General features: G+C 47.2%; 3 protein-coding genes and 1 long non-coding RNA gene across 7 annotated transcripts; 1 reads left to right on the top strand and 3 right to left on the bottom strand.

Moving 5' to 3' along the window:
* Nucleotides 1–49,152: 49,152 nt before the first annotated feature.
* On the bottom strand, nt 49,153–95,353 carry LOC122366792. The gene is made up of 4 exons (XM_043339382.1): nt 95,250–95,353; nt 51,610–51,804; nt 50,620–50,746; nt 49,153–50,042 (listed from the first exon to the last, which is right to left on the bottom strand). The coding sequence occupies exons 1-4, from the start codon at nt 95,253–95,255 to the stop codon at nt 49,915–49,917; spliced, it is 456 nt and encodes a 151-aa protein (XP_043195317.1). The 5' UTR covers nt 95,256–95,353; the 3' UTR covers nt 49,153–49,914.
* On the bottom strand, nt 73,056–79,842 carry LOC122366790. 3 transcript variants are annotated; one of them, XR_006253948.1, is made up of 4 exons: nt 74,704–79,842; nt 73,642–74,246; nt 73,354–73,453; nt 73,056–73,105 (listed from the first exon to the last, which is right to left on the bottom strand). XR_006253948.1 is itself a non-coding variant. In XM_043339380.1 (2 exons), the coding sequence occupies exons 1-2, from the start codon at nt 79,106–79,108 to the stop codon at nt 74,233–74,235; spliced, it is 4,419 nt and encodes a 1,472-aa protein (XP_043195315.1). In that variant the 5' UTR covers nt 79,109–79,842; the 3' UTR covers nt 73,056–74,232. The 3 variants fall into 3 exon arrangements, 1 of the variants encoding a protein (XP_043195315.1); XR_006253949.1 differs by having other exon boundaries at nt 73,354–74,246; XM_043339380.1 differs by having other exon boundaries at nt 73,056–74,246.
* On the bottom strand, nt 79,859–80,890 carry LOC122366793. 2 transcript variants are annotated; one of them, XR_006253950.1, is made up of 3 exons: nt 80,445–80,890; nt 80,157–80,256; nt 79,859–79,908 (listed from the first exon to the last, which is right to left on the bottom strand). It is a non-coding gene; the product is annotated as an uncharacterized LOC122366793 (long non-coding RNA). The 2 variants fall into 2 exon arrangements; XR_006253951.1 differs by having other exon boundaries at nt 80,157–80,890.
* Nucleotides 83,343–85,259, top strand: LOC122366791 (mucin-5AC-like). The gene is made up of 2 exons (XM_043339381.1): nt 83,343–83,791; nt 84,068–85,259. Exon 2 carries the CDS (start codon nt 84,068–84,070, stop codon nt 85,085–85,087), a length of 1,020 nt encoding a protein of 339 aa, XP_043195316.1. The 5' UTR covers nt 83,343–83,791; the 3' UTR covers nt 85,088–85,259.
* Nucleotides 95,354–144,179: the final 48,826 nt, after the last annotated feature.

The following is a 144,179-nucleotide window of genomic DNA, read 5'->3' as shown; positions in this document are numbered from 1 at the left end:
TTGACGTTGCTGGGTACAAAATAAAATTGACGAACTTGCTTCTTTTTCTTCTTTGTTCTTCCCAGCTCACAAGGAGCTGTTGCGTTATTGCTCGCTTTTGAGGAAGACTTGTCAACAGTGACATTTGATTGATTCAATGAGTATGATCAAAATTAGATGAGTACCGTAAACTGGGGTGACAATGATAGTCGGGTGACTATGATCATAGACCAGTTTGGGGCCTAAAATGAACATTTTGCAACTGTGAACTGTATTTTCTATGCCAATGGTTATATGAAGCAATCGAGCATATAGCAGACACTTTGCATTACACCTTATCAAGAAACCATCTACTTTGTTTATTTCTTATTAAACTCGAGAATCTGACGAGTGCTGGACAACCGGAGAAAGATGAGTACACATAACTTGACTGAACGAAAGGTCTACATATGTATGCATACGTATACGTTGAGACTGAAGGCTTAGATAACGGACGTTATGCTTGGTTTTTGGCCCTCTCTGCTTCCGTGTTTGCCGACCGTCTCTCCCCATTCAGTGTGTCATTTGTCTGTCGGACCTTTCTCCCTTACTCCCTCCCAAACTCGTCCGCGGGCGGTGTCTGTGTGGCTCGACCTCGGGTCAACGGCCGGGATTGAATACAGTCTTGAACGGAACGCCGTGTTTGTCTGTTTCAGAAAGCACCATTTTTATCCTTTTCACAAACATCGTCTTATGTATGGTCACTTTCCGGATTATTCTCTGGGATAATAATATCTAACTCACAAGTCCATATATTTCGGATGATATTGCTCACCCCTGGTCACCGGACAAAATAAAAACAATTACATGTATGAAAAACCACACACCAAAATTGTGTCAATTTTGGTGTGTGGTTTTTCATACATGTAATTGTTTTTATTTTGTCCAGTGACCAAGGGTGAGCAATATCATCCGAAATATATGGACTTGTGAGTTAGATATTATTATCCCAGAGAATAATCCGAAAAGTGACCATACATAACTAATTTCCTGGGAAAAAATGACTTTAAAACAACAAACATCGTCTTTCCAGGATCTGTTCCTGAGACACTTTCGTGTTCCACTACTCCTGTTTCCCGGAGGAGACATCCCGTGATTTCTATTACCTAAATGAAATTCAGGATAAACTTGATATTTCTGACATCGAGCTCACCGATGATGACGATGACGCAACCGGAGAATCATCGGTGAATGTCGCTATTGGAGGGCGAAAGTGACTGTGAAGCCTGAAGGTGGTCCGATTCAAACAACGCGTGAAGGTGGTCCGATTCAAACAACGCGTCTTCAGCAGCTGATAGGACATGCCGGAGCCACCTGCCAGATAGGTCCCCCTTCCCCCAGCCTTGTAATAGCCTATAGCCTTGTGCTAGCGGGGATGCAAAATTAAAAAAGGGTTTACCGGAGGCTGAATGCGTATTTCGGAGAGCCGGCGCAGCGTCACTCGGAGCAGCGAGAGACTGGAGCCGCAGACAACACTTCCACTGGAGGTTTCTGAGGTGTCTGAGAACCATACCTATCCAACATAGCGACCTGTTCCAATCAGCGCCTGGCAGAGGAAGTGAAGACTCCAAATATCACAGCAGCCGACATCTTCAAGTTCATTGGCATATGCTTCTATGAGTCATTTTTCAAATACCCGTGGCTTGGAATGTTGGAGCCAGAAGTATCGTCTACCGGTGGTTGCCGATAATCCAACCAGGAAGAAATTCTTTGATATTCGGGCCAACCTCAAGATGGTGGATGACAATCGCATTAGCGAGGATTACAAAGAGAGCGACCGGCTGTGGAAATTCAGACCGCTGCTGTAAGTACGCCATCCGCCAGCGCCGTCTCCAGCAGCTAGACCGTACCAGACGCTCTTGTGGAATAGACGGACGGATGATCCCTCCCGTTCAGCAGTAGGTACGACCAGTCTGAAGCACTTACGTTCCAAGCAAGCCGAATCCATTTGACCTGAAGAATTGGGTACTGGCGGGAGAGAATGCATATTTACGTCTGGACAACGAGTTGCGTTGGAGAGGCCGGAAATAGTGGCGATTTCAGGACCGCAAGAATGGACCGTCATTGGAATGATTCTTTTTTAAACCGTGGACTGTTTTCGGCCGGAATTTAGTAGTTACTACAAAATATTTTGTAATTACGTTTTGCACCAAGAATGAATGCCATCAGGGCTAAATTTTTACTTCTATTGCATTTTGTCAAGAAGCCTATAGTGCTGTTATATTGCAGTTTTAGCGCGTTTGTTACAAAATATGAAGCGAATAAGCGTCAGTGTAATTCATCAGTGCCAGAAGTTAACTTGAGGGGAAGCTATGCTAATTGCTCTTGTCCATACACTAAAATTTATTAAATATTTTGCTTTGTGTATTCCAAAAGGAGAGGGAACTATTTCATTTGTGCCTTCATGTCAGAATTGTGGGACCGATTCCCTTCTTCCATATCATGATAAAGAGAGTACACGTTCAAGCTTTGTTACAATGAAATACCCGTCACTTTCCCCTTCGTGACGGCACCGCCCGACGACCTAGATATACCAGAAGGTCGGCGGACCGGTCCTTCATTGTGCAACCACCTTGCATATAACGCACAGGCACTGGCGAACCCCAACCAGTCTATCAGAACCACAGTTGCAATACAAGTCTCGGCCCGCTCAGTCGTCTCTCCTTCCGCGCCTCCGCGACAGAATTGAAGGTGGATCATTAAATTTTCAACGCAGTTTACAAACAAGCATTTGGTCTTTCGCGTATATAAGCAGTGGCTAAGAAAAGGTTGATCAATCCTGAAGTTCAGTCATCGTACCTCAACTTGGCAGCAAGATTCCCCAAGGACAGAGGATATATTGTATACATGTCCTGTAAATCAAAACAAACAAGCATTTGGTCTTTCTCGTATATAAGCAGTGGCTAAGAAAAGGTTGATCAATCCTGAAGTTAAGTCATTGTATGTACCTCAACTTGGCAGCAAGATCCCCCAAAGACAGAGGATATATTGTATACCTGTCCTGTTAATCAAAACATTTTTGTGCCTGCAAAGGCTTAAGTTATCTGTGGTGTGTTCGGAGTTAGGCCATATGGCCGTTTTTGTTGTATGTTTATGTGGAGATTGAATATAACTGTGACCCTGTGCTTCTTTGTATACTTACTATGGTCAAACAGGGAACAGCACATTCACATAACATGCTCACCTAGCACCTAACTCATAGCTGTACCCTGCAGGATCTGTATGTACTTGTTCATGTCTCGAGCATTAACAAAGCACTAAAGTGGTAGCTTAGTAATCATTTCCCACATTTTCTGAGCATCTAACATGACATACAGCAGTGCAGAGCAGCTTCAGAGAAGAAACACTTTAAATGCACAGACTCACACCAGCCACCCAATGAGCCAGTTCCTCAGTTGACTGTTTCCCTGGATGCAGCTTGGCAATGTGAGCTAACTTTTGGCAAGTTGAAGGTTAGCAAGTAAGACTGAGTTAGGGTGAGTACCTAGTCCTACCTATAACTGGGTGCTACTGCTATGCAGGTCTTGGGTATGGCTGCAAATATGTGTGATGATTGAGGTTAGGTCAGCTGTCAGGTTAGTCAAGGAGTATGCTCATTGCTCATGTCACATTTTTATGGACACTTAGCAAATTAAAAAACTAACAATCTCATCTAAGCTAGCCCGACTAAACACACACAACTACTGACTATAGGAACTAAGCACCTACCTACTTGTGCCTACATCTCATACCATGTCAAAGTAGAGTTCCTTCGTGGAAGATTACCCTCAGTACTTTTTATCCCAGCCCAGCCCTGTGAAGAAAACTAGTACTTCTAAGCTCTGAGTCACTGCTGGCCATCCGCAGGAAGAAACGCTGAGACTGAGAGCTTTGCCATTGTATATTGGACCAATAATCACTATCACGAATGGTAACCGGACAAAAAGTCAAAAGGAACAAAGTCAAAAGACAAATAGTCAAAAGACAAAAAGTCAAATGCAAAAAGTCAAACGGGATAAAAGTCAAAAAGATAAAAGTCAAAACGGATAAAAGTCAAAAGACAAAAAGCCAAAAGCAAAAAGTCAAAATGTGCAAAAGTCAAAAACGCAAAAAGTCAAATGACAAAAAGTCAAAAATGCAAAAAGTCAAAAATTAAAAAGTCAAAAGGATAAAAGTCAAAACGGAAAAAAGTCAAAAGACAAAAAGTCAAAAGCAAAAAGTCAAAACGGACAAAAAGTCAAAAATGCAAAAAGTCAAAAGGATAAAAGTCAAAACGGAAAAAAGTCAAATGACAAAAAGTCAAAACGAGTAAAAGTCAAAAGACAAAAAAGTCAAAACGGAATAAAGTCAAAAGACAAAAAGTCAAAAGCAAAAAGTCAAAACGGGTAAAAGTCAAAAGGCAAAAAGTAAAAAAATGAAAAAAGTATAAAATAGAAAAGTCGAAGTCAAAGTCTGAAATAAAAAGTCAAAAGGATAAAAGTCGAAGCATCGATCTTTTCATCTTTTGAAAAATATTATACAGCGCAACGTACCCTACCCACTGAAGTTCTAAGGAACATGTGAGTACGCGAGGGATTCTGACAGGTACCGGGGTCCGCAGGCTGCGGTGGTGGGGCCCACGCTCACATAATACGCGTTGAGCGCTTCCGGCGTGCACGCTGGCGCAGCAGCAGTGGCACTCTTCCCCGCCCCGATCACCGGCCGCAGCACTGTCCACATCCTCGCCGGTCCTGCCTCACGCAGCTGGTCAGCATAGTATGCCGCGTGGTCACGTCTGATGGCCGCTCGACACTGCCGGTTCACCACCGTATACTCGGCGCGCGGGCCGAGCAGTGCGCGCCGCCACGCCAGCAGCCCTCGCGTGGCGTCCGTGGTGCGCGGAGCACCGGGCGGCGGCAGCCCCTCCCCCATGGGAGAGGGTGAAAAGCAGTGCCTCCTCTAAGCAGTTTTGACTGGGGGGCCCGATCACGGGCAATGACTAAGATAACCCCTACCAAAAACGTCTAAGACTTAAAAATGACTAAGGTACCCCTCAGTGACCAGTTTGGAGGATGACTGCGGGGGCTGCAGCTCCCGCAGTTAACATGTTAGAGGAGGCATGGGTGTCGTTTTGTATAGGCATGGTAGGGCCCGAGCCCTACCAATAATTTTGGAAATTTAACATTATGCCTATGGCATTGCGTGGAAAGAATCGCTTTGAATTGGCAAAAATTTACATTAGAGCCCTACCAATAATTTTCGGAAAGTGTCGCCCCTGAGAGGAGGCCCTGGTGAAAAGCCAAAACCTCAAAAAAAAAAAAAATACCATGTGATTAACGCTTAAATGACGTCAATGGACTTAAAGTAAAAAATACAAAAGACGAGATAATTTCAAAATTTTGAGCTGTCCCCTCAACTTTCAACCTACCCCATCAACTTTTCAAACGTTCCCGGGTCACCACTGCCCCATCGTGCAATTCCAGTGCTATGGCAAAGTTTTATCTGAAAGTTTAAACGTGCCCGATAGACTGGACGCGGTCCCCTCCGTCCACTCACGCTCTCTGGTCTCTGTACGGTCATCGATGACTGGTCCAGCATCCAACGCGCTGGGTTTATAGAAATTTGGTTAAAAGAAATTAACATATTTTAATGAACGAATCCATTACCCTCGCCGGCAGAGGGGGGTTTATGCAACCCCCCCCCTAAGGTTTTTCGGGAATAACTCGCGTAAAAAGCGGCCGATCGCGACGAAACTTTCAGTACCCTCGCATTAATCAATTTTACACCTACCCTAAAAATTTCATGACCCTGACCTCAATGACCTTTGACCTGTGACCTCTTTTCTGTGACCATGTTTGGCCGAAATCGCGGTTCGGCGCATGTCGGCTCGCATTAGCCGCGCGTTTGCAAGCTTTTCGTGGTTTCAAACGTTCAAACATGTGATTTGATGTTGCTCCCATGCATTAGGGTGGGTGTCAAGGTCACCTGAAGGTCAGGTCAGGTCATTGACCTTTGGTGACCTCGGGTGACCTCGGTTCACTTTTTCGAGTTTTACATGTTTCTAGGCTAGTTTTTGGAGCTGAATTCGAATTTAGCAACCATTTGAACATTTACGAAGTAGTTTTGGTGCCTTTGTAACATGTTACGAAGCTGTCCGAGGCGGTTGACACGTATTACGAATACCCGTCACAACCCCTACCGGTTGACCTGACCTGACCTGATCCGACCTGGTCTAAATGCTTAAAGACATCATCTCTGATCAAAACTAACACGATATTCGTGATCAGCACCCCGGAAAACCACATGGCAGCCACACTTTACGGCTTTCTAACAGGTCCCGATTTTCCCGGTTTTCGGGTCATTGACCTGACCTGGAAGGTCACCCGATGACCTAGGACCTTAAAATTGGGTATCATCAGCTTCCTCTCGTAACGGGCAACACGCTCGTTTTTTCCGCGAAGCCTTAGCTCGATCAGGGGCCAAACGCGAGGGGGGGTCGTACCCCCCCCCCCCTGTGCCGTCGAAGGACTCAAAATGGCCTGTGCCGGCGAGGGTTAAGTAATAAAATGAAAATGATTCACAGGTTATTATTACATGTGGGAGCACTGGCGCTGGAACTTTCTCAATGTTGGAGGGGCTCGAGGCAGTTTGAACTCATTTCTTTCCATGCAACGCCATAGGGTTAATTACGAGCGAGCGAGTGCAGCGAGCGAGCGAGTTCTTTCGTGTTTAAGGCAAAAATCTGAGTATGCGCGACCCGGCCCGACCCGACCCGACCCGACACGACCCCATCACGCTCTTCAAACCCTTATAACTCAAGAACCGCATGCCGCATCGACAAGCGGTCTTCTTTGCTGAATACCACTTGGATGTAAAAGCTGTATGGCATGGACACCATGTTGTCTGAGTGTCGATCTTGGCACGTGGCGCGTGCTAAACTTGGGGTACTTTGCACACACCCGAAAACTATTATCCTCAATAACCGCACAACGGCTGGACCGATTGGGCTGAGACTTGGGACACAGCTGGGCACCCAACAACCAATTCATGTCAGTGTGTCAGTATAGGGGTGTTCCAGCACGTGCGCACGTGCAGACCGCGCTTCTATATCTCGAGAACGGTTGGACCGATTGCGCTGATATTTGGCATGTGGCTAGCGGCCAGATAGTTATGTGGCTTCCAATACGCCCATAGGGGTGTGACTATTGCACGTGCGCACGTGCAGACCGCGCTTCTATATCTCGGGAACGGCTGAACCGATTGTGCTCAAATTTGTTACGTTGGCAGAGACCGATAGGTTATGTGTCTTCGACAACACGATAACTTGTGACCTGACCTGGTCAAAATTATTATCCAGAATCGTAGTGAGCGAGGGCGCGCGAACGAAGATTCCCATTGGGAGGTCGCTGCGGAAAAGTTGGCTCGGGCCTGCGAGTCTGTGTGTGTGTGTCTGTCTGTCGAGCATTTTGGGTCCTAGCGACGAAACGGCTGGTCCGATCGGGACGGGGTTGGTACCATTAGACGCAACGATCCGCCGGAAAGACGATGGCGTCGGTCACGTGGCGATCCGTGCCACGTGTCACGTGTCACGTGCCGCCACGTGGGGCTCTGCAAAAATTTGTTGTCAGTGATAATACAGCCACCATACTCACAGGCCACATGCTCCCCATAGTGAACCTTCATCCTAGGGGGGTTCGGTCCCGGAGGGGTGCAATCTGCACGTGCCAGAGGCAAAAAACGTTTTTCACGGAAAACGCTCTAAAACCGTCATCTATTAATTAAGCTAGCACCATGAAACTTGGCACACTGATAGAACTCGAGAAGCGCTACAAGATGCTGAAAGAATGAGCGCTCTAGCATAAACGTAGCACGTGATATGACCAAAAAACTGTACAAATAGAGAGGTCGCGGGTTCGAATCTCACTCATTCCAAACATTTTCGCCTCCGATTCTGGTCCAAGGCAACACGGTAGTGATGCCGGCATCTAGTACTAAAATATGCGCAAGGGTTGCCCCATCAGCTTTGCAAATTCTCATCACGATCCGCCGCGTCGTTCGGAAGCTATCGCGAGAAAACGTCACGGGTCGCATCGACCCGCTGGTCATGCGAGGGTTGATACATATGTTTTACAATGGTACAATGAACGACTCTTGACTTTTGACTATGTCTTGTTTATCTTATTTCCATTTGAATTTAACCGTTTTCACTTCAAGTGGCTTTGACTAAGTTTTTTTTAGTTTCGTTTTACAATAAGAGACAATACAAATTATTAATATTTGACTTTTTTCTTTTGACTTTCTACATATTTGATTTTTGACTTGTTTCCATTTGACTTTTATTAATTTGACCTTTTGCGGTTTTGACTTTTTGCTTTTGGCTTATGGTTTTTGACTTTTAGGAATTTTGACATTGATCATTTGACTTTTTGTCTTATGGTTTTTTAGATATATGACTTTTAACTTTTGACTTTTTCTTATTTGACGTTTTCCATTTGATTTTTATCATTTTGACTTTTTTGCCGTTTTTCACTTTTTGTCTTTTGACTTTTCGCGTTCTTGACTTTTTGCCATTTGACTTTTTGCTTTTGACTTTTTGCGTTTTTGACTTTTCGCCATTTTGACTTTTTGCCATTTGACTTTTTTGCTTTTGACTTTTTTCGTTTTTGACTTTTCGCCATTTTGACTTTTTGCCATTTGACTTTTTGCTTTTGACTTTTTGCGTTTTTGACTTTTTGCCATTTTGACTTTTCGCCATTTGACTTTTTGCTTTTGACTTTTTGCGTTTTTGACTTTTCGCCATTTTGACTTTTTGCATTTTTGACTTTTGGACGTTTTGACTTTTTGCCATTTGACTTTTTGTCTTTTGACTTTTATCCATTTCACTTTTTTCCATTTGACTTTTATCCATTTTGACTTTTTGCATTTGACTTTTTGTCTTTTGACATTTTGTCTTTTGACTTTTTGTCCTGGAATCATCACGAATGACTATGAACACATTATATGATCACATCGTTGCATGGATTGTCACATTGACAATTCTACTACAATCCCTTTTTCAAGAAATACAGTGATGATTAACATCAAAATCAACATAAAGTGGATTTAGTGATCCAAGCTTTCTCCTCCAGTAGCAATGGAATGATGATCGCATGTTTCATTTGCCAGACACTGAGTACCTGATGCACATTACAATCTGCATAGCCTGAAGCATCTAAGCTGCCCAAGTCCATTCATTCTAGATTTTTAACTTGAAAGTTAGCACTAATTTATCTTGCTGTTGTAAGTTATCATTCAATATCCATACCAATACATCAATATGCACTCATCAGTCAACATTTTCTGGCATGATCCTGCTCAGCGTGCTCTTCAGTAGGCATTGCTCCAAGGTCTGCAATATTATAGCTTGTTTTTGGCCAATAAGCTCTTTTAATTTTACTTTTTCTTGCTGATATATGAGCCCGATCACCTTGCGTTTATCAACCAAAATTTCATAACTTGTTCAACTTGATATTGATATTGCTCAGGAGTCAGGACCTCTGTCAGCCTCCTGGATACTTCGGATTGTTTTCAGTCAACATGCTTCTTAAATGATATAAGTCAATATTCAAAACATCCAACAAAACGACGTACAAGAGTAAGAAAACCACCAGATAAACTAAAAAAAATGGCCTTGGAACAGAGCCAAGTGGTGCTCCATTTGTTTGTTTACAATGCATGTAGTGCTGATGTATTTTTAGGACTCTGAACGTCGGCTTATAAAATAATGAAACGTTTTTACAAAAGTTGTGAGGCAAGTAATATTCATCTGAAAGAACTAAAATATTCAAAAGCCAAACACTATGAAATACATGAATCGGAACGAAAAAGTAACCCAAAAATCCAGCCTAATCACCGGCTCCTAAAACTGCAACAAAATCGGCACTTTTCCCCGCAACTCGTTGTCCAGACGTAAATATGCGGAGAGAATGGTCTCATGCTCGACTTCCAGACTGATCAAGAGAAAGCGAAGCTCGTCAGCATGCTCACCCGTCACCGATGCACCGGTCAGACCGGGCGAGGCCGCGCGGTTCTTCGGTTGTCGCAGACTCTTCCCAAATAATTTTTTCTTCTTCGTCACTTCCGCTGCTGTCGGCTCTAAGTGACAAGAACCGCAAGGCAACTTGACTGGTACACGATAGCAGCCCCCGCCGAAGTAAGTTGGCGGCACTGCGGCTCCACGGTGTAAACTTCCTAGTTCCTACTAGCCCATAGGCATAGGGTCTAGATGTTACAGGGTGTCCCGAAACTCCCCACACACATACCTAAGGATAAGGACTAATTTTAGTTTTCTTATATCGTTTCGTTAGGTCCTTTCGGAGTTACTGAGAGCATTTCAGATCAACCTAAGACGAGCGGATGGAGGCATAGTGTAATAAATAACAAGTGAAGACACTTCGTTTATTTCGTGTAATGCATTTTCTTCTGCCAGGGGTGCCCAGTGAGAAAATGAACGAAAAAACATGACGTTTTGATGACGTTTACATCTTTTGTAGTAGAAAACATCGTCCGTAGTTCTTATTTATTATCATACAAGATTATAGCTGTTTCTAGCATATAAGTTTCCGTCATTTTAACTACAAATGTAGCCTTTCATCTGACACAACACATTTAAATCGAATAATTCCGCAAATACACAACGTGAAAAATAAGTTAGATTTTACTTGTAGCTTGTAAAAACCTAGGTGATAGCCATTGGCTTGGCTGTCAGGATTATCTTAAATATCTTAGTCCTTATTTTACTGATAAGTTACCGAAAAAAGCTGATGAGAGAAAAAAGAAACTTGATTATGTTATTATTAATCATCACTTATTCGGCATAACTACAGCCGTGAAATAGCAAGATCATTGGCCTTGTGCTTAACACAGTGAGCAAGCCCTAAATCAGCCGTGTTTTTCGTTGGTCTGGTACATATCGAAGTCCTCTGATTTTGCATATTCTAACACAATCTATGCCTAAATGGTATTATTTTATTGTAATAGGTGCAATAAAAAATATGGGTTCTCACAGGCAAGTGTATGAAAGAACCGACTCCAGCAAGACATGCATGAGTGGTTTTTGTCAAAATGCACTACGCTTTTGACAGTCGTGTAAGACTGTGATGCCCTCTGTTTTTGCATATTTTTTCGCCGGCAATGCGAAATAACATGTATTACGCAGTAATCGAAACAATAAAAACAATGGGTTCTCGGATGTAACGTTGTCAAATAGCGCGATCACTGGCCTAGTGCTCAACACAGTGAGCACGCAATAAATCAGCTGGGCTTTTCGTAGGGCTGGCACATATCGAAGTCCTCTGATTTTGCATATTCTAACACAATCTATGCCTAAATGTCATTATTTTCTTGTAATAGGTGCAATAAAAAACATGGGTTCTCACTTCTTACCCTTATGTATTTGCGTTACCATTATCTGTTTAAACACCGGTCTCCCGTTTCGATGTTATTTGACTGAAAACTGCTATCTTCGTTATGAGCAAAAACCTCACTTAGTGTTGCACGTGTATAAAGGGCATCGCACCATTTATTTTAAGACTGGAAAGACAGACCAGTCTTATAAGTACATGATGGTACATGTATGGCCTAAACTTTTGAATTCATTACGAGCGAGCGAGCGCAGCGAGCGAAGTGGGCCTGTAACGCTTTTGAGAGGCTTATATCTCAGCAACCGCTGGACCGATTGGCCTGCGGTCTTTTTTGTTGGGCAGCCCCATCCCTTCTACCCCGTAATTGACTACTTTTGATACATCTCAGTGACCGTCGTGGCACGTGCCACGTGAAAAGTCGAGGATGTTCAAGCTGTTTTGCAAAAGAAGTGATTTTGAGAGGCTCATATCTCAGCAGCCGCTTGGGCGATTGACTTGCGGTAATTTTTGTAGGGTAGCAGCATCCCTTCTACCCAAAATAGGATACTCTCGATGCATGTGGGTCACCCCCAGTACACGTGCAAAATACAACAATAAGAGGTACCAAATGTGTTCCCATTTCAGTAACTCGGTCAGGGGGGTGACACCGAAATGCTGTGCCCTAGGCCGATGTTGTAGGCAGGAAATGAGCAGGAATGACGTCATCGGCCCATGATAGCCCTGACCAATGTGATCCAACCCATTGCGACTTTAGGTGACCTCTGTGACTTGGCCTGACCCATCGTGACCCTGGGTGACCTCTGTGACCTGACCTGACCCCGGGTGACCTGAGGTGACCTTTGTGACCTGAAATGACCCTGCGTTACCTAATTTGACCTTTTTATCTGGAATTCACCCATTTGGACCCCTTCGTTCACCTTTTCGCGTAAGTACATTTAGACTTCTAGATGTCACTCTAACGTGAAACCTTTACTACTCCAACTGGTTATTATCGCGTAAATGCCTTATTCGTGATAGCGCCGCGTAGCAAGCGGTTCACCTAGTGTGAACGCTGTCACGGCTTTCAGCAAGCTGGCACGCGGAGCCGTGAGGTCTTAGCTCCGCGTTGTCGGAGCTGAGCGCCAGCTGGACGACACGCGGCAGGAATGTATACGGTCACTGGCTCGTCTTCATGTCAGCGAATGCCGAATGGCATGGCCAGCTCAAGCACAGGCCGCCGACTCCAGGCGGCCAGCTGCGCCTGCAAGCTGTCTGCCATCAAGCCGGTGGCGGCGGCGTGGCCAGCGTGCCGAGCAGCTTCACCGCGCGACACCGCAGCTCCGGCAGCGGCCCCATCTCCGACCAGCACCGGCCTCGCCGAGCGCCGCTCCGGCGTCAGCTACCTACTGGTTCAGGTCGGGCACCATGGCCGCAGCGGCTCGGCGCAGTCGGCCCAGAGCGCGGCCGGCTGGGCCAGGACCGGCAGCGACAAGTCCAGAGCGTCCGTGGCACGGCTGACCAGCGGCAGGTGGATGAAAGCCCCCGCCGAAAGTTGGTAGCATCGGAATTTGCCACGACATTCAGTTCCTATCAGGCCATAGCGTTTCCATGTTAAATGCTCTGACTTTGTGAAACGATATTTCCAACGCTTTTACATTTTCTTGTATATGGGCTGCACCTTACCCCATCAGCCCCGCGTTGAGGCAGAATGCACCGGCCAGGCTCCATCAGCCTCTCCCTTTCTTACAGAATCAGCCTAACAGAATCTGAATCGCCGATCAGTTTCGGCCGGTACAGCCTGTTGGTCTTTGAGCCGATGGCACCGGAGCCGCAGCGGTTAGCCGAAGCTTAGCAGGTGCTCCAGAGCCCCGTCAAACGACAGAGGAGGCACCTAGCAGCAGCACAGTGCCGTCGACCGTTCCCGAGCCGATAACCATAACTACAATGTGTTCCACACAGTCCTTATGTCCGCCGTCGATGAACAGAATTGCCCCCTCCCCCTCCCAAACTCCAAGCTGGATCCGCGCTTGAACTCAGTAGTTGACAGTATTTTGTTGACAGTATTTTGGGTTCTAACTTCTATGCTGTCTAGCCACGAATGTGCATTGGGCATAGCTTGGCATTTATATCAACCTATGACATGCAAATGAACGTGTACGAAAACAGCTGGTTTTGTGTTTTGGTCACCTAGTTTCTGTCTACCCGTTTGCTATACGGGCGGGCCCACGGCTTAGGTACAGCAGTCGGCACCGTCGGCCTCGGCACCGACTGCAAAATAGAGAAAGTTGGCTGCAATTTTTTGCTGTTGAAAGGTTGCAAGGACATTGAGTCAAACGGTTAACCCACGCCGGGCCGGGGGTGTTTGAACACCCCCCCTTGCGGTTTTTCGCAGATATCTCAAAAACGGCGGCGCGGAGCGCCGCCGTTTTTGGCACACCTGTTCATGCATCTTTTCCGCACATGTTGTGAAAATTTCAGACCCAGGTCACCTTAGGTCAGGTCACCAGGTCACGCCAAGTGACCTCACCTCAGAATAAATAAGAATGCTCGTCATAGCTACACCGACTGAACAATTGCTTTGAAACTTTCAGCGATTGATAAGAGCAACACTATCTATAAAATGTTTATCTCAGAATTTTGATATCGGTGACCTAAGGTCAGGTCAATTTTGCGGCCTCTCCATTATAAGTCAACGGGAGAAAATTGAAAAGCGTCTGTTTTGCACGAACGCTATTCTAGACACTCTCAAACATCGAGATGTAGGTAAAATAGACACACTGAACCAGAAAATGGCAACTGTGACCCCTCGTTATGTCCCCGAGGTCATCTCAGGTCACGAACAGAATCTAACAGTTTTTCGATGATAACTTCTGATAGAGACGTCCTAGAGCGCTGAAAACGCCTTAGCTGTGTTCGGCTCGACGTTGCGGATCGACTGATATGCAACATGACCTTTTCCGGTCAGGTCATGACCTTGACCTGAGGTCAAATTTTCAAGTTGACCTTTCAAGGTCAAATTATAGTTCATTCGACGCGTCTCGACGAGAGGAACACGATGCTGGCAAAAGTAATGTCATAACTCTTTTGAGTCTAAAGTTATTGCCGAAAAAACGTTTTTCGTAAAAACGGCTACTTTTGGAGTTTTTGCCCTCTGGAGGCTAAACCGTTGACCTGAGGTCAAATCTGAGAACATTACTCAGAAAGGTCTGTAAAAGGCACGGACGTATAAATAAACTGGACCCGCAACCACCTCCATTCAGGTGAAGCCGACAAGGCGCCATTTTACGTTGCCAAAAACCCGTGCTCTGTAAGGTCATCGAGTCAATACAATAGGGTTGGGACCTATCTGCATGCTCTGTATGTTTTGGTAAAATAAAAAAGCTCAGAATTTTTAATGATTTAATTTAAAATCACTTTGTTAAAAAAATGCCTAGTTAGTTCAGAAATTAATTATTTGTGGCTGAAAACAACTTGCTTCTGATTGGTCGGGCTAATCATGACGTCACATGTAGGTATATAACTGTCTGTATATTTGGCGCAGTTGAGACATACATTTTCTATGTATTTTCCTATGGTAAATCGGAGTGATTGGTCGTGTTTTCAGTGTCTCTTTATTTTGCGCTGGTATTGCGTGGCTAAGAAGTTTTATCAAGAATGGCATATACTAAAATGTTCCTTTAATAATGGAGCTTCAATATCTGTGAGTTTTATTGGCAAGCGAAAACTGATTTCGCTGTTATTTTATCTGGAAATTACTCATTTTTTTAGGTCAATATTCAAAATATTTTAGGGGAACAAGTTGGCACTTTTCTTGATTTTTGCACTCAAATCGCGTGCGATTCAACTGTATTGGAACTTGCAAAGAAGCTTGGTGATTAATTAACTGTGTTGTTATGGCACTGTTTGCAAAGTATGGATAATGAAACTCTGCCAAAGACTTAGCTACATAGCAATGCCTCAAGTAATACGCAGGAGGAACAGAATTCAGAGTCCGATCGAGAAGGATCGGTGCAAATGCTACGAAGACCAGGCAGCTCTGATACAATAGCTAGTCGTCTCACTACTCTCACTCCATTAGACCAGCTGATTCCTGACAGCACCGACTCGGATGCAAAGATGGAGCTCATCTTCCAAGCCAGAAACCAGTTCTTTGATGGAAGATGTGATGCTGCCTCTGTCTCTGCTTTGTTGGCCACTTTGGACGGGGCGGAGCTCCGCTCCTTGCGTGAGCGGTTATTCGCCTGTCATCCTATGTATCCTATGTATCCTATGTACATGTTTGTATGTCCTATGTATGTTTGTTTTAAAAACGTTGCAGCGGCGCTGGGAACTGCAGTCTTAGATCTGGGTATGTTTGGCATCTGCAACTCTTCATATACACATTAACCCTATTTCGGACGGGGAGACCTTTCAGGATTTTCTTGTACTATTGCCAAACGCCGCGAGACATTCAGCTCATATTTGGTGACTTCCTAAATGCTCATTGCGCACATCTCAGCAAAAAAAAAAAATGCCGGGTCAGGTCAGGTCAGGTAACCAGAGCGGGTTTGTTGACCCCACCTCAGAAAAGTTTGCAAACACGTCAGAGCTTGAGTTTTTCACGAAGTTATTTCCTCTCATCAAGTCTTCAAAACAGTACCTGCAGTATGTGTCGTTTGTATATCTCACCAGTATAACGCCTTTTGGGGCGACTAACGGAGCGAGCGAGAGGGTGGGCCTTGCACGTGCGAAATTGCGAGGGGGTACCTCCAACTGACTTGTGCACGGCACCCTACTAACCGGTCTCTAGCGATGTGCCAAATTTGGGCACAATCGGCCCAGCCGTTCTCGAGATCTGGAAGCGGCACCCTGCACGTGCGCACGTGCAAAATGCGTCCCAACTGACTTGCGCACGGCACCCTACTAACCGGTCCCTAACTGTGTACCAAATTTGAGCGCAATCGGTGGAGCCGTTCTCGAGATCTGGAAACGACCCCTGCACGTGCGCACGTGCAGCAGCGCCCCAACTCTGGCACATGGATATGCAGTGCCTAGTGGGTGCCTACCTACATGCCAACTTTCAGCGCAATCGGCCAAGTAGTTACCGAGATATTGCAACAATTACAAAACGGAGACCTCTTCGTTTTGCACGTGGCACGTGCATAAGGGGTCACCCACATGCATCGGGAATAGTCCAATACTTGGTAGAAGGAATGAAGCTACCCTACAAAAATTGCCGCGTGTAAATCGGTCAAGTGGTTGCTGAGATATAAGCCTCGCAAAAGCGTGACCACGGCCGGCCGGCCGGCCGGCCGCTCATACTCAGAAATTTCCGTTATTCTACGTAAGACTCCGCTCGCTTCGCTCGCTCCGTAATAATTTTTGATCTGTGACCTGAGGTTAGGTCAGAGTCGTGACCTTTACATTGCAAGCCTATGGAAAAGTATTGAAATGCGACCTGCACCTCGAGTAAACGAGTCAAAACCACCCAATTCTTTAAGAATTATGACAAATTATCTTATCTGTAATGATCCAGGTGCCATTTACTGACAGGGACACCGGAGAGGGTTATCTGAGCCGAGATCATGTGAGGTGATATCTACCATACATCAATGCTCACAATACTTACAATATTGACAATGCTTTTGCTTACAACACTTACAATACTTACGATGAGACCAGCAAGCACTCTGCCGTTACAGTTCTACCTTCTGCTTCGAAAAACGACGTTACACACATTCGCTGCCAGCATAACATGTATTGTTTGACAGTAACAAAATACAATTGACATCTGAACCCCAAACGGACCGCCATCCACTCAAATTTTATAACCCTGACCGGTCAGGGGGCGAATGGAGGTCATTTCCTGGGCATTACACTCAGCCCTTGCACAAAATATCTCACCTCACAGTGATCATTACAACAATAGCACCGACTTGATAGTGGATTTCAAAGTACTTGCATCAGCTCTTCCTGCTATTGCAGACGATCATCTCCTCAGGGTAATGTTGTTCGGGACATGAGCGAAGATCGTTTTCGGAGTTTCATAAGTGCTACTGCAACAGCCTGGCACAAAACAGGACTTGTACGCTCTTCTCTGCACTTTGCCCTTCAGTATATCACAAAAGAATTGTTTAGAATCCATCTTACGCTTCTTTCACAGTCTCCCTTGCCACCGTAGGGCGTAGATAGATTGCTGTTGCTGGTAAGTTAAGGCACGGTAGGTAGAAATTACCTCGGTTCTCAACGCCTTAAGTTATTTTCATAAAAAAGAACAAATAAATGATCAATAAGATGACAGGAATGTAAACATTTTAATCGTAAAGTAGTCCAAATATTGGAATGAGCTTTTGCTTTTCAGCATCCTCCGATTCATCATCTTTATCATTTGAAAATTCGAGGTACATAAAATGTTTATCACGCGCTCATGTTAAGTGGGAATATAGTACACGGCAGACACATCATTTTTTTGACACTGAACATTTCATCCGTAAATGTTTTAGCATCATTTAAAGTTAAAAACAGCGCGAATGGCAGAGTGAAGCAAACAACATTTTTCACCCATTGATATAACATGTAATCTGTGGTGCGCCAGATGCGCCATTATTTGTCAACCGCAGAAGGTGACATGTGACGTAACAGCATCAAGAGCATCTTTTTTCAAGAACTTTTCAAAACAAGTTTCCTATCTTTCTTCCCCCATTTCTCTCAGCTTATTGATTTTATGAGGCAATGGTATGCACCATAAATTCTGTGAAAATAGTTTGATCATTTTCATGCATTCTTAAAAAATCGAGTTCCCAACCCCATTGGAATTGCGTCTAAACGGATGATCGGATCGAGATGCTGGTGGTGCCGTTCGACGGGTAATGTTTTGAGGCAGGTGATGATGCATGTCACAGGTCATTCGGTGTCACGTGGCGCGTGCCACGTGCCGACAAAGTCAGGAAGGGCAAAAACCTTTAAGCGACATTCCAAATTAAACGGTGGGCGGCACAGGTGCCAAATTCACAGGTCACATGTCCCGGTGTTTGCCCATTAACATATGGTATGCTCGGCAGCAGGGGATGCGGAATGCACGCGCCAGGGGCGAAAAACATGTTTTGAGGAGGCATCCTCCGATTGCGGAAAACCTTGACCTAGGTACACCAAATTTGGCCCACTGACACGACTGGACGAGCGCTTTAAAGGTAGTGTGCCAGCTTTCTTGGACCGTATGGAGTTAATGGCCCAGATAAGGAGAACCGGATTTTTAGAACTTATCCATACCTTCAAAACTCATGGAAATGTCTTAAATTCTTCAAATTTTGAGTACCCCAGTGCGAAATTCGCCCCGACGGATTGTCGGTCGTACCCCAACCACATTTCACACCACTATGAACAATAAATGCACACACTGAAATCGCTATTACCGATATGCTCATCCAATCAAGTTTCGATAAACCCGTTCATCATCAGCTCCTGCGGTTTCGAACACGCCTGTTAGGTGGTGCGGTAGACCACGCCCAAAGCCAGGGCCCCGATAACGTGAGGTAGCCGAGTCAGGGCAGCGTGCGCTGACCCAAGCCGGAGCCGCGCGTCCTCCCGGTGTCATGTGATAGCCCGGGGCTGCCCGCGGGGATGCGGTAGACCGCGCCCAAAGCTGCGGCCCCGGCTTGGGTCAGCGCTCGCTGCCCCGACTCGGCTACCTCACGTTACCGGGGCCCTGGCTTTGGGCGCGGCTTCTGCTCATACTTTGTGGTGCGGTGGTGGTGCGTCGGGCTGCGCGCTCTGACTTCGGCCAAGAAAAATGCGTCAGCTGATCATCGTCATTTCTGCCACTTGCGTGTGGTGAAATGGGGCCATAACTTATAAGACGGCTTTTTCATATCAATTATTTTACATAAAATCATATTTCAAACCATAAATAATGTTCGACAGCCAAATAAAAGAAACAATACCAATACGGGCTTACAGTTTAAGGCTCGACATTGTGTTGTCTACGATTAGACAGCTGATAACTCATTCCCGTACGTCGTATGGTCGTAACACTATAATGACCTTTGCTTATTGTCACAAGTGCGCCGCATTCGCGATTGTTGCCCGACGCCTGTTTGCAGGTGAGCCCACTACAGTTGTTATACATATCTAAAAACCGATAAACTTTTAGGCGAAAAAGGCACTATTCCAGGCCCATTTTTGATTTTTTTTGCGATATTAGGTAAAAATAGAAGCTTCTTATCCTAGGAAAAATAAAATGGGAAATCTTTCAAAGGTGGCACACTACCTTTAAGGCGCTGTGCAAATAGATGTGCTGGGGTACACGGTGCACGTGCTGTGCACGTGCAAACCTTTTGATGTTGCACTCTGTGTCACATATACGGGCAGAGCGGGTAGCGCTAGCAAGCTCAAAGTGCTAAATTTACACAGGCCACCCAGAATGTATTCCCGCATAGTAATTGAGCATATCCATCTCCTGGTGGACCCCGAAGGTGCGCTCTGCACGTGCAAAAATTATCCGCGCCGGGCGGTGGGTATGCTTGGACACCCCATGTAGGTGTATGTAAATATCTCGAAAACGGCGTTGTGGAGCGCCGCCGTTTTTAGCACACCCTTTCATGCATATTTTTCACACATGCTGCATAACTTTCAGACCCAGGTCACTCAAGGCTAGGTCACCAGGTTACGTCCAAGTGGCCTTACCTTAGGAAAAGTTATAATGCCCGTCATAGCTACACAGACTGAACAATCGGTCTAAAACGTTGGCAGCGATTACTAAGAGCATACGTAAAGTACCACTACCTCGGTAGTTCACTGTCACTGACCTAGGGTTCTGTTGATTTTGCGACCTTTCTATTATAGGTAAGTCAATGGGAGACAATTGAACTGCGCTTCATTTACCAACATAAAAATGAAAAAAATGACAAAAAAGATTAATTGTAGGTAGCGCAAAAGGCAAAAGCTCTTGCAGTCAACACAAAAAGTACAATTATAAAGTATTATCGGCGCCTGTAGTGATACTGTACCGCAACAACCATTATCTTCATCTTTCACCCATAGATGGCAGTAGCAGAGCGCCTGCATCTATGCTGTGCCGCAGTGCTTTTACAATACGAACTGAGCATTGAGCAAGCGCGGTGTAATAGGTACGATTATGTGGTGGCGTGGACCGGTGACCGCGGCCAAGAAATGGTTCTAACTTGACTGAGTAGCGGTAAATCAGCATCTGATATTAAGTTATTATTACGAGACTATGCATTTGGCCGGAATCGCGATTCGGCGTACGTCGGCGCGCACTAGCTGCGCGTTTGCTGTCTTTTCGTGGATTCAACTCAAGCGTTCAAACATGTGATATGATGCTGGTCACATGCAATATGGTGGGTGTCAAGGTCACGTGAAAATTAGGTCAAGGTCACTGACCTTTAATGACCTTGTTCACCTTTTCGAGTTTTACATGTTTCTAGGACAGTTTTTGGAGCTGATTTCGAACTTAGCATTCAGTTTAACATTTAAGAAGTTATAGTTTCATTGCCTTCGTAACATGCTACGACGCCATCAGTGGTGGTTGACACCTACTATGGATAAGCGGCAGGACACCTACTGGTTGACCTGACCTGACCTGACCCGACCTGGCCTAAATGCATGAAAACATCAGCTGTGATCAAAACAAACATGACATTCCTGATAAATGACCCGTAGAACTCGCAACAACCTCAATTTACGAAGTTGAACTAAACATATCAAAAGTGTTTTCAGCGCCCTTGCATGTATCTGCCAAAGATTACTGCCAAAATGTTGTGGATGGCTGTCATGACCTGAAATAACCCCAGGACATAAGTAGAGGTCACAGGTGCTATTTCCCGATTAAATATGTCACGTTTCCCTGCTACCCGTGTCCCGTTATTTGAGTGCATTGTTAAGTATGTTAATATGAGTTTCGTGCAACAGAAGCGCAGTTCAATTGTCTCCCATTGACTTACCGTTACCTATAATAGAAAGGTTGCAAAATCAACAGAACCCTAGGCCAGTGACAGTGAACTACCGAGGTAGAGGTACTTTACGTATATATGGTGCTCTTAGTAATCGCTGCCAACGTTTTAGACCGATTGTTCAGTCTGTGTAGCTATTAGTGGTGTCAATTTCAGAAAACGTATGTCCAATGTCCGTCCAATGTCCAATACTTACGTCGACTGTCCGTCCAAAAATGTCCGAGCCAGCCATTTGTCCAAAGATGTCCGACACCTACGCAATGCTTTACACTCAACACTGTTATCTAATTTGCTTTTAACCCGCGCGGGGCTGGGGGGGGGGTAAATTTTACCCCCCCCCCCTCGCGAATTTTTGCGATATCTCAAAAACGGCGGCGCGCAGCGCCGCCAAACTTTCAGTACCTTTTCTTACATCAATTTGACACGTTCCCTGAAAATTTGAGCGAAATCCGTCGGAAAATTTTTGAGAAATTGACGTTTTAGTGACGTCATGTTCGCCATTTTCGCCTCAAAAACGGCAAAAGTTCAAACGCCGCTAACATCTTCATTTTTAAAGGAATCAAGACGTAACAAAAAAGGTTATGCGTAATTTTACTTTGTCTATCAAATGGCTATCTCGGTTTTTTGAAAATTTTGGATTTTGGCCTAAATTTTTTCAAAAAACTGACTTTTTTGGGAAAATCATTATTAAATCCAAAATTTTGAGTCTATCGAAAAAACCGGAATATATGTCAGAGAAGTGGTCTATGTGCACCTACATACCAAATTTTGGAAGAATCGGTTCAAAAATGTGGGAGTTATTCAAAATTTTATGACGTCACGACACACATTTTTTTTGAAAAATGACTTTTTTGGAAGTTCTAGACCTCGTACGGAAACAAAAATAGCACCATTCGATTCGCCGTGAAAAACTGCATCAGGTAGACACCTTTCTAGGCCTTAACAACCAACTTCAAAATTTGACCTCACTTGACCTGACCTTGACCTGACCTCGACCTGAAATTCATCCAGAGGTGGTCCATATCACTTATTGAGTGTGCCTATTGAATTCTATGAGTAAAATGACCCATAAAACATGTGTCGCACATGCCCTTTTCTATATTTTGTTTTTTGGTGACCTGACCTGACCTGACCTGACCTTGACCTTGACCTCTGAATGATATCGTATGCAACGAATATTGTCTTGGTAGCCTAAGAACACGTTTTGAGCGATCAGTCTCAGTCCATGACTCCATTCTTCGGCAACTACGGTGCAAGGCCGATACTGTAGAAACTTGCAATTTGTACCCTTGACCTGACCTTGACCTTGACCTCAAACTTTAAATTAAGTACATGCTTTTAGTAGTTCGTGATGAGAGCTTTCGATTGGCGTTTGAATTTTCCAAATCGGACCATTAGTTCGGGAGATAACAGGGGGGTAAAATTTACCCCCCCCCCCCAGCCCCGCGCGTTCGGCTGGAGACCCCAGCCCCGCGCGGGTTAATGAAGCGTCACCAGCTCGGAAATGTTAATCATATCGAATGCTGAGCTTTCTAATATAGCCAATCAATGTTAAACACGATTACTTTATAAAAATGTCGAGGTGTAGCAGGCGAATGTCCAATGTTGTCCAAAGCCTGCTGTCATTGTCCAACCGAATTCCGAATCGGACATTGGACAAGATCGGAATTCCGAAGATTTAAGTTCCGATTGACACCACTAGTAGCTATGACGGGCATTATAACTTTTCCTAAGGTAAGGCCACTTGGACGTAACCTGGTGACCTAGCCTTGAGTGACCTGGGTCTGAAAGTTATGCAGCATGTGTGAAAAAGATGCATGAAAGGGTGTGCTAAAAACGGCGGCGCTCCACAACGCCGTTTTCGAGATATTTACATAAACCTACATGGGGTGTCCAAGCATCCCCACCGCCCGGCGCGGATAATTTTTGCACGTGCAGAGCGCACCTTCGGGGTCCACCAGGAGATGGATATGCTCAATAACTATGCGGGAATGCATTCCGGGTGGCCTGTGTAAATTTGGCACTTTGAGCTTGCTAGCGCTACCCGCTCTGCCCGTATATGTGACACAGAGTGCAACATCAAAAGGTTTGCACGTGCACAGCACGTGCACCGTGTACCCCAGCACATCTATTTGCACAGCGCCTTAAAGCGCTCGTCCAGACGTGTCAGTGTGCCAAATTTGGTGTGCCTAGGTCAAGGTTTTCCGTAATCGGAGGATGCCTCCTCAAAACATGTTTTTCGCCCCTGGCGCGTGCATTCCGCACCCCCTGCTGCCGAACATACTATATGTTAATGGTCAAACACCGGGACATGTGAACTGTGAATTTGGCACCTGTGTTGCCCACCGTTTAATTTGGAGCGTCGCTTAAAGGTTTTTGCCCTTCCTGACTTTGTCGGCACGTGGCACGCGCCACGTGACACCGAATGACCTGTGACATGCATCATCACCTGCCTCAAAGCATTACCCGTCGAACAGTACCACCAGCATCTCGATCCGAGCATCCGTTTAGACGCAATTCCAATTGTATTGGCTCGATGACCTTTCAGAGCACGGGTTTTTGGCAACGTAAAATGGCGCCTTGTCGGCTTCACTATCTTCCATAGGAGGTCCATTGGGATCGTCAGTCCAGTTTATTTATACGTCCGTGGTAAAAGGGCTATCGAATGCGCTTTTTTGCGGCGCTGTAGCTCTATCGGTTCCCGAGATAGCCGTTGGCAGTTTCCAAAATGTTGAAATAGTCAACATTTTACCTTTGGTGACCTCTGGTGACCTGACCTTTGACCTGACCCAAAAAATGACTGAAGTGTTTTCGTCCTTATTTTTGACGTTCTTTCGATTGCCGCTTACCGCGTGTCGCTACGTGGCCCAGGAGCCGAGTTAGAAGGAGGGGGGGGGGGGTGTTCAAACACCCCCCGCGGCCCGGCGTGGAATCTCAGAGCACCGGCCCGGTTAAGAGGCCGCTGAACGTTTATTGCATTCCAGTTGGATAAAATCGATCACGAAACAATTGGCGCAAACGCCATTCAGTTTCGCTGCCGTGGGTGGGCGGAGTCGGCGGAGCATGGGCCGATGACGTCATCCTCCCGCCGGCCGTGATTCGCCCCGATTGGCCGATGTCCATACCTGGTTAGAGGGCCTTGAACTCGGTAATTACTGGGGCGATTTCGCTGAAGCTTGGCATACAGGTAGGCACCCACCAGGCAATGCATTCCCATGTGTTGCGGTTAGGATGCTACTGCACGTGCGCACGTGCAGGGGGCGTTTCCAGATCTCGAGAACGGCTGGGCCGATTGCGCTCAAATTTGGTACACGGTTGGGGACTAGTTAGTAGGATGCCGTGCAAAAGTCATTTTGGACCCCGTTTGCACGTGCGCACGTGCAGAATGCCGCTTCCAGATCTCAGGAACGGCTGGGCCGATTGCGTCCAAATTTGGCACACCGCTAGCGACCGGCTAGGAGGGTGTTTTGCGCAAGCCCGTTGGAAGCACCCTCTCGCCCTTCCGCACGTGCAGGGCTCACTATCTCGCTCGCTCGCTCTTCGCCCAAAAGGCGTTTTACTGGTTTTAAAAGAGATAAAACGCAAAAAAATGAATTCTTTTAAAATGAATTCAAAAGTTTAGGCCATACATGCACTTATATGTCACATCTGTCATTTGATAATCCTCAACAGACCAGTCTGTCAGCCGGTTTGATCTGGTTTCATCTTAGATTCTTTTTGAAGAATCTGATGTTATAACTGGTGGCCCCAGGTTAAGGACAGGTGTCATCTAAGTTTTTTTTTCATTCATTCTTTCTACTTTCTTTTTACCACGTCATGCATCACTTAGACTATGGTTAGGAAATCTTCAACGTGCTCTGATCCATTGAAGAAGCACGACAGGCTAATAATTACATGCCTTCAACGGCCATCAACTTTGTTACTGAAACACCACCAGGGACTCATCACAGCTTCTTCACGGCTATGCAGTCAATGTCGCAAAGATTTGGGCAGGGGCAGCAAATTGAAATGTTCGTCAAGCGAAAACGGCTAGGAAGGCAAACATGATGGAATACCAGAAGATTCAGAATCAAACATACCGTCAGGCTCTTATTCCAGGTATACGTGCCCATTCATTCCCTCGGATTTGAAGGACAGGAAACACAGCGAAAAAAAAAAACGATGGAAGAAGAACATCAATCGGCTCAGAATTCCGCTTTGGCGGAATCAGTGACAGTTGGAGAAGGCAAAAGGAGACCTGAAAAATGTACACCATTCATCAGAAAATCTTGTGAAACAGACTTCATTTCAGAGGACAGAAACTTGATTTTTTGCTTCTCAAATTAGGCTGGCAAACAGAAAAAGCAAAGGAAAGAGATACACAGAAGTGGATAGAATATTTATCGTTCGAGGTCGGATACAGTTGTAACAATACAAAAAAATATTTTTGCGCAGCTCTGTTCCTTTACAAATTCTCTTCAACGCCTTATTCCTAGTTAAGCGAATTAGTCCACCCTGGTTGAATAAATAAGGCGATTTCGCCAAAAGGTCGCGGAAAACCGACCGAAAACGGCCGCGCTCAACGTTAATTTGGGCATGTAGACTCTTAAAAACTCGCATTGGGCGGATAGGGTTTCCGAGGTATTGGCTCCAAAACAACGTATTTGGGAGCCAAATACGTCCAAGTGATCCGCCTCGTTCCTAGTTAAGCTCTAATTAGATCAAGTGACTCATAAGGAGCAAATAAGCGACAAAAAACACGAATTTCCCTATGGCGGCGGGCTGCCGGGTTGCCAGATGGCGCACCGGCTATTTCCACTTTTGACACACCATGAATTGGCATGATTTGTTATTTCACTGTGAATTTGAATGGCTATAAAGTGTAAGTGGAAAAGGTCTACTAACTTCCTCACTTGACGTCATCCTCCATTGCATTCGCAGGGAATTGTTTTAACACAAAATTTAATCAGCTTTCCATACTCATCTTCCACTTGCTAAGCTTTAAAATGAACCGTTTTCCCAAGATTCGCTGAATACGACCCTGGGATTCAAACTTTGTCGTCTTTGCAAATCTTGGTTCATTATAGACAGCTGGGTGCAGTGGAACCACCCTGGAATGTCTTGTTATGCAGTTCTGTCATAACTTCATCCATGCTTTGTTATTTACTTTCCCCAACAATTGGATTTGGTTTAACCACTCAGCTTTCATTCTTTTTTCAGATGGATGAGGAAGAGAAGGCTATTTGGGCATGCGTTCTTGTGATTGTCTGGTTAAAGGTTAAGCTTGCCACATTGAATGTGAATCAGAGAGGTGATCGGTACCAAGAACGGCTTCGGTTTTCGTCAAAACTGAGACTGGTGTTGGGAATATCTGATCATTTGTCTCAGTCTATACGAACGAAAAGACAACTGAGAACTTCATCGTTTTGGGAGATTGATGTACCTGAATTCACAAACGAGCAATGGATTGACCATTTCAGGGTATGCATACATTTTACCAACAATATCTTCGTACTGATAAGTCCTACTTTATTAGTTAGTAAAAGTGTAGCGTGAAGTAATGCTCTTAATGCCATAATTTTGAATGTTAATCTGACAAACAGTGAATGGCCTATAGCATAGCTGAATATCCTTCAGTTTTTCCAAATGTTCACCGTTCTTCCCTTTCTTACCTTTTGAATAATGTAACAAACTTTTACATTTCTTTGAGTTCAGGGGTTAAGTTGCAATGCGCTCTGGCGAAATCATTATGTCATGAAAATAATATTAGAGACATGACATTGGTAACTTTTTCAGATGACATACCAGACTTTTCAAGCTGTAGTAGGCCCTGTGGCTTCAGACCCAACAAGCATTGCAGACTTAGTACCTATGGAGAAACGGGTCGCTATTGCAATATGGGTGCTAGCGACATCTGAAATGAGGACAATTTGCTGCTTGTTTGGTGTTGCAAAAAGCACTGTCTTCAAATTTTCCATATGTTTTTAAGGTGAGTGGTAGTGAGGTTTTTAACACCTAATTTTGAAAAATCGAACATCTACATATTTTATTCCGGTTGGCTGACCAGAAAGCATGTAAATCAACCGATTGCAGCCACTTGTAAGTTAATGCTTCAGTGCGGAGTCATCAAAAATATTGCTTCTGCCAGGTGGGTGACGGCACGTGATCGCCTGGGGCGGTGGGGGTAAAAATGTTTTCGTCATTTAATGCTCAATGCAATTGCTGCGACTTTTTACGAGACCTTCTCCTCTTCGTTGTTTCTTGGTTTCAACGACTGGTCCCCGAGTGGTGACTATCCTCACGCAAGATAGGATGAATGGAGCTAGCAATTAAGCCCAAAAAACATCAAAAATGTTACAAAACACTTCTTTTGAAGATGAATTGAATGGTTTTGGAGCCTCACGAAACATGTTTCAGATATGACGCGTAAAACAAACTGACGCATAAAGACTGTGTTCAAAAGTGTAAGCGTCAGCTCCACAACCACTTGTTGACAAATGAAAATCGTAGGTACTGCTCGGTCGCCATAGCAACAAGTAAGCGTCACAAATTTCGAACACTATCTGAGTGCGCCAAGTTCGACTACATCGAGGACGATGGGTGATGGTTGCCAGCTGATTAAGATTAATGAAACGCGAATAAATTCAATTTTTGTTTGAGATTGCAAGTAAAATCTGTTTGTTAATTTCAAATATCATTGAATTAGTTTTTGTATATAAAATAACTACAAACGCCTCCGTGCAAGGAATAAATCAAGGCTTATGAAAATCGTGAGTTAGGTTGGGAAAAGCAGAAAAAGGATCACGTGACTGGCGTCCCAACCTTATCTGTAAGGATCTTGGCCGGCCCTAGTGGTTCTAAGCTCGTTCTCTGATGAGCCAAGGGTGGTCCTAATGTTGCCACAAGCCTGACTGTTGACAAAACATGTTTGGTTCGTTTATTGCAATACATGTCAGCATGTAACAACTTGGCAGAAAAGCTCGTTGAAGTACTTGGTCTGTATAGCTCAGAGGCAGAGCATTGGAGCGCTAATCCAAAGGCCCGGGGTTCGAATCCCCGTACAGCCCAAATCTTTAACGAGTTTGCAAAAAAAGATGACTGATGTCATCACTGTCAACCGTGAAAGCCGTATGGCTACCCATCTACGCTGGAGTACGAAAAACATCTCACGCTCTCAGTCCCAGCGAATAAAAACAACACTTAAGAATGATCCGCATAAAACTTGGCAGAAAAGCCCGTTGAATTACTTGGTCTGTATACCTCAGAGGTAAAGCATTGAAGCGCTAATACAAAGGTCCGGGGTTCGAATCCCCGAACAGCCCAAATCTTTAACGAGTTTGCAAAAAAGATGACTGATGTCATCACTGTCAACCGTGGAAGCCGTATGGCTATTGGCTACCCATCTACGCTGGATTACGAAAAACATCTCTTAGGCCTCAGTTATCTGTGCCCTGTACGTTGCGCCGCTGACATCCGGGCCGGCGTACGGAATCTCGTCTGGCTGAGGGTCGTTCACTGGGGGGCTCGGACGGCTCCGGCTGTCCGAGGTCGATAGCCAGGTTGTGCAGCACTGCACAAGCGGCCGCTAGCTGCCAGGGTATATTGAGTGAAGGGTAGGACGAACTTTGGCAGGAATTTCTAGTAAAACTACTAGAAAACCTACTATATGTGGTCAGGACTAGCAAGAAATTATTCAAACTAGAATATGGTAGCGCTTATGGTTGGCAGGTGACGCGCACGTGACATTCATTTCTTATATTCCTTAACCCGCGCCCTGCTGGGGGGGGTGTTTGAACACCCCCCCCTTGTGGTTTTTCGCGAATATCTCAAAAACGGCGGCGCGGAGCGCCGCCGTTTTTGGTACACCTTATCATACATCAATTCTACACATGTTGTGAAAATTTCAGACCAAGGTCATTCAAGGTCAGGTCACCAGGTCACTTGAAGTGATCTCACCTCATAAAAAGTTTCAATGTCTGTCATAGCTACACCGAGTGACCGATCGCTTTGAAACTTTTAGCGATTGCTAAGAGCAATAGCATGTACAAAATGTATATCTCAGAATTTTGATATCGATGACCTAAGGTCAGGTCAATTTTGCGACCTCCCCATTATAAGTCAATGGGAGAAAATTGAAATGCGCCTCTTTTGGACAAAAGACATTATAAACACTCCCAAACACCAAATTACAAGTGGTTTAGACACACTGAATATGAAAATGGTGTCCGTGACCCTTGTTTGTGCCTTGAGGTCATCTTAGGTCACGAATGGTATCTAACAGTTTTTCGCAAATAACTTTTGATAGAGGCATGCTAGAGCGATGAAAACGCCTAATATGTGTTCAGCTCGACGATACGGATCGACTGATATGCAACATGACCCTTTCCGGTCAGGTCATGACCTTGACCTGAGGTCAAATTTTCAAGTTTACCTTTCAAGGTCAAGTTATAGTTCATTCGATGCGTCTTGACGAGAGGAACACGATGCCGGTAAAAGTAAGCTCGTACAAGGCTTGGGTCAAAAGTTATTGCAGAAAAACTGTTTCCGAAAAAATCGGCCATTTTTGCAGTTTTTGCCCCCTGCAGGCAAAACCGTTGACGTTAGGTCAAATCTGAGAGAATTATCCAGAAAGGGCGTTAATAGGGCTATCGAATGCGCTTTTCCGCGGCGCTGTAGCTCTATTGGTTCCCGAGTTATGCGTTAGCTTCTTGGAAATTTTCGACATTCGACCTGGAAATCGGCGAAATTTTGCCTTCAATGACCTCTGGTGACCTGACCTTTGACCTGACCAAAAAATTGACCGAAGTGATTTCGTCATTATTTTTTACGCTCTTTCGAACGCCGCCTTCCGCGTATCGCTACGTGGCCCAGGAGCCGAGTTACAAGGGGGGGTGTTCAAACACCCCCCCCCCCCAGCAGGGCGTGGAAATCCAGGACCCCCAGCCGGGCGCGGGTTAAATAACAGGTCCTAGGGGCCGATTAGTGGGCAGATCCATTCAATTAGCTATTAGTAATTAATTATGCAAACATTCAAGAATCTACATCATTCAATTCTAGCCAAAATCACACGGCGCTCCCAGGATTCGAACTCACGATCATCGGATCCGTAGCCCGATACGCTACATACTGCGCTACAGAGGACCGCGCGCCGACGATCGGAGAGGCGGATCGCGGGTGCTGGCGTGCAGAGAAATTTTTACCCCGTACGCCGTAGAAGATCGGCTGGGTTTCGTGAAAAATGGTAGAGGAATTGTCGAAAGAAAATTCATCGATCTATCATTTGAGACTAATAAATATTGATTCCTTCATAGGTTGACCGAGATATCGCTCGCCGAAAACAGGCCTTTTAACATGTAAACCCTATGGGCTGGTAGGAAATGTACGCCGTGGAGCAGCAGTGGCCAGTGCTACCAACTAACTTCGGCGGGGTCGACTAGCTGCGGTACAAGGACCGTCGCAAGGCGAACCTCGCCGTGCCAAGGACGTGAAACCGTCTCTTCGGAACACCGAATGCCTGTTCCACTCCCACCCTTGATGCCTTGTGTGCTTTGTTGAACCGCTCTTGAGGTGCTCCTTGTGGATTGTGGAATACGGTGTCATCGGCAACCTTTTGCACGGGTAGCCAGAGTCGCCGAGTAGCAGGCCGGGCGAAACCCTTCCTCGAATGCATTGAAAACCTACAATGAAGCAAGTAGCAACCAATGTCAGTCAGACAACAAAGACGTTAATTTTCGACAAGAAAGAAACAATGGGTCAAAATGGGTCATTTACCAAAATAAAAAACATACCTCACTGTTGGTCAGAATCAGGGGGTGTCGAAGTCTAGTAGGAAAATCTGGCAAATTCCCTGCGTGACGTCACGTCGGGGATGACCGACGGCACCTTGCACTGAAAGATACGGCAGAACGGCTATTTTTGAAAAATGATTAAAAATACTTTTGTGCTGTTATGACGCATAAAACGCTGATCAGCATGTTCCTCATCATGTGATAAAGGCATATCCGTGGTCGAAAATAGCTGAGCCCCTCCCAATTTCCAACCACCGACCTCATAAGCAAAGGATGTAAGCGTAATCCTTAAGGGCGACTTTCCTATACATATCCGTACATATGCGTCCTTATGGAAATCGGTAGTGTGGCGATTGGCGACGCGCGCGACATCTGTGTGGCGACCAAGTGGCAACTGTGGCGACACCTGGTGGCTGCTTTTCTGCTGTATGTAGGCATTGGGGTTTTGCCAGATGTGGTTCCTACTGCTACACCACTATGTTGACCCAATACTAGAAAAGTTATTTTGCTAGTAAAAGGCAAGCAACTTGAAAGTTGATTTATAAAATTGCTTATAAATGATTACGAGATAATAATAAAGAAATTTTGATTGAATAATTATTGAAATAATCAACCGTGAAACTATATTCTGGTAGGTTTAGTAGAAATAAGTCCGTGCAACCTTGTATTTAGGGCCTTGGTCAGAATCAAGGCCCTAAAACATAAGGTTGGACGAAGTTTTCTACCAAAAATGTACTAGAATAGCGCACGAGTCAAAGCTATTTCCGTTGTTTCTTTACAAATATGTCGCAAACAAGCCTTTTTCTGTAATAAATCATTATTTCTAAGTTAACCCGCGAGTTGCTGGGGGGGGCGTTAAACGCCCCCACTTTTTTCGCCGGGCCATAGCATAAAAACGGCGCGCCGCAGGCGCGCCAAATTTTGGGTACCTGTAGGGAATTGATTGAAGTTTATTGTGACAAAGTTTCAAAAAAATCGGTCGGAAAATTTTTGAGATATCGAGGTTTTGGTGACGTCATGATTTCTGAGTTTTCGACCAAAAACCGCATATGTTCAAAAAATCATATAAAATCACAGAATAGACATACAGACATGCCGTAAACGCCATTAGACTGCCAATACCATGATCAATCAAATGGCTATCTTCGATTATTGATTATTGTTCCGCATTTTCCAAAATCTTGAACTGAATCTTGGCAATTTTTCGTGACTACTTCACGACCATGATACATGAATTTCTTAAATTGAAGTTTTTGAGCCAAACACGTTCACATATGATAAAATGAATGTCTCCATCGTGTTCTACGCCCCAAATTACCTATAAAACATGTGTCACAGGCTGCGAATATCAGTTTTGATTTTCGGGGATATGTGCCTACCCGGTTGACCTGACCTTGACCCTGACCTATGCTTGACTGACCCCTATATGGAGCTGACACTCTTGTAGGCCTTATAGGGTGGATTGTGCACCGTTTTGACAGAGTTTATGGCGAGAGGTGCCCATTGCGAAGTCCTGAAGTCAATGCTACTGAAAGCCCGATTTCAGGTGTTTGACCTGACCTTGACCCGACCTGTGACCTCAAAATTCAACTTTAAAGTACTCATCTGAAGCGTCTCGTCGCGCTCTTTCGTTTGCCGCCTGGTGCGTTTCGCTGCGCCTATTGGTTCTCGAGTTATCGGCTGGGGGCGTTTAACGCCCCCCCCCCAGCAAACGGTGGGTGGCGAAATACCCCAGCAACTGCCGGGTTAAGGGACCAGTTGCTATAAATTCAATAAGCAAACACTTATTTTTTATATAAAAGCCTAGCTTATATAGTCCAACTCTAGTTGAATAATCAAGTAGCTACTAAATTTTCCAGATGTGACACATATTGCGCACTTCAGACAAATGCGTTGCTAGGGCGTTGCTAAGGACTCTTTCGCATGTTTTGCTGCTTGTTATGAAGTGAGGGAAGTGAGATGGACAGGCTTTTTGATTTTTTTCTGGTTTTCTAGGACCGTCCCTCAATTATTTGACCTGACACACTTTTCTTGTTTTTTGTATCCGAGACCTTTTCAATAATTGGTAGATTCTAGCGTGGAAATAAAAGGGCGAGCAGGCCACAGGGGTAAATGCAAGTCGACTGATAGTGAAATGAAAGGTACTTTTATAAGAATACCGAAGTGTCTGTACCATTAGAAATTTAATGTGATGTGAACAGGCATCGGTAGGATTGTGATTGCAGGATTGCAAAATCCTGATTGCATTCCTTTTTGGTGGATTGCACCTGGATTTGAAATCCATTCCAAAAAACAGGATTTGATTGCGGATTGGATTGCATCATATTTCCAATTTTTGCACTCCAATCCGGATTGTGTTTGATAAGTGCTTTGAAATGGTTTGTTGCGATTGAAAATTATGAGATCGGCTTCATCGGCTTAATGTACTTTGCTATCAAGGGCTTTACATCGAAACTTGAAATAATTTAAACGCTTTTAATTTAAACGCTCAAAATGATATACGCTGATGAACTACATAGGAAGGGCAAAATTACGGATTTGAGGGCGAGTTTTAAAAATATAAAACACTGGTTGGGTAGAGGTTTAAATGTGGGGGTGTTTGACGCAAAAAATATTTCCCATAAAATACCTGTGCCTTAGATAGGAATTACTCGCAAGACTAGGTACTAGAAATGGGTGATTTGGGGATGGAGGCACGGCCATATGCCCCCCCCCCCTCCCTCCCTAGACTAGGTACTAGAAATGGGTGATTTGGGGATAGAGGCACGGCCATATGCCCCCCTCCCTCCCCCAGATCCACTAGTGCACATAATGATACAACAGGATTGCAAAAAAGGATTGCGGATTTGATCACAATCCAAGTGAAAAAAAGGGGATTGCGGGTAGGAATGCAATCCACTTCGGCACAAGGAATGTGGATTGGGAATGCAATCCTTTCAAAAAGGATTTTCCCGATGCCTGGTCATGTGAATGGAACATGAAGCGACAGGACCAGACGCAAGAACCACCAATTAAGAACCCAGAACCAGCAAGCGCCATGCAATCAAGAGCAGCCATGGAAACGTTTGATTAGCTTTCAGAAAACCTTGGAAGACGTCAGACGGTGAGCACAGAGCAATCAAGAGATCTTGCAAGACCAATAGTTACTTGAAAACGGGAGCCGCCAGGAAAATCAGTAGGTTCTTCAATGGCAACACATTTCAACATCTATCTAGCAATGATTTGCACCAGCGACTAGCGAGGTGCTATCATTGTGTTTTGTGTCTGTATCCCTAACTGCTCAAAAATATTGATCAATAAATAAACAAACAAATAATGCGTCTTTTTCTACTGAAAGTAAGTGTGGCAGGGGATGAATAATAGAAAGTACCTAATTAATTGTCATCTATTCATTCAATTCATAGCAATTCAGGGCATCGATTGGCAGCGTCCTTACTGCATGGTACTGCGGATCGTCGATGGGTTTCTTGATGACTCCGACTCTGACTCAGACTTTCAAAAATCAACTCTGACTTTGATTTCAAATGTCAGCTCTGACCGACTCTGACTCCACAGCCCTAGCAGGTCTGCGGAGGCAATGGATTTTTTGTGACTCCGACTCCGACTCTGGCTTTCAAAATCGACTCTGACTCTGACTCTGGTCAGAACTGTCGACTCCGACCGACCACAACTCCGACTTCGGAACCCTGAAAGGTCTGCGGAGGGGATCGAATTTCGGTGACTGACTCAGACTCCAGCCAGTGGCGGCGGAATAGGAGGTGCAGGAGGTGCAGCTGCACCCCCATCGAAAAACACGAGGGTGCAAACATATCTTTTTGCACCCCCAAAATCCGTACAAGGGGCCCGTCGCACCATCCAATACATTTCTCCTGAAGACCAGTGATCGGGAAACGAACACTGATGTGGAATCATCCGGGATGTCCAATTATGGTCAGGAGCGCCCCATGCTAGTCTTGGGGCCCCCCACCGGCTAGAAGTGTCCCGAGCCGCGTTTGGTGCTCCACGCGGCATCTAAGGGCCCCCACGACGGCCTCAGAGGGCCCATTTATGACGATCTCTGAGGGCTCCCACCTGAGGGCTTTGTCCCCTGGGGCCCTACAACGGCCACTAAGGGCCCTCATGACGACCGCAGAGAGTCCCACAGAGACTCCAGGGCCCCAAGGAGACTCCAGGGGCCACGCTGGCCTCTGAGGGCCCCTATGACAGCCTCTGAGGGCCCTTACGATGATCTCTGAGGGCTCTCACGACGAGCTCTGTCCCCTGGGGCCCTAAAACGACCACTAAGGGCCCTCATGACGACCGCTGAAGGTCCCACAGGACTCCAGGGGCCCACTGGCCTCTGAAGGCCTCTACGACGGTCTCTGAGGGCCCTTGTGACGGCCCTAGACCCAAATCAAGTCTGAGGGCCCATTTGGCTTCAGACGGCCCAGCGACGGCCTCTGAGGGCCTCAACACAACCAGCTGCAAGGGCAATGCTGGCATCTGAGGGCTCTGCAACGGTCTATTGAGGTTCAGATTCAGAGGATCAAACGACCTTTGTGGACCTTACGAAATACGAAGGTCTCCGAGAGCTCACGCAGGCTCCTGGAATTCCACACTGATTCTCAGGCCCCATGTCGGCTCGTTGAGGCACTTTATCTGCTCTTTGTGCCCCGTTGCCGGCCTCTGAGAGTCTCAATGTCGGAACTTATGGGGCCATGGGCCCTACACCGGCTTTTATGGCCCCTACATCGACTCTTGGGACTCATGACCCATGAAATGTGGGTCTAAGCAGCTTCTAACAATCCCCATGCTGGTTCTAGTAGCCGCCAGCCGAATATTAGGGCTCACACGCGAGCTCCTGTGACCCCGTGCATACCTCAGGGGTCTACCTGCCTCTAAGACCCCACACATACTTTTCGGGCTCAAACGCTTGCCCCTGAAGGCCCCACTGAGACCCCTTTCCTCTATTCAGTCCTCCATACCGGCTCTTTAGGCTAAACATCGGTTCCTGTGGCCTCCATCCAGGCTTTGGAGGGCCTCCATTCAGGCTTTTTTCACTTTTTTCATTTATTTGAACAGCTAGGAAGTAATACACACGCAATAAGTAAGCGCACATTAGGCATGGAGCTGGCACGGTTCTTTTACTATATACGCATCAGGAGCGCAAGCACAACTTAGGTGCCGCGTGTGTCCTTTCAAAGCTGCCTAGGCGACGCATTTTTTTTTTTTTTAACGGGCCGCGAGCCCCCGCCCGCACCCCCGGAAAATCATCTTTCCCGGGGGTGCCCCCTAACCACCGCCCGGGCGAGGGGAGCGCCGACCCGACCCGACAGGCCCACCCGGGCGGTCGACCGGTCCCTTTCAAGTGGGACCGGTACCCAGGTTGGCCCGGATGGGTCATAGGGGCGGGCCTCCATACAGGCTTTTTTGGGGTCCGATGCCGGTTTCTGAGAGCCCTCAAAAGACTTTCGAGCCCATACTGCCTTCTGAAACCTTTCAGCAACTTTCAAGGGACCGACCCTGATCGGAGGGCCCATTCAGTCTGGGGAGTCATGTAGTTCTCTGGAGGAGTCCCTATGTGGTCGGTTTCCAAGGGGCTTCTAACTAAACACGGTCTTCTTGGAACGGTCTCGTAGGGCCCTCAATGGTCCTCTGCGGATCCAGAAAAATGGTTTGAGACGCTGCGGGTGGTGGCTAGACTAAAAGATTAGCCGATAAAAAAAACTAGCTGCATTTGCTTCTTTATGCTTTCATTATTTGAGGCAGGTAGGTACATTGCAATTTCAAACCTTTTACAGAACTTGTGTGTATGGGGATAGTTTTCCAAAATCTTCGTTTTTCGTAAATCAATAATAATCACTCAAAAAAAAAATGAAGGGGGCCCAAAACTTCCAGAGGGGCCCCTTGAGAAAACTTTGCACCCCATCCAAAATTACCTTCCGCCGCCACTGACTCCAGCTTTTAAAATTGACTCTGACTCCGACTCGACGACTCAGGTCAGAACTGTCAACTCCGACCGACTTCATGACTCCGACTCCGGGGCTCTACTGGCAGCTATAACGCCAGGGAGCTGCAAATCGTATGTTCCGTGGCGGTTTATGGCATTAAAGTCGATAATGCGGCTGAATCGCACTATGAAACACCCTTATTGGCTGCAAGAACCACGAAAGTTAGCGCATCACCACTGGAAAACGTGACAAGTTATCGATTAATTGGCCCTGGATTTGGATTATTAACATGTTGATGATGATATTAGCACACATTTACATTATCATATATCTCGAAGTTGCCCTTCAGGCGGCTCTAAACTATGCCATTTTCCCTATCTTCAACATATAAATGCCCTCGGGCGTCCTCGTGGTGACGTAGGCATGGGAGTGCCAGGTTGGTAGAAACTAGACTTCGACGCCCCCTGGTCAGAATGAAGCTATCACGGTTGCTTCCAGGCCAGCGAGCGACCACATTCATGAACCGCTTCTTGATGTCCACGATAGCCTGTACGACCCCCACCGGACACGATTTGGTAGCCGAGGTCTGTGACGTCAGCTGGGCGTGAAGTTTTCCCTTCACCATAGGCTTTGCACACAAACTGGCCAAAATTCATGCCTGGATAGCCAAGCCTGAAGGGCAACAAATGATTACATTTTGCCTTTATTAGATTCAGCGCTTCATTTTATAACTGAAAACGTCCGTTATTAGGCCTCTATGGAGGTACAAAGTACTCGAAATCGAAGTGCAAGAAGATGCTGTCCGAGCACAATCTGGTAACATCACGTGACTTCTTTTCAACAGATTATATATAATTTAAGGATATATTTACACGATTTCTGCCCAAAACATCATAAATAGTACACTTTTAATATTTATTACTTCTGTTTGTCATAACATTGTAAAACGCAGTTTATCATTTTAGTCACGTGACCAAGGGTATAGCAGGGGGTTGGGACAAACACTCAAAGGATTTCAAGTTTTGTAATTAAGTTATATAAGTTTCATATTGAAATTGAGACTGTATTTTTTGCTTATAAAATACAAATCTTCGTTTGTAGAATATTTTCCTTAAAGGCGAAATTCTCCATATAAGAAATGTACGTGACGTCACCAGGGCTTTACTCAAAACACCCGACCTGTTTCTTTTAGGTATCTTGAGCCTGTACATTGATGCTGTGGTAGTGGTACTGTTTGCGGTTCACATAAAGAATAATGTTTAATGAAGAAACAACCTTCCGGCATCGATGCCACTGGCTGGGGGCTGGGGCTTGAATCCGGTGTGCCATCGATCAGGCCAATGACTAGGGAATCGGTGCTGTAGGTATAATTCTTGTTGGATTTCTTGAAGCTGTGATCCTTTCCAGGAAAGTGAACCAAGATTCCCAGTTTGCTTGCGAGTGCCTTGGTTACCCGATGCACACAGCATGAGACACTCGCCTGGGACATGTTAAAGGTAGTGTGCCACCTTTGAAAGATTTCCCGTTTTATTTTTCCTAGGAAAAGAAGCTTCTGTTTTTACCTAATATCGCAAAAAAATCAAAAATGGGCCTGGAATGGTGCCTTTTTCGCCTAAAAGTTTATCGGTTTTTAGATACGTATAACAACTGTAGTGGGCTCACCTGCAAACAGGCGTCGGGCAACAATCGCGAATGCGGCGCACTTGTGACAATAAGCAAAGGTCATTATAGTGTTACGACCATACGACGTACGGGAATGAGTTATCAGCTGTCTAATCGTAGACAACACAATGTCGAGCATTAAACTGTAGGCCTGTATTGGTATTGTTTCTTAAATTTGGCTGTCGAACATTAATTTGTGGTTTGAAATATGATTTTATGTAAAATAATTGATATGAAACAGCCGTCTCTTAAGTTATGACCCCATTACACCACACGCAAGTGGCAGAAATGACAATGATCAGCTGACGCATTTTTCTTGGCCGAAGTCAGAGCGCGCGGCCCGACGCACCACGCGTATTTGGAAATTCCGACCTCGACGAGCATCAGAAGCCACCTAACAGGCGTGTTCGAAACCGCAGGAGATGATGATGAACGGGTTTATCGAAACTTGATTGGATGAGCCTATCGGTAATAGCGATTTTAGTGTGTGCATTTATTGTTCATAGTGGTGTGAAATGTGGTTGGGGTACGACCGACAACCCGTCGGGGCGAATTTTGCACTGGGGTACTCAAAATTTGAAGAATTTAAGACGTTTCCATAAGTTTTGAAGGTATGGATAAGTTCTAAAAATCCGGTTCTCCTTATCCGGGTCATTAACTCCATATGGTCCAAGAAAGCTGGCACACTACCTTTAAACCTGTCGCCGGCATCTAGTTGGAAAATGGTAGCGGCAAAATACCGGAGAGCGCACAGCACCTGAATCACGGGAGGTATGGCCTGACTTTTGCCAGTTCGGTGAGCCACCTCGTCTCCCACTAGCTCCATTACAGCATTCACACCTTACAGGTGTTGAATCTAAATCTGGCCACCAGCTCCGGGTCACCCATCGTGTCCGGCGGATTGCAGAGTTCCCGAAACTGTCTTCTCCGACCGTTGTCATCGATATCAATAAAACTCGCCACGGCCATAGAAAATATGTAGCTACAAGAATCTACACCAGTCAATAACTCCCAGTCATGCATGATAAGAACTGACGTCTGTTATTCATTTGGATGTTTGAACTTGGAATGGCCTGTCATAGCGGCCGGTCTTAGCGGTATGTCACAAGGTCAAGGTTATAGCGGCTGTGCGATTTACACCAGCTTTCCATGTCAAAATCTTAAAAAACCAGATGAAAACTGCATTTGATGCATGAAAAAATACGTTAAGTGCGCAGCGGAACTCGTGATTATTATATTAACCCGCGCCCCGTCGGGGTCTGCCGAGCTGGGGGGGGGGGGCAATTTGGCCCCCTGCCTAAGATCTCGAGAACCACGCAACATAGCGACAAGCAGCAAACGGCGTTGGATAGCCCCAATGGGAAACTACCTTGTGACCCAATTTTATTGACCTCGGTCAAACCGATGACGTCACAGATCAGGTCAAATCAGGGGGATGTCGTCCCGGTTCTTCCCATGTATTATTCGCCAATCAGCTTAACACTACCGGTGACGTCACTGGAGGACCGCCAATCGGGGCCGGCCGGCCGGCCGGGCCCGTAGAAGGCCAAACGCAGACGTTTTCAAAAAAGAGCAAGTCGTATAGATACAGTGGTGGATGGATTTTTGCTGTGATTCGGCTCTCCAAGAGTGCGTCAGGGTACCAGGACCTGGCCAAAGGTCATGTGAACCGGTATCTGATAAAATCCGCTCACCACTCAGCCGCCGACTTCGACCCTTCACCCTCGTAAAACACACAAGCTTGCCGGTCATCAATCCACCTGCATCTCTGCATCTGCTTACTACTTATGTCGACTAGTTATTGCAATTTGCAGCCGTTTTGGAGCGGCTCACGGCCGGTAACACACCGGGAGTGCGCTAGCCGCCGGTGCTAAGCGCTAACCATTGAGTGCGCGCGGCCGAGGCCGACTGCCGCCCCAATGGCGCTGGCCCCCGACACCGCGCCGGTGCACCGGCGCGGCGCTGCTGACCCATGGAGGGGGGGGGGGCTGTTCATTAGTTGAGCCGGAATTGGGATAGAAACCGGTATGGGATTGGGATAGAAACTCAGCGAGACTACGGGATTGTGTGGTGCCTTCGGTAGGCCCCCCTCAAAATCACCCGTGTTGGGCCCTCAGGGCCGCCGGTTATGAAGCCTTTGGAGGCACTGGTGTGGGCCCTCACAGGTACCGGTGTGAGGCTCTCAGAGGCATTGGTGCGGGGCCCCCAGAGGTGCCGCTGTGGGCGCTCAGAGGCGCCGGTGAAGGTCCTCGCAGTTGCCGTCGTGGGCCCTTAGAGACACTGCAGTGTGGGGTTGTCACAGTCGGGTGTGGGACCCTTAGAGCTGCTGGCTCGAACCCTTTACAGGCCGACAGGGGCTCTCAGAGACCAACAAGGGGCTCTCTTAGAGGTGTGCGGTGCCTTCGGGAGCCCTGTGGAGTCCTTAGAGACCAGCAAGGTACGCTCAAACGCCAGTGGGGCCCTCAGAGTCGTCGGTGTGGGGCCCTCAAAAGTCACCGGTGAGTGGCCGTCCGATGCGCAGGTCCCGTCTGAGGCCGTCAGAGCCCGCAGAGGCTCCGGCATTGAGCCCCCAGAGCCGCCGATATATGGCCTTAAGAAGCACTGGTTTCGGGACCTCATTCAGGGGTGCCGGTTGCACTCAGAGGTGGCGGTGTGGGGCCTTCACAGCCGCCGGTGAGGGCCCTCGCAGGCGCCGTTGTGGGGCCTACAGCCATTGGTTTAGACAGTCATTGCAGGCGTGTGTGGAACCCTTAGAGCTGCTGGTCCCTGAAAGGCCGGTAAGGGCCCTTAGAGGCCGGCAAGTAGCCCTCAGAGGTCGCCAATAGGCCCTGAGAAGCCGGCAAGGGGCCCTCAAAGGCCGACAAGGGACACTAAAAAGCCGGTGTGGGGCTCTTAAGGAGATAAGTGTGGCGCTTTGGAGCACATAAGGTGTTCTTCCGAGCCCTGTGGGGCCCTTCTGAGTCGAAAGATGCCAGCGTGGACCCTCAGCCGCCAATTGGCGTCGCAAGGCCCCTTGGGCCCGAGAGGCCCCCTGATCCGATGGGGGCATGTGCCCCCTGCTCCCCCCGGGTGCAGATAGAGAATGCAATCGGCGGTGCGGGACACAACAATTGCAATCGTTCCTTCTGCCGTCGCGAGGTCGCCCATCCGACCCATATCCCATGATTGTCAGCCCTGGGGCTCGGGTCGGCAATGTACCGGCAAGGAAATCATCTTTAGGAGGGTACAAACTTATAAAGAGTCATTAGTTGTCGTTACGTTCAGTAATAACAACTATGCAGTGCCAAATGTACCCGACGTACAGCTTGGAGCCGGGCGCCGCCCGGTCTCCACCAGTGACGTCACGCTAATGCTTAGCGACCGGTCCATTGGAAATCGCGGGATGATTCTACCTCTCTTATACGGCCTTGGGTCAAATGTCGAATTTTCTCCGTTCACAGGCATTTCAAGAAATGTGTTGTAAAATCGAGTAAAATGCATATCATTGAAAATCATCGACGGAGAATTGTTCGTCCAAACACATATTTTGCTGTTTTAGGTCACTGATACCAGGTCAGGTCACAGAGGTCAGGTCACTGAGGGTCACAATATGAAAATATCATGTGATGCATGTTTTATGGTCCATTTTATATACCAAATGCGATTATGTGGGTCAGGCAGCCTTTGGGGTCATTTTAGAGAATGTTCTGGTGAAGGCCAGGCCAAGGTCAGGTCAAATTAGATCAAATTTCAAAGTTGATATTTTTACATAAATTGGGTACCTATCGACTCGATGCAGCTCGTCACGGGGAGTCTGATGGCGGTTTTTTGTTTTGCGCTATGTGGTCTAGCATTGCTAAAAATTGAGTTTGAAAAATTGACGTCATCAATTTTGAACAGTTTTTTCGCTATAACTTGCCAAACAAAGAAGTATCCATCTAAAATTTGGTTTGTATATACCGGGTGGCCCAGAAAAAACGTTCCCAACTTTAAATCAACATTTCTCAGAAAATGATAAAGACACAACATTAAAACTTTAGTCAAAGCGGCGTATATTTTCAGTAAATTGTATTATTTTTATGTTATTCGGGCAATTAATTTTTAAATGGTTCGTGTTTCTAGTATGCCATGTAAAAACTACTTTATTGCTCAGATGTTTACTAAAAAAATGTGAGTGAACGGGCCACTTCCATCTCGGTACCACGGCCTGCAGCCATGACTGCTACTGGCAACTAGCCTCACTGATGGTTCAGGCCTTAGGGTGGCACATTCCCTCTAGCTTTTTTCCTTATTCGGTCGATTTACTGTTTGATCTTAACCCGCGACCTGGTGGGGGGGGGCTATTTTTTGCCCCCCCCCTCTAGACTTTTCGATATATCTCCAGAACCGCTGCGCCGATCGTCACCAAACTTTCAGTACCCTCCCGGACATCAATTTTACACATTGTGACCAAAATTTTTTCCAAAGGCTATGATAGGTTGGCCGGAAATGACGTCAGAGTGACGTCATGTTCTGCCGTTTTCGACCCAAAAAAGGGTTTCGCGGGAAGAGCTGTCAGGCCTATAGCTTTGCAAATACAGAAAAATGATAAAAACATAAAAGCTGTAGAATTGACAGGGCTACAAAACTGCTATCTCGGATTTTTGAATTTTTTGGATTTTGACCCCCAAAAATCAAAAAATATTTTTTTTGGATATTATCATCGAAAAATCCAAAAAGTTTTTTGAATATCGCAAAAAACGGAATATATGTGATAGTACTTACTGCCTTCCATCCACATACCAAATTTGAGATTGATACCTCTTTTTTTGTCGAAGTTACAGCGAAAAAACTGTTCAAATTTGATGACGTCAAATTTTCAAACTCAATTTTTAGCAATTCTAGACCCCGTAGCGCAAAACAAAGACCACCATTAGACTCCCCGTGACGAGCTGCATCGAAACAATACCCATTTTTTGCAAAACTATCAACTTTAAAATTTGACCTTTTTTGGCCTGACCTTGACCTGACCTTGACCTGAACTTCACCAGAAAGTGACCTAAGCCATACCTGATAGTCTTATAACCAACACCATTGAGTTGGAAATGAAAAATTGGCCATAAAACATGCATCACACAACCTTAGTAAAGTTGGGCTCATATGACCTGACCTGTGACCCTTGGTGACCTGACCTGTGACCTGACCTGGTATTGTCAGTGACCTCTAATAGCAACATATCTACTAGGCAACTGACGCCCTATCGCTGATTCTCGACAAAATGCGTTTTCTTCGGTGTTATAGCGCATTCCCTAGATGACCCGTGAACGGTGAAACATGTCATCTTTGACCTGACCTGTGACGTCATTCGTGACCCCGAGGTCAATGAAATTTGGTTTCCTTCGACAAATATGACAGGCCTTTCGAACGCCGTTTGGATTTTGCGGATCCGTCCAGTAGTTTTAGAGATCGAGGGGGGGCAAAAAATAGCCCCCCCACCAGGTCGCGTTATAAACAGACCCCACCAGGGCGCGGGTTAAAGGGAGAGCGATCAGCAGTAACCGAAGGTTTGTTGTCAATAGTTAAAACACTATTCTTTAGAATTGTGTTTTTCTATTGAAAAACAAATCTGAGTTCCCTGACAATTTGGCAAAAGCTGCCTGAGATCAGTACAACTTGATGCTCGAGAAAACGGCTGTTCCAAAAATTCTGATTTTTTTAGGATTTCTGGTGGGCCAGGTGATCTACGTTCTGGTCAGGCCCATGTCACTCCACTTTTGATGACATCATAAGGGGCCTAAGGACAATAATGGCGCGGTGCGCCACAATCGCTTTAAAGCTACTTGCCAACAGTTGCCATTTTTGAAAATATTATTTTGAAACAAAGTTACAAGTAATAAAAATATTGTAATAAAGTTGTTGATTAAATCGATACCATATCTAAAAACTTACTAAAAAATGATTTATTCATAGTAAAAATATAAGCTCGATGCGTTTTTACGTTGTTTTCCTGCAACTGCAGAGGATTTTTAAATCGTCTTATATCTTCAAAACCGGCCATTTCTTAGCATATTGCTGCTGTTTTTATCGCTAGAAAATTAGTGGACTTTCCAATGACATCAACGGTTGAGCCAAGGCCCTAAATACAAGGTTGCACGGACTTATTTCTACTAAACCTACCAGAATATAGTTTCACGGTTGAATATTTAAATAATTATTCAATCCAAATTTCTTTATTAATATCTCGTAATCATATATAAGCAATTTTATAAATCAACTTTCAATTTGCTTGCCTTTTACTAGCAAAATAACTTTTCTAGTATTGGGTCCACATAGTGGTGTAGCAGTAGGAACCACATCTGGCAAAACCCCAATACCTACATACAGCAGAAAAGCAGCCACCAGGTGTCGCTACAGTCGCAGCACAGATGTCGCGCGCGTCGCCAATCGCCAAACTACCGATTTCCATAAGGCTGCATATGTACAGATATGTAACGGAAAGTCGCCCTTAAGGATTACGCTTACATCCTTTGCTTATCAGGTCGATGGTTGGAAATTGGGAGGGTCTCGGCTATTTTCGACCACGGATATGCCTTTATCACATGATGAGGAACATGCTGATAAGCGTTTTATGTGTCATAACAGCACAAAAGTATTTTTTATCATTTTTCAAAAATAGCCGTTCTGCCGTATCTTTCAGTGCAAGGTGCCGTCGGTCATCCCCGACGTGACGTCACGCCGGGGATTTCCAGATTTTCCTACTAGACTTCGACGCCCCCTGGGTTGAGCGATATGTGTAGAGTGTCACCAACAATCTTCAAACGAAGTTAGTCATTTTTACGTTGTAAAGGAATGGAGCACCCCTTACGAGCATCAGGCGTGACGTCACTCAGGATCTGTCTCTGATTGGTCGGCGGGAGAGTGACTGTACCTTCTATAGATGGCCTTGGTTCTGGTATGGGTCTCCCCTCCGCGGACCATCTGGTGCACGTGCCACGTGACTTTGAAAATTCCCGTGTTAAAGGGACCCTCCCACCTTAACATTAGTTTTGAGTTGAGATAGCCAAATTGGTGGCCATGGCCTGCAAATACCGGTTTGGGCACTCACAACATCGAAAAATGCTTTAATTCGAAGATATGGAATTTCAAACTTGCAGTTTTCGGATTCTAAGGGGCTAATGCATTGGAATGCCCCCTTAGAATTTGTGACGTCAGCGGAGATCTAACTATTTTTAAATCTTAGACTAAAACCATCGTTAACACGTGGTGGTATACGCTGCTTTGCGCGCAACGTCTGCCGCATTTTAAGGCTGCCAAATTATTGCTTCCAAATAAAGTCGCTAGTAACAGGGGAGATCCCAAAAAGTAAACAAAAGTAAAAGCCTAATATCTTGAAAACCAGTGAATATTTTTCGGTGAAATTTGGTAGATATTCGTTTCCGCTCTTTCTGAACCAAGGGACATCACTTTTATGCCAATTCATTAACTTTTTTGAAGGTGGGAGGGTCCCTTTAAGCCAATGGGCAAAATGAAAAAATGCGTTCCACGGCAGATTGCTCGAAAACGATCCAAACGACCCCCCATTTACTTCCATGCGGATCAACCACCATTCGGTGCACTACCCATGGGTATGTCGCAAAGTGGCCGGAAAAGTCCAGAACCACGTGCCACGTGCCGTTGAAAATGACCCTGTACACCGGAAATTGGGACTTTTGGTCATTTCGGCGCACCCATGATGCATATTATGGCGTGGGTGACCAAACAATGGGTGTCATCCGGTCGGCAACTGTTTAAGGTGTCGTCCAGTGGGTCAAAGTGGTAGTTTCAAACTTTTTGGGATCCACCATTCTGGGGATTCTTTTTGACAATATACTTAGGTACGTTTCTTGGCGCAATGTTCATTCCACCCAGCCGGTCGTCGATGCGTTAGGTGACCCAAATGACGATTGACCTGAACGAAATTGGGGGCGAGAAACACGCACGTGCCATCCGTTCTTTACTCGGGCGCTTTCATCTAGGAGATTTTTGCAGATATCTTTTTGATTTGCGAAAATGACCAACCTAGCGGTATGCCAGTCGTTGATAAATTATTATCTTGCTGCGGCCGGGCTCTTATTTGCGGTGTTTGCGTTTGGCGGCTGGCGGGCGACTTTTAGTCGTTTTCGGTTAGCAGTTAGCGTCGGTGCGGTGCGGGCGGTTTTATTTTTTCGGCGTTTCGGCGTTTTATTTGTGTGGTTTGCGGCGGTCGGGCGATTTTTTTTCGCCGTTTGCGTTGGCGTTTTGCGGTGTTTACGTTTTGCGGCGGGCGGGCGTTTTGTGTTTTTTTTTGCGGTGTCTGTCTGGCGGCGGGCGGGCGGGCGATTGATGCGGGCGGTTTTCTTTTTTTTGCGTCGTTTGCGGTGTTAAATTTGTTTGCGGTTGGCGGCCGCTTTTTCGTTTTTTGCGGTGTTTGCTTTTGGCGGCGGGCGGGCGATTTTTAGGCGTTTTTGGTTGGCGGTTAGCGGGCGTGCGATGCGGGCGGTTTTATTGTTTTGCGGCGTTTTTGCGTTTTTTTTTTATTTGCGGTTTGCGGCGGGCGGGCGTTTGTTTATTTTTTGCGACGTTTGCGTTGGCGTTTCGGGCGTGCGTTTTGCGCGTTTTGCAGCGGGCGGGCGTTTTTCACAATTCAAAGTCCAAACCTTCGGGCCACAGCGCTCCTCGAAAAGCGCTGCCCTCGAGTAACCCATGCACCGTGCCACTCCTGCTCTAAACAGGACTAACGAATTGCATCCATTAACACCATTTTGGCTCAGTATTTGAATATTCGGCACATAAGTAGGACAAAGATATTTAAAACAACAACACACGTGCTGGTTTCATTCACGTGTTCCATTTTTCTATTTTTTTCCTAACATGGTACGTCTAAGCCAATCATCGCTACCGTCCAACATAGGCAAAAAAAGCAAAAACGTCTTACTTAATTCAACATAAGATTGCTGGCTTGAAAATGATGATAGAGTGTTATAATTTGGCATACCAATGCGCAAAGAAGACTGACGCAAACTTGATGAGAATTTTGGCTCGTTATTCGCACTCAAATTTGAGATGTAGGCCTACAAAGTTCGGAACGTTGTTTTGGGCCACCCGGTAGAAGAGCGCAGGGGCTATAACATATATTCCGGTTTTTCGAAATTCGGGGAAAATTTGGGAATTTTTTGCGTTTTTTCTAAAAAAATCAACTTTTTGAATTTTGGGGGTCAAAATCCCAGGATTTTGAAAATCCAAGATAACAGTTTTGTAGCGCCGTCTTTTGTCTACGTGACCATATAAACAACTTTGAAATTGCTTGGTAACTGTAGCTTTTGTGAGCTTTTCAATATTTAATGTTTTTGCTCATTTTTGCTCGAACATGACCTCAGTTTGACCACAATACCTAACTCCTGACCTAAGGTGACCTAAGACTTGAAACTATGTGTGAAGGTGTCAAATTGATGCCCGGGAAGGTTTGCAATTCAGGAAAAAAACGGGGGGACAGCAGGGCGGGAAGCTCCTAGCAGGGCCTCTAGGTAAGTACTTCTGACACTTAAAAAGTCAATACTGAGGTCGGCTAAAGTCATGAAAGGCCCTATATCGCCCACTATGATATTTTCGATGAGACTCGTAAGTCAGGAACAACCTATGATAGATATTATGAAGGCGTATAAAATCTTTAAAGCTCCGAGATATTGGTGGCCCTTCAAATGGGCCCTTGGCTCAAATAACAGCTCGGAATAGGGTGGTCAATGGTCATGCAGGTGGCTCAGATATCGTTGCTTTGAAGACTTCCTGTTCTTACGTGAACTTGAACACGCCATTGACTTGAGAGGGAAAGGAATGTTTTCTTCATTGACTTATAATGAAAAATAATGCTACAAAATGACAATACCACTGCCTAAGAAATGTGCACCGGACGACACAGTCTTTCCTATTTATATGTATAGGGATTTTGCCCCACTATTTTGTGAGTTCATCAAGCGTTGGACCGAGTCTATTACCATGCATAAATGGTCCCTATCAACATCGACTGATTACAGCTCCTTGAGCCCCTTGACTATGTGAAATATAAACCGGGTGAAAAAGACAGCGTTCGACAGCAGCGCTCAGCAAGACGGCAAATAGGATATCATCAAATACTCTTCTTTCACCATACAACTCTCTACGATATAAATACCTCTATACGGGCTCTATGCTATTACAAACGGGCAGAGGGTGTTGCATTATGTCTGAACAGTCTTGGATTTGATAAAAGGGAATGGTACTTTCCTTTAATAATTCTAAAGCAAAGTAAGGCTAAATCACCATATCAAAGATGGATGTAAAGGCGCTCGCCTGTGACCGGCCCCCGCGGTCGGGTCGGATCGGTAGCCCGGCCGCGGCAGGGGACGGATGTGCGCCGGATCTCGGAGCGTCGGCGCCATCTCATTCACACATCAAAGGATAACGCCGGCGCCGGCCTGCGCCGCCTGCCGTTCACGCCGACTCCCGTCCATTGATGTGCGCTAACATGATCGGAACGCCGGACATCGAGATGGGTTTATTTTGGGAATACTGGCATTCACGAGTCCTGCGCATTATCCTTAGGATCGCTCTCAAACAGAGAGAAAACGCCACCTTCAGTTAAAACAGACAGCATGAGACACAGCAGGACAAAGACGTTGCAAGAAAACGGTCAAGGGTACTGGCAGATGATATGTCTTTGCTGCGGAGAAATTCAGACTCAACACAATATCATAGCATGCACACTTGCACAAGCCGATGCACACATAGGCGCCCAGTGAACGCGTCATCATGACTCAGACCGAGGCCTTTCGGGGACTCTTCTGATATGTACTGCCCAGCGGCTAGCCCACGATGTCACGACGCCGAGCCTGAGGTCACGCATGCCGGCCCCTGAGGTCCCTCTGACCTGAGGCCAAATCGGCCTGACCTGAGGTCAAATCGGCCTGACGTGAAGTCACACCGGTCTGACCGGAGGTCAAAGCGGCCTGACCTGAGGTCACACTACTCTGACCAGAGGTCACACCGGTCTGACCGGAGGTCAAATCAGCCTGACCTGAGGTCACACTACTCTGACCTGAGGTCAAATCGGTCTGATCAGAGGTCAAATCAGCCTGACCTGAGGTCACACCGGTCTGACCGGGGGTCGCGCCCGGTGACCGGGCCGTGCCCTGCCGCCCCTGCCATGTATCCCTCCCTGTGTTCCTGCGGCTGCGAGTGACGCCTGGCTGCCGGGGCTGATCTCAGAGCCGAGTCAGCTCAGGTCGCCCAGGGGGCCAGCTCAGGCGACGACGGCGCCGTCCAGCTCCGGGGGCCCGGCACCTCCCTCCAGCTTGGAGAAGATGTATTTGACCAGTATGCGGTAGCCGCGGCGCAGCACCCGACACTCTGTGGCGTCGGCGCATTCCTCTGGGGGCGCGGGGCACAGGGCTGGTCAGAGAAACTGCCGTCATGAGAGGGAGCGGGGAAAGAGAATTGAAATAGAAAAACGCCTGGTGAGGATACAACGAATGACATCACATCATATCAAACTCAAATCCCATTTAAAACCTTATCTATGATAGGTATAGAAGACATAATTGAACACCAGCTATTACTTTATTTAATGGGAGCTTTTGTAACTGTATATATATAGCTTAACTGTATATATATAGCTTAACTGTATATGTAACTGTATAATATTAGCTAATGTAACTGTTCAATGTTATATGGATCTGTTTTAGTGTTTTGTACCAAGGCTGACGAAGAAAGCTGCATAGCTTTCGAAAGCTCCCATTAAATAAAGTAATAGCTGGTGTTCAATTATGTCTTCTATAACTATGCAACCGTCCCAGCTAAATAACAATATTTACAACTTATCTATGATTAGTTAGATATGAGGTCAACCTTGATGAGCATCTTTGTCAGGAATCCGTCAGTTCCCACTGCAGTGAATCGTTGAACAGATCCGGCGCGCGCGCTGAGGTCGGGTACGTGCGTGACTGACCGAAGCCGCAGCAGTCTGGGTAGCTGCAGACGCCCTCGATGTAGCACGTGCCGCGTGCCCCGCGGTCCCTCTCGGAAGGCGGCCGCTGGTAGCGCGGCTGGAGTGCCAGCAAAAACCGCTTCTCCGTCTGGAACGGGCGCAAAGTGCCGGGTTAGGGCAGACCCGGCAAGTCCCAAAGTCAGCGGGCAGGCATCAGGCTGAGCACGGCGGTTCGGCTCCAGCTCGGTCTGCATCTGTGGTCAACATAAACGTAAAACTATCAGCTGAGCCGTCAGGACAGTGCAGCCCCCCTCCAACTATTTTTTTTTTTTTAAGAATTCTGCAACTGATTCGTACCACAAAATCATTTTGATCAGCGAAGTTCTGTCTGGTCTGTCTGAAGACAGTTACCTGCTGTCTGATCCGTCTGAATACAGTTACCTGCTGTCTGCAGAGGAAAGTCACCCGCTGTCTGGTCTGTCCGCAGAGGACAGTTACTGTTGGCTGATCCTGCCACGGGGAACACACCTGCTGTCTGGTCTCTCAGAGTACAGTTACCTGCTGTCTGCAGAGGACAATTACCTGCTGTCTGCAGAGGACAATTACCTGCTGTCTGGTTTGTCTGCGGAGGACAGTTATCCCATGGCTGGTCTTCGTTTGTTGGTTTTGTTGAGGGCAAACTCTTTCGGCAAAAAAAAAACATTGCAGAGCTATGAGATGTTAGGATAGGGTATGGACATTGGTCATCCACCGGTTAACAGGAGCCCGGAAAAGGAGTGTGAAGGGGATGCGGATGGGTTTGCCCTGAGGATGACGAGGACGGATGATGTCTGGTGTGTCTGCGGAGGGCAATTACCTGATGTCCGTTCTGCCTGGTCTGTTTGCGGAGGGCAATTACCTGATGCCCGGTCTGTCTGGTTTGTCTAGGGACAGTCACCTGCTGATCGGGCCCGCGCTCCAGCGGGTCCAGTTTGCTGCTGTCTGATCTGTCTGGGGAGGGAGGACAGTCACCTGCTGATCGGGCCCGCTCTCCAGCGGGTCCAGTTTGCGCACCGGCGGCGCTCCCAGGGGCAGGTAGGGCACGGCGCCCGTCTCCATTCGCAGGCCGGCCAGCGCCGGCGCCGACCGCTTGCCGCCTTGTGGGCAGTTGGTGATGAAGCAGGCGGCGCTGAGGCTGAGCTGCAGGGCCAGCAGAGTCCAGAGCCGCTGCGGGCACAGGCCACCGTCACATCAGCGGCTGGCTCCACACCTGGCTCGGCTGGCCAGACATACACTCTTTAAAGGAACAGGCGTCTTCAGACATGCTGGTTAATGTTTATCGAAGACGTTGAGATTTTATAACACATCCCCTAGAAAATTGTGCTTTACTTCATAGCTATCCAAATAAGTAGACTTTTGTTGCCAAGGTTATTGCGCCCGGCCAGCGAATATCTTTATAATACAAACAAGATCCACTTGTGAAATCTTTGTTCAAACCTTAAAATACTGAACAAATATCCTTGCGTTTTGGGAACAATTATCAATATTCAATATCAGACAGAAAAGCCGGAAAAATAAATCGATAGCCGCTTTGAACTGTTAACGAGACGTGCTCACTGCTCAGTTAGACTTATGTTAGCCAATAAGCAACGCTCGTAACTGCATGGAGTGGGGCCAGTCACAACTGCACTGTACCAGTAACCACAACGCTGAATGAGCCCCCGCTGCGCTGCTGTCAATGACGGTCGGCCTGAGTGAATGATCTCTGCAGAGTGCAACGCCAAAGAGCGATTGACGAGCGCCAGCCGGCAGCCGCCACGCCCCAGGTCGTCAGCGAGACCAGTACACAGTACACACACAGCCGGGGGCCGGGTCGCACGGAGCGGGCCTCTGTACTCGGTCAGACACATATCCGCCAGCTGTGAGCGACACACGACCTCTCACACTGACCACAGGTACGGCGAGAGTAAACAGCTTGTTTTCGCCCCACAGAACCAAATAGATCATAACACAAGAATCGATAGTACTATTCTTGCGCCTTTTCCAATACCTATACTGTAATGAGCCGAGCCGAGCGCCATCGTTTAACCCGCGCCCTGCTGGGGGGGGGGGGGGTGTTTGAACACCCCCCCCCCCTTGTGGTTTTTCGCGAGTATCTCAAAAACGACCTTATCATACATCAATTCTACACATGTTGTGAAACTTTCAGACCACGGTCATTCAAGGTCAGGTCACCAGGTCACTTGAAGTGACCTCACCTCATAAAAAGTTTCAATGTCTGTCATAGCTACACCGAGTGACCGATCGCTTTGAAACTTTCAGCGATTGCTAAGAGCAATAGCATGTACAAAATGTATATCTCAGAATTTTGATATCGATGACCTAAGGTCAGGTCAATTTTGCGACCTCCCCATTATAAGTCAATGGGAGAAAATTGAAATGCGCCTCTTTTGGACGAAAGACATTATAAACACTCCCAAACACCAAATTACAAGTAGTTTAGACACACTGAACATGAAAATGGTGTCCGTGACCCTTGTTTGTGCCCTGAGGTCATCTTAGGTCACGAATGGTATCTAACAGTTTTTCGCAAATAACTTTTGATAGAGGCATGCTAGAGCGATGAAAACGCCTTATATGTGTTCAGCTCGACTATACGGATCGACTGATATGCAACATGACCCTTTCCGGCCAGGTCATGACCTTGACCTGAGGTCCAATTTTTAAGTTGACCTTTCAAGGTCAAGTTATAGTTCATTCGATGCGTCTTGACGAGAGGAACACGATGCCGGTAAAAGTAAGCTCGTACAAGGCTTGGGTCAAAAGTTATTGCAGAAAAACTGTTTCCGAAAAAATCGGCTATTCCCAGCCAGCAATCCCACTCCGTTCCCGATCGGGATTTTCGGACTCAGCCCGCACCACCCCGATCGGGACCGGAGTGGGACAGGATTGGGAAATGAGACACTTTGTACGGGCTGGAACGGTCCGGATATCCCAACCTACCCCGCACGGTCGGTTGGGAGATCCCGCACGTATCCGGACCGCCTTATGACGTTTTAACAAGCGCTTAACTCCGATCCCGATCGGGATTCCCCAAATCTCCCCGCACAACCGGTTCGGAAATCCCGCACGCATCCGAACCGCCTTATGGCATTTTAACAAGCGATGAACTCCGATCCCGATCGGGATGTCCCAACTCGGCCCGCACGGCCGGTTCGGGAATACCGCAGGTATCTGACATATTAACCGCAGTATTATAACCGCAGATTGCTGTTATGCAGATGCGACCACTTTGCTTGCGCCACCGCAACCCCCTCGCCTCTTCATTATTCTCCAATTCAACCTTTATAATGCCTGCACGACAAAATGATTTACATTGGACACTGAAATATATTCACAAATTTACTGGTTGCACACAGGTCAAATTTTTACAAATTCACAGCCTGGCCAGCACATTCATGGCGTCGGCCAGCATCTTAGCGCCGCTGCAAGTCGCTGGCACAGTGGACTCACTTCCGGTGTTCACAGTCATTAAATCAGGCCTGCGCCTTGTTCGTGTCGGCTCCTCTGCGGACAGTGTGTCCCAGAGGTCGAAAACCTGCCCATCCCTCCAACCGGTGTTGGAGCAAATAATTGACCGAATATCAATGCAAACGGAAAATAATCGATCACCAATGATCAATATTTTACCTGCATGGCCATTCCTTGCATCCATGTGCAATTTCAAGCTTCAGCCAATGATCCACTGTGGGTACCTTCGGTTTATATAGGATACCTTCTAACCTACCCACGGCCTGGCTGACTTGCTCCCAGTTGCTTCCATCTTCCTGAAGCAAGTCGGTGTCAAAAAGGCTGCTTTTCCCGTTATCACGAACGGAATTTCGCCCTTACAGCAGTTGTAGAAGGTGGCAGTTTTTTAGAGCGTGCAGTCCATGGAATAGATGTCGCTGCGGTCCGGCCGCGATATCCAGTGACATCTACGCGCCGAACAGTAAGAACTTAGAAGCACGGGCACGGCATAAACTCTTGCACGCCTTTGTTTCAGCGCATTGAAGCTGTCTGACGCTAACTGTATTGGTGTTCAGTGTGCATAGAAACGCGAGAGGGATTCAAGTTCTTGACCCGTGCTTTAGGCTGTGCAACAAATCATTTTTCTTGTGGAGCAAATTTTAGGTCGGTTGGAGAAAGTCTAACAGTTTTTTCGACCTCTGGTGTGTCCGTCTGCCGTCACGGGCTTCAGAGAGCCACCGCGAAACTATGTAGACGGCTGGCATCTGGTCGGGCGGTTCACCACTGTGCGAAGAGAGCATCTGAAAATGACCAAGAGGCAGGGCATATTTTAAGGATTTTTTACTGCGTCCCAAAGGTGGCATAGGGCACATGCTTCGATCGGAAAGGGCACATACCACATTGCAAGCGAAATAGTAGGTATAATGCAGGTGAGATACACGTGTCATTGTGTAATGTGCCGGTGGAGGGACAGCAAGCGGGATATTGGGAGCGGGCTGTGATTGCTTTTGGCCAGTCTCGAAATTCGCCCAGTCATAGCGCGTTCTTTTTCCGCATTCAAAGGACGGACCGGCGATTTAATGACATTGATATTGCTGTTAGTCATTCGTTTTCCTGAACGTCGTTGGGCGTGTTTGACCTCCCTTGATGCACCTAAATGTACCTACGTTTAGAGAATAAACATAGATATGGAGACCCATGGAGGGGGGGGGGCTGATAATTAGTTGAGCCGGAATTGGGATAGAAGCCGGTATGGGATTGGGATAGAAGCTCAGCGAGACTAAGGGATTGTGTGGTGCCTTCGGTACGCCCCTCAAAATCACCTGTGTAGGGCCCTCAGGGCCGCCGGTTATGAAGCCATTGGAGGCACTGGTGTGGGCCCTCAAAGGTACCGGTGTGATGCTCTCAGAGGCATTGGTGCGGGGCCCCAGAGGTGCCGCTGTGGGCCCTCAGAGTCGCCGGTGAGGGTCCTCACAGTTGCCGTTGTGGGACCTCAGAGACACTGCAGTGTGGGGTTGTCACAGTGGGGTGTGGGACCCTTAGAGCTGCTGGCTCGAACCCTTTACAGGCCGACAGGGGCTCTTAGAGACCGAGAAGGGGCTCTTAAGAGGTCTGCGGTGCCTTCGGGAGCCCTGTGGAGTCCTTAGAGACCAGCAAGGTACACTCAGACGCCAGTGGGGCCCTCAGAGTCGTCGGTGTGGGGCCTAGTGATGTCAATTACGGAAAATCGGAATACCCCGAATACCGATACCAAACCAAATACCAACCAAAACCGTGGAGAAATACCGAAACCAAACCAACTTGGGAACATGAGGAAAATACCAACTTTTTACCGATTTCTTAGCCTCTTAAACATTAGCGAGGGTTCATGATACCAACAAAATACCAAACACATTAGGATTGAAATACCAAATACCGAGTTGGTATCGGTTTGGTATCGGTATACCAAAAAGTTGGTATCCGATTGACATCTCTAGTGGGGCCCTCAAAAGTCACCGGTGAGTGGCCGTCCGATGCGGCTCCGGCGTTGAGCCCCCAGAGCCGCCGATATATGGCCTTAAGAAGCACTGGTTTCGGGACCTCATTCAGGGGTGCCGGTTGCACTCAGAGGTGGCAGTGTTGGGCCCTCAGCTAGGCACCGGTGTGGGGCATTCACAGCCGCCGGTGAGGGCCCTCGCAGGCGCCGTTGTGGGGGCCTTCAACCATTGGTTTAGGGGGTCATCGCAGGCGTGTGTGGAACCCTTAGAGCTGCTGGTCCCTGATAGGCCGGTAAGGGCCCTCAGAGGCCGGCAAGTAGCTCTCAGAGGTCGCCAATAGGCCCTGAGAAGCCGGCAAGGGGCCCTCAAAGGCCGACAAGGGACACTAACTAAGTTAAAAAGCCGGTGTGGGGCTCTTATGGAGAGAAGTGTGGCTCTTCGGAGCACATAAGGTGTTCTGCCGAGCCCTGTGGGGCCCTTCTGAGTCGAAAGATGCCAGCGTGGACCCTCAGCCGCCAATTGGCGTCGCAAGGCCCCTCTGGCCCGAGAGGCCCCCTGATCCGATGGGGGCACGTGCCCCCTGCTTCCCCTCCCCCGGGTGCAGATAGAGAATGCAATCGGCGGTGCGGAACACAACAATTGCAATCGTTCCTCCTCCCGTCGCGAGGTCGCCCATCGCCTGAAGAGTACCGGGGGATCATCATCATCATCATCATCATGATCCCCCGGTACTCTTCAGGCGATATGGGATGGCGGGGATGGCGCTCTCTGGGCCGGGAACTCTGGACGGCGGCCGGTGTTGCGGGCCCCATCGAGCAGATGATCTCCCGCCGCCCCCCGCCGTGGATGGGCGCGGCTGGTGTCTCGCTGGCCCTAGATGTCGGCGAACTGCCGCTGGGCGCGTCGGCAGCGGACAGAAGACGGGCGGCGGAGAGGTGCCTGGGAGGCCTAACACAGTGCGCGACCTGGATTTGGACAGATGGCTCGGCAGAGGGCGGAGTGGACAATGGAGGTGCTGGCGCGCTGGTGGAGAGGAGCAGGAACTGCGAGCTCCGGCGGGCCGGCTGTGTTCCAGCTACCGGGCCGAGATGGTGGCTCTGGCCACGGCGCTGAGCTGGCTGATGGACCACCCAGAGGAGGACCCGGGCGACCCGGTGATGCTGTGCACTGACAGCCAGTCGGCTCTGTCGGCCCTACGCGCGGGACCGGCGGCCCAGCAATCACGGCTGGTGCCACAATATGGCAGGCCCTGCTTACGGTGGCGGAACGGGGCCGCTGGGCCCATCTGCAGTGGGTTCCCTCCCACTGCGGGCTGGAGGGAAACGAACGCGCGGACATCCTGGCTAAGGAGGCGGCACAGCTGCCGCAGGAGTCAGCCCCACTGGACGTTCAAACGGTCCACCGAGCAGCGGCAAGATCGGCGCGGGCGCGAGCGACGGCGAGGTGGCCCGAGGGATGGTACCGGGACCTCATGGGTTCGCGCCCCCCTCCGCCGGTGGCCGGCCTGAACCGAACGAGGGCGGCCGATGTCCACCAGTTACGAGCCGGTCACTGGTCGGCGTCGGCACAATACCTACACAGGATTGGAAGAAACCCTGGCGGGCGCTGCGAACAATGCAGTAGCCACAGGTGCCCGGCGGCGCGATGCCCCATCTGCAAAGAAGAGGCGGACACACCGAGACATGTCCTAGCGCGCTGCCCGGCCCTGATGGGAACCCGCATGCGCGTACTGGGGACTATACACCCACATCTGAGGGACCTGTGGGACGACGACTTGGTGGCGGCCCTGGCGGCCGCTGCCAGGTCCCTCCAGAGCCGCTCGGCTACGCTCGACTGAGCGGAGGGACTACAACTGACAACAACAACAGGTCGCCTATCCGACCCATATCCCATGATTGTCAACCCTTGGGCTCGGGTCGGCAATGTACCGGCAAGGAAATGCGCTTTAGGTGAGTAAAAAAGTTATTAAGAGTCATTAGTTGTCGTTACGTTCGTTGTTCAATAATAACAACTATACGGTGCCAAATGTACCCGACGTACAGCTTGGAGCCGGGCGCCGCCCGGTCTCCACCAGTGACGTCACGCTAATGCTTAGCGACCGGTCCATTGGAAATCGCGGGATGATTCCACCTCTCTTATACGGCCTTGGTTTCAATGGCCGGGAATCCCCGGAAGGGCGGGCGCCGATTTTCCGCCAGGGTCAGCCTATCCAGGCTCGCATGTCCGCCTCGGCTCCGACAGGTCCAGCACGGCGACTACGCGAATGTGAATCATGAATGGGTGGTGGGCGGCGGATGGTGCCACAGGGGAGGGGGAGCGTAGGGGATTAAAGGTGACACTTATGCTGCTTGTGATAACTCGCCTCGCCTCCCTGGGTTCCGCCCAGGTCCAGGGACAATCTTCTCCAGCTTTAGCTAAAGTCTTATATTTGATTTTTTTTTTTCAATATAAGTATTATTGGATCTGAGGGCAGGGCAAGGAACAGGACTAGACATGCACAATTTTCCCGAAATCCGGGCCCAGCACCGAACCGGCAGCAGCACCGAACGTGTCCTTAAGACGGGAAGACAACAAGGTATCGGGTTTGAGGGAACTGGGCAGGGCAGAGAGGGTCACAGGGCCTGAATGCAGAGCAGGGCGCAGGGCCTGAAGGAAGGGCAGGGCAAGGTACAAGACCTTAGGACAGGGCACTGGGCAGGTCACATATCCTAGGGGTATAGTAGGGCAGGACATAACAAGGTGTACGACCCTAGGATAGGGCAGGGCACAAGGACTGGAGAGCGCATGTATGTACTTAGGTGCATAGTAAATCAGGGCACAAAGCAATCAGAAAGGCAACATCTGTTGTATAGTAAAAGACCGAGGCATGCTAAATATTTTTGCTTGCACTTTTCCGCTGAAACCGTGACATTTCAGTGTGGGACGCAGTGGTCCAAATTTCGCGAGGGCTACGTCCCAAAGGCAGGGGGCTGCGTCCCAAAATGGGACGCAGTCAGTATGTTAAAATATGCCCTGCCAAGAGGTAATTAATCAAAGTCTGGGACACACTAAAATCACTAAGAAATAACCCACATCTGACATTTCACGTGGTATGCCTGGTAATTCAGGTTTCAAACCTACAATGCAACCAACGACACTTGACAATGAGACCAAACATCTTCTGTCCATGATAACTGATCAAACATGCGACAGCACGAGTGTAATTCACATGCCGTAACAACCACAACGAACATAAAAGCTTATATTACCTATAGCTTTCCCGCTCCATACATCACGGATGAAGTGTGCACTATACTCACCCTGTTCTCAAAGACGGACTGATTTCCCTGCAACGACAACAGTTGAACCGACCGCTTGCTAGAGCCAGTTCAAAAGCAATATCCTAAGGCAGCAGCTCAAAGGAGGGATCGACACTTGACCAACGCGGCAGCTAGACTGGCCGCTGCGCTCAGAGGACGCGTCTGCCTGCACGCGGCCCATCTGATTGCTTTTCCAGGCTTTCTGGGCCACCGGATATGGTGCCCGAAGCGCCTTCTCAGATCGGTTGGGATAACAACGTAAATCACAAGCCTGTCAAAACATGGGATTCGATTGGGCTATCCGTACCGCGTCCCAACCGATTAAGCATGCGGTCCGGAAATCCCGAGTCGCCCCTACTGCCGGCCATCGAGGTCCGGTATCGATTGGGATAACCCAAGCCTACCCAACCCGGTAGGGACAAGTCGGGACATCCGGAGCCTATCCCGACCGTCCCCAACCGCATCCCGGACGAATTGCTGGCTGGGTTTTTGCAGTTTTTGCCCCATGCAGGCAAAACCGTTGACGTTAGGTCAAATCTGAGAGAATTACTCAGAAAGGGCGTTAACCCTCGCCCGCACATGCCATTTTCCCATCCTAGAACGCACATGGGGGGGGGGGGTGGTTGCCACCCCCCCCGCGCCATTTCGTTCCTGTTGGAGATAGAGCTTAGCAGTAAAGACCAAAAAGATTCTTTGGGAAGAGACGAATCCAATGACACCCAGTTTTACCTTCTCAGGTCAGTCATTGACCTTCCAGGTCAGGTCAAACTAAAAAATGTTGCTGTTTTGGGTCACCGTAGGATATCAAGTGCGCTGCTTATCAAATACCGATGACGATGCTGTTTTCTGGTGCCAAGCCAGCTAGAACCTCTTTGTCACACTATCCGACCAGAATTTTGCTGCTGCGGTCATTTCAGGTCAAGTTAGGTCAAGGTCAACTATATGTGTTTGTATGTCTGTGTGTGTCTGTGTGTATACTGATGTGTGCACCGATTGTTTTTGGGTCCATATCACATGAAATCATGATCTGAGAAGCTTTTACCAAAAATGCAGTCAAAAAACTTCACAAAAAGTAAATTCAGCTTGCCTAAAACGCAATTATCTTAGATGACCTAGGTTGACCTTGACCCTGACCTTGACCCCTGTACATCGTCGAACAACATGTTCCATGATAGGTGGGAGGTAAGACTGGCAAAAAAGGCCGAAATCAGGGTGCCAAAAGCTCACAAGGCCCATGGCAAACGCAAGATGTTGAGAATTGGCCATTTGGGTCATGACATGACCTGAAAAACAAGGTCATATCTCCAAAACCAAAAATCACAGAAACTTGAAATTTTCAGTGGACATCAAGAAAGGATAGAGGAGCAGCTATACGAAAAATCAGCCTTCTAGCTCTAAAAATGTTGAGTGCAGAGCAGGAAGACTGCCTGGGGGGGTGGCAACCACCCCCCCCCCCCATGTGCGGGCGAGGGTTAATAGGGCTATCGAATGCACTTTTCCGCGGCGCTGTAGCTCTATTGGTTCCCGAGTTATGCGTTAGCTTCTTGGAAATTTTCGACATTCGACCTGGAAATCGGCGAAATTTTGCCTTCAATTACCTCTGGTGACCTGACCTTTGACCTGACCAAAAAATTGACCGAAGTGATTTCGTCATTATTTTTTACGCTCTTTCGAACGCCGCCTTCCGCGTATCGCTACGTGGCCCAGGAGCCGAGTTACAAGGGGGGGGGGGTGTTCAAACACCCCCCCCCCAGCAGGGCGTGGAAATCCAGGACCCCCAGCCGGGCGCGGGTTAACCCACGAGCCGCGGGGGGCATTAAGTTGCCCCCTTTACGTTTTGTAAAATATCTCCGAAACCTGATAAGCTACGAACGTGAAACGTGGCATAGCTTCAAATGAATACCGAGGCAACGTTTGAGGAAAGTTTGGTGGTTGTAGCCGTTAAGATGACGTCACAGTGACGTCATAAAATTTTGTCGTTTTCCGATATGGACCGTTTCTGATGTCGCTGAGCATGAAACTCAACTGTAAATGAACTAGACAGCACCTGCTGTCATCCTAAAACATCTAAGTACACTTCCAACTAGTTCCTGACCAATAATCGGTCCTTTATATTCGGTCTGATATATCGGATATATCGTTAGGAAACAAAGTCGCAAATCTATAATTTGATTTCTGACGTCACTGTGACGTCATTTCAAATGGGATCGACACCAAATTTGGACACAACCTCGGCTAGGTATTCAGAAAGATGTGTGCAAAGTTGTTTTGCTTCTTTATCTCTTAACGTTGTGACGATATTGTCGCAGAAGTAAAGGGGGGGGGGCAACTATATGCCCCCACCCCCAGCGGCCGGCGGGTGGCGCGGAGGCGGTTAAGCGTTATGTTAGACTTTGATCTCAGGTAACTGCTAATTTTAAGTCATACGTGTCGACGTGAGGTATGTTGCGTTCAGACGCATATTCATACAGCATCTAATTGTCACGATATTCCACAAAGATAGTTCGATAAGTTAGAAAAACAGCCTGTGTTGTGTCACGAAATGCGAAGCGCCCCCTGCGTTCTGATCATGTTTTATTTGACATTTTTATTTGTCCTGCTTTCTAGAAAGGGTACAATTGGAAATTGTGAATCTATATTTTTCAGTTACCAGTGTTTAGTTCAAGTTTGAGTAAATTAGCAAAATTGTGCATATAGAATCTTGAGCTGGGTAAGGCGTCAAACTCTTTGAAACCATTTGGATAGTCTTGATTATTTAACCCGGCAGTTGCTGGGGTATTTCGCCACCCGCCGTTTGCTGGGGAGGGGCGTTAAACGCCCCCAGCAGATTACTCGAGAACCAATGGGCGCAGCGAAACGCACAAGGCGGCAAATGAAAGAACGCGACGAGACGCTTCAGATGAGTACCTGAAAGTTGAATTTCGAGGTCACAGGTCGGGTCACGGTCAGGTCAAACACCTGAAATCGGGCTTTTGGTAGCATGTATTTCAGAACCTCGTAATGGGCGCCTCTCGTCAATAACTCTGTCAAAACTCTGCACAATCCTTCATATAAGTGCAACAAGAGTGTCAGATCCATGTAGGGGTCGGTCAAACATAGGTCAGGGTCAGAGTCAGGTCAATCAGGTAAGAACATACCCCCGAAAATCAAAACTGCTATTCGCGGTCTATGACACATGTTTTATGGGTAATTTTGGGCGTAGAGCACGATGGTGACATTTATTTTATGATGCGAGTACGTGTTTGATTAAAAATATCAATTTAAGAAATACATGAAACATGGTCGTAAAATGTCACGAGAAATAGTCAAGATTCAGTCCAAGATTTTGGCAAAATTTAGACCAGCAATCAAAAATCGTAGAGAGCCATTTGATATCATAAAATTGGCAGTCTAATGTCGTTTACGGCATGTCTGTACGCCTATACTGTGATTTTATATGATCTTTCGAACATATGCCGTTTTTTGTCGAAAACTCAGAAATTATGACGTCACTAAAACCTCGATATCTCAAAAAACTTTGAACCGATTTTTTTGAAAGTTTGCCATGATATACTTAAATAAATTCCCTACGGGTACCCAAAATTTGAATCACATGCGGCGCGCCGTTTTTAAGCTACAGCGCGGCGAAAAAAGTGGGGGCGTTTAACGCCCCTCCCCAGCAACTCGCGGGTTAAGTGTGGACTGAGTTACTCTGGTTATTGGTGTCCAGACAGTGTGAAAATAAATCAGGACAGTGTTATCCAGTGCGTGTTCAAACCCACAAGCCCACAAGATTCTACAGTTTCAAAGAGTGCCATGGCCACGTCAAGCCGTTCCCTGTCTGATTTGAGACGGAAACGCGGACAGGACCTGGCAGCATTAAATCGGGTTCGGCGAAGAGGATTAGTGCTTTTAGAAATCAATGGAACACGTGCCGAACTCTGGTCCATCCTTAAGGAGTTAGATGATGCACTAAGAAAATTACAAGACTCGAACTGGAATTACTTCGACCGGATTTCCGACGACGAATTCGAAAGAGAGCGAGCCGAGCGATACGAGGGAGACGCTACAGATAAATGTACAGAGTTACAAGATATGATTCTCGCCCGGCTACGCGACGAACAAAACGATGCAAGCATCCATGACCGCAAGACGATGGCTGCAAAATCAGAGTTAGGTACTGCATATGGATCCGTTGAATCTTCATCAGACGTGACTCGACAGCGAAAAGGAAACGAAGACGAAAACGTAAGAAGCGATAGTAGCGAAGACGAACAAAGGCGACTGCGACAAAACACGAAACGAAATTACGAATCAACCCACGAACGATATAGCGATATAAACGAGCCCCGATTCAACGAAGACGAAGCTCAAAGCCGAATAGACAACGAGAAGCGACGGCACATACGAACGAACAAAAATCACCGGCATTCCACGCCAATGTTCCGCCAGTGTCTACCCCGATTGGAATTAGAGACTTTTAGTGGCGACGTTTCAGACTGGCCGAGGTGGTATTCTCTATTCAAATCCCTTGTCGACGAGCAACCGTTATCTACTGATGAGAAAATGGCTCACCTGCAAAATTCTGTGACCGGTTTGGCACGCCACACCATTGGAGGTATGTTGTATGACGGAGGATTGTATCATGACGCACTAGCTTTGCTAAAGGATCGTTTCGGTAGAGATGAGGACATTATTCACGCGAATTTATCCCGAGTTTTTGCCGCTCCTTCGCCTACTTATCTTGACCCGCGCAGTCTCGAGCAGTTCCATGGGGCTCTCCATTGCGCAGTAACGGTTTTACAAAATATGGGATATGAGGGTGACCTGTGTTCAACAGAAAATCTACGCCGCGCAGTTCAGAAGCTACCGTCCGAAATGAAGAGAGATTGGGGAGAATATGCCATTGATATACACAAACCAAATTTAATTCATCTCGACAAATGGTTGCAAAGACAAGTGCGTATCGCCTTAAATTACGCTGCGGTTTCAAATGTAAGTGCAAGGCGAATGACAATGCTGGCCGATACACACCGTGTGCTTAAAAATAATAGGACTACTCTGACAACAGAAGCTTCAGCGGCGGTCCCGAGGGACTGCCCACGCTGCAAGATTGGTATACACCAGATAGATGAATGTTCATCGTTCATCCAGATGAATGTTCGGGCAAGAGCTCAGTTTGTGTTTGCAAACCGACGATGTTTTTCCTGCCTAAAGAAAGGTCATCTGGCAAGATACTGTAGGCACAAAGAAGAATGTGGAATCAGTGGCTGCGATCAAAATCATCACAAATTACTGCACGACGAGTCGCGCGAAACCGAGGAAGAAAATCAAGAACAGAGAGCGGTAGCGTGTCTGCAGAAAAATCAGCGAACACTGCTTCAAATTGTACCTGTTAGAGTACTTGGCCCAGAAGGACGGTCACAAAAGACGTTAGCGTTGCTGGATCCCGGGTCACAAACGTCTCTTTGTGCCAATACTTTGGTAAAGGATTTACGTCTTTCGGGTACCGAAACTCACCTTACTCTGAAACACATTGGAGGCATCGGGCCATTTCGGCGTTCGAAGAAATTTCAGCTGCGTTTGCGCCCATTGACTGGGGAGGACGATGAATAAATTTTGGTCTCTGAAGCATTCTCCGTTCCTGGTGTAAATATTAGAACACCAACGATTTCGGCAAGAGATATGTCCCGGTGGAAACATTTACAAGATTTGCCTATCCCGGATTGTACACAGGGAAAATTGAAGTACTTCTCGGTGCAAACGTCTTGGAAGCCGTATTGCAGAAAGAAGTACGAGTTGGGGATGTTGGTCAGCCAGTTGCTATACGTACAGCGTTTGGCTGGACAATCACAGGTTCAGTTACTGACTTTATCCCGGAAACGACCAGAGAAGTAATGTGCATTGAGCATACGGACGGAGATGAACAGCTTGTAGAAATTATACGACAATGGTGGGCGACAGAATCATTTGGGACGCTCTCCGGGGGTGACAATTCAAGCCAAGGGCGGCGCCACCGTGGGGGCAGTGGGGGCAGACTGCCCCCACTGACAGGAGGCCGTGGGGGCAAGACTATGTTTTTGCCCCCACAAAAATTGGCTGATGTGGAAAAGGGAACAGAAGACCGGCGCAACATTCATGATAGGCGGTTATAATAGTACGCTTGTTTTTGACGGTCCCCGTATCAAGTGCATCAGCAGAAAGTTCGTTCTCAGACCGTCTGTTGCATATCTCCTTCTCCCACTCATTCTTCTACTCATTTTGATCCACCAGAAGGCTGCCATGTGATAGGTATGTATATATCCGGGTTATTTGGAAATGTATGTGGGTCACCCTAATGGAGCTTATTCTGGTATATCAATCGTGTGTGAGAGAATCGCACATATTGATATACGTACTACGCCTACGGGAAAAGGGAAAGTTCTCTTTTACCTAGTTCAGTACCTAGTCAGTACCTAGTTCTAGGTACGTACTGACTATTGTTTTGAGGAATACACCATTTTACATCTCAACGAGCGACATAACGTTTTCACAGGTCTTTGTGTCTCGCAATCTAGTTACGGAGCGAGCGAAGCGAGCGGAGTCTCATACTGGATTAAGGGAAAATCTTGAGTATGAGCGGCCGGCCGGCCGGCCGTGGGGACGCTCTTCAAAAGCTAATATCTTAGGAACGGGACATCCGATTGACAAGCGGTCTTCTTTACTGAATGTCACTTGGACGTAAAAGTTCTGTGGTGTGATGGCCACCATGCGTTCTTGCCAACCACCGCACGTGGCGCGTGGTAAAGTTGGACATTTTTTAAGAACCCCCAAAATTGCAACCTCAATAACGGCACAACGGTTGTGCCGATTGAATTGAAACTCGGTACACAGTTAGGTCTCCATCAGCTAATTCATCTGCATGTGTTAAGGTTGGGGTGCTACAGCACGTGCGCACGTGCAGGGGGCGCTCCCAGATCTCGAGAACGGCTGGGCTGATTGCGCTCAAATTTGGTACACGGTTGGGGACCAGTTAGTAGGGTGCCGTGCAAAAGTCAGTTTGGACCCCGCTTGCACGTGCGCACGTGCAAGGCCCTAAATACAAGGTTGCACGGACTAATTTCAACTAAACCTACCAAAATAAAGTTTCACGGTTGTATATTTAAATAACTATTCAATCTAAACTTCTTTATTATTTTCCCTTTATCATTTATAAGCAATTTTATAAATTGACTTTCAATTTGCTTGCCTTTTACTGGCAAAATAACTTTCTAGTATTGGGTCAACATAGTGGTGTAGCAGTAGGAACCATATCTGGCAAAACCCCAATTACCTACATACAGCAGAAAAGCAGCCACCAGGTGTCGCCACAGTCGCCACTTGGTCGCCACACAGATGTCGCGCGCGTCGCCAATCGCCACACTACCGATTTCCATAAGGACGCATATGTACGGAGATGTATAGGAAAGTCGCCCTTGAGGATTACGCTTACATCCCTTGCTTAAGAGGTTGGTGGTTGGAAATTGGGAGGGGCTCAGCTATTTTCGACCACGGATATAGCTTTATCACATGATGAGGAACATGCTGATAAGCATTTTATGTGTCATAACAGCACAAAAGTATTTTTAATCATTTTTCAAAAATAGCCGTTCTGCCGTATCTTTCAGTGCAAGGTGCCGTCGGTCATCCCCGACGTTACGTCACGCCGGGGATTGCCAGATTTTCCTACTAGACTTCGACGCCCCCTGCGCACGTGCAGTGTGCCGCTTCCAGATCTCGAGAACGGCTAGGTCGATTGCGCTGAAATTTGGCACATCGCTAAAGACCGGTTAGTAGAGTGCAGTCACAGTGCAAAAGTTAGTTGGAGGTAACCCCTCGCAATTTCGCACGTGCAAGGCCCATCCTCTCGCTCGCTCCGTTGGTCGCCCAAAAGGCGTTTTACTGGTTTTATAGTTTTATTTACTCGCGACCTTAAGCCGGCCGGGCCCGGGGGGTAATCCCAACCACCGCAGTCCGGGGTACCCCCCCCCCCTACACTTGTCTAACTCCGTAAATAAGGCAGCTACGGAAACAAAAATGGTACCAAACGAAAGGTATCTACGAGAAGATTCTAAAGCATCGAAACTTTTTTACCTCAAGCCAATTTTCAAGGTCAGAAGTCAAGGTCAAAGGCAAAAATCGGCACTTTGTAGTGGTATCAAACATCTTTTGTGGTCCAGAGGACGGCATGATGCATGAAACCGGCTAAAATGGATGTTTAACGAAAGAAGAGAGTCTGGAGATTCCGATGATGTGCATAACATTCAAGTTCAAGGTCACGGTCATGCTCAAAATTGACCACAAACTTTGCCACCTTTTCTTAAATCTTGCATACTAAATTCCGAGATGTTTTGAAGCTTAGCGGACCCCTATTTGTATTTTGTGCTTTACCTTACGATAGAAGGCTGCTACAACTCAAGGTCAAAGCCACAAGAGAGTATCCTTGCTAGAGGCTATTTCACTTATTCAAGTCAGGCATAATAACTATGACATGTTTTGCCATCCCGAGACTCTAAATGAATGCTTAGAGCAAAATGGATGCCAGAATCGTGATCAGCGGCTACGAAATCATCACAAACGACACCTTTCATGTGTCAAAGTCAACCAAAGGTCATTCGAGGTCACATGAGTGTTGAGGTCAACGTAAAACCTGACCGTTCCCAAACAATATATATGTCATTCGACGTGGCTTGACAAGGCGAATGCGAAGGTACCTTTGCCGTAGCTCTAGGACCATTTTTGTTGAAGTTATTTGCGAAAAAAAACTAAAGCCCCAGTTCGGGGTCGTTGACCTGACCTCTGACCTCAGGTCGTCAAAGTTTCTTAAGTATTTTTTCTAGGTCAAATGCTACACAACCGTGCTCGTAATTTGTCTTTATTTTATTTCTAATACTATTTTTGGCAGCTAGCTGAAGTTCACGTCTGTGACGCTGAAGTTTGCCGTGCAGGGGTCTAGAAAAATCGGCCCTGAGACGTAATCAAGGAGGCTAGGTCCAATTTTTTTGCTTCAAAAGATGTCAAATTAATGGGAAATAAGGTACAACAAGTTTGGTCTTTCTATCCCTAAGCGTTCGTGAGGTACCTATCGCAAATACCTATTCGCCAGGGGGAGACGAAAACGCCCCCCCCCCTCCGGGCCCGCGAGGGTTAATGGCTAAGCTCAATACGTATGCATTAAACCTGAAACCATAATAATTTTGAATGGCAACATCTAACTAGGGGCAAGGTGCTCATGGATTTTGCAGATTGGCGTATCAGACAACAGTCTGATCACCTCAAGCTTGCCCCCACTGGCGAAAATTCGTGGCGCCGCCACTGATTCAAGCCGGGAGGACACCATAGCTCAAGCGCTGTTGGAAAGTACCGCTAAGAAATGTGGAGATCGGTATGAAGTTGGTATTTTGTGGCGAAACCCAGAGGTTACTATGCCCCAAAACAAAATTATGGCGGTCCGAAGGCTACAGTCGCTCGAGAAAAACCTACTGCGCCATCCTGAAAAGGCAAAGGCCTATCAGGAAGCCGTACAAAGCTACATTGAAAAGGGCCATGCCCGCAAGGTACCTAAGGAAGAGCTGAATGGTAATTCCAGTCGGAAACGTTGGTTCCTCCCGCATCACGCGGTGACAAACCCGAATAAGAAGAAAATTCGAGTCGTCTTTGATGCAGCTGCAGTTTATCATGGGAAGTCATTGAACAGCGAGCTCTTAAAGGGACCAGATCTCTTGCAAAATCTGACTGGGATATTACTCAGGTTTCGCCAGGAGAAGATAGCCTTGGTGGCCGACATAGAGCAAATGTTTCACCAGATTCGCATCATTGAAGATGACCAACCTGCAATGAGCTTTCTCTGGCGAAATTTAGACACTTTCAGGGAGCCTGAAGTATATCAAATGACCGTGAGTGTTTTCGGGATGAAATGCAGTCCGGCTATTGCGAGTTACGTCCTGCGCAAAACAGCAGAAGACCATTATGACGGAACGCTCCTCTCAGCAGCTGCTGTTCTGGCAGTGAAACAAAACTTTTATTTGGATGACTTTTTGAGATCCGAGTCAGACATGGAAACAGCGGTAAAATTGCAAAGGGAAGTTACCAGGCTAGTGGCACGGGGAGGATTTCGTCTCACAAAATGGGTTAGTAATATCGCTGAAGTTTTGAGGCAAATAGATGTTGTAGAGCGCGCTCACCCAGATCCTGAGGCATACAAGGACGACATGCACCAAGAACGGGCGCTTGGCTGCGTTTGGTTTCCGTGAAGAGACGTTCTTGGAATCCCGTCCCAAATTTGTGTGACATCTCTGACGAAGCGAGGCCTTCTGCAGGGAGTCGCATCAATTTTCGATCCTCTTGGCATCGTCTCACCGTTCACGTTGAAGGCCAAGTTGCTGATTCAGAGGCTCTGGGCCTTGAAGTATGCATGGGATGATCAGTTGACGGGTGATGAATTAGAAGAATGCGAGCATTGGCTGTCGCAAGCAAAGCACTTGCGCGAAGTTCTGATACCAAGATGTTTTAAAGGACTCGAGTGCGAGCTCTATCGCAGCGAGTTGCATGTATTTTGCGACGCAAGTGAGAACGGCTTTGCTGCTGTCGCATACATTCGCATCATTTCAGCGCAAGGAAAACAGACAAGTTCCTTTGCAATGTCACGCGCTCGACTCGCACCCCTCAAACAGCTCACGATAGTGAGACTGGAATTGCAGGCCGCCGTCCTGGCTGTGAGACTGGCTGACACGATAAAGCGAGAAATGACCTACACATTTGATGAAACTGTCTTCTGGAGTGACAGTAAGATAGTGCTGCATTATATTCAAAACGAAAGCCGTCGTTTCCACACGTTTGTTGCCAATAGAGTTTCCGAGATACATGGGTCGTCAAAGGTAGAAGAATGGCGTCACATCTCAGGAAAGGATAATCCCGCAGACGTCGGTTCCCGTGGAACATCTCTGTCAAAACTGAAAGACCTGAAGGTGTGGTGGAGAGGGCCAGAATTTTTGGAGGTCGATAGGGACAAGTGGCCGGTACGGTCTTCGGTGACTCCTGATCTTGACCCTGCTGACGTAGAGGTGAAGGTACCGCCGGTGGTGGTCGCTGTGCTCACCACCAATACCCAACGCAAGCTGCTAGACACGGAACGATTTTCATCCTACACCAAATACAGAAGAATTTTTGCTTGGGTAATACGGTTTGTGGAAAAGCTAAAAGCAAAGAAGAAACAAACCGAAATACCCAACTCCAGCTCCCTATCAAGTGCCGAGATGGAGAAGGCAGAATTTCATATAATTCGCGAAGATCAGATATGCCACGTTCCTGGTGTGACCCACATGTCACCTTACGTGGACCCGCAAGGTATTCTGCGGGTTGGCGGTCGTCTCGGTCGCGCCCCGGTGCCACATCCTGCCAAACACCCGATCATTATGTCGCCAAGGAGTGATCTGACGCGACTCATAGTGCGCGATATTTATGAGCGGCTCATGCACTCTGGCCTCCAGCACACCCTGAACGAATTCAGATTGCGGTTCTGGATGCCAAAAGCAAGAGGAGCAATTAAGAAGATAATCTACGGGTGCAGTAGAGGTCTGCACCGGCCGGCTGCAGCCGCGGCTGGCTGCAGCCCCACGGCTGTGGGCCGGGGCGGCTGCAAATATCTCCAAGAACACGGCTACGGCTGTGGCCACGGCTGTGAGATTTCAAGCTCAATCTTAAGTACTCAAATATGAAATTTTAAATCCTTAATCTTACATTCTGATAAGCAGTCTAGCCTGTAAAAATCATGCAAAGGATGCCCAGCAACATTGAAAGTGGTGAAGCCTTTGAAAACCTGTAATGGTTTTACCATTTGCTGTAGGGGAGTTTGCACTCTGGTACATAATACTGATTATAGGTACCAATTGTTCCTTCATCATCAAGAGCTTGACAGTTTCAGAAAAAGCAACATGTTGCATTGTCACATCCCTCTCAAATCAATCTCACCTGGTCATTAGTTAGGAGAGCACCTTACAGCTATTGAAGACGAGCGTTCAATAATTCTTTCAGGTAATAGAAAAAGAAATCACGCCTAGGTAAAGGCAGGTAAAGGCTTCCTAAAATATTATCTAAAATAACACTCTTAGATGTATTTCTGGATTTTCGGCAAGTCCAATTACATAATATAAAACTGGCGCTTTATGTTCTAACTGGTGTGTGAGTGACCGTAACAGAAAATGCTGATCAACGAAGCCAATGGAATTAGATTATAAGTGAGCATGAACCTTACTTACGGTTAATTCACATGATGGTGAAAACCCTGAACACGTAATTCACATGACGGTGAAAACCCTGAACACAACATTTCTTACGCGAGCTGTTGACTTTACTAATAAAATGACGTCTTCTTCTGAAAATGTTAAAATTTGATACCTAATCTTTGTTTGAGAGCAATTTTTAAACTGTAGAGCATTATTATCTATTATTTATAGTTTTCATGGCTGTTAATGGTGACACAAAACAATTTATTGCCACTTCTTTGCTATTGACGTCATTAAAACTCAAGTAAAATTTTTGATTGAAAGAGGCAAATGTGGCTTGCACGTCCTTGGGGATTTGAGCGAAGATCATTATTTGGAAAAATCAAAATAGATGAATGTTTTTCTTTCTTGGATGCTCACTAGTGTTTTGATGCCTTGCATATCAAAATAGTTTGAGACTTGCTCAGAAGGCTGCTTCAAGCCTGGCATATCACACCCCAGAAAATATGCAAGGTAAGAAAGAAGCAAGAGGTTTGACTAGACAATCACTTTTTGACAGTCCATCAACTTCAGTTTCATTTTCCACACCTAACATTGATAATGAAAAGCATCAGGGTCTGTTGTTCTGTCCCACAACCATGCTTCAGGATTTGGCATTAGATGTCTACACTGCTAGTGCTTCTATTCTGGTTCGTTGTTTGTGTTTTCTGTTGATGTAGGTACCTACCTATCCATCTTTCTTAACCCCTTGCAAGGGCTTGTGGAGGCATGCGTTGCGCATCAGGCTTCAGGCCTTCGGCCTAAAGCCAGATACACAACCACTTAACCTATGATGCTTCATGAGCTTGAGAATCTATAGCCCATTGCAATGTGCTTTTGGCTATATGTTTCAACTAAAAACAACTTATTATATACTATTTGATTGCATTTCATTGAAAGTATCCACGGCCGGCTGACGGCTGGCTGCCCACAGTTTGCCACGGCTGTGGGCGGCTGTGGCTGTGGAGCCACGGCTGCGGGGCGGCTAGGCTGTGGAAAATTGCAGCCGTGCAGAACTCTAGGGTGCAGCTACTGCAGAAATCGCCGGTCACGCCCTACGGCCCCGCTGATGTCCGCTCTTCCTGACGTCCGGTTTGATCAGAGCTGTCCGTTTAGTTCTGTAGGGATTGACTACTTTGGTCCCCTTCTGGTGCGCAAATTCAGGAAGACGGAGAAACGATTTGTACTCCTCGTAACTTGCTTGGCGACACGCGCACTGCACCTGGAATTAGCTGCTGGGTTAGACCAAGGCGGTTAGACACCGATTCATTTCTGCTAGCACTGCGCCGGTTCATCGCCAGAAGAGGAAAGCCTAAAATCATTTGCTCTGACAGGGGAACCAACTTCGTTGGCGGTGAAAAGGAAATCCGCAACGAAATCGAGACATGGAATGAGTGTAGCCGCCGACCAGACTCAGTTCGAAACTCGGATGTCGTCACGGATCGGTGTATTGGACCGTGTGGCCCTCCGCACGCAATCGTTGCTGTAAAACAACGGCCCTAAGTTAAGCATTGCACAAATAAACATAAACGAGCGCAAACAAACGTGACGGAAATAAAAGGGACAGGCGAGGGGAACATAACACACGCATAAATAAATAACTTGATAAAGGCAACCAGGTACATTGCTACGCGTCCATTCATGCACTTGAATATGCATATACGAAACAGTATAATTATATCGAAAGCACTTGATTACATGATTGTGCTACCGCGACATTTAGTTACGTACCGACAAATGTGCTCCCTGAGTCGCTTATCGGCTAACGAAACCAGAGGCACACGTCTCCAGAGGCACATTAGACGACCAGCCTCACGGTCTTGGTAAATGGCTATAAATCCGAGACGAGTGTCAGCCTTCACCTTATTTATCCACATATAAATGACCGGTAATAAATATCTGCAGGCAATTCATATAACATTCAATATTGGTTTCATACACAGTAAATATTCGCCCTAATTACGGTTACATATTCCATAAATATTACGAGTTAACAGTCATTTTTCCTGTGCGACTCACCGGCTCTGGCGCAGACACCACCACATACCACCAGCCTCAACGGGGCTCAACTGACCCGCGCCGCGCCCCCGACCAGCGCCGGGGCGCCGGGCACCGCCCATATTCAGAAATGTTCATCCGCGTCAGCTATCATATTCGCAACTTAAATGTCCAGGAGATCCCTACTCGCATCAAACAATACATTTTACAATCCTGAGCACATTATTGGGCATAACATACACATTAACGAGTCAAATATCACAGTTTCCAGTTACTACTTTTCTGACCCTGCGGTCGCGACGGCGCAGCTACATTCCTGGGCCCTGCCCCAGGCTACGGTCAGCCGGTGACCTCGACAGGTCAGAGGGACCGAGCGAGCAATGTGCCAAGGCTGCGAAACCAAGGAAGAAAATAGGAAATCAGCAGAATGGTAAACGTGGACTAAGGAACATAAAATGACAAAATGGAAATGGCGCGCCTACACCCCCACCCTTGAACCTTCCAGGTTCAACAGACCAAACGTGCTAAGCGCAATTGGAGCCTTCATCGCCAACCGCTTGCAGTCAATCCCCAGTTCAGTCTTCTGGAAATACAGCTATCAATCAACACAAACTAGTCTTCTGGAATTGATATCAAAATCACGTCACCACGTGCGATAGTCTGCCATGCTCGTGGTCTCACACGCTCTCAGTGTCGGTGGTCTCGCTCTCCAGCACCAGCACCAGCTTGGAGATCGGTCTCTTCAGGGTAGATGTAGTGGTACGGACTATCACAGAGCGCACAAAACCCTTTCTATCTGGGAAAACCTCGGTGACTCGTCCCAAAGGCCAGTGACAGCGTGGAGAGTTCATATCAGCAACCAGTACCACATCATCAACTTGCAAATTCCTCTGAACCTTGTTCCACTTCTGACGTCCGGAGACTGACCATCCTTCGGCAGGATCATCTGGTGTTTGGCTGCGTCCGAGATAGCTGCGTTGCTGAGACGTCCGCCAACCCTGAGAACGCCATCAATCATGCAGGGGTTCAGACGATAAATCGAGCTGGATTTCTTGACAAAACGGGAGCTGAGTTCTTCTGGAAAGGCCTTCTTCTGAGTGTACTGCACAATCGCCACTTCTGCATCATCAAGTTCTTGAACGGTCAAGCGAGAGCTGACCCGCGAGAGCTGACCCGCTACCTCGGCATCACAATCACCTCTGTTCATCAACCGCTTCCGCAGCATGCACTTCAGCCGAAGCCACCACGCCACGTGCCTCTTGAGCTTGTGCCAGTCAGATACGCTGTTCAACAACTTCGAAGTACTGTCACACTCAGCTGCTACCGAGAGAGTCCCCAAGCCTCTCTTTACCTCAAGATCTTCAACATCTTCATGGCGTTGGATCACATGCTTCTGGTCAGGCCATTCAGCTGCTTCTGCGCCGAGGAACGCTGGGCCAGTAGCCCATACCGATTGAAGAAACTCGCGTGCCGACTGTCCACGGGAGAGAGCATCCGCCGGGTTCAGTGCAGACGGCACGTACTTCCACTGAACGGGCTCAGAACCATCATGGATGACGGAAAGCCTGTTGGACACAAATGTCTGGAAACGAGAAGTGGTATTGTGGATGTAGCGAAGCGTGGACACACTGTCCGTCCAAAAATGCACTTCGTCAACTTTCAGGTCAAGTTCGGTAAGTATCTGTGTGCTCAACTGCACAGCTAGCGTCGCAGCGGCCAGCTCTAGTCGAGGGATTGAAGAAGTCTTCAGCGGCGCTACTCTGGCCTTGCTCATCAGAAGCGAAGTGCGAACTGTCCCTGTGCTGTCAGTCACCCTGGTGTAGCCTACTGCACCGTAGCCAGCTTCGCTTGCATCAGCAAACATGTGAAGTTGGCAATTCACCACCGTGTCTGGTGCAGTCACACTTCTTGGCACGCTGAACTCCCGCAGAAGGCTCAGTTCTTTGCACCACTGATCCCATCTTCTCAGGTGAGCATCTGGAACCGGGTCGTCCCATCCCAACTTCAGCCTGCAGAGATCTTGCAACAGGATTTTGGCTGACATGACGAAAGGAGCTCCGAACCCTAGCGGATCATAAACGGCACTTGCTGTAGAAAGAATGCCTCTCCTGGTTGTCGGACCCCTCCTGACATCAACACGGAAGCTAAGAGTATCTTCAGATACGTCCCACTGAACACCCAAAGCTCTTAGCGTCTGCGCAGAAAGATTGTGGCCGGTCAGATCAAACTTCTTGTGTGTCACGCGCTCAGATTCCGGGAAACAGAACATGACGTCAGGGCAGTTACTGACGAAGCTGGTCAGTCGGAATCCTCCCAACGCACAGCAGTCTCTGACTCCTCTTGCAATCCTCAACACCTCATCAGCCGTAGATCCTGTCTTCATGAAATCATCAACATAGAACGAGCGTTGAATACTGTCTATGACGTCAGCATCAAACTTATCTCCGAAGTCCTGCGCTGTCCTCCGTAGCGCGAAGTTTGCACAAGACGGAGAACTGATCGCACCGAAGAGGTGCACATTCATCTGATACACTTCCAGTTCCCGTTCTGTGTCACCATTCGGCCACCATAAAAATCTGAGCAAACTTCTGTCATCCTCCGGAACCCTCACCTGATAGAACATTTTTTCAATATCAGCCATGACTGCTACCGGTCCCTCTCGGAACCTCAGCAACACGCCCAAGAGAGAACTCGTCAGATTTGGTCCTTGCAGCAGCCGACTGTTGAGCGACATGCCCTGGTAAGTTGCAGAGCAATCGTAGACGACACGAATCTTTTCAGGTTTCATCGGATGATATACACCATGATGCGGTATATACCAGGTACGTCCCTCTGCCATGTCGATCTGCTCGTTCTTGACACGTTCTGCGTAGTTTTTCTCGATTAACTCATTGACAAATGTTTTGTAGTCTTGGAGATACTTCTGGCTCTTGAGCATTTTCCTTTTCAGCTGCTCTGCTCGTCTCTCTGCTTGCTGTTTGTTGTCCGGCAGGATGATCTCGCTTTTCAGTGGCAGGGGTATCTGGTAACGACCATCCAGGTGACGGACTCCGCCCTCCACGATCTTCATCCACGCTCGATCTTCAATGGAGAAGCCAACGTCTGTGGAACTAAGATCATGCTCGAAGTCCTGGTTGTAGAGCGCGACAAATTTGCTGTGAAGGTCAAATTCATCATCTGTTGGGCTTAGTACCTCGATACGATTTACTCTCGCGCTTCCATCGAAAACCCGGCTGCGGGATCTTGGTCCATACACCACCCATCCAAGAGACGTACGAATGGCAAATGGGCATCCCTCTCCACCAGCGCGAACTTCGAGAGGTATCAGGGCCTGAGGACAATTGGCTCCGATCAAAAGTTCAATATCCGCATGTACTTCCGGGGGAACAACCTCTTGCAGTTGTGGCCAGCGCTCCAGATCCGTAGCTGTTGCGATATCCTGGCGATCGACTGGAATTCTCTGCAACGTGTACGACGGCGGTAAATCCATTACTTTCTTCCCCGCCATGTCAGATATCTTCAGGCCTTTCACCAATGTGCTGGAAATCCGCTGGTTCTCAGCTGTTGCAGTCGTCATTGTGAGCTCCGTAGTTTCTCCTTCCATGCCCAGCGCCTTCAGAAGATTCGGCGTGCAAAACGTTGCGCTTGAGCCCAAATCCAAGAACGCATGCGTGACGACTGAACGAGAGCAGTCAGCGTTCCACATCTTCACCGGCAGAATAGCCATCATCGCCGACGACCTGCAGCTTGCCGTACCAGCAGAGACTTCAGTCGGCGATGCATCCAATCGTCCATTCTTCACAGAAGTGTTTTGCTCACCATTTCCATCAGAAGGGTTCTGACCAGTTCCTTCAGCACTTTCGTTCTTGTGCATCGCTGTTGGATGCAGCCGCTTACAAGTTCCACAGACGAGCTTCCTGAAGCAGTTACTGAATCTGTGGCCCTTTCGAAGGCATCCGAAGCACAGTCTGTTCTCACGAACGAACTCTCGCCGTTTTTCCCATTGCAGCTTGACCAACTCAGCACACAGATCAGTGAAGTGACTACCATGACAGTACAGACAACTCTTCGAGGACTGTACCGCTCCTGCAACTGCTGTAGCTGAGACTGTGTGTGTCTGTCTTCTGACTCGTTCTTCTCGGTGCCTGCCAAACGTAGGATTGGTCTGGATTTGCACCTCGCTGTCGACGAAGGTGACGACGTCTTGAAACTTCACCCTCCTCTTCTCAGACTCTTGGATCTTGTGAGCTCGTCGCCGCCAGGAGTCCTGCAGATGGCTGGGGAGCTTCTCTACAACTTTCCGCATCGTCCGGGGATGGTCAGTCTCCCTGGCTCCAAGAGGAATGCTCTGCATTACATTCAAACACGAGGTGAGCGCCAGTGAGAAACGATCAAGTCCTTCAACATCTCCTGGCTTCAGCTGAGGCCAGTCCATCAACATGTCAACGAATGCCGACGAGACTGTTTCTGGGTCGCCATATCTTCGTTCCAGCAGTCGCCGAGCCTCCAGATATCCAACATCTTCGGTCATGTGAAGACATCCTCTGATGATGTCCCGTGGTTTTCCAGCGCAGTATTGCTCCAAGTAGAACAGCCGCTCCGAATCACTGTCGGTCTTGCTCCCGATCCTGCTATCGAAGGCACGGATGAAGGATCTGTATTGTGTTACATCACCCTTGAAAACTGGCAACTCTGGTCTCGGGAGACGACTTTGCTGGATCTGGGACAGGATGACCTGTGTAGCATCGGGCTGTGAAGCGTTAAGGTCAGGTTGAGGTGGATTCTTCCTGACGTTCATCTGATCAGCACGCGCCTCTGAAGCCCCAGCGTCTGACTGAACAGTGACCAGTGGTTGCTCGCTGCCGACAACGTCTTCTGCATGTCCAGTCCTCTCGTTCGGCTCAGCTGGACAGACAGCTCGCAACGAAGCCACGCCTGGTCTTGTTTGAGAACCTTGCTCTTCGGCTTCCATCAGTGCACGTTCTCTGGCTTCCACCTCTGCCAGCTCACTCTCCAACTGCAGATTCTCCATGCGCATCTTCATCTCCAGTTCTTCATTCTCTATCTTCTGCTTGCGCATCTTCATCTCCAGTTCTTCCTTCTCCATCTTCTGCTTCCTTTTCAGAAAGGCAGCTCGAGCCATCAGTCCCGCCTTCGTCGCCGACTCCGCTGCTCGCAACGAAGAGATGGAGACTTGCGAGGCAGAACTACGCAAGGACATCTGTGATGTGGCTCTGACGAGGGGTCCAGGAGCCGGGACCGTGTTGTCTAAATCAGGAACAGCCACCTCAGCGGCTGCGGCATCAGCTCTCGGTTCGGCGGAAACGTCCCGTCGAGCTGCAACGAATGATGCAACGTCGATTCCTTCTTGAACCAAAACCTCATTTAATCGCAGCATCAGCGCCGGCTTCGAACCCTTAGTGTCTGCACCTCTTCCCTTCAACTCCGCCTTCAACTCCGACACTTTCAGCTCTTCTAGAGGATTCATGATTGATGACAACTAATCAAAGCGGCTCCCAACTATCATCTAGCTGATTAACAGAAGTGTGACCAATTGAAGTACAAGACTTAGTTAGCAGTTGATCAACCTATCACGCAAGGCGACCGAGCCAGCTACGACAATCAGCGAGCTGCCCGGAGGACAAACCGCCTATCGACGACGCGTGAAACCGAGGTGAGTCTCCAGACAGGTGAGGTAAATCAATAGGAAAATTATCCAGGATCACGTGAAAACTTAGAGTTTGCTTAATATAACACCGAGTGCAGTTCATTCACGATCAATAACCGTCGGGAACACGTTAACAGCCGACGGAACACCCAACAAAACGCGAACTCCGTTAAATATGACGCCACAATCGCTATATGACGTCAAAAGCTCAGTATGACGTCACCCCCGTCATGACGTCACAATAGTACGGTATTACGTCACCCCTCACTATGACGTCAACCATCCAGTATGACGTCACCAACCACCCAGCATGACGTCACCAAGTCTATGACGCAACTGTCCGACGTTATGACGTCACTTAGATCACGCGGCAAATGGCCTGGAGCGGAGTCACCACAGGCGTGATAGCGCGAAGGTGTCACCATACCAGTACGGACGAGTGTGGTGCTCCTGCTCCTGTAGCGTGCCGTCCTCCACGACGAGATGACGTCACTCCGTCGTCTCGCGAAGCGTTGTCGCAGTTGTCGCAACTGTAGCCGCCGACCATGGCTCAGTTCGAAACTCGGATGTCGTCACGGATCGGTGTATTGGACCGTGTGGCCCTCCGCACGCAATCGTTGCTGTAAAACAACGGCCCTAAGTTAAGCATTGCACAAATAAACATAAACGAGCGCAAACAAACGTGACGGAAATAAAAGGGACAGGCGAGGGGAACATAACACACGCATAAATAAATAACTTGATAAAGGCAACCAGGTACATTGCTACGCGTCCATTCATGCACTTGAATATGCATATACGAAACAGTATAATTATATCGAAAGCACTTGATTACATGATTGTGCTACCGCGACATTTAGTTACGTACCGACAAATGTGCTCCCTGAGTCGCTTATCGGCTAACGAAACCAGAGGCACACGTCTCCAGAGGCACATTAGACGACCAGCCTCACGGTCTTGGTAAATGGCTATAAATCCGAGACGAGTGTCAGCCTTCACCTTATTTATCCACATATAAATGACCGGTAATAAATATCTGCAGGCAATTCATATAACATTCAATATTGGTTTCATACACAGTAAATATTCGCCCTAATTACGGTTACATATTCCATAAATATTACGAGTTAACAGTCATTTTTCCTGTGCGACTCACCGGCTCTGGCGCAGACACCACCACATACCACCAGCCTCAACGGGGCTCAACTGACCCGCGCCGCGCCCCCGACCAGCGCCGGGGCGCCGGGCACCGCCCATATTCAGAAATGTTCATCCGCGTCAGCTATCATATTCGCAACTTAAATGTCCAGGAGATCCCTACTCGCATCAAACAATACATTTTACAATCCTGAGCACATTATTGGGCATAACATACACATTAACGAGTCAAATATCACAGTTTCCAGTTACTACTTTTCTGACCCTGCGGTCGCGACGGCGCAGCTACATTCCTGGGCCCTGCCCCAGGCTACGGTCAGCCGGTGACCTCGACAGGTCAGAGGGACCGAGCGAGCAATGTGCCAAGGCTGCGAAACCAAGGAAGAAAATAGGAAATCAGCAGAATGGTAAACGTGGACTAAGGAACATAAAATGACAAAATGGAAATGGCGCGCCTACAATGAGGGTCAAATTACGGATTACCTGAGTCAGAGGCACATCGAGTGGAAATGGAACCCCCCAGCATCACCCCACATGGGGGGAGTATGGGAACGACTGGTGGCGTCCAAGGCCGTATAAGAGAGGTAGAATCATCCCGCGATTTCCAATGGACCGGTCGCTAAGCATTAGCGTGACGTCACTGGTGGAGACCGGGCGGCGCCCGGCTCCAAGCTGTACGTCGGGTACATTTGGCACCGTCTAGTTGTTATTACTGAACGTAATGACAACTAATGACTCTTAATAACTTTTTTACTCAACTAAAGCTGATTTCCTTGCCGGTACATTGCCGACCCGAGCCCCAGGGTTCACAATCATGGGATATGGGTCGGATGGGCGACCTCGCGACGGTAGAAGGAACAATTGCAATTGTTGTGCCCGCACCGCCGATTGCATTCTCATCTGCATCGGGGGGGGGGAAGCTGGGGGCACGTGCCCCCATCGGATCAGGGGGCCTCTCGGGCCCGAGGGGCCTTGCGACGCCAATTGGCGGCTGAGGGTCCACGCTGGCATCTTTCGACTCAGAAGGGCCCCACAGGGCTCTGAAGAACACCTTATGTGCTCCGAAGAGCCACACTTCTATCCATAAGAGCCCCACACCTGCTTTTAAGTGTCCCTTGTCGGCCTTTGGGGGCCCCTTGCCGGCTTCTCAGGGCCTATTGGCGACCTCTAAGGGCTACTTGCCGGCCTCTGAGGGCCCTTACCGGCCTATCAGGGACCAGCAGCTCTAAGGGTCCCACAAACGCCTGCGATGACCCCCTAAACCAATGGTTGAAGGCCCCCACAACGGCGCCTGCGAGGGCCCTCACCGGCGGCTGTGAAGGCCTCACACCGGTGCCTAGCTGAGGGCCCCACACTGCCACCTCTGAGTGCGACCGGCACCCTTGAATGAGGTCCCGAAACCAGTGCTTCTTACCGGCGGCTCTGGGGGCTCAACGCCGGAGCCTCTGACGGCCTCAGACGGGACCTGCGCATCGGACGGCCACTCACCGGTGACTTTTGAAGGCCCCACACCGACGACTCTGAGGGCCCCACTGGCGTTTGAATGTATCTTGCTGGTCTCTAAGGACTCCACAGGGCTCCCGAAGGCACCGCAGACCTCTTGAGAGCCCCTGTCGGCCTGTAAAGGGTTCGAGCCAGCAGCTCTAAGGGTCCCGCACCCGACTGTGACAACCCCACACTGCAGTGTCTCTGAGGGCCAACAACGGCAACTGTGAGGACCCTCACCGGCGCCTTTGAGGGCCCACAGTGGCACCTCTGGGGACCCTGCACCAATGCATCTGAGAGCCTCACACCGGTACCTGTGAGGGCCCACACCAGTGCCTCCAAAGGCTTCATAACCGGCGGCCCTGAGGGCCCTACACAGGTGATTTTGAGGGGCCTACCGAAGGCATCACACAATCCCTTAGTCTCGCTGAGCTTCTATCCCAATCCCATACCGGCTTCTATCCCAATTCCGGCTAAACTAATTAGCAGCCCCCCCCCCCCATGGGTCAGCAGCGCCGCGCCGGTGCCGGGGGCAAGCGCCATCGGGGCGGCAGTCGGCCACGCGCACTCAATGGTTAGCGCTTAGCACCGACGGCTAGCGCACGTCCGGTGTGTTATCGGCCGTGAGCCGCTCCAAAACGGCTGCAGTAACTAGTCGATATAGGTAGTAAGCAGATGCAGAGATGCAGGTGGATTGATGACCGGCAAGCTTTTGTGTTTTACGAGAGTGAAGGGTCGAAGTCGGCTGCTAAGTGGTGAGCGGATTTTATCAGATGCCGGTTCACCATGACCTTTGTCCGGGTCCTGGTACCCTGACGCACTCTTGGAGAGCCGAATCACAGCAAAAATCCACCCACGACTGTATCTATACGGCATACGCTTTTCTGAAAACGTCTGCGTTTGGCCTTCTACGGGCCGGGCCGGCCGGCCGGCCGCGCCGGCCCCGATTGGCGGTCCTCCAGTGACGTCACTGGTAGTGTTAAGCTGATTGGCGAATAATACATGGGAAGAACCGGGACGACATCCCCCTGGTGGCGTCCGTCAAAAGAGCACTTAGGGTCGTGCTTGGAAGCCAATGTGTTGCAGAAGACGTACTCCACACGACGCTCGTGGAAGTGGAATATATGCTGAATGGAAGGCCGCTGACTTATGTCAGTTCCGATGAGCGTGACCCTGAAGCATTGACCCCGAACCATTTCCTGCTGGGATCCTCCGACACCGGTGCGGGCTTGCCCCCTGGCGTCTTCAGTGAGCGCGATCTCATCGGAACACGACGATGGCGACAAGCCCAACTTCTCACAGACCACGTATGGAAAAGATGGCGAAAGGAATACTTACCAACACTGCTCTCCCGACAAAAATGGCAGAGTGAAACTGATAACTTACAACTGGGTGCTATCGTCTTAATTGTAGACGAGAATACATCCAGGGGACTGTGGCCCCTCGCCAGGGTGGTAAAGGTCTACCCAAGTACTGACGGCAGAGTCCGCTCTGCTGACGTGAAGACCGCCAACGGCGTCTACAGGCGCCCCGTAAACAAGCTCTGCCTGCTGGAAGCTCCGAGTAATGACTAGAGCGGGGTCGTTCGGACATCTGAGTGTTCCTGGTGCCACGACCGAGTGTTCCTGACGTCACACTTCACGGCTGAGTGTTCCTGACGTCACACTGGGGGGAGTGTTGTGTCACGAAATGCGAAGCGCCCCCTGCGTTCTGATCATGTTTTATTTGACATTTTTATTTGTCCTGCTTTCTAAAAAGGGTACAATTGGAAATTGTGAATCTATATTTTTCAGTTACCAGTGTTTAGTTCAAGTTTGAGTAAATTAGCAAAATTGTGCATATATTAGAATCTTGAGCTGGGTAAGGCGTCAAACTCTTTGAAACCATTTGGATAGTCTTGATTATTTAAGTGTGGACTGAGTTACTCTGGTTATTGGTGTCCAGACAGTGTGAAAATAAATCAGGACAGTGTTATCCAGTGCGTGTTCAAACCCACAAGCCCACAAGATTCTACAGCCTGTTATACGCATAATTTACCGCTTATCATAAATTTTTTGCATGCCGTAGAGAAGATGAGTATAGCAGCACATCTTTCAGTTTTCATGAGTTCCGATCCAAGCTATGATCCGACCACAGATGGCGCCTCTCGGCCAGTCGACCAGCCGTCTCTGGCTGCTGCTGCTGCTGCTGCTGTCCGGCCCGGCTGACGGCACCCAGTTCCAGCTGCTGGCCCGAGACCGCCACTTTCCGGCCGCGCCGCTGGCCAGCCTCCCTGCAGGTTCGCCGTTGGCCTGCGCCGCCCGCTGCGCGCGCCGTCCCGACTGCCGACTCTACGAGATGGCCGTCCACGGATGCCTGCTCTGGTCCACGGCGCCGGCCGAGACCGAACTGACCGCGGCCCCTGGCCACCGGATCATGGCGACGACACAGACACTAACACTCACAACCACCGCACCCGCTACTGCGGGCCCAACCACTACCGCAACCACCCCTGCCGCTGCTGCGGGCTCCACAGCCTCGGCTGACGCTGGCACGGGTCCGTCAATCACTGAAGCCACCACTGCGGGCCCAACCACTACCACAACAGCCACCGCAATAGCTTCTGCGGGATCGACAACCAGTCCAACCATCATACCGACTGCTGCCACCGATCCCACACCAACATCAGCTACAACCGTCTCCACGCAACCCACAACCTTTACATCAGACTCTGCAAACGACTTCACATCCACCACCTCGCCCGCGACAGCCGACCCGCTCAGATGCCCCGACCTCTTCCAGTTGGTCGGCATCACATGTTACCGTGTGGAACATCTGGGAGCCAACTACACCGCGTCTACCTGGGCTCAGGATACCGACTTTTGTCAAAACCTTCACCCACCCGCAACGCTGCCCACCTTCGCGAGCGAGGCCGAGTACGTGTTTCTGCGGGAGCTGCGGGAGTACTTCATGCTGAACATGGTGCGCGCCAGCGGCGGACGGTTCGTGATGACCGGCCGGACGGACGACTCGTTCTGGCCGGCGTTCTGGGCGGACGGTGAGCCGGGCTCTCTCGACCACTACGGCTCGCTGTACGACGACGGCCTGCTGCACGCCTTCCCCAAGAGCGCCTCTTTCGGCCGCCGGGTCATCGTGTGCCAGGTGCTCCTCAACTAGGGCCACCACAATAACAAGCGAGCTAGGAAGAAATCAGTTTTCAGCAGTGTCGGCATCTCTGTTCAGTGTATTTGAAAAAGATCCACGTAAAACGAGGCTTTTCACTTTTTCACGTTTAGGTATCAGTTAAACAGTATAACCATGAAATGACAGTGACCACTACACGCGCCACACATTCACACGCATACACAACAAACCAGTTATAAGTGCAGAGCTGAACACGGACAAAAAATCGTTTAAAGGGACTATCCCACCTTCTAAAATGTTGTTAAAACCAGTTAAATTGTGCCCGACTTTATAGATTGGATGACCAGGAACACGGTTCTGGCATTTATTTTTCATTAAACATCTTAGGCTTCCCATATTCCAAACACAAACTTTCAAATATGTGACGTCACAGCCCAAAATTACCTCCTTCCCCAGGCCACATTACTGTCATAAAGCTGATTCCTTTTACTCTGTAGGCACCACAACAAAGTTCAGACCAAGTTTTAAGCGATTTTTCAACGAACAAACCTATTTAAATCAGAATGACTAAACGAGGTGACGTCACACTAACGGTCGCTCCATGTTGAAGATAGGGCCTTGTACAAGGCCCATTTTCAAATGAAGGGAACGAATTTCTTCAACACCAAGAGGCCGCGGGGGTTGCAACCTAGATAGATAGTGGTTTCTGAACCTCGCCACAAACTTGGCTATCTCAACTCAAACCCCATGTTAAAGGTGGGATAGTCCCTTTAACGCCGCATACATAACCTATAGCACAGGCAGTCATATTACTTAAACACTGTCGGCTCTAATTGCCGCTTTAAACGCTGAGCGGAAGCCGACAGCAGCAGGGTCCAGGCGGTGCTCGTTAGGCAGTCTGATGTCCCTGTAGCACAGTCTACGCCGGCCAGACTCAGTGCATATGCGAGGGAGCATGCGGTTATCTGCGTGGCGCGTGCCGTGCTGCCCGTGGGGCGATGGTGTGATATAGGTGTGCTGGCTCCCCATACAAGATGACACGCCGCACAGCGCACAGCGCTCTATCACTTTTCGCTAAGCTCTGGCCGTGTTATCCCGTACCGTAACGAAGCTTTCAACAATTTTTTGAATTTGTTCATTAAAGAATATACCAATCAGTTGCTGGAGAAAGCCTGTTTACCTATCATGGATTTATTAGAAATGTATGTCTTGTTTGTTTTTCTATAAACATTAAAGCGACACCATTGCGAAGAAAACGCGACACAATTGCATGGCCTTTAAATGTGTTTTAATTGGCAGTTTATATCTTATTTGGTTTTACTCAGCATAGCCGCCAAAAAATACATTTATAGGTACGTATAACAAAAAATATTTTCAAAACTGAAATTCTTCCCATTCTGTGAAAGCCACTATCAAATTCAGCGCAAAATTATAAATAAGCTAGCAAGAAAATTGAAGAAAGGTATTTTCAAAAGTTTATTACCATCTGTTGGAGCAATGTGGGAGGGCGGGGGAGGGGGCGTTAAACGCCTCTACTTTTTCGCCGTGGCCATTGCTACAGCTAAAACACGGCGCGCCAACTTTTGGGGGCCTGTAGGCAGTAGCGGCGGAACACCTTCAATTAAGAGGGGGCACTGCCTACTTTTGGTCCCGTTCTTTCCATGCAACGCTCATAGGGCTAATATTAAAAATGTCACAGTCAAGGAGGTCATGGTGCGCCGGTGCCCCTCCCCCCCCCCCACCCCGTTCCGCCGACTATGCCTGTAGGGAATTAGTTGAGGTTTATTGTAACGAAGTTAGAAAAAAATCGGCAGAAAATTCATGAGATAATTGAGGTAGTTAATGACGTCATGATTTCTGGGTTTTAGACCAAAAATGGCATGTGCAAAAATCATATAAAATCACAGAACAGACACAGGCATGCAGCATTATGCTATTTCTAATGCAGCTCTAAAAAACGAAATTTTTGAACATAATTATGTATGTACATATGTGAAAAAGCAATTTCTTAGCAGGAGAGAAGCAGTAGGGGAGGTTGGGGTAATTTGGCCGCTTTTTTTTAGAAAACGATGTAACTTAAAACTGACGACACAGTTCTGCATTTTCTCAACGCTGGCAGGTGTCGCATTCATTTTACGTTACTGGACAGTGAACTTGAAATGATAGAGTAATTACTTATATTGTAATTGTGACGTATTACAAAGGTCTACAAGGCGCGTTAGGCGGCACGGGTGGACATCGATAGCAGCGCCTCTATCGGTCACTAGGGAAAGCTGGGCTGTAGGCGACGAAATACCGGCTGAGTTGTCACACGTTGAATAGGTTTATAGACATCCGTCTTGTGAAAAAGTTGAACTTTTGCCTTCAATATTTCTACAGGCAATTTTAGAAGTGATCTTCACATCTTGCAAGGCCGTTTAGATTATTGTATTCACTTCAAGCCTTCCTTATTGTTCTTGACGATGGTGCTGGAACTATTTATAATTAGTGTTTCTTGCTTAGTAAAAGCATATATTGTGCAAACGATGGAAAAACATAAAAGGAAGATTTTAAATGCAATTTTATATAATAGTTAATGGTAGATTCTTTACATATAAAGGAAAAGTTGCATGCTAACTGATAATTTAAAGCTCTTGGGGCCAGATGTTTTCTTCTTTTCTTACGTCGCTCCAATGGCCGCGAATACACTTGTGATAACGCCTATCGGGCCAAATTGCCACAATAGCAGGGTTATTTGGCCGGGGGTGGGGCAATTTGGCCGGTGTATCCTGAAAAGTTAAGGGGGTCGGTGTTCCCCATCTTCCCCTATATATGACAGCAATATAGCCTATACCTATACCAGCAATGGGATTCGCCAGAAACGAGGTCAAACTTTCGATTGTGACGACTTAATTCATTATGCTAGACCCACAGCCTCAAGCGAAAATGCAAGCATCTCTATTTCCAAAACACCTCAGGTTTGCCGAACCATGTCGTTAACCCGCGCACCGACCAAGCACCGAGATCTCAAGAACGAAGCAAAATAGAGACAAGCGGTAAACGGCATGGGGTACGCACGGACAAGGTCTACAATTTTCACAAAGGTCATTTTCAGGTCAGGTCAAAGATGACGTCACAGGGGTCAAAAAGTCAAATGGCGGCGCTAGCTATGAGGAGTTTTCCTCGAATAACTTTCGCAGTAGCCAAGCCAGGAAAAAACTAAGGACACCATCGTGATCCTCTCGTCAATCTGCATCGAATGATACCTATATGTGTTAACCTCGAAAGGTCAAGGTCAAAGGTTAACCTCAGGTCACGTGACCTCGAGTCGTCATGTATATCATTCGATGCGCCTTGACGAGCTGAACACGTTGAGACCATCCGCGCGGCTGTATCTTGTTCCTGTACGGAGTTATTAGCAAAAACCCTTTGATGGCCCTTGATGACGTCACATGACCTTACAGTTGCCCAAGAGCAAAAAAGACCTCAAGGTAGTCCAGGTTGATCGTATCTGAAGTCATTCATGGTATATTGGGCCATTCCGACGCGTTTTAGTGAGAAAAAAAAACAGAAAGTTTATTTTTCCCCCTTTGACTTATAATGGGGAGGTCAAGAAATTGACCTGACCTTGGGTCATTGACATCAAAATTCCGAGATCAACAAATTGTAGCTATTAATGACCTCGTTACATGCTGCGACTTTCAAAGGCCCCTGTCATCTACTGAAACTCTGACACGGTGACAAAGTTGCAAAAAAGGATTTGAGGTTGGGTCATTCGAAGTGACCTGGTGACCTGACCTTGAAAGGTAGGAGGTTTAAACTTGCACACCATGTGTAGAATTTATAAGAAAAAGTCATGATAAATTTCGCTACGCGCCGCGGTTTTTGCGCTATTCACGAGAAACCTCATGGCGGCGGTCAACCGCCCCCCGTCGGTGCGCGGGTTAAAAGTTTGATGACAGTATTGCGTTTGTTTTCAGTTATGCTGCAAAAGTGTTGTATCCATTTTCCATTATTGTGTAGTCGGCTGAACCGATTCAAAACTGAGTCGCTGCTACTAAAATAGCCACGTATGGCAGGACATTATTTAAAAGGAAAACAATTGCGAAAATTTGGACATACAACAGTCAACACTTCCTAACAATAAACATTTTTTGTTGGCACTTAAGACGACTGGAAAATGACTAGATGTGATGTAGATCCAGGCATCGGTAAAATCCTTTTTGAAAGGATTGCATTCCCAATCCACATTCCTAGTGCCGAAGTGGATTGCATTCCTACCCGCAATCCCCTTTTTTCACTTGGATTGTGATCAAATCCGCAATCCTTTTTTGCAATCCTGTTGTATTATTATGTGCACTAGTGGATCTGGGGGAGGGAGGGGGGCATAGGGCCGTGCCTCCATCCCCAAATCACCCATTTCTAGTACCTAGTCTTGCGAGTAATTCCTATCTAAGGCACAGGTATTTTATGGGAAATATTTGAGGCCCCCCACATTTAAAGGGACTATACTAACGGGTTACAAATAAAAAATGGGACTTTTTTAAAAAGCGTATATTTCAGCATTCTGAAGCCGTGTCTCATCCGTAATAGCCTTGTTCGAAGCACCGAAGCTTTGCGTGTCAGCCTCAGAGACGAAGAAGCGTTTCGTGACCGCCGTCCGAGACGCGACGCACCTTGGTCTTGACACCTCTCATGAGGTTCTGGACGATGTTCAGGTCGAGCTTCTTCAGCTTGGCGCGGATCCGTCGCTTCAGGGCACCTGCTGTCTCAGCCTCCCAGTCGCCTTCGTACACAGCCTGCTTCAGGTGGCTCCAGAGCCTCTCAATTGGCCGGATCTGAGGCGCTGCTGGTGGGTTATGGGCACGTGCAACCGTTGGAATTTTGAGCTCCTTCAGCTTCTTGGTGACTGACGCCTTATAGTGAGCCGTGGCGAGGTCAGGCCAAAATATGACCTTTTTTCCACGATGGTGGGTTGTTATGAACTTCTTCACAATAGGTATGCAGTTCTTTTCGTAGAAATCTCCGTTCATGGCATTTCCTTCTACGAATACTGGTTCACTCATTCCTTCGCTTGAGATGGCCAGCCAGAGCATCACTTTTTTGGGGAACTTGCCTTTCTTCGCAAACCGGACTGCGGAGGGCGTGTTCTTCTTATCGCTTGTATAGAAGCCCTTATTGGCGACGCAGCTGTTGTTTTTTAATGAAAAATACGTCTCATCGTCCATGATAATAACCGTTTTTCTACTAGGTTTCATTGCAGTCTTTCGAAGGATAGTGCAAGCCGTCTTCTGGCGTTTTTTTTCTGCTTTTCAGTAACGTCCGGAACGGTCTGTCGCTTTCGGTACTTTAGTGATGTTTTACCCTTGAGTATCCATGACACATATTGCTGGCTGATACCGTATTTTCTTGCGGCACGTGGCTGTGACGCCCCTATTTTTTCCTTCATGTCTGTCTGGAGGCGTTGACATTTTGCAGGGGGCATTTTCATTGCAGGACGACCACTCCCGCTCTTCCGCGACAATGGCACACCTTCATCACACTGTCGCATGATCCTGTATAGTGTTGATTTAGGAACGTGCATGTTTTTGAAGTGTTTGTATGTAAAAGCTTTGCCCTTACTCCAGTTCTCCATATAGAATTGTCCAACGACCTTTCGACGTAGGCCACATGATATTGCATCAAAGGGTGGCATGGCTGCACTGATATTTTTTTTAATTTCATGTCATAAAAAACAACAATCACGCGCATCCACACATGCAAGATTTGCGGTTGCACGAGCTTTTCATGCGGAGAAATAACGCAAGCAAAAAAGTCTCATTTTTTATTTGTATGTCTATACCTTTAACATGGGGTTTGAGTTGAGATAGCCAAGTTTGCGGCGAGGTTCAGAAACCACTATCTATCTAGGTTGCAACCCCCGCGGCCTCTTGGTGTTGAAGAAATTCATTCCTTTCATTTGAAAATGGGCCTTGCGCAAGGCCCTATCTTCAACATGGAGCGACCGTTAGTGTGACGTCACCTCGTTTAGTCATTCTGATTTAAATGGGTTTGTTCGTTGAAAAATCGCTTAAAACTTGGTCTCAACTTTGTTGTGGTGCCTACAGAGTAAAAAGAATCAGCTTTAAGACAGTAATGTGGCCTGGGGAAGGAGGTAATTTTGGGCTGTGACGTCACATATTTGAAAGTTTGTGTTTGGAATATGGGAAGCCTAAGATGTTTAATGAAAAATAAATGCCAGAACCGTGTTCCTGGTCATCCAATCTATAAAGTCGGGCACAATTTAACTGGTTTTAACAACATTTTAGAAGGTGGGATAGTCCCTTTAAACCTCTACCCAACCAGTGTTTTATATTTTTAAAACTCACCCTCAAATAGGTACGTAATTTTGCCCTTCCTATGTAGTTCATCAGCGTATATTATTTTGAGCGTTTAAATTATTTCAAGTTTCGATGTAAAGCCCTTGATAGCAAAGTACATTAAGCCGATGAAGCCGATCTCAAAATTTTCAATCGCAACAAACCATTTCAAAGACTAATCAAACACAATCCGGAATGGATTGCAAAAATTGGAAGCATGATGCAATCCAATCCGCAATCAAATCCTGTTTTTAATGGATTTCAAATCCAGGTGCAATCCACCAAAAAGGAATGCAATCAGGATTTTGCAATCCTGCAATCACAATCCTACCGATGCCTGTGTAGATCAAAGATGAGGAATATGCTCGTTTCAGAGAATTTCATTTAAGTACCAAAAAGTGGTGTAAGTACTTGTTTAAACCGTCATTTTAGCACTTTTTTAGCTTTCGTGACTTCAAGATGAGTTATTGGCGGTTAGGTACTGATTTGAGTAAAATGGTTCTTATTTAGGTAGGTACCTACATTATAGTTTGCTGTGTTTTATCATAAAATGGTCCTAACACAGCTTTTGTGGAGAAAGGTCATATTCTACCTTAAATCGATCTTTTTCGTCAGAAAACGTACTCGTATGATAAAATGAATGTCACATCGTATTCTACGCCCAAAAGTGCCTTATAATTTATAAACATGTGCCATATGCTGCGAATACCAGTTTTGATTTTCGGGAAATGTGCCCTCATCTGATTTATCTGACCTTGACCCTGACCTACGCTTGGCTGACCTCTATATGGGTCCGACAATCATGTAGCACTTGTAGGAAGGATTGTGCACAGTTTTAACCCTCGCCCGCACATGCCATTTTCCCATCCTAGAACGGACATGGTGGGATGGGTGGTTGCCACCCCCCCCCCGCGCCATTTCGTTCCTGTTGGAGATAGAGCTTAGCGGTTAAGACCAAAAAGATTCTTTGGGAAAAGACGAATCCAATGGTACCCAGTTTTACCTTCTCAGATCAGTCATTGACCTTCAAGGTCAGGTCAAACTAAAAAATATTGCTGTTTTGGGTCACCGTTGGATATCAATTGCGCTGCTTATCATATACCGATGACGATGCCGTTTTCTGGTGCCAAGCCAGCTAGAGCCTCTTTGTCACACTACCCGACCAGGTTTTTGCTGCTGAGGTCATTTCAGGTCAAGTTAGGTCAAGGTCAATGATATGTGTTTGCATGTCTGTGTGTGACTGTGTGTATACTGATGTGTGCAACGGTTGTTTATGTGTCCATATTACATGAAATCATGATCTGGGAAGCTTTTACCAAATATGCAGTCAAAAAACTTCACAAAAAGTAAATTCAGCTTGCCTAAAACGCAATTATCTTAGATGACCTAGGTTGACCTTGACCCTGACCTTGACATCTGTACATCGTCGCTCAACATGTTCCATGATAGGTGGGAGGTAAGACTGGCAAAGAAGGCCGAAATCAGGGTGTCAAAAGCTCACAAGGCCCATAGCGAACGCAAAATGTTGAGAATTGGCCATTTGGGTCATGACATGACCTGAAAAATAAGGTCATATCTCCGAAACCAAAAACCACAGAAACTTGAAATTTTCAGTGAACATCAAGAAAGGATAAAGGAGCAGCTATACGAAAAATCAGCCTTCTAGCTTTAAAAATGTTGAGTGCAGAGCAGAAAGACTGACTACCTGGGGGGTGGCAACCACCCCACCCCCCCCCCCCCCCACCATGTGCGGGCGAGGGTTAACGGAGTTTATGACGAGAGACGCCCAGTACAAGGGTCTAAATTCCATGCTTCTGAAAGACCAATTTCAGATGTTTGAACTGGTCTTGACCCGACCTATGACCTCAAAATTCAACTTTTAAATATTCATGTAAAGCTTCTCGTCGCCATCGGCTTTCGTCTGACGCCTCGTGCGTTTTGCTGCGCCCATTACCTAGTTCTAGGGTTATCGGCTGGTGGCCTTTAACGCCCTTCCCCAGCAAAGGGCTGGTGGCGAAAACAGAATCATATTATTTATTATTAACCCTCGCCCATGTAGGGGGGGGTTGGTGCAACCCCCCCCCTGAGGTTTTTCGGAAATAGTGCAAAAACGGCGGCGCGCAGCGCCGCCAAATTTTGGGTATCTTATGGGGCAAGCCTTGCGCATCTTTTGATAAAAAAAAAATTTGACCGGGTCATGTCAGGTCACGGAGTTATGACGTCACAAAGGGAACAGCCTCCGGCCGGATTTTCACAAACTGAGTGCCAACGCCCGAGGTTTCCTGCCGGTGGTACGGACATCTGTGGATGGATCGTGATGAAACTTCCCATGCATGTTGGGGCAAGTATTGGCTATCATATGGTATATGAAACTTGACCGGGTCAGGTCAGGTCACGGAGCTATGACGTCACAAGAGGAACAGCGTCCGGTACTATTTTTGAAAAGCGCCCGAACCACTATTTTGCTAATTCTTGTCACCTCAATGGGAATATGCAGCAATATTAGCTTCTATAGGGAGCAAATGGACCTCCCAAATCCAAAAATACAATCAGATTTCAAAAATTTAAATTTTGATTTTTCGAATTTCTGCCGCCGACTGTGACCTTGCCGACTTCCGGCGCTCCCAACGCGCCATTTTTAGAGCTAGGGAAACGAAATACATACCAAACGATAGAGAATTGATCAAGGAACACGATAGTGAAGGTTTCAAGTCGATATCTCGCACCGTTTTGCCGCAATCGCCGCGGAAAGTTGAAAAAAGTCTATTTTTCCGAAAATTTGACCTTTGACCGGTCAAAAGTAGGTCAAATGTTGACCTAGGACCAAAAAATATACCACCAATCGCGAGATCTCGGCGAGAGCAATCCGTTGGTCTTTTCCGCTAAGCTCTACGACGCTCCGTTTTCAAACGTCAAGGGGGGGGTCGCACCAACCCCCCCCCCTGCATGGGCGAAGGTGGCAGATCGCCGTTTACGGGCGAGGGTTAAACTTCTTTTGAATTAGAAACAGACGCTTGACTTCACCTGTCCAGGGAGCAGTGCATAAATGAAGCCAGTTTTACCAACAGAAAAATCGCCGTCTGCCGTAGTACCTTATTTCCTAAATCATCCCTAAGTTTCATCAGCTGCGCGAGAAAAAAAACGCACGCTGATGTGGGAATGTATCATTAAGTCTGTCTGATAGAATCTTACAACAACGGTTACCTTTTTTAAGTGAATTGCGAAATTCGGGGCGACGGTAAACTAAGATGACCGCTGCCGGCAACTTTTTTTTTGGGGGGGGGGGCAAAACTGCCACTGGTGTTTCGGCGTGAGGCGACTAGTGCTTGTAAAAGAACCCAGCATCGCCTTTTGCCTAGAAATTTACTGGATGTTTCATAACTTTATGTTTGCACACTGCTAGAGTGAGATTGTCCTGTCTCGTAGCTCAGTTGGTAGAGCATCGGACTCCCGGTAGTGAGAGCCCGGGTTCGAGTCGCTCCGGCGCTCGATATTTGAGACTCCTGACGGGGATGGTCTGCGGTTAGTGGGAGCATCCGCAGCCAGTTGAAGTCAGTTGAGTGGGACAGGCCGTGTCCGGCTTTGAAGGGCACGTTAAACTTTGGCATCTAAATTCTCCCGTTACCCGGAATTGCGCGATCGGGCGGTAGGAGTTGGGATCTACGCAACAAGCTCTGCTTAGCGTGGGCCTCGGCTCTGTCAATCCGTCCATTCAAACATTCGAACTAAATTTATAAAAAAGAGACTGAGCAGCCACCGTCACCGTATCGACATACGACGCATGGCCGTCCCGTCGCCGTGCCGGTCCTACCTAGTGACGCACGGGTGATGGGCACAGAGTCGGCGGCACCACTAACCGTCATCTCGGCCGGGTGTGGTGCTGTGCACGGGCGGCGGGTCACAGAGTGCACAGAGCACGTGCAGCGGTGATGTGCACGGGCCGCTCCTCTCCCGCCGACGGGCGCCGCGACTGCACTGGCCCGCCGCCGCCGCCCGCAGTGAGTATATCCCCCGGGGGCGGCACGACGCCACGGTACCTGCGCGATGTGCTGCCCGTGCTCGCCGCCCATGGAACGGCGGCGGAGCGACCGACTGGTCACCACCGGAAGTCAGTTTTAACCCGGCAGGCGGTGGGCCTCCCGGCCACCTTCCACGCGGTGGGGGGGGGGGGGGGGGGGGGCATTTCCCCCCCCCCCCCCGTATCACCGAAACTACTGGACAGATCCGCAAAATTCAAACGGCGTTCGATAGCCCTGACAAATTTGTTCTAGGAAACCAAATTTCATTGACCTCGGGGTCACCGATGACGTCACAGGTCAGGTCAAAGATGAAATGTTTCACCGTTCACGGGTCTTCTGGGGAATGCGCTGTAACACCGAATAACTGGCGTTATCTTTAGTTAACACCGTAACGCTGTCGGCATCGTGTGCTCCGTTCATCAGTGTTGGCTGTTTATCGGCCACCCGTCTCTCCTCCAGTGTATCCCATTTACCTTACTGGCGATACAAGGAGAGAAAGAAAACGAGCGACAAGGGAGATGGTGGAACTTGAAAAGGGATAAAACGAATAGAAAAGGGGCAAAGCTGGTCGGATGGGGTGGGTGGCGGAAACCCGCTTCGGCGGAGCCGCCGCGCCGCCCGGAGCCGCCAGCCCGCACTGAGACTCGCTCCCCTCGCGCTCGCCCGTCCACCGGCCGCGCTACGGCCCCTCCGGCGCGGTCAGGTCAAGGTCACCGAACACCGGCCCGTACATACACTGCGGCCCCGGCATAGGCTTACGGGCGCGCAAGAGCAATGATGCAACGTTGCCGTTAACTGACATAACTGGCGTTATCTTTAGTTAACACCGTAACGCTGTCGGCATCGTGTGCTCCGTTCATCAGTGTTGTGCTGGCTGTTTATCGGCCGCCCGTCTCTCTCGCTCTCCAGTGTATCCCATTTACCTTACTGGCGCCAATAACACCCGACAGGACAAAATGTTAGTACGAACTTAAGTATGTACTTGGTATTTTTACACTCACAGCTCGATTCCAGTGACAGGCGCCGGGTCCCCGCTGGGATCATTCAGGAAATCGGACAGGCCGAGCGGCAGACTATCAGGGTCAGCCTGGGCGTGCGGTCGCAGCAATGGGAAACGATGCAAATCACCGCGCGACAGACTGTCTGCAGGACCGTTGTCGTTCGTACGTACATAAGCCACGGATAACACGAAACTCTGGCATGCGGATGCAAAGAGAATGTGACGCAGGACCGCCATAATTTTCGGATTGCTGGACCATCCACGCGACAGGCATCTTACCACGCACATGTTATCAGAATAAATACGCACACGCTTCCCAGACCATAGACTGCCCCACAGTAGACGCATGATACGAGAAGCGTGATGATCTCGAGCCACGTCATGGACTGGTGTCTCTCGGGTGATGCATTCCGGCCACTGAACCAACCACCATCGCTGGCCAATACACGATCCGGTACCCCAGCGAGAACTGTCGGTGTGGAAAAACGTCGGCATTCGCGGTATGGTCATCGGGGTTAAACAGCGGGAAAGTGCCGGACCAGATCGGGAGGTATTTTGCCCACCATCGTAGGTCGGCGCGTGCCGGGTACGTGGACGCGGAGACGGAACATGCCAGGTCGAGCAGGCGGCGGGTAAAGGCGCGGCCGGGCGGTATAGTCGACAACAGAATGATGTTCCACTTTTCACATGCAATTATTTGCCTGGAGTGGTAGGCTGTGTCGCATCACACGGGCTGAGTTCACAAACTATGCTTTGTCCCAATGCTCACAATCGACACGCTTAATTGCTTAATAAACGTCACAACTTAGCGCTCTGGTCAACTGATAGCTTCTGAGGAGTGGAACATCATTCTGTAGTCGACTATACACATTTAGCCGCGTGGACTAACCGTTCCACGATGGACAAGAGCTCACGCTTTGTGCACTTTCGTTTGTGAAGGAGCTCACCGATTGTCTCTCTGTCTCTGAAGTTTGTTATCAGGCAATGCAACAGTTCGCTATAAATTATTGAAAATTAAATTCTTTTAAATATTGTAGGGAATAACATTCTGGAGAGCTGTAGCTAGGAGTGCTTATCGTTTTATACATACATGATACACCGATCTGCATTGCATTCTTCATCCATTCTCTCCGCGCGAGATACGACATATATTCACGCAAGGATACCTGCGTTAGCGTGTGTCTTATTCTAGTCCGTCAGAGCTCCGCATCCCTCTGAACCCGAGCGGCGAATGACCGGTCCGACCCCCACCGAACACGATTTGGTAGCCGAGGTCTGTGACGTCAGCCGGGCGTGAAGTTTTCCCTTCACCATAGGCTTCACACACAAACCGGCCGAAGTTCATGCCAGGATAGCCCGGCTTGAAAGTGCAAAAATGATTAAATTTTGCCCTCAATAGATTCATTGCTTCATTTTATAACTAAAAACGTCCGTTATTAGGACTCAATGAAGGTAAAAAGTACTCAAAATCGAAGTTCAAGAAGATGCTGTCCGAGCACAATCTGGTAACATCACGTGACCTCTTTTAAGCAGAATTTATATAATTCAAGGATGTTATTACACGATTGCTGCCTAAAACATTTATAAATAATACGCTTGTAACATTTATTGCTTCTGTTTAAGTCATAACATTGCAAAACGCAAAATTTGTCATGGAAGTCACGTGACCAAAGGTATAGCAGGGGTTGGGACAAGCACTCAAAGGATTTCAAGTTTTTTAATTAAATTATATAAGTTTCATGATGAAATTGATAGAATGTATTTTTTCCGAATGAAATACAAATTTTCGTATGTAAAATATTTTTCTTATGGGCGAAATTCTCCATATAAGAAATGTTAGTGACGTCACCAGGGCTTTACGTGGGCTTTACTCAAAACATCGGACCTACCTGTTTCTTATAGGTATCTTGGACCGGTCCCGGTGTCGCGGCGCAGTGGGCGGAGCTTAGCTGCGGCGCAACAGCTGACGCTGCAACGCCATGCTAGCCTCTACCACGGCGCAGAATTTTCCGATCAATTTTTACCATTACAAACCAGTAAAACGCCTTTTGGGCGAAGAACGAGCGAGCGAGGTAGTGAGCTCTGCACGTGCGGAAGGGCGAGAGGGTACTTCCAACGGGCTTGCGCAAAGCACCCTTCTAACTGGTCGCTAGCGGTGTGCCAAATTTGAACGCAATCGGCCCAGCCGTTCCTGAGATCTGGAAGCGGCATGCTGCACGTGCGCACGTGCAAACGGGGTCCAAAATGACTTTTGCACGGCACCCTACTAACTGGTCCCCAACCGTGTACCAAATTTGGGCGCAATCGGCCCAGCCGTTCTCGAGATCTGGAAACGCCCCCTGCACGTGCGCACGTGCAGTAGCATCCTAACCGCAACGCATGGGAATGCATTGCCTGGTGGGTGCCTACCTGTATGCCAAGTTTCAGTGAAATCGCCCCAGTAATTACCGAGTTACTGAAATGGGAACAAATTTGGCACCTCTTATTGTTGTATTTTTCACGTGCACTGGGGGTGACCCACATGCATCGAAAGTATCCTATTTTGGGTAGAAGGGATGCTGCTACCCTACAAAAATTTCCGCAAGCCAATCGCCCAAGCGGCTGCTGAGATATGAGCCTCTCAAAATCACTACTTTTGCAAAATAGCTTGAACACCCTTGACTTTTCACGTGGCACGTGCCACGACGTTCACTGAGATGTATCAAAAGTAGTCAATTACGGGGTAGAAGGGATGGGGCTACCCAACAAAAAGACCGCAGACCAATCGGTCCAGCGGTTGCTGAGATATAAGCCTCTCAAAAGCGTTACAGGCCGGGCCGGGCCGGGCCGGGCCGGGCCGGGCCGCTCATACTGAGATTTTTCCGTTATATTGAAAAGACTCACTTCGCTCGCTGCGCTCGCTCGCTCGTAATCAATGACAATTGCCTTTCATTTTGACATCTTGTTAAAAGACCATGTTAGTAAAAATTAGGTAGGCCCTTGAAACTCATTGTGTCAAAGTTTGGTTGAAATCAAGCGTATAGGTAACGAGAAAGAGCCAAAAAGGACTGTTCCAGAGGGTCTGAAATGCGTAGTAGGGGTTTTGGATAGCGCGGCAGCCAACGCCCTAACTTAACCTTCGCCCCAGTGGGGGGGGGGGGGCGAAGTGGGGGGCGCGTCGCGTAGCGCCGCGCCGCTTAAAGTAGCTTTTTGTACATGAATTTTGGACACTGTGTGAAATTTTTGATCCCAGGTCATGTCAGGTCAGGTTACCAGGTCAAAACTGACCAAGCCTAAAAAAGTTTGCGATCATGTCCAGCCTGCAGTGTTTGTCAGAAAGGTTTTAAACTTGGTGGATTGCATGATGTTATGAGCGCCTACAATTTGTATATCTCGGATTTTGCATATCCATGACCTTAGGTCAGGTCAGTGGCGTGACCTTACCATTATAAGTCAAAGGAGAAAAATGAAAATGCCTCTAGGTCCGTGTGTACGCATAGGAACAGTCGAACTATTTCAGAAGCACAATGATTTGGACCACCCGTGACGACCAAGGTGCCTTTTTTACTGATAGCCTCTAGAAAGGTCATCCAAGGTCATTTGAGGCTACAAACAAATTTTTGCCAATAACTCTCGATTGGAAAGAGATGACGCTGGGGATGGCCTCATTGTGTTTGTCTTGTTGAGACGCATCGAATGATGTGCAACATGACCTTTTCCGGTCAGGTCATGACCTTGACCTGAGGTCAAACTTTCAAGTTTACCATTCAAGGTCAAATTATAGTTCATTCGACGCGTCTCGGCGAGAGGAACACGATTCTGTCAATAGAAATGTTGTGGCGTTTTTTTTAGTCAAAAGTTATTGTCGAAAAACACATTTCGTAAAAACAGCTATTTTTGGAGTAAGTGGCGCTGCGCGGTGAACAAACGAATTTCCGGTAGAGGCCACAAAAAGCGAATGGTACAGAGGATTTCCAGTTTCTTGTTCTCCTTTCGGCTGTAAGCTGTTCTTTCCTCGTCACCAAGCTCAACATTATAAAGTAGATTAAGAATAGTAAATATCCATAACTTTAGCTTCGAATCTTCATTTCTTCAAATTCACGCAACAAATTTGTGCGTAGTTAACACCACTGATATCAAGAACTTGATAAAATATTTGGCGTAAATTACGTCGTTTTATGAAACCCAAATGACATCAATTGATCCAGAATCGAGCATTTGCCGTAAATGATGCTCCGTAATTTCGATGGCGTGACTTACTCCGGTCTCCGTTTTATGAAACCGAATTGGCATCAAATACGCCAAATCTGGCATAATTGACGGAACGCCGTAAATAATTCATTTTATGAAAGGAGGCCCTGGTTGGTAGAAGACGGTGGAAGACGAAATTAAAGTAAACTGCTGCGTTAAATGCGACAATACTCCCGTCAACTATAAGTAGGATCTTTTAGAACTCGTTTGTATGTTTTTCTTTGTTCATAACTCATTATTTCTTAAGTTTGAGGCCTTATTGAAAAAGCTAGACATGAAACGCTGCCGGCGGCCGGCAACGGCGCGCCGACGCTGGTGGAAGGGCAATACTGAAAAGTCAGGGGTGTTATTTTATATCTCTGTGGAGCAGATGCACCCACAATCCTGAATTATGTCCCCACAATGATGAATATGCACCCACAAGTCTTTTACAAGCGTCCCATCGAGAGCACGGCGCCCTTCGCATGCTGTAATGGCGTCCTCCTGACCGTCTCGCGTTCCTGGATAATGTAGCGTTTTTGATCACTCGGCGCCCTTCTAAGAGAATGGCGCCCCTTTTCATGGTCTCAAGGCGCTCTCGTAACCGTCTGGCCCCTATGTCCCCACCAACTTCGCACTACTGACTATGCGGCGCCCTTCTGGCCTCTCAGCGCCATTGGACCACATAGCGTTTTTAATCACTCGGCGCCCTTCTAGGATAATGGCGCCCTTTTTATGGTCTCATGGCGCCCTCGTAACCGACTGGTGTCCCTCTCATTTTTACGCCCTTCCGGTCACTTAACACTTTTATCCAAGGCCCTAAATACAAGGTTGCACGGACTTATTTCTACTTAACCTACCAGAATATAGTTTCACGGTTGATTATTTAAATAATTATTCAATCAAAATTTCTTTATTATTATCTCGTAATCATTTATAAGCAATTTCATAAATCAACTTTCAATTTGCTTGCCTTTTACACTTTTCTAGTATTGGGTCAACATAGTGGTGTAGCAGTAGGAACCACATCTGGCAAAACCCCAATGCCTACATACAGCAGAAAAGCAGCCACCAGGTGTCGCCACAGTCGCCACTTGGTCGCCACACAGATGTCGCGCGCGTCGCCAATCGCCACACTACCGATTTCCATAAGGACGCATATGTACGGATATGTATAGGAAAGTCGCCCTTAAGGATTACGCTTGCATCCTTTGCTTATGAGGTCGGTGGTTGGAAATTGGGAGGGGCTCAGCTATTTTCGACCACGGATATGCCTTTATCACATGACGAGGAACATGCTGATAAGCGTTTTATATGTCATAACAGCACAAAAGTATTTTTAATCATTTTTCAAAAATAGCCGTTCTGCCGTATCTTTCAGTGCAAGGTGCCGTCGGTCATCCCCGACGTGACGTCACGCCGGGGATTTCCAGATTTTCCTACTAGACTTCGACGCCCCCTGCTTTTATCGGTGTATTTGCTTAGTCAGACGTCATTTGAAGCGCCCTTCAGCTAGCAATGCTATCAAATTTGGTGTTACTTTAGGCTCCCACATCAAGAATATCCATTGCTCCCAAAAGCAGCCTGGCGCCCCTACAGCTGGGCACCCACAATCATTTTAGGAAAATTACACCCGTGCAGTGAAAAGACTAGAAAACTCTAACATTCGATAAATTCCTCAAAATCTTAGATTATGCCACACCATTCTGAGGTATTAAAGTTGCATGCATTTTTATGCAATCTAATAAAATAGCATTTATTTCACACACTAGCACTCAACAGTTCGACAGAACTAGGAGCTCCACTGGTTTCAGCGTTGTTCAAGGCTAGCGTTCAAGGTCCGCGGTGTTGTTGAGTTGCGGCGAGGTGGGAAAGGTTGGCGGATAAATTGAAGCGAAGAAGTGGATAAGTGTACTCAGTGTTCTACTACTTGCCCTGCATCTGCATTGAAGTCACCAGAACTGTGAGTGAACTGATCTGGATATTATTCGATATTCCCTGTTTAAAATTTTTGGTACTCGTCGCCGGAGCCGCTGTCGTGAAGCCATCAGAAAATTTATTGTTGGGAAGTGTTCATTGTCAAGTGAAGATTGATGTATTTTTGAAAGACGCATCTAACGGTGTTATTTTCACATGTCTAGCTGCTCTCGCTTGCAAGAAAATCGTCAACCTCTGTAGGACTATTTTCTTTCCGACGCTGATGCTTTTAACGACTACTTCTCCCCCTAACAAACAACCGCCCTCGGTTGTCATTGCGACCAACCCCTATACCGGGACCTGCCGGCGCCTGAGGCGTCGGTAGCCGGCTAAGCCAACAATGCCGGCGACCCTGCATCCAAGATATCTATAAAGGCTGAGCTACACTATGCGTGACCGTCCAGGAAATTACGTGCGTGATCTGCAGATCCGTGATTGCGAGACTCCCTTGACATCGGTTTCTGCGATTTTCCAGAATTTCCGTGAATTATTGTATGCTGACGTAATAATAACAACTAACAAATGGTTTCGCAACAAACGCTTAAGTTTGATCTTGAAGTTTGAAACGCTTAAGTTTTAAGATCTTCTATACCTTTGTATTATTAAATCAAAAACACATGAAAATTAAAGAAACAATTATTAACCCGCGCCCTGCTGGGGGGGGGGTGTTTGAACACCCCCTTGTGGTTTTTCGCGAATATCTCAAAAACGGCGGCGCGGAGCGCCGCCGTTTTTGGTACACCTTATCATACATCAATTCTACACATGTTGTGAAAATTTCAGACCAAGGTCATTCAAGGTCAGGTCACCAGGTCACTTGAAGTGACCTCACCTCATAAAAAGTTTCAATGTCAGTCATAGCTACACCGAGTGACCGATCGCTTTGAAACTTTCAGCGATTGCTAAGAGCAATAGCATGTACAAAATGTATATCTCAGAATTTTGATATCGATGACCTAAGGTCAGGTCAATTTTGCGACCTCACCATTATAAGTCAATGGGAGAAAATTGAAATGCGCCTCTTTTGGACGAAAGACATTATAAACACTCCCAAACACTGAATTACAAGTGGTTTAGACACACTGAACATGAAAATGGTGTCCGTGACCCCTGATTATGCCCTGAGGTCATCTTAGGTCACGAATAGTATCTAACAGTTTTTCGCAAATAACTTTTGATAGAGGCATGCTAGAACGATGAAAACGCCTTAGATGTGTTCAGCTCGACGATACGGATCGACTGATATGCAACATGACCCTTTCCGGTCAGGTCATGACCTTGACCTGAGGTCAAATTTTCAAGTTGACCTTTCAAGGTCAAGTTATAGTTCATTCGATGCGTCTTGACAAGAGGAACACGATGCCGGTAAAAGTAAGCTCGTACAAGGCTTGAGTCAAAAGTTATTGCAGAAAAACTGTTTCCGAAAAAATCGGCTATTTTTGCAGTTTTTGCCCCCTGCAGGCAAAACCGTTGACGTTAGGTCAAATCTGAGAAAATTACTCAGAAAGGGCTTTAATAGGGCTATCGAATGCGCTTTTCTGCGGCGCTGTAGCTCTATTGGTTCCCGAGTTATGCGTTGGCTTCTTGGAAATTGTCGACATTCGACCTTGAAATCGGCGAAATTTTGCCTTCAATGACCTCTGGTGACCTGACCTTTGACCTGACCAAAAAATTGACAGAAGTGATTTCCTCATTATTTTTGACGCTCTTTCGAACGCCGCCTTCCGCGTGTCGCTACGTGGCCCAGGAGCCGAGTTAGAAGGGTGGGTGTTCAAACACCCCCCCAGCAGGGCGTGGAAATCCAGGACCCCCAGCCGGGCGCGGGTTAATTACGTCACTTTGATTCATACGGTGCGTCACCAAGTGCGCCAACAACTGTTCCATATCACGCAATCTCGCAGATTCTGCAAAAAAAGTTCGTAGCTCTGAACTTTATATCGGTACGGAACATCCTGACCGTCCTGATTATCCGGCATTTCCTGTACTGAACGTCCGGGATTTCCTTGACTGAATCTGCGTGACCCCAGTGTAGCCGACCCTGTGTATTTCCTATCAGCTGAACTTGACCTGCGTACCGATTTTCTGCAAAACCCGCAAACTCGCAGATCACGGACGTAGGATCCCGCATAGTGTAACTAAACCTTTAGAAACAGGTAGACCCGATGTTTGAAAGTAAAGCCCTAGTCACAAATCTGACGCACCTGCATTCCCTGACACCCACGTGACTATTTTTAAAACTTTTGTGTTTTGCAATGTTATGACCTTACCGAAAGCATCAAAGTTTCAAATGTATTATTGATGTTGTTTTAAGCAGTATATTGATAATTATGTCAGCCAATTACCAATTAAACTGCTCCAAAAAAGTCACGTGATGCTACCAGATCCTGTGCTCAGATAGCATCTTTTTCAACTCCGAGTTTGAATACTTTACGCGTTCTTTGAAGCCAAATGATGGACGTTTTTGAGACACTCGATTAACACTCAATCTATTGATGCCAAAATTCGATCGCTTTTGCATGTTTAGACTAGTAAATCCTATCTCAAACTTTGACCAGTTTGTGTGTAAACTCTATGTTGAAGGGAAAATTTCACGCCCGGCTGACGTCATTACTCTGCTACCAAATCGTATCGTGTCTGGGTGGTGGTCGCTTTGCGGCCGCCGCGCGGGCTGGGGCGCTCGGCGTGGGAGGGGACACGAAAGCAGTGAACAGCTGAATGCTTCCGGCACTGGTGCCTCGAACGGGTCTTGCCGTATTCGTTGAACCTTCCTAGTTCCTACCCTGAAATAATCTAGTCTGACCAAAAGGGCCTAACCTAACAAAACAAAACAACACAGACTATGGTGGGCTGTTTTGTTGTGATTAGAAAATCAAAATTTGACGATTTTCTGCGAACTACATTTTTGCGTAAAATGCACCCGTTTCGCAGTATAATTAACTTAAAAATCGTAGTGAGTAAGGAGTCCATATCGAAGTACATTTCGTAACATACATACTTACATACAGGTTCGTTTAAAGTCTCCGTTCATTCGTTTCGATGATGATAAGTGAATTCGTTTCGATGATGATAAGTGATTTTTCGATGACATCGTTGATTTTCACGACAAAACCGGACTCTCAGACGGAGGGCGGATACCTGCCACCCCCGTGATATCTTGAGAACGAAGCAAGCTATAGCAAGCTAAAATATACTTGGCAAGGAATCGTCAATTTTTGCTCTTCCAATCCCGATTAGCTTAGAATAGTCGCTGTTCCTCTGAAGTCGCTCTATTACGGATCGCCGTTTTAGATAATCGCTCAAGCGTATCAGTCTATCGCTCTATCGCTCAAAACGCCCTTGCTGTTTTGAGTGAGTCATTTTTTTCAAGCCGCTGTTTTACACGCACACCCTCAGTCACCTGGTGACCTGACCTCAAATGACCCAGTTCTAAAATTTTACAGCCTGTGCGGAAAAGATGCATGAATATTGAATAGGTCTGCCCAAAAACCGCAGGGAGTGCTCACCCCCCCCCCCCCTCCCACCCACCATTCTAAATGTCGATAAAACAGAATAAGTGGTGTATCGTTCAAGTTTAGCCATATCAAAGGGACAAAATAGTTTTTTTTTACATTCGCGGTATTGAAAAACAGCTCACTTCATATTTACCTCTTATGATGGTAACTTGGTTAGATGACCTAGGTTGACCTTGACCCTGACCTTGACATCTGCACATCGTCGAACAGCATGTTCCATGATAGGTGGGAAGTAAGACTGGCAAAAAAGGCCTAAATCAAGGTGTCAAAAGCTCACAAGGCCCATAGCCAACACAATATGTTGAGAATTGGTCATTTGGGTCATGACATGACCTGAAAAAACAAGGTCATATCTCCGAAACGAAAAACCACAGAAACTTAAAATTTCCAGTGGACATCAAAAAAGGATGGTGAAGTAGCTATGCGAAAAATCATGCTTCTAGCTCTAAAAATGTTGAGTGCAGAGCAGAAAAACTACCTGGGGGGGGGGGGGCGGGGTGGCAACCACCCCCCCCCCCCACCCTCCATGTGCGGGCGAAGGTTGGGGGGGGAGCACTGCCGTCTTTGGGTCCCATTCTTTCCATGCAACGCCCATAGGGTCAATGTTAAAATACCAAAATCAAAGGGGGGCACGGTGCCCCGGTGCCCTCCCCGTTCCGCCGCCAAAGTTCGGAAGGTCAGGTCACTGCTGAGTGCTGAGTTGAGAACAGATATCAGAGGTATGCATTCATCCAATATTCCCGCTTCTAAAATCAGAAAAGAATGTGTGCGAACAGATATGACGAAAAACGTTTGTCCGGATAATTTCGTTACACCCTGTAATGGGGTGTAGGGTCTAGTAAATTTTCACTCGGTGCCTATTAAGATGCACTAGTTGTATGAACGACCAGATGCGTGACTTTTTCCAATCGCGAATCGTGTCTATGCTATCGTTAACCCGCGCCCCGCTGGGGGGGGGGGGCAGAATCTGGCCCCCTCCCGTTTTTCGCCAATAACTTCTAAACGCGTTACGCCAGCGACGTCAAACTTTCAGTACCTTATCATACATCAATTTGACACGTCCCCTGAAAATTTGAGCGAAATCCGTCGGAAATTTTTTTGAGAAATTGACGTTTTTGTGACGTCATGTTCGCCATTTTCGCCTCAAAAACGGCAAAATTTCAAACGCCGCTAACATCTTCATTTTTAAATGAATCAAGACGTAACAAAAAAGGTTATACGTGATTCTTCTTCGTCTATCAAATGGCTATCTCGGTTTTTGAAAATTTTGGATTTTGGCCAATTTTTTTTTCTAAAAAAACTGACTTTTTTTGGGAAAAATATTATAAAATCCAAATTTTGAGTATCGAAAAAACCGGAATATATATCAGAGAAGTAGTCTATGTGCACCTATATACAAATTTTTAGAAGAATCGGTTCAAAAACGTGGGAGTTATTCAAAATTTTATGACGTCACGACACACAAAAATTAAAAAATGATTTTTTTTTGAAGTTCTAGACCTCGTACGGAAACCAAAATAGCACCATTCGATTCGCCGTGAAAAATTGCATCAGATAGACACCTTTTTAGGCCTTAAAAACCAACTTCGAAATTTGACCTCACTTGACCTGACCTTGACCTGACCTTGACCTGAAATTCATCAAGAGGTGGTCCATATCACTTATTGAGTGTGCCTATTGAATTCTGAGTAAAATGACCCATAAAACATGTGTCGCACATGCCCTCTTCTATATTTTGTTTTTGGTGACCTGAGCTGACCTGACCTTGACCTTGACCTTTTGAATGACATTGTATGCAACGAATATTGTCTTGGTAGTCTAAGAACACGTTTTGGGCAACCAGTCTCAGTCCATTCTCCGGCAACTACGGTGCAAGGCCGATACTGTAGAAACTTACATTTTGTACCCTTGACCTGACCTCTGACCTACTTAAGCAAAAAAATGGGCTCTTTAGATCCGCCTTGTTGAGAGCTTTCGATTGCCGTTTTCCCCGTCTTTCTACGACCATCGCACACTGGTCGGAAACGCTCCAGCGAGAGGCCAGCGGCCTTTCCGCAAAAGTTTTTTGCTTGTTATTCCACAACTAGTGAAGCAAACTTCATAAAACTTTGCATACCTTCTCTGTCATATGTAAGCTATCATTTGGATGTCAAGCACTAAATATATGACGTGAATCTGTTAAGTTATGACGTCATAATTGAGTATAATACAGGATCTAGCACCACTTTAAGTCAACAAGGGAAATTGGGAGCTGCTATTCCGGCACCGGGAATGGTTTCATGCACTCCTTGCAAGGTCCAGTGCTTGACTTTAGCATTGTTGACTTTGCGTGACGTCATTTATGACGTCACTAAGGCCATGTAAGTTGTTCGTCAATAACTCCTGATCAGATGGAGCTAGAGAGTCGGGAAAGCCACCATTGGACTCAGGAAGACCTGCCGAATCGAATGATATGCGATATGACCTCCTTCAACCATTTTCGTGACCTGAGGGGCTCCGACCTGACCTTGACCCGAGGTTGATGATGCAACCCCCCTAAGGTTTTTCGCGAATAACTCGCGTAAAAAGCGGCCGATCGCGACGAAACTTTCAGTACCATCGCATTGATCAATTTTACACCTACCCTGAAAATTTCATGACCCTGACCCCAATGACCTTTGACCTGTGACCTCTTTTCCGTGACCATGTTTGGCCGAAATCGCGATTCGGCGTATATCGGCTCGCATTAGCCGCGCGTTTGCAAGCTTTTCGTGGTTTCAAACGTTCAAACATGTGATTTGATGTTGCTCCCATACATTAGGATGGGTGTCAAGGTCACCTGAAGGTCAGGTCATTGACCTTTGGTGACCTCGGGTGACCTCGGTTCACTTTTTCGAGTTTTACATGTTTCTAGGCTAGTTTTTGAGCTGAATTCTAATTTAGCAACCATTTGAACATTTACGAAGTAGTTTTGGCGCCTTCGTATAATGTTACGAAGCTGTCAGAGGCGGTTGACACGTATTACGAATACCCGTCGCAACCCCTACCGGTTGACCTGACCTGACCTGACCCAACCTGGTCTAAATGCTTAAAGACATCATCTCTGATCAAAACTAATACGATATTCGTGATCAGCACCCCGGAAAACCACATAGCAGCCACAATTTACAACTTTCTAACAGGTCCCGATTTTCCCGGTTTTCGGGTCATTGACCTGACCTGGAAGGTCACCCGATGACCTAGGACCTTAAAGTTGGGTATCGTCGGCTTCCTCTCGTGACGGGCAACACGCTCGTTTTTTCCGCGAGGCTCTAGCTCGATCAGGGGCCAAACGCGAGGGGGGTCGTACCACCCCTCCCCCTTGTGCCGTCGAAGGACGCAAAATGGCATGTGCCGGCGAGGGTTAAGTTGACTTCACCCGAACACCAAGTATAGCATTCAACGCGCCTGAGCTAGACAAACACGATTATGCCAAAATCGCGGCAGTGCGACCATTTTTGGCAAAGTAATTAACCTAAAACCGAGCCCGTGCCTTGTGGCACTTACCTGACCTAAGAGGTCACTGGCTGACCTAAGACCTTAAAATCGGGTAGTACCTAATTTTTGCGTCTTATAACGGGACACAAGCTTGTTTTTTCCGCGAGGCTCTAGCTCAATTAGAGGCGAAACGGCGAGGGAGTTGTACCAACACTCCCCGGTCAATGTAGAAAACCAATCAGTCCGGCCAGGGTTAAATACCGGAATTGTGATCTAATATAAAAAGACGGCCCAAGGTAACCCGACTTCAGTGACAGGTGTCCTATATTTGCAGCGTCTTATATTCACGAAGGTTTCAATTTCCACTTTCTTCAGCCGAGTGATGGTTGTCAATAGCAAGGCTCTCTAAATGCAAGCCGTAATCGCCACGCAATATGTGGAAGGCTTTTGATGTCAATACATACATAAATGCATGCATACATAAAACGCGCTTTTCACAAAATTCATAAACTCAAGCGCATCTGTTTTTAATGACCAGTCAACTACGCATGGATGCGTGCAGGCCACACAGGTCAGCGTAAGCCGGGCGCGGCGACCGAGCCGAAACTGGGGCGGGGCGGGCGGTAGTTGGGTAGGAAGAGCGGCTCCTGCAAATTTTGCGCAAATATGCGCAGTTAGCTTTTATGTTGCCCTGGTATAGATTTAAATCCTACTTCATCTCACAAAAAATCAGAGTGGAACTAGATGGGACTACCTGTTGTTTCCTTACCTAAACTTTGCAGTTATATTCCAGAATCACTGTAGGAGAGCCTTCATAAAAAAGCTATAGTACATCTTAGTCAGGGAAAAAGTATACCAAAAACTTTGCACTGACCAGTCGGCAACTTCATAACGAACATTTTGATGCATAATATGTGGGATTTCAATTTGGTGTCTATCAGCAATAAGACTCTGAATATCCGGCTCAAGAAACCTCTTGCTCCGCGTCAGTTTCCGAGTTCTGGGATACCCCATCTTCGGGGGCTGATTACAGCTATTTTTGGTCACCCGGATTAGTTTTTTTGGCCTAAGTATAATAATTTGATCAATTTCAAATCGATCTATATAAAAAATAATCCGAAACTCCGGAATCGCCCGTGGCCTCTCGTGAGGGCGTTTCCGACCAGTGTGCATCGGTTCGGAAGTTAGACAGCCCCCCCCCCCCCCAGCAGGGCGCGTATGGCTGAATAGCCCAGAGCGGGGCGCGGGTTAATAAAAACCGTCTCATTTTCATTGCAGGAGACGATGCCCAGACCGGCAAGTACAGAGGCTTTCTCAACCTGTCACCCTCACTGACGAACATACCTAAACGGGCTCCGGTACTCCTGGCAACATCTGCAGCGGACGAAAACTATGAGAACCTAGCCAGCATACTTCAACCGATCAACGACGAAATCAAAGCTCTTCAAGCGGATGGACTGATCATTAATGGAGTGAAAATGCTTTTTTTTATTTGGGGGGGGGGGGTGATAATTAGTTTCTCCTAACCGTGCTTGGAATGAACAGTGCAAACGCAAAGTATGCTTGCGTAAGCATAATACAATACAGTAGTGTCAGGGCTGTCTCATCCCTATCTCCGTAACGTGTCGTGTGCGACCAATGACGTCACGGCATTGCCGCGTTCTGATTGGGCGGCAGCTCCGAATCGCCCGAATGGTGGTCCCCGCTCGACAAGCGCACGTGCGCCGACTAGGCATTTGTAGTGGCATTGACAGCAGAAAAAGTGAGCTAATGCAGAGCTCTGAATATACTTGAATAGAGTCTAAGCCGTCAGTAATACGTAAAAACGTCAGATAGGTTTCTTGTTCGTCTTGATTCGAGCTTTTATGTGATATAATTTTTACCTTAGTGTCAAGTCTGGCAGCTATGTGGGAGAGCCCTAAAGTTGGGTCATTTTCCATAGAATTGCATTACAGCCGTCCGACCCTTCGTACCTGTGACGTCACGGAAATCGCTGCTTCGGCCTAATGAGCATACCTTCTATATAGGGCCTTGCAGTAGTGTGAGTCTAAAAAGGATTCTTACTGGAAGCGGGTCGGAGGGAGGAGGACAATGTTGAATGTGGGAAAATGTGGCGCGATGAGGGCAACTAGACTCCATACCTCTATAGAATGCAGTGTTTTGTTTTCTACATTTGTTTTTAAGAACTTCCGACAAGATTCTACTCATCATGCGACGTGAGGTACCTGCAAACGATGTGGATGCATTTGTCGAGCACCTTCGGAGCGTAATTACCTGTCGGGGGGAAAAGATCGCGGCCAGAAACGATGGTGTAGTTGAGTTTTCATGTCTACAGGGTTGGGCAGATAAATTGGGACAAATTTCAACTTCCTCTAAAACGACTATTCTTTGAGTGATTAAGATAATTTTTGAACATAAATATAGGCTAATGAACACGTTTCCATGTTATGCAGGTTGTGTTGTAATTTTGAGTCGGCTGGTCACAGAACGTGGGCTTAAGCAAGCCACTATCAACTTAGTCCGCGCGCACATGCGTGCCAATACTCTAATTATGCTCCATCAAATGGCTGAAAGTAGTGTGTATCGAACAGACGTAAACGTTGGAGGAAGAGATGATATTGACTCATCCTTACATACCTATTGCATTGACACCGGCCGTTCCCCGGTTTTCCAGAGGGGCTGCATTAACCACCCGGTGACTTCTGACGGTCACGTGGGGCCCCCTTATTTTACGGAATCGGGAGGGGTTCGCCATTACAGGGTACCTAGCCATTATTCCGGCAGTTCGAATCAACAAGATGAAAGAAGGCAACATCCTGCATGGAGTGATGCTCTTCGAGGAGTCAGCTGCCCGGCATACAGTAAATTAAATACAAAATCTCCTGAAACGGAGGATCCCGCAAACTGTACCCAAGGGAAAATGCCCCCTTCCTCAGTAAACCTCAGCCCACACAAGTTCTGGTTGCTGGGGCGTATTTGCAGGTGAGTCTAACGAACGTTCCCATGTGGCTGTCGTGAGCCTCAGCAGTGCCAGTTGGCTAAAATTACGAGCCATTTCAGACGGAAGATCTCGCCGCGCGTGCGGCCAGTCCAGGCACCGATAAGGGCTGATGCAGGTGGACCACGGTGACCATATTTGGTGAAATGTGTAAAATTGGTGTGACAATATGTGATCCAAATTTGAAATGCCTATGTTTACAAATTTCTAAGCTACGGCGTTCTAAATGCCAATATGTATTTTGTCCCAATTTATCTGCCCAACCCTGTAGATAGCGCGGACAGCCGTCGGATACCACGCAAACTTGCGGAAGGTGTTTTGTTGCGATTTGTCGGCGAAGAGCGAGGTGCACGACCGAACTCCTTGTGTGCATACATGGAGCTCATCACTTCGGCCAAAACGTCACCGACGGGTTCATCGCCTTAGATCAGTCATGCAGTTTCTTGTTACAAATGCTGTCACTCTCTTCCAGACTTCTCTGGTCACACCATATCTACACGTACTATACACATACATTATAGGTCATCATTGTCATGAACTTGTTGAACGCGTTGGGAGAATCGGAGTGTTCGATCAACGAAGTGAAGAAAAACTTAACCACGTGGGCAAGTCAACTTATTTTAGCTCAACAAGTTATAAATATGCGCCGAAACAAATCATTCTGATACGGGCAAGGGTGCTTAGCCCGACCCCCACCGCACACGATTTGGTAGCCGACATCTGTGACGTCAGCCGGGCGTGAAGTTTTCCCTTCACCATAGGCTTAACACACAAATTGGCCAAGGTGCATGCCAGGATAGCCCAGCCGTAAGTGCAAAAAATGATTAAATTTTGCTTTCATATAATTTAAGGATATATTTACATGATTGCTGCCAGGGGGTGTCGAAGTCTAGTAGGAAAATCTGGCAAATTTCCTGCGTGACGTCACGTCGGGGATGACCGACGGCACCTTGCACTGAAAGATACGGCAGAACGGCTATTTTTGAAAAATGATTAAAAATACTTTTGTGCTGTTATGACGCATAAAACGCTTATCAGCATGTTCCTCATCATGTGATAAAGGCATATCCGTGGTTGAAAATAGCTGAGCCCCTCCCAATTTCCAACCACCGACCTCATAAGCAAAGGATGTAAGCGTAATCCTTAAGGGCGACTTTCCTATACATATCCGTACATATGCGTCCTTATGGAAATCGGTAGTGTGGCGATTGGCGACGCGCGCGACATCTGTGTGGCGACCAAGTGGCGACTGTGGCGACACCTGGGCCTCGTTTCATAAAAGGAATTACTTACGGCGTTGCGTTAATTATGCCAGATTTGGCGTATTTGATGCCAATTCGGTTTCATAAAGCCGGAGACTGGAGTAATTCACTCCATCGAAATTACGGAGCTTCATTTACGGCGAATGCTCGATTCCGGACCAATTGATGCCATTTGGGTTTCATAAAACGACGTAATTAACGCCAAATATTTTATCAAGTTCTTGATATCAGTGGAGTAAACTACGCACAAAAATGTTGCGTGAATTTGAATTAATGTGAAGATTCATAGCTAATTTTTAATATATTTTATAATGTTGAGCCCAGTGAGGAAGAAAGAACAGCCAAAATGAGAAAAAGAAACTGCAAATCTTCTGTACCAGTCGCTTTTTGTGGCCACTATCGGAATTTTGTTTATTCGCCGCGCAGCGCCACTTTCGTAGTCAGGCACTTCTGTTTTGCTGGCTTTCTGCTGTTTTCAATATATTGATTTAATAAAGGATGGTTATCAATATCAATTTTGTTTTTTCATGAATAATTTTTAAGATTTAAATTGAACATAATTGCTTTATAATTTCTCGTAAAAAAGTAAGTGTTGACATAACATTGTAATTTGTAGGACGCTTGATAAATTACGGTAACTACGCAAATGTGCTTAGTTACGGAGGTGTAAGCAATTCCAGTTGTGGCTTTGTGAAACGGCTTCATTTGCGCTCCGTAGTTTGAAAGGGTGTGAATTACGGAAAGGTGTAAGTTACGACAGAGCTTTATGAAACGAGGCCCTGGTGGCTGCTTTTCTGCTGTATGTAGGCATTGGGGTTTTGCCAGATGTGGTTCCTACTGCTACACCACTATGTTGACCCAATACTAGAAAAGTTATTTTGCTAGTAAAAGGCAAGCAAATTGAAAGCTGATTTATAAAATTGCCTATAAATGATTACGAGATAATAATAAAGAAATTTTGATTGAATAATTATTTAAATAATGAACCGTGAAACTATATTCTGGTAGGTTTAGTAGAAATAAGTCCGTGCAACCTTGTATTTAGGGCCTTGATTGCTGCCTAAAACATCATAAACAATACACTTGTAACATTTAATACTTCTGTTTCAGTCGTATCATTGCAAATTGAAAAGTTCATCGTGGCAGTCATGTGACAAAAGGCATACCAGGTCATAGCAGGCATAGCAGGTTGACCTTCCAGGTCAGGTCAATGACCCAAAAGTCGGGAAAATCGGGACGTGTTAGAAAGTCGTAAGGCGTGGCTGCTATGGGGTTTTTCGGGGTGTTGATCACGAATATCATGTTAGTTTTGATCACAGATGATGTCTTAATGCATTTTGGCCAGGTCAGGTCAGGTCAACCAGTATGGGTATTCGTGGTAGGTGGGGCATTCCACGATAGATCGTACCAGGCCCGTCACCCTCATCTCTCAGATTTTAATGAAAATCGGTCCTAGGGGTGATCATAGGCCCCAAAGACGCCTGGCAAAATATCAGACTTCTCAGATCAAAGCTTTTTGAGTTATATTGCATTACATTTTTTAACTTCGGTATGTAACGGTGAGTTTGATGGCCTTATAATTCAAGAACAGGTTAAGCAACCAACAAAAAGTAAACAACACTAAGCTTGCGATAAATCAAAAATTAATATTATTATTTAAAAATTCCAAAGAAAAAAAAATTAATTGTTGAGCAAAAACCTTAATCTTTTTTCATTTGCCTCTAATGACTTTTGGGACGAAAATTTTTCACTTTTTTATTTTTTAAAAATAAACTTCATGTCATTGCAAATCGACATGCAAAAAATTAGAAAAGTGTTCTTTCTATAAGTTCCTCATTTTCCCGCAAACAATATGGGTTTCGGAGGGCTTGATACGACCCCAGCACGCCGTTTCGCTTCTAATAGAGCTAGAGCCTCGCGGAAAAAACGAGTGTGTGTGCCGTTACAAGTCGCAGCGATTGGTACCCGATTTTAAGGTCTTAGGTTAACCGGTAGCGTCTGAGGTCACGTGACTGAAGTTCCTGGTTCGGTTTTTAGTAAATAACTTCGCAAAAAATGGCCGCAGAGCCGCGATTTTGGCATCATTGTGTTCGCCTAGCTCGGGTGCATCGAATGGTATACTTTTTGCTAGGGTGAGGTCAACTTAAGTAGTTAACCTCGGGTCAAGGTCAGGTCAGAGCCCCTCAGTTCACGAAGCTGGGCAAAGGGTATCATATGGCATATCATTCGATTCGGAAAGTCTTCCCGAGTCCATTGGTGGCTTTCCCGACTCTCTAGCTCCATTTGATCGGGAGTTATTGACGAAAAACTCGTACGACCCTAGTGACGTCATAAATGACGTCATGCAAGGTTACCAATGCAAAACCAAAAGAAAAGCATTGGACTTTGCAAGAAGTGCATGAAATCACGATATCATGTACGTGGGATAGTTTTAGATCATTCTCGGCGCCAAAATAACAGTTTTTATATTTCCCTATTGATTTATAACAGTGATGTCACGTGACCGACCTGACCTCATGTACCCTTGAAAAAATTCCCAGATATACAAGTTGTGAGACCTCTGGAGGACACCATGTGTGCGTCCTGTAACTTTCATCTCGGACAGCTATGGTCATTGGCGTCCAAAACAATGTCAGAACCAAACAGCCTTTCTCACCCTCGCGCTTATAGGAAAGAGGGTTGGATGAACCCTCTTTTCACTTTTTTCAGATGACTCAGACTTAAATTGAAATTTCAGTAACCCGTGATGTCACTATGATGTACGTGATGTCGCTTTACCACACCATTTGTAAGCTCCCCTCCCGAAATCGCTATTCGAAACCGTTATCGTGACGTAAAATAAATACATTTATAGAAAGAACACCTTCCTGAATTTTTGCATACTTCTTAACAATGAGCCAAATATTTTATTAAAGAAATAAAAATTCAAAAAAAATTGGTCCAAAAGTCCAAAAAATACAAATGAAAAAAAACTCAATATGTCATATATCAAAAATAGCGTATTTTTCGAAATTTCAAAAATACATATTAATCTCTGTTTCATTGCAAGTTCAATGCTATATAACATTTGGCATTTGAATAATCCGGCTTAGAGTTACAGCCCGCCAAACTTAGCGCTGCAAAGCAAGATCAAAAAAATGTTATACACCATAACTCAAAAAAATACTTATCTGATAAGCCTGAAATTGTTACAGGTGGATTCAGAGCCCCTGATTACCCCTGAGACCAGTTCTCGTCAAATTCCGAGAGATGAGGGTGTCAATTTGGAAAAAAAGTGGTACGATCTATCGTGGAATGCCCCAGGTGGCAACCGCCTCTGACAGCTTCCTAACATGTTACGAAGGCACCAAAACTATTTCGTAAATGTTTATATGGTTGCTAAATTCGAATTCAGCTTCAAAAACTGGCCTAGAAACATGTAAAACTCGAAAAAGTGAACCGAGGTCATCAAAGGTCAATGACCTGACTTCCTTCCGGTGACCTTGACACCCACCCCATCCATGGGAGCAACATCATATCCCATGTTTGAACGCTTAAAACCACGAAAAGACTGCAAACGCGCTGCTAGTGCGAGCCGACATACGCCGAATCGCGATTCCGGCCAAACATGGTCTCGAAAAGTAGGTCAAAGGTCATTAGGGTCAGGGTAATGAAAATTTAAGGGTAGGTGTAAAATTGATTAACGCGAGGGTACCTACTGAAAGTTTCGTCGCGATCGGCCGCTTTTTACGCGAGTTATTCGCGAAAAACCGAGGGGGGTCCGTTCGACCACCCCCCCCCCTTTACGGGCGAGGGTTAAACCTACCCAGTATCGAGGAGAGGATACGTAGAGGTGACATGCTTGAGACCTACAAGCTCCGGACTGGAAAAGTAGAAGTGAACCATGAACAGTTCTTTGAGGTGACGCATCAGGACACGGAACAAGAGGACATGGACTCAAGCTTATAAAGAAAAGGGCAAAACATGTTTCAAGACTTGTTCTTCTCAAACCGAGTAGCAAACTTGTGAAGTTGTGGAACCAGTTATCTAAGGAAGTGGTTGAATCTTGTTTGATAAGCTGCACTGGGCCGCAGTTCCCTCAACCTGATCCAAAAGTCTTGTCATGATGTGAGCACCAAACAGACCTGGTACTGACACCAGCTCACGAGACTAAACCTAAACCTAAACCTAAGTACCCTTCTGAAGGCAGTGCACTCCCAGAGGACGACAAAACGAAAAACGATGAAGTACTTAGAGCCAGGCCATACGTCCATGTCGGCGGATGAGGTGCACCAGGTCATTTCCAAGAACATACGCAAGTCGACCACCATGCTCGATTTTTAAGTGTGGAAACAAAAAACAGCAACAGCGGGAGTGACGAATTTATTAATGAAGCCAGGGGAAAGCATGGTAGATGTAGAAGACAGCATCAGCCAGACAGTGCTGAAAACCCTAGCCGCCGAAGGAAAGCGGCCCTACATCGCCGAAATGGCGGTGATACAGGTCCGCCGAGGGCCCGAAACCGTCATCACGAAAACGCTTCTATACAAAACAGCCTGGACAGGGTACAAGTTGATGTTGAAGCAGTTCGACGCCAAAACGCCTCTGCCGACACGGCAGTATCCTGAGGGCTTCGAACTGACCAAGAAGAGAGGCATATGCGAGCGTCTCATTCCGCACATGCCGCGCCACAAGAGGCAGTTTTGGCAGCTACTGCCAGAGTCTGACAGCTGCGATGATGGGAGGCGAGCAGCAAAACGGAGGGCGCCATCGGGAGCAAGCGTGCGCTGAAGGTGATGACTCAAGGAGGCGATGAGTCTACTAACCCGCGTGTCGCGAGTACCGCGAGTGTTTGTCAGAGAGGTTTTAAACTTGGTGGATTGCATTACATGGGCACCTATAATTTGTATATCTCGGATTTTTTTTTATATCCGTGACCTAAGGTCAGGCCAGTGGCGTGACTTTTCATTATAAGTCAATTGAGAAAAATGAAACTGCCTCTAGATTCGTGTGTACGCATAGGAACAGTCCAAGGCTCCAAATATTTCAGAATCACAATGATTTGGATAACCCGTGACGACCAGGGTGTCTGTGTTGCTGAATGCTGATAATGCTGATAGCCTATGGGAAGGTCATCCGAGGTCAAAACAGATTTTTGCCAATAACTCGATTGGAAGAAATAAAAGAACGCTGGGGATGGCTTCATTGTGTTTGTCTTGTCGAGACGCATCGAATGATATGAAACATTACCTACTTGGGTCACCACTTGACCTTGACCTGAGGTCAAAATTTGACCTTGACCTATCCAGTGAAAAAATACATTTTTTCGAAGCGACTGAAGTAGAGAAATACGACAGTGCCATTGCCAATTCTTCATCTTTGCTGGTTCAAAGTTATTCGTGAAAGTGTTATCCAAAAATGCGATCAGGCACTGTGTAGGTAGTCTCACTGACACGGTCAGCGGCGGAGCCGTTGATACGTGATATCATGTCAGATGAGGTCACTTGTGACGCGATATGAGCGGGCAGGGCAACGTCAGTCACCATTCGTAGCCTAGTTCGCCCAGGCTGACAGGAAGCGTAGCCTGTCGCCACGAGTCACCGCGCACCTGGACATTCGTGACCGTCTTCACGCCACGACGAACGACTTCGTCAATTCTGGCGAGCAGGGCGCGATGACGGTGGGCCGGAGAGCTTCGTAGCAGGTATAGCAGACGAGGAAGGGATACGTAGTTCTTTAGTAGGAAGAATGCCTGGTGTGCTTCTTCCAAGGCCTGGAGACGTCTGACCAGCTTGCGCACCGTTTCCTGGCCTTGGAGCATGCGTCGCACATGAGCGTCATGTATAGGGGCCCCTAGAAGTTCTAGCTCGTCACGGGATACTTATCGGATGTCTGGAAGGACACTGTGAAGCTGCTGTAGGGCGGTGGGCTTAGTCTCTTCAGTGAATCCTTCCATGAAGGAGACTTCACATTTTGGTGGGTTTATGGTGAGGCCCACTTTACCAGGCTCTGCTTTCACCTGCTGGACACTGGAAATGACGTCATCTAATGGACCCGCTAATGTTCCGTCATCCAGATACCAGACATTGATCTCCGTGTTGGCCGCTCTGGCAGCGGGGTCCACTGTCAGAGAAAACAACAGGGAGCTCAATGGGTCACCCTGCTGGATTCCGGTCCGGGAAAGAATCTTGTGTCCACCGATGAAGAGTGGCGCAGCGGATCTGTATCCCTGCCACACAAGGGGTAGATGGTAGGAGCTCTGGCCTTCACCGCCTCCAGCATCGAGTCTGCGCACGCTATTGAAGGCGTTGGAGACGTCCGGCTTTACCAGGATTTTGCTGTCTTCGACCGCAGTGCACGCTTCTGTGTAGGCTCTGACGGTGTGCACAGCTGCCTCACATTTAAATTGAATTAAATTTTTAATTAAAAATCAGGATATAAAAATTTAATCTTTCCTTCGCCTCGCGGCGGCGTCGGGCGAAATCACGACGCATGTTATTTACTTTTCAAGGTTTTCAATAAAAACAAGTCGACAGATACAGAAACTTCGGAAAAGGCACAAACGTCGCAGGTTTTAAGTGCCAATAGCAATACATTGTGGCACTTATTTCCACAGATGTAAAAATCGAAATCAAATTTCTTTGCGATTAAGTAATTGCTGGAGAAACTGTATTCACGGCACTGATTTTCAAAGAACGCCCACCAAGATGGCTAATGGATCAAAATAACGAAATATTGGGATAATTGCTCACTGGTGTTGCAACTCAATATTTAAGACATTTTCAAACAAAACAGCTATTTTCACAGGCAAAAACAGCTATTTTCACAATATTTGACCTATGGATGCCTAACCGTTGACCTGAAATCATTTTTGATAAGACCTTTTCAAAAGAAGGGTTCAAAAGCTATCGATTGTTTTCCATCCGTTTTTCTAGCTATCATAGTTCCTGAGATAACACATGTTTTATTAAAAATATAATGACATTAGGCAAATTTTGACCTTTGATGAATTATGATGACCCCAATTTTGCTCTAAGATGAAAAATGACTGAAATACTTTCAAACGTACGCACTGAGAGCTATCGACTACTTTTTACCGTGTCTTCCTAGCCCTCTTAGTTTTTGAGTTAGAGGTGGGTGGTAGCATATGCCAATTGCCAATGCCCCCCCCCCCACTATAGCGAAGTAGGCTGAGACCCGCCACTGGGGCGCGGATTAACCCTCGCCCGCACATGGCGGGGGGGGGGGGTGGTTGCCACCCCCCCCCCCCCCAGGTAGTCTTTCTGCTCTGCACTCAACATTTTTAGAGCTAGAACCAGGGAACTACAGGCCAGTCAGTTTGACGTCTGTTCCGTGCAAGCTCTTGGAGTCGATCATCCGCGACCGGCTTATGGCACACCTTAAGTCAGAGAACCTGATCAATGACGCCCAACGCGGATTCCGTCCAGGGAGGTCCTGCTCTACTCAGCTGTTACTAACGATAGAAGATTGGAGCAGCATGATTGAGGGCAACCGACCTGTCGACGTCATATACCTAGACCTGGCCAAGGCGTTCAACACAGTCCCACCTAGACGACTGCTGAGGAAAGTTGAAGCTCACGGCATCGGAGGCAAGATTCTGAGATGGATCGGCGCATTCTTGGAAGGACGGAAGCAGCGAGTCACTGTTGGGAGCAGCAAGTCAGACTGGGCTCCTGTACCAAGCAGTGTTCCACAGGGTTCAGTCCTTGCTCCACTGCTCTTCACGCTGTACGTGAACGACCTGCCGGAGCCGCTAAGCTGCGGGATAAAGATATTCGCCGACGACAGCAAACTCTATCGACCTATCTGCTCTCCGTCCGACTCGGCATCCCTGCAGGAGGACCTGGACGCGGCACTTCACTGGGCAGACAGGTGGCAGCTGGCATTCAACCCTGGAAAGTGCAAGGTGCTCCACATCGGCGGAGGCAACCAGCACCACACATACCGGATGGGGGGAACTACAGTCGCGGAGTCGGATGTCGAGAGAGACCTTGGCGTCCTCATGGATACCCAGCTCAAATTCCGGAAACAGGCTGCTGCGGCTGTAAGGAAGGCAACACAAGTGATGGCAGTGATTCGTCGGTCCTTCCACCTTCTTGACAAATCAACCCTCCCCCTGCTCCTCAAGGCCCTTGTCCGACCCCACCTTGAGTACGGGAACCTAGTGTGGGGTCCCTTCAACCGGGCGGACCAGCGGCTGGTAGAGCGGGTGCAGAGGCGGGCGACCAAGCTGGTTCCCGATCTTCGACACCTCCCGTATCGAGAGCGTCTGAAAGTGCTGCAGCTACCAACGCTGTACTACAGACGGAGGCGTGGAGATATGATCGCGGTTTATCAGCTGCTCCGCGGTGGACTGGACATGGACCCTCGCAACTTCTTCGAGATGGCAGCCGACAGAACTCCTGCTACAAGAGGACACCAATGGAGACTAGCCAAGCCGCGAGCGGTCTCCAGGATTCGGCGCAACGCGTTCTCCATCCGGGTCATCAACGACTGGAACAGCCTACCGTCAGTGGTCGTCGCATCCGACACCCTGAACCAATTCAAAAACCGGCTTGACGCTCACTGGGCACACCATGCACACGACATCCCTCACGCAGATGAATAGTCAGACGCACGAGGAGCTCGACTAGAAAGGTTTCTAAAGGCCTAGTCTGGCCTATCCAAATTCTGTACTTCGTAAGTAAGTAAGTAAGTAAGTAGAAGGCTGATTTTTCGTATAGCTGCTCCTCTATCCTTTCTTGATGTCCACTGAAAATTTCAAGTTTCTGTGATTTTTGGTTTCGGAGATTGACCTTGTTTTTCAGGTCATGTCATGACCCAAATGGCAAATTCTCAACATCTTGCGTTTGCCATGGGCCTTATGAGCTTTTGACACCCTGATTTCGGCTTTTTTTGCCAGTCTTACCTCCCGCCTATCATGGAACATGTTGTTCGACGATGTACAGGGGTCAAGGTCAGGGTCAAGGTCAACCTAGGTCATCTAAGATAATTGCGTTTTAGGCAAGCTGAATTTACTTTTTTTGAAGTTTTTTGACTGCATTGTTGGTAAAAGCTTCTCAGATCATGATTCATGTAATATGGATCCAAAAACAATCGGTGCACACATCAGTATACACACAGACACACACAGACATACAAACACATATAATTGACCTTGACCTAACTTGACCTGAAATGACCTCAGCAGAAAAATTCTGGTCGGGTAGTGTGACAAAGAGGTTCTAGCTGGCTTGGCACCAGAAAACAGCATCGTCATCGGTATTTGATGAGCAGCACACTTGATATCCAACGGTGACCCAAAACAGCAACATTTTTTAGTTTGACCTGACCTGGAAGGTCAATGACTGACCTGAGAAGGTAAAACTGGGTATCATTGGATTCGTCTCTTCCCAAAGAATCTTTTTGGTCTTTACTGCTAAGCTCTATCTCCAACAGGAACGAAATGGCGCGGGGGGGGGGGTGGCAACCACCCCCCCCCCCCATGTGCGTTCTAGGATGGGAAAATGGCATGTGCGGGCGAGGGTTAAGACACAGGTCGATTCCGACACTATGGACACTATGGTATTATTTCTGCGTCAACTGAAATCAAGAAGAGACAAGCGTGAATGCCTGTGGTCAGTGCAGCTAGGCATACACATCTCTTGGACCCTGGCAGGCCTGTGGTGCCCCTGACAGGCCCATGGTGCCCCCTGCGAGACCGGTGGTCCTTCTGGGCTCGGACAGGACTGAGGTGCCCCTGTCAAGCCTGAAGTGTCTCAGACAGGCACGTGGTGCCCCTTACAGGCCCAAGGTGCCCCTGCGAGGCCGGTGGTGCCCCTGGCAGGCCTGTTGTGCCCCCGGGCCCCAAGGGAGGTTCATGACCAATGTGACCCCTTCCCTTGGATCCGCCATTGCTTCTTCCAGTTGGAGAAATCATCACTTACGAACCCATTTAAATTCTTAACCCTCGCCCTGGCAGGGGGGGGTCGATGCGACCCCCCCCCCCTAAGGTTTTTCGAAGATAGCGTAAAAACGGCGGCGCGCAGCGCCGCCAAATTTGGCACAGCTTATGGGGCAACCTTTTTACATATGACCTGAAAATTTCAGGTCCGGGTGACCTTGGGTCAGGTCACCAGGTCAGAAAAACCGGTACAAGGTCATGGTCAAATTTCAATTTTCTTTTTGCACCTGTCCAACTCACAGTTTTGGACTGATTTCCTTCAAACTTTCAGGATGTGCTAAGTTCACCGAGTTGTATAACATATAGTTCGGGTTTTTTGAGGTCACTGACCTGAGGTCAGTTAGAGGTCATTACGTCGTAATGTTAAGCCTATGGGAAAATACTAAATTCGGAAAATACTGGAGATATCCGCTTCGTTTTATCACTTTTGTGCTTTGAAACCACAGTACTTAACAGCAGGTCACTTGGTGCTTCTTTGTTTGGTGTACTTATCCATGGGTCAGGTCAAATGAGGTCAACTGAGGTCAAATGACGTTTTTGCCAATAACTTGGCACATAATGACGCTAGAGCTTAAAAATGATATCATTGTGTTCCTGGTGATCAGCCGAATCGAATGATATGCAATATGATGCAATTTGGTTAACTTGAACTTAAGTTATTAATTTAAGTTTACTTAAAATTTAAGAAAAACTTTCAAGTACACTTAAGCAAGCCAAAAAGTATATCACTCGACGCGCCTTGACGTGCTGAGTTCACTGGTGCTTTTCTTTTTGCTCTATCTTAATTAGATCAAAAGTTATAAGCGAAAAACTTTTGACTTGTTTTTAGCGAAATTTTTTACATTTATACCCCCCAAAACCCCCCTAAATATTGACCTAGAGCAACCAAATTTGCACAGGGGCGAGAACTCCAGGGGGCCCACCTACCTTCCAAATTTGGTGTTTCTAGGTGCCATAGGAGCCAATCGCGAGGGGGGGGGGTCGCATCGACCCCCCCCCCCCTGCCAGGCCGTGTTATGAAAAATGCCCTGCCAGGGCGAGGGTTAATATGCCCTTAAAATGGTTGATTCGAGCCGTTAATTGTATTTCCTCCTGAAAACTAGTGATCGGGAAACAGAAACCGATGCCGGACTATCGAAAGTCCAATACGGTCAGGTGCGTCCCAGCTCCCACGCCAGTCTGTGCGGCCCACGCCGGGTTTTAGTTTAAGGGTCTTGCGCCGCATTTAGACCACCATGACGGCTTCTGATCGGAGGCTTTCGGAGGCCATGAAGGCCTCCGAGGGCCCAAACACAGGAAGGTAGGCTCCTGGGGCTATGCGCTCGCACAGTCACTGAATAATGTAACATTGCACGACTGCGTATGTCCTCGCACCAAAAATGGCTCCGACACGGGCCTGGGATGCAACGGCCGCGCGTTGCCGCCCACCAGTATATTTCCATGATCAAGGGTCGATGCTACCCGTGGCGTCGCGCCGTCAGTCGTCACCATACCTCTCCCCATATATTTGGAACTCTGCGTCAGGTACCCTTGATCTCCGGCCATCCGGCCACTATGTCACATGTGTCGGGCGCCTACGGATAGATCGGCCGGCGCAGTGATCCATGAACTCAGTACCCATGACTGAATCACGGGGATGCTCTCAACATGCTTGAACGATCACCGAGGCGATCCTTTCTGGCACGCACCGATCTGAGTCCTTTTTTCGTATGAGTTTATTACAGTACAAAGGCAAATATGCACATTGCACAATACGGTCAGGCGTTATACAGATTACCCGGGCGGAAAACAAACAAACACAAAACCAACCCCCAACTGTGCTCACAAGCATCAGGCATAATTACCCTCACCACCTCGGCGATCTGATGAGGCGATCATCGATGAGGCGATGAGTTCCTGAGATCTTGGGACGTATGACTCCTGAAGACCATCGTATTTATCTAGGAGAGCGCCGGAACTAGAAAAGCCCAGCGACCCACATTTGCACTGGCTTAGAGTGCGGGGCAAAAATATCGCACGGCGTATCCCAAGCATATACCAAAATACTGTCAGGGTGGTACTACAGCGATGCCATCGGGACGCTCACGCCTCAATACAGCTTTACGCCCAGCGAGTTTACAGCCGCGATAGAAATGTGACGGCCGGAGTCCAATCGGGCGCGACCTGTGATGGGACGTATGACGCCCGCTACAGCGACTCATTTCCGGCGCGGTGCTGACTTCAATCAGGCTGCCCGTCTTGGTGAGATGTTGCTGCCGGCTTGACGAGGTTGACCGCACCGCACCCTGGTCCGCCGCCATATCCGCCGTGCCGCCTGAGGTACTGTTCTGAGTCCAGTGGTGCGGGAACCGGGGGGGGGGGGGGGGGCCTAGCGGGGGACTAGCCCCTCCGGCTTTTCGGCTGGGGGCTCGTAATGTATTTGAGCCCCCCCCCCCCTCCAGCTGGAGGAATCGAAATCGGAAATCTACCAACATAATTTCATAGATTCATACATAGGCGCGGGAACTGGGGGAGGGGGCAGTGGGGGAACCTTGCCTCCACATCGGGCACCGCCCCCACGGCCGCAGAGTTGTGGAGTCCACAGCTCTGCGGCCGTGGGGGCGGTGCCCCACAACTTTTCATGAGGCCAGGAACGGTTGGGCAGCTTGTCCTTCCCAACTTAGGGGTCGTGGGTCACAATATAACGGAAGAAAGCATGTATGTAAGTGAAAAATCCACCTCTTTCACTGTCTCGGCAACTCATTTGGCAGATAAAAACCTATATTCCAGGTTGCCAAAACGGTAGTTTCTTCACTCAGCTGAGACGGAATGCCTCACTTTTTTGCAAATATTTTCGTTTTTTTTTTTCGTTGAAAAGGCCAAGGTCTGAAAAATAAGTGGCCTAAAACCGGTGAGAAAACTAGATTTAGGGGTACCCTAGGTTGATCTCTATTATGGTTCAGCCCCCCCCCCCCCCAGTCTGAAAGAAGTTCCCGCGCCACTGGATCTGACCTCCCAACTCCCTAAGTGCCGGTCCGCTGCACAATCGGCCGGATGCGTTTCATAAAAAGTCAGATTATTTAAGCTTCAAATCGCGTGAAGCATCGCAATTACGTGGGGTCGGATGGGCCCTGTTGGCACCTGCAGGGCTCACTTTCGCGCTCGCTCGTTTGTCGCCCCAGAAGTTGTCTAAGTGGAAGAGAAGGATTCACTTACGTGTACTGGAAAGAGCTTAGCATATCTTAGTCGCAGAATAATGTAGGTACTGTTAGTGCCATGTTTCGTAACAGAGGTGAAACTCAGTAAAACAGGACGAGATATGCATTGTCCGGAAACCATCGCGTGTTGACGCACTACTATTGCGGTATGCACATTCTCTGCATATTTCCTCACGCCGCCCATGCCCACTGGCTAACGAGTCACTGGATAGCCAGCGCTGTTCGCCGGCGCCGCAGAGCCACTGGTCGGACGGTGTCTGTGCCCTAATCAGGCTCGTTGTCGTGTCGACCGCGCCGCCGCCCTGCCCATGGGGAGTCCGATGGCGGGGCGTGGGCTCGACGATGTACATGTCAGCGTGACGGGCACTTCCGGAGCCATAGGTCATCTTCCCGGCCCATGTGCAGCCAACTATGGCTACGTGATGCTGCCACTGGGACCGGAAATTCGTGAATGGGAGCCTACAAATACCTAATGTCATTGTATAAGCGATTTTCAGATAAATTAAGATAATTATAATAATAAAATAAGATATTAGGGTAAAGAAAACCTCGAAATCCGCCGTTTGGGGCATTTTGACGGCGGCTTCCCTGTAGTCGCTTACTACAACAGTGTCGCCACCCAACGAGTAGAACGCGGAACCACAAAGGTTTTTCGATGAATGAATTCAGCGCATAGTGAACGATAAATAGACGTGAGACTGCAGAAGCTATCGCTGCGGCCCGCGCAGCGCAGTGCCAGGCCGTATATAGGCGCAGTGCGTCCCTGGACGGCGGCCGAGCCTTCGGGCATGGAGGCCAGAGGTCACGAGAGCCCGGCGCTGTTTGGCGTTAGGTAGGGGAGGCGCTCGCCTCAGCCTTGTAACTGCCGATGTGGTGATGGTGGTGAGGGGCGGGGGGTGGCAGGCGGGAGGGGCTAGAACGAACAGTCCTCACCTTTTTGTTATACAGACACAAAGAGTCGTCTGCTTCATTCTCAACGGCTTTCACATGTGGGCGCCGCGTCAGCCCTTGCTGTTCAGGGCCAGCTATTTTTATGAAATAGAAAGCTAATTTTTCTTGCGATTTTGATCTTGAAGATCGCTCCGGGAAAAAAGAGAGTGGCGAGCTTGGTTGAGCGACATTAAGAGCTTCTGCTTGCATCTGGGAAGCCTACACCTGCATGAGCTGGAGCCTGGGAGCTGCGGACCAACTCTGCACACTAAACCTGGTTTGGAAGTACATACCACTGCATGGTCTGTGGCATTAAATTCCTATTAAGTGCTGTTAGTATTTATTTATTTATTTCATTTCATCGATTCTTGCATATCTGTTGCACTGACTTGATTGCTTTCCGTTGTGTGATGTCTGCTCTGCATGTTGTGTGACGGCTGCCCTGCATGAAGTGTTGAGTCATAACAATAGCCATGCCAACCCGAAACCAACTTAAAAATGCTAAAAAGAACAGTGTGGTCCGAACATACAGTCCTTCAAGAGGGGTCTGGAGCAGCATATCCCAGACAAACTAGTAGAATATTTCTAGAATCGCTCGTTATATTGGTATTCTCTGTATGTATTGTCGCTAACATGAAATGTATCTATTGCCTGTCATACTGCAGACACACATTTCCAGTTCTCATTCTTGTGACCTACGTTGCCAAACTGGAACAACTGTATAGCATGTTTTGAACTGGCGTGTCTTGTGAGACAGGGTTCCTATCCTTCCTTACCAGCCCTTTTTCCTAAGACTACCAAGCGAAGAGAACCCAACCAGGTAAGTAAACGAACGGGATGGTGGTGGTTCAGGTATAAAATACAGTGGAAATGTCGTGCCATGGTTAACTAAATGTTTGCTATCTAATAAGGATTTATTAACATTACGAAAGAAGCCACCAAAGTTAATTCAGAAACATACAGGAAATGCTATTTTTCGATGTTACCGTTTACTTTTAATGGAATTTAACCCGCGCCCTGGTGGGGTCCCGGGTCTGCTTATAACGTAACCTGGTGGGGAAGGGCTATTTTTGCCCCCCCCCCTCGTATCTCCGAAACTACTGGACGGATCCGATCCGCAAAATTCAAACGGCGTTCGAAAGTCCTGTCAAATTTGTCGAGAGAAATCCAATTTCATTGACCTCGGGGTCACCGATGACGCCACAGGTTAGGTCGAAGATGCAATGTTCTGCCGTTCACGGGTCTTGCAGGGAATGCAGAATCGAGTAAAACGCATTCTATCGAAAATCAGCGATAGGGCGGCAGTTGCCTAGCACATACGAGTATGTTGCTATTAGAGGGGACATTCCACGATAGATCGTACCAGGCCCGTCACCCTCATCTCTCAGATTTGAATGAAAATTAGTACTAGGGGTAATCATAGGCTCCAAAAACACCTGCCAAAATATCAACTTCTCAGATGAAACTTTTTGAGCTACATTGCATAATATTTTCTAAACTTCAGATTGTAAGGGTGAGTTTGATGAGCTATAACTCAAAAACGAGCTAAGCAAGCAACAAACGGTAAACAGCTTTGAACTAACGATGAATCAAAGATTGATATAGCTTTTTTAAAATTGGAAAGAAAAGCTTCACATGTTGAAAAAGTCGTAATATTTTTTTTTTTTTAATTGTCTATAACGGCCCTTGGGACCAAAATTTTTGCCATTTCTATTTCTTCAAAATAAATTTCAGGTCATTTAAAATCGACATGCAAAAAATTAGAAAGGTGTTCTTTCTATTAGTTCCTCATTTCAATGCATACAAAATGGGTTTCCGGGGGGTCGGTACGACCCCAGCTCGCCGTTTCGCCTCTAATGGAGCTAGAATCTTGCGGAAAAAACGAGCATGTGCGCCGTTACAAGATGCATCGAATGACACCACATTTTAAGGTATCGGGGTCATTGGTGACCCCTGAGGTCATTTCAAGTGACTCAAGTTACGGGTCCGGTTTTTGGTAGATAACTTCGCAACAAATGGTCGCAGAGCCGCGATTTTAGCATCTTGTGTTTGCCTAGCTCCGGCGCGTCGAATGGTATACTGTTTGTTCTGGTGAGGTCAGCTTAATTCGCTGATCTCGGGTCAGCAGTCAGCACACTGCCGTGCATTTGGTTCCGCTCCCCGACCGGGCGGCCCAGCCGGTAGCCAGCCCCCGGGCATCACGTGACCGCCCCGAGTCCGCGGTAAAGCCAACCAGCGCGTCGCGGCGCTGGACAAACAGCGCCGCCACAGAGATGGGCCACGGAGCTGGGTGAATGAGATCATATTGCACATCATTCGATTCGCAAGGTCTTTCCGAGTCCATTGGTAGCTTTCCCCGCTCTCTAGCTCAATTTGATCGAGAGTTATTGACGAAAAACTCTTATGACCCTAGTGACGTACGAATGACGTCACGCAAGGTCAACAATGCAAACGTGAGGCAAAAATGACTTCAATTGGGCTTTCAGTAACCAGTGATGTCACTAGGCAGCTTTACCACGCCATTTGTAGGCTCTCTTCCCGAAATCACAATTCGAGACCATTACGGTGACGCAAAAAAGTACATTTATAGACAGAACACCTTCCTAATTTTTTTGCATACTACTTGATAATAATCCAAAAATGTTTTTAAGTAAATAAAAATTCAAAAAAAAAAGTCCCAAAGTCATAAAAATGCAAATGAAAGGAAACTCGATGTGTTTTATATCAAAAAGTTTATATTTCAAAATTTTAAAAATGCTTATTTTTCTTTGTTTCGATGCAAGTTCAACGCCGTATAGCATTTGGCATTCGGATCATCCGTCTTAGAACTACAGCCCGCCAAACTTGGCGCTGCAACGCAAGATCCAAAACATGTTATACATTATAACTCAAAAACTACTCATTGGATTAGCCTGAAATTGTCACAGGAGGATTCAGACTTCAGAGCCCCTGATTATACCTTAGACCAATTATCGTTAAACTCCGAGAGATGAGGGTGTCAAATTGGAAAAAAGTGGTACGATCTATCGTGGAATGCCCCAGAGGTCACTGATAGTACAAGGTCAGGTCAGAGGTCAGGTCACCAAGGGTCAGCACATGAACCCAATTTTACTAGGGCTGTGCGATGCATGTTTATGATCAATTTTTCATTTCCTACTCAATGGTGTTGGTTATATGACCATCAGGAACGGTTAGGTCAGTTCCTGTCCTGATGGAGGTCAGGTCAATATCAGGTCAAAAAAGGTCAAATTTTTAAGTTGATATTTTTCCTTCCCTCTTTTTGGTCGAAAACGGCAGAACATGACGTCACTCTGACATCATTCGCGACCAACCTATTTAAGTATGTGAAAAAAAAATTTTTGGTCACAATGTGTAAAATTGATGCCCGGGAGGGTACTGAAAGTTAAGTGACGATCGGCGTAGCGGTTCTAGAGATATATCGAGAAGTCTGGAGGGTAGGGGGCAAAAATAGCCCCCCCCCCCTCTACCAGGGTGTGGGTCAAACCTTACCTCTTACTAGGGGTGATAAATTGAACGTCTCTCCTCGTTTTTTTTCTGAATAACTCGCTTAAAAAGTGGTGGATTGCAACGAAGCTTTCAGTACCGTAAGTTATTAACCCGCGCCCCAGTAGCGGTCTCAGCCAAATTCGCCCTAGTGTGTGTGTGTGTGTGGGGGGGCATATGTTAGCACCCACCTCTAACTAAAAAATTAAGAGGGCTAGGAAGACGCGTTAAAAAGCAGTCGATAGCTCTCGATGCGTACGTTTGAAAGTATTTCAGTCATTTTTCATCTTAGAGCAATATTGGTGTCACCAGAGTCCAGAGGTCATCAAAGGTCAATATTTGCGAATTGGCATTATATTTTTCAGAAAACATGCCATTATCTCAGGAACTATAATAGCTAGAAAAACGCATGGAAAAGCAATCGATAGGTTTTGAACTCTTTTTTTGATAAGGTCATCATCAAAAATGACCTCAGGTCATCGGTTTAGCCTCCAGAGGGCAAAAACTAAAAAATAGCTGTTTTTACGAAAAGTGTTTTTCGACAATAACTTTTTACTTAAAAAAGTTAGGACATTTCTATTGCCAGATTCGTGTTCCTCTCGCTGAGACGCGTCGAATGAACTATAATTTGACCTTGAAAGGTCAACTTAAAAATTTGACCTCAGGTCAAGGTCATGACCTGACCGAAAAAGGTCATGTTGCATATCAGTCGATGCGTCTCGGCAAGACGAACACAATGAGGCCAACCCCAGCATTCTATCTCTTTCCAATCGAGAGTTATTGGCAAAAAGCTGTTTGTAGCCTCAAATGACCTCGGATGACCTTTCTAGAGGCTATCAGCAAAAAAGACACCTTGGTCGTCACGGGTGGTCCATATCATTGTGATTCTGAAATAGTTGGACTGTTCCTATGCGTACACACGGATCTAGAGGCATTTTCGTTTTTCTCCATTGACTTATAATGGAAAGGTCACGCCACTGACCTGACCTTAGGTCACGCATATAAAAAATCAGAGATATACAAATTGTAGGCATCCATAACATCATGCAATCCACCAAGTTTAAAACCTCTCTGCCAAACACTGCAGGCTGGAAATGATTGCAAACTTTTTTTAGGCTTGGTCAGTTAACTTGACCTGGTGACCTGACCTGACATGACCTGGGGTCAAAAATTTCACACATTTTCCAAAATTGATGTACCAAAAGCTACCCCAAGCGGCGCGGCGCTACGCGCCGCGGTTTTTTATTCACACGCAAAAAAAAACGCGACAGGGTGGTAACATATGCCCTCCCCCACTGGGGCGAAGGTTAAAGGTAGTGTGCCACCTTTGAAAGATTTCCCATTTTATTTTTCCTAGGATAAGAAGCTTCTGTTTTTACCTAATATCGCAAAAAAATAAAAAATGGGCCTGGAATAGTGCCTTTTTCGCCTAAAAGTTTATCGGTTTTTCGATGTGTATAACAACTGTAGTGGGCTGAGCTGCAAACAGGCGTCGGCAACAATCGCGAATGCGGCGCACATGTGACAATAAGCAAAGGTCATTATAGCGTTACGACGTACGGGAATGAGTTATCAGCTGTCTAATCGTAGACAACACAATGTCGAGCCTTAAACTGTAAGCCTGTATTGGTATTGTTTCTTTTATTTGGCTGTCGAATATTATTTATGGTTTGAAATATGATTTTATGTAAAATAATTGATATAATATAAGTAAGTGATAAGTGATAAATAATTGATATGACACCACACGCAAGTGGCAGAAATGACAATGATCAGCTGACGCATTTTTCTTGGCCGAAGTCAGAGCGCGCGGCCCGACGCACCACCACCGCACCACAAAGTATGAGCAGAAGCCGCGCCCAAAGCCAGGGCCCCGGTAACGTGAGGTAGCCGAGTCGGGACAGCGTGCGCTGACCCAAGCCGGGGCCGCAGCTTTGGGCGCGGTCTACCGCATCCCCGCGGGCAGCCCCGGGCTATCACATGACACCGGAAGGACGCGCGGCCCCGGCTTGGGTCAGTGCACGCTGCCCCGACTCGGCTACCTCACGTTACCGGGGCCCTGGCTTTGGGCGCGATCTACCGCACCACCTAACAGGCGTGTTCGAAACCGCAGGAGATGATGATGAACGGGTTTATCGAAACTTGATTGGATGAGCATATCGGTAATAGCGATTTCAGTGTGTGCATTTATTGTTCATAGTGGTGTGAAATGTGGTTGGGGTACTATATAATACTAAACGAGGCCGGTGTAAATAAATTTTCAAGACCGAGGTCCTTACTGGATTTTTGAACGAGGCCGAAGGCCGAGTTCAAAAATCAGTAAGGACTGAGGTCTTGAAAATTTATCACCGGCCGAGTTTGGTATGTATTTTACTGTATGCCAACGATAAATTTATTTTCTGGACCGAAGCTCTTAGCCGACTTAGGAACGAGACCATCCCAAAATGTTGGCTTAAGTGCATTCTGGTAATGCATTTTTGACCGTGGTCAATTTGTTTACACCAGTTATTACCACACCCCTCTGGCTAATGTATTTGAATAGGCCAGGCATACAGTAAGACCGATTACTGTATGCCTGGCCTATTCAAATACATTAGCCAGAGGGGTGTGGTAATAACTGGTGTAAGCAAATTGACCACGGTCAAAAATGCATTACCAGAATGCCAGAATGCACTAAAGCCAACATTTTGGGATGGTCTCGTTCCTAAGTCGGCTAAGAGCTTCGGTCAGAAAATAAATTTATCGTTGGCATACAGTAAAATACATACCAAACTCGGCCGGTGATAAATTTTCAAGACCTCAGTCCTTACTGATTTTTGAACTCGGCCTTCGGCCTCGTTCAAAAATCCAGTAAGGACCTCGGTCTTGAAAATTTATTTACACCGGCCTCGTTCAGTATTATATACAACCCGTCGGGGCGAATTTCGCACTGGGGTACTCAAAATTTGAAGAATTTAAGACGTTTCCATGAGTTTTGAAGGTATGGATAAGTTCTAAAAATCCGGTTCTCCTTATATGGGCCATTAACTCCATACGGTCCAGGAAAGCTGGCACACTACCTTTAAGCGTTACAAATGAAAAATTCATGCGATATGGATCGAGAAACGATACGCCTGGTTCAAACATTGTGCTCATGATTCAGGCAATTTGAACTCAACACCTGGCACGAGTCGTGGCCTACAACTGGTCTTAACCTTCCAGGCGGTGGGGGGGGGGGCATTTTTTTGCCCCCCCCCCCTTTAGTTTTTTCTGGATATATCTCGAGAACCGCTGCGCCGATCGTCACCAAACTTTCAGTACCCTCCCGGGAGCAGCTAGCGCACATGGTGATCAAAAATTTTGCCAAAGGCTATGATAGGTTGGCCGCTAATGACGTCAGAGTGACGTCATTTTTGCCATTTTCGACCCCAAAAAAAAGGTTTCGCGGGAAGAGCTGTCAGGCCTACAGCTTTAGAGATACAGAAAAAATATTTTAGACATAAAAGGTGTGGAATAAAAAGGGCTACAAAACGGCTGTTTCGGTTTTTCGTTTTTTTTGGATTTTGACCCCAAAAAAAATCAAAAAATAAATTTTTTGAATATAATAGCCAAAAAATCCAAAAAAGTTTTTTGAATTTCGAAAAACCGGAATTTATGTGATAGTCCCTACCGCCTTCTATCTACATACCAAATTTGAGATCGATACCTCTGTTTTTGGCCAAGTTATAGCAAAAAACTGTTTAAAATTGATGACGTCAAATTTTTAAACTCATTTTTTAGCAATTCTATACCTCGTAGTGCAACACAAAGACCACCATTAGACTCCCCGTGACGAGCTGCGTCGAATCGATACCCATTTTATGCAAAAATATCAACTTTGAAATTTGACCATTTTTGACCTAACCTTGACCTGACCTCCACCAGAAAGTGACCTAAACCGTACCTGATGGTCTTATAACCAACACCATTGAGTTGGAAATGAAAAACTGGCAATAAAACATGCATTACATAACCTTAGTAAAGTTGGGCTCATGTGGTGACCCTTGGTGACCTTTGGTGACCTGACCTGGTATGACGCGGAAGGTGGCTGGTAGGCCCACTGCCTGCCGGGTTAACGTTCCGACGGTTCGATACTCAAGTGAGAACTATTTGAATGATGAGAAAACAACAAACGCTTTAGGCTGTGTTCAGAGACCTTTGCGAGCTTTTCCGAAGTCCAAATCATAATAATGATCCACAATTTATCGGCCGCTCACATTCCTTAATTTCCTAAATTGGAAGACTGAATGTTTTTAATTGTTAGACACTACAAGCAAGATCTCTAAAACTATCAACTTGCCAAATATAGTCGCTTTTCATGTTATTTATGTGGCCACTTGATCCCTTGCGGTGTTGCACAGGCGCTTATTGTTTGCCTTGTTATTGGTGTTGGGCGCTGTTGGTCTGCTTGCTTGCTTGATTGCTTGCATGGGTCTAAGCTGTTTTGCCTGTTTTTATTCACAGATGTCCGGCGAAAACCCCTCCCTGAATGAGCTGTGGGACTTGGTGTCCACCTTGCCGAGTGAGGCGAGAAAGGCAAAGGTCTCGCGTGACAAGCTGGAACAAGACCTTGCCAAAGAGCAGGAAAAAAGAAGGGAGCTGGAGAAAAAGGCGGAGGAGCACGTGACGACGTGCTTAAAATCAGAGGAGGACGAAGACCTGAACGATGAAGACTATGCTATATGTTTGGCTGAAGAAGACGAGGAGGCGGTGACGACGGAGGAGGAGAGCGGTGAAGTTGGCGTAGCCGAAAAAAGAGACAGAAACTGAGACAGACCGGACGCAGACGGAGGAGCGCAGTCTTTTTTCATAAGAAAATAGACGAAGTCATGAGCCAAGCGAGAACTCTGAACATGGTGCCACTGTCTGCACGGCCAGGGCAGGTTCACCTGATTTTGGGCTACTCCATTGCGCGAGACTGTCCGTATAAAGTGGAGCTGCCAGACCGCATCCTGAATTTGGTTGTGGGCGGCTTCACGTTCAGCTGCCTTGCCGCCCGCATCGAATAGATGCTGGCCGAGTGGCGGGCGAACATCGGTGAGGGAGAAGTGGAGGGCCGTGTCGTGCTGTGGCTAGGCGGGAATGACGTATACCCCCGCAGGAGCACCGAACGGCCGCGGCAGCTCTGCACCCAAGCGGTGGTTTCTGTTATGGAGAAGCTCCTTTCTCAAGTTCCCGCCCACAGGGTGACCGTGCTCGGCCAGACGCCGCGCCAGAGCGACCTCCGCTGGGAGGTCAGCCATGCCTTCCACGCGGAGGCCAAGCTCAGGGCTGTGGTCGACGGTATCAGTCGGAGCGTGGAGGTGATCCCACACGTCGGACGGCCCCTGGCAGATAGGAATCACCGCATGACCCGTAAGAACGTTTTCAAGGGTGGTGTACAGTCTGTTTTAAAATTACCGCGCAAAGTGACGGTGGATCCATCATGCCTGACTGAGGAAGGGCCTACTAAATTTGAGTCACCGAAGCAATTCACATCCTCGTCCATTCCCTAGGTCAATTGGTTCGGTAGCTTTCAAATTATAGCAGGCCCTACCGCAGTCAGGCTTGATGGATCCACCGTCACTTTGCGCGGTACTTTTAAGACAGACTGTACATCACGGTGACTTATCATTTTCCCTATGCAGTATGCACATTGCACGGCCAGCAAATGTTATGCAGTGTTGGCACGCTGCATTAAGTCCGATGGATGCGATACGCGCATCAAATGTTATGTAGCGTTGACACGCTGCATTGATTTCAATTTACATTGTACGTCCATCAGATGTTCTGTAGCATAGACCACTATATACCTGGACTGTCCACTGATATTGCCGCAGTGCTGCCAGATGGGGAAGGCTGTAATCCTCCAGATCAGTTACAAAAATCCTCCAGATTCCTCCGAATCCTATTGGTAGATATAAAAAGGCGGTCTTGGACGCTGCGGGGGGCTATACCCCCAAAAAAGTTTCACCAAATTCTAAAAACTCATCGGATTTCGAATCCTTTCGCACTGCTGTGCAGTTTAAAAGATACTTTTTCTTGTAAAAGTTGTTTATAGTTTTCGTTTTATCCTAAAACGACGAAAATTTTCGTCGATTTCAGGCGCTGCAGGGGGGCCGGGGGCATTTGCCTCAATTGTCCCCCTTAGATCCGCCAGTAGTTTGGTACCCTCGTAGATATAGCTACAGACTGAGACATTCTGCAGTCTCACGGTGATAAAGGACGTGATATATCCTAACGGGTAGGGTGACGCTGGGCAGGAAAATGCCTTTTTAGTCTTGAATGTGTTATATTTTTCCATGAAATTGAATATAATAATCGGGCGACAAATCCTCCAGATTTTCCTCCAGAATCAAAAATCCTCCAAAAGCGAAATTTGTCCTCAAATAGAGTTCAAAATACTCCAGATTTGCGGAAATCCTCCAAATCTGGCAGCACTGTATTGCCGACTGCTATTAGGGCCCTGCTGGGAAATTCGACGTAGCACGCGGAATTGTGTGTTGATGCTCTAGTCTAGTAAGCCCATTTAAATGGAAGTAACCACTTAAATGTGATGTATATTTTAATAAGTGCTGAATTTATAGCATGATTTTCGACACGATAAATAAATAAAAGCACTTGGGCCCAATCTTATAAAGGTTGTGCTACCAAATGGCGTACTATCATTCCACCCCACTCTACTCACGGCATCCTATTCACGCAATCTTATAAAGAGAATAGTGTGGCAATTCTATTCACGCCATTTTGTCCACGGTACTATCCGGCGCTAGCGGAAAACGCGCGATTTGATTGGTCGGATCCGGACGAGATTTCTGTTGATGATACCTTTCGTACATCATGCTATTGCGACGATAAGTGGCGTGATGCGCTGCTGCTGGGTACGTTGTCATGGTAACCACGCCGGCGCTCCTCTGTTATTTCAGTTTCGGCTTGATTGGGCTTGATGGCTTAATATTTTGAGATTTTGAGCTTGTTGTTCATTGATGTGAAGTGTAGATCTTTTTAATTTTTACTGACCTGTTTACGGTCGTCAAGTTAGATGTAAGTGAATCCTAATCTATAATCTAAGATTCGGAATCAGGTGAGCCCCTACGATTTGAACCAAACTTGGTCAGTGGATAGTACGCAACGTCCTGATTACGATGCACCCAAAATCTAAGCTCGGCCCGCCATATTTACGAAGTTACGGATGTTTGAATTTCAAGGTCATTCGGGAGAGCCCCTGCGATTTCCGTCAAAATAGTTCATAGTTCCCTCCCACTCCTCGCCCTGTCCGGTCGTGCGCCGAATTCGCCACCTGAGCCCTTGACCTTGTGGTCCCGGTCCCGGTTTGTTTTGAAGACTCGCCGATTGAAAACTAAATGTTTCAGAAGAAAATTGTTTTGGTTTAGCACAAGTTGCTGCAAAATCACAGGAGACTTGAAAATTAAGTAGAAAACATATAAAAAAATATTCAAAATATTTAGCTGTTAGCAAGACTTTGCACTTTCACAAACATGTCCACCAGAGCCCGGCTGGGCTCCAACGCGTCGTCGCAAAATGCAGATAGTCAATGTGTGTACGTTGATGGAGAAGAGGCCGACGAAGGTGAAGGTGGAGCATGGCGGAAGAAAGGTAGGAAGACGAGAAAGACCAAGTACACCTGTAAAGGAGGTAAAAAGGTATGTGGCCTTGCTGTAGCTGATGGGGAAGATTCAATCCAGTGTGATCTTTGTGAACAGTGGTTCCATCCAAACTGTCAGGGACTAGATGATAAGGCATTTCAGGCTATATCAGACAGTGAGCTCCTTTGGCTCTGCATGACATGTAAGCCAAACCTGATGGATGTGCTGCGGATGGGAAAGAGGCTTGAAGATAAACTAGAGGCAGTAGAAAGAAAGATCATCGGAGTGTTCAAAGTGTCGGGTCCCAAACCGGATCAGAACAATCAGTTGGAAGAAAAAATCAATGCTCTGGAGAAAGTAGTGGTGGAGGTAATGAACAAGCAGCAAGCCCAAGTCGACAAGTCACTTGAGGCACAAAAGGAAGTCGTACAGACAATGCCAAAGCTCCAGTCGGAGCTCAAGAAAAGCGCACAAGAGTTGAAAACACTGGTGGAAAGGAAGGAGGACAAAGAGAAGAGAGAAGTGAATTTGATAATTCACAATGTACCAGAAAGTAAGTCAAGTGACCCAGAAGCGAGGAAAGGCTATGACCTGAAAAGTTTCAGTAACATAAAGGAGGCTCTGCTCGGAGAAGGAAATATGGAGGTAGACAAGATCTATAGACTGGGAAAGAAAAGGGAGAGTGAAAATGGAGAAGAAGAGCCCAAACCAAGGCTGATGCTGGTGAGGTTGAAGAAGAAGGAGCATGTGGAAGCACTCATGAGCAAGAGATGGGACTTACGTAAAACAACGTTTGACAATGTATACCTGACAAGAGACCTCACACCTGAGGAGAGGGAAGTTCAGAAGAAGTTAAGGGAGGAGCTGATAGCAAAAGGACGAGAGACACACAGAGTCTTTCGGGGCAAAGTTGTCCCGAGACAGTAAGCCTGCAGAAAGGGACAAGAAAACACAAAGTACAAGTAAGTCCCTGAAATGTATGTATACAAATATCAATAGCCTGTCAAACAAGCATGATGAACTTAAATGTCGAGTACAGCAAGAAAATCCTGATGTGATTGGACTGACTGAAGTTTGGCAAAAAGAGGTGTTTGTGATGGAGGGTTATCATGCAGCTTTTAGAAAGGACCGACCTGATGATCAACTCGGAGGAGGCGTCATGTTGTTGGTTCGGGACAGCCTAACGGTCTCTGAGTGTGTGGAACTTAACGAAATGTCATACAAAGAATCAGTTTGGTGTATAGTGAAGCCAACAAGGGCAGTCAGGATCCTTGTCGGCTTATGTTACAGAAGTCCGGCAAGTACATTTGACAACAATGAGAGACTGATTGACCTTGTTGGGCGTGCTAGAAGGTTTCAAGCTTCAAGTATACTACTGATGGGGGATTTTAACTATGGGCAAATAGATTGGGAAGCAGGACTAGTAAGGGGGCCGGATGACTCTGATGCTGCTATGTTTTATGAATCGGTCCAGGATCTATTGCTGTTCCAGCATGTAAGTTTCCCGACAAGATTTAGAGAGGGTTGTACCCCATCACAGCTGGACTTGGTGTTTAGTACTGAAGAACTTATGATAGACAACTTGGAGGCAAGCAGTCCAGTGGGAAAGAGTGATCATGTAGTGTTATCATGGTTATTCAGGTATGGTAATGATAGTGATGGGGAGAGAAGAAGTGAACAGACAAAGTTCAACTACAGGAAAGGGAACTATACCAACATGTCTGCAGCACTCAGACAAGTTAACTGGGACGACATCTTGCTGGACATGGATACAGAAGGAACCTGGAATTGCATCAAGAGGAAACTCAAGAGGATGATTGAGAAACATGTTCCAAAGATGAAGACAGGAAGAACTAAGAAGTGCAAAGCGCCATGGTGGCACAAGGGCCTAGAGAGAGAAGTCAAGAAGAAACATAAAGCTTGGAAGGAATATGTGGAGACGAAGAGCACAGAGTATTGGAGGAGTTTTGTACAGCAGAGAAATAAGACGACAAGTAAGATAAGAAAAGCAAGAAGGGACTATGAGAACAGAATTACAAGCAGTCTCAAACAAGCACCAAAGAAGCTGTATTCCTACATCAGGACACAGCAGAGGGTGAGAGCAGCTGTCGGACCACTCAAGGACAACAGAGGCCAGTTGACGGAGACAGATGAAGAAGCAGCAGAGGTCCTGCAATCATTCTTTAAGTCAGTGTTTACTGAGGAAAGAGGAGGTGACATCCCAGAGTTCCCGGATCGTCTGGACAGTGACCAAGTAATGACCGACATCGATGTAACAGAAGAGCAAGTGCTCAAGGAACTGCGAAACCTGAACCCAAACAAGGCCCCAGGCCCAGATGAAGTGCCCAGCGCAGTGCTCAGGGCATGTGCGGACCAGTTAGCCAAGCCTCTGTGCCTGCTATTCAGGAAGTCGATGGAGAGTGGACAATTACCCATGGACTGGAAGAAGGCAATCATCTCACCCATCTTTAAGAAAGGAGCAAGGTGTGATGCGAGTAATTACCGACCAGTCAGCCTCACTTCACAGGTGTGCAAAGTCATGGAGAGGATACTGAAGCGACACATTGTTGAGCACCTGGAGCAGCACAATATCATCAGTGAGCATCAGCATGGATTTTTACAGAAGAGGTCGTGTCAAACCAATTTGTTGGAGTCATTCGAGGAGTGGACGGAGATATTGGATGGGGGTAAGGGACTGGATGTCGTATACCTAGATTACAAGAAGGCATTCGACACCGTACCGCATAAGAGACTGTATCGCAAGCTAAGTGCCTATGGTCTGAAGGGTAGAGTATTGAGGTGGCTGATAGACTTTCTACATGCACGGCAGCAGCAGGTGAAGGTTGGTAGTAGCCACTCAAGTTGGGCCCACGTCTCAAGCGGTGTCCCACAGGGCTCGGTTTTGGGACCGGTCATGTTTCTGCTTTTTGTCAATGAGATTCCCGAACTACTACATAGCAGAGTGAAGATGTTCGCTGATGATATGAAAATGTACGGGGCAGTCACCAGCACCAACGACACACAGGCACTCCAACAAGACATGGACACACTCTCGCACTGGTCACAGACATGGCTGATGAAGTTCAACATATCCAAATGTAAAGTGATGCATTGCGGCACAGGAAATCCTCGAAGAGTGTACCATATGACACAGGACGGAACCTCGGAGTCGCTGGAAGAGACCTGCAAAGAGAGAGACCTGGGAGTGATTGTGGAAAATACATTGAAGCCGACACTACACTGCAAGATGGCAGCCAGCAGAGGCATGTCAGCCCTGAAGCAGCTCAAGGCGACCTTCCGCACAATAAGCAGGAGAAACTTCAAGCCACTCTACAACGCTTTTGTCCGACCCCACATCGAGTACTGTGCCCAAGCGGTTGGACCGTACATGGCGCAAAACTTCAAAGCGTTGGAGAAAGTTCAGAGAAGGGCGACAAAGATGGTGAAGGGGATGAAGAACGTACCATACAAGCAGAGACTCATCAATCTTGGTATGACAAGTGTAGAACAGCGCCTACGGAGAGGAGACCTTATCGAGACCTACAAGATATTGACGGGGAAGACGAAGCTGAAGCCGGAGCACTTCTTCCAGCAGAGCCAGGAGGGGAGAACCAGAGGACACTGCCTCAAGCTGACCAAGAAACGAGTGACCCACCATGCAAGGATGATGTTCTTTTCTCAACGTGTGGTGTCCCCCTGGAATGCTCTGCCAGAGGAAGTTATATCGGCACTGACTACGAACAGTTTTAAAAACCGGTTGGACCACCACTGGGCCACAAGGAATCCTCACTGAGTCATTTCTGACCTTATCCGGATGTGGGCCCTGAATAGACCCGGTCTACCCAAGCCCACTAGTAAAACCTAAACCTAAACCTAAACCTAAAATTTGTGTACGGACACTCTAGATGCTCCTCATTACGAATATCACAAAATTTAAGCTCGGCCCGCCATATTTACGAAGTTACGGAGGTTTGAATTTCAAGGTCATTTGGGTGAGCCCCTGCGATTTCCGTCAAAATTGGTATACGGACATATTACATCCTCCTCATTACAAATATCATAAAAGTTAGGCTCGGCCCGCCATATTTTTCAAGTTACGGAGTCACAAAGTTACGGAATTTCAAGGTCATTCGGAGAGCCCCTCCGATTTTCGTCAAAATTTGTATGCGGACACATTACATGCTCCTCATTACGAATATCGTAAAAGCTAAGCTCGGCCCGCACTATTTCAAAAGTTAGAGATGTTTGAATTTCAGTGAGTTTCAAACGTCAGTAACTTTTGAAATAGTGCGGGCCGAGCTTAGCTTTTACGATATTCGTAATGAGGAGCATGTAATGTGTCCGCATACAAATTTTGACGAAAATCGGAGGGGCTCTCCGAATGACCTTGAAATTCCGTAACTTTGTGACTCCGTAACTTGAAAAATATGGCGGGCCGAGCTTAACTTTTATAATATTTGTAATGAGGAGGATGTAACATGTCCGTATACCAATTTTGACGGAAATCGCAGGGGCTCACCCAAATGACCTTGAAATTCAAACCTCCGTAACTTCGTAAATATGGCGGGCCGAGCTTAAATTTTGTGATATTCGTAATGAGGAGCATCTGGAGTGTCCGTACACAAATTTTGACGGAAATCGCAGGGGCTCTCCCAAATGACCTTTAAATTCAAACATCCGTAACTTCGTAAATATGGCGGGCCGAGCTTAGATTTTGGGTGCATCGTAATCAGGACGTTGCGTACTATCCACTGAACAAGTTTGGTCCAAATCGTAGGGGCTCACCTGATTCCGAATCTTAGATTATAGATTAGGATTCACTTACATCTAACTTGACGACCGTGACCTGTTTTATATTAATATTTGTATATACCTATTTCTATTTCTCTATCTAACTCGGCCAGATGCCCAATATAAGGGCTGGTCGGGTTTTCCGGCCTAGGATTAACACCGAGGAGGATCTAACTCCGGAGAAGTTCAGGTAAGTGTACTTCAACTTTGAGTTTCTTGTAATTATCCAGTAGAACTCATTTTGGCAGGCATATCGATTGGGTAGAAAGTTTCCTAGAGGATGATTTTGTTAAGAATTGAAAAATGTGGTTTGAAATGCTGCAACGGTTTAATCTCCTACTAAAACTTATTTGATTTCCAAAAACTACTTAACCTTCGGTACAAG

The sequence above is a fragment of the Amphibalanus amphitrite genome, unplaced genomic scaffold (genome assembly GCF_019059575.1).
Source record: "Amphibalanus amphitrite isolate SeventyFive unplaced genomic scaffold, NRLGWU_Aamphi_draft 000831F_arrow, whole genome shotgun sequence".
In the NCBI taxonomy this organism is placed as follows: Eukaryota; Metazoa; Arthropoda; class Thecostraca; order Balanomorpha; family Balanidae; genus Amphibalanus; species Amphibalanus amphitrite.
This window is presented reverse-complemented; position numbering and strand designations above follow the sequence as displayed.

What these genes read in the sequence shown, in the direction of transcription:
- LOC122366790 (XM_043339380.1), bottom strand. Translation starts at nt 79,108, where the DNA reads ATGAATCCTCTAGAAGAGCTGAAAGTGTCGGAGTTGAAGGCGGAGTTG.
- LOC122366791 (XM_043339381.1), top strand. Translation starts at nt 84,068, where the DNA reads ATGGCGCCTCTCGGCCAGTCGACCAGCCGTCTCTGGCTGCTGCTGCTG.
- LOC122366792 (XM_043339382.1), bottom strand. An exon ending in AGAGCGGGCCCGATCAGCAG is followed by an intron (nt 50,747 to 51,609) that starts GTGACTGTCCTC and finishes CGCCCGTTCCAG; the next exon opens with ACGGAGAAGCGGTTTTTGCT. An exon ending in CCCAGACTGCTGCGGCTTCG is followed by an intron (nt 50,043 to 50,619) that starts GTCAGTCACGCA and finishes CCGCGCCCCCAG; the next exon opens with AGGAATGCGCCGACGCCACA.